Here is a 142627-nt window from a genome sequence, read left to right as displayed (position 1 = left end):
TCTGAACTCTTTGAATGCAAACATTTGTGATCAGTTGAAGTGGAAGAAGTGGTCTTCACAGAATAAAAAAAAGACATGCTCTCATGCTTCTCTGGTACAGATGATTGTTTTTCAGAATGGATTGATGCCAACTGATATAGAGATAATTTTGGAAATAAAAAACAATTAATAGCAATAGGTCAGAATGGATTGAATAGACAATAAGTATTGAATATAGATAATAAGCATCGAATTGAATATCTGATAAAGCAGACGTTTAAATATATACCTATTGCAGTATCTGAAATAATTGTAGTGGTATGTTCTCCAACAATTACATTGTACAGATTTTCAATTTGCCCAGAAGGATATGGAGAATTAAAATCAGATGAGCATTCTGGAAGAGAGAGACTTTGTAACTTTGAAACAATATTAGGAAAGGTATGATCAATGTCAAAACTAGAGACATCACATAAGGATGGAGGTTTGAACACAAGTTCAGTCCAACATTCTTCATTATAAAATTTGCAGATTGGATAAGCTCTACAATCTTCATCCTCATCAGATTCTGATATAGTACCACTTTCAACAATGAAATCATCTATGTCTGATATAGATTGATTTGCAAAGTCAACTACATCATCAGGGTTGCTGTGTGAAGAAGAATCACATTGAAGAATGCCGTCATATTTAGAAGCATATGAAAATATGACTGATTGAATAGCTTGAGATATTGCAATATTCATCTTGGTTGATATTTCACAAAGCCTCCTTTTGGTCTATTAGAAAAGCAACAATTATAACTAACAGTTTGAAAATTAAGACACCAAATAAACTAGAAGAAAAAGAAGGTGAAATGTCTTACTAAATCTTGCAGTTTGATGTACTATTTGTGTGCACCAAGATAAGGTACATCATCAAGTAATGTATTGAATTTGCAAAAAAATGATTCCATATCATGAAATGGTGTTGAACATATATCTTTGACCTGCATACATTTTAAATTGCATAAAGGTCAAATAAAAGTTAAATGAAATCATTAAAATGAAGGAAACATAGCCAAATACATACAGGCAGTCTACCAAAACGAGTTGGGAAACCGCCATAGCAATCAACATTTACTAGATATGATACTGTAGTAGATGACCACAAATTCAATCTAGGACAGGTAGTACCAAATTCATTTTGAGATGACTTCAGAAATTCAAGATAACATATCTGACACAAAAAAAGAACCAACCTTAGTCAATATTAGTACTATTAGATAAGCAATGATGATCAAAACAAAAAAGTTAAAAACTAGGCATTTGGGGATGAATCAGATACATACCACAAGGAAAAAGGTGCAACCACCTAAGGCTGGTGATTTTCCAGAAGAAATTTTCTGCTTGTATCTCTTGACATAATCAATTAACCATTCAAAGACTAGAAGGGACCAATCATAGCTCTCAATTTCATCAACATTAAGAAGTGGAGGGAAGTATCTAGCAATGGCATGTCCATGAGTTGTAGGGCATAGAAATGTAGAGAGGGCAAAAAACAAGAAAGCCTGAAGAAATGAATCAGCAGGTACATCAGCAGATAGAATATCAATTAATTCTTTGATTGTAGAAGTATCACCCAAACATTTAGTATCATTTTTGATGAAAAGAGAAGCTTGAACTGTTGGTTTGCGAAGAATCTTTTGACCTCCATAAGGAATTCCAAGAATTTTATTGACAGCTAAAACACAAAGCTTAAATGAGCATCCATTTGAAAAAACTATAGCATTTGATTCCAAATCAAAATGATTTACTATCCACTAGTAAGGTGCCCGTGCTAACGCCACGGATAAATTGCAGACTTACAAAATAAATATTTATTGATATCATAGTTTACCATTTCCTTTCCGAAATACATACTGAAAACATAGGTTCAGATACATGATAGTAACACAAGTGTCGAACATCCGACAGCCACTGAAAATGAGGTCCAAACAGCCAAACTCAAGTTCAGACACGCACGCCCCTCTCTGATCAAGATAATAATATGACCAGAGATATAGTCATTCTTCGAAGTCCTCCAAAAAAATTGAGGATCCTAGTACGCAAAACAAAGAAATCAATAGGTGAGGTAAGCTGCACAAACAAAATCTTCAGGCAACAACTCCGCAAACATGATCACATCCATGGCTGCAACTTATTAACCTCAGACAGCACTTCAGATACGACCATATCAAGTTGTTGCTAATTTTCACTCAACGGATCAGTTGGAAAATAGGACCATTGTCCAAAGGTGAACTGCTCGGAGGTGCAAGATGATCTATCATGGGTTCACCTTCTTCCATCTCATTTTCCATGAAATTCTCCCTGCACTCTGTGCTGCAAAAGGCTTTGTCACCTCTTAAACCTGATGGATAGCCTCCTCGACTTCTTTCCAGAATCAAAAGTAAACAGCAGGATTAACAATTTAAGAAATAGAAAAAGTTTAGCACACTCAAAAAAAAAACTAACCATAGCGTAGCAGTAGGAAGCCCAGTCAATAAAAGGTCTGCATTAATGTGGTAGCATGGGGGAAAACAGACAATTCAGCAACAACTATCAAGAGGGACTCCAAAAAACAGCGATGCTGTTGCTGTTGCTGTTGCTGTTGCCTGGCCAGCAAGACAAGTCCATCAAAGCTCCTATAAGCTCTGTGTCAGTTGAAGCATGCACATGAAAACAACCAAAAGATAATATATGTCAGAGGGGAGCATTTCTTGATCAAGACCCTGACTGCAAACTTGCCCAGTAATGCAAAAAGAAACATGCATTAAAAAAATACTTCAATGGACAATTGTACAGAAAAACATCCTGGCCAAAAACATGATACAATATATTAAGAGAAATGTGGTTCACAATATATTCTTCACTACCTCCATTATTTAATATTGCAGATCCATTCAACGAATCAGAGTAAGAACCCATAAACATAGGTTTGGAAACTCTATGCACCTGCCCTACCCTAAAATCCACTTCAGGTCATTATTTCAATCACAAGCAGAGATACAACTAAAATCGCTCACAGATGGTCACTCCCATAAGAGAATGCACCTGCCCTACCCTGCCAAAGCATTATTATGACATTTCCCGAGAGAAGAAATATTGTAATCTATTGTAGTAAACATAAAAACACTCATGCTTTTATTCAGAGCATTTCACAGCAAATGAAAAGCAAAAAAATCAATATGGTAAAAGAGAATACAGAATGGTATCTGGCTCACCAATCGTGCTTGCTTACTGGTTGCTCTGATATGCCATTCTTTTGTCTTTTCTTCCTTCCATAATTCTGCACAAAGTTCAGTCTTACATAATAAATTCTGCACAAAGTGCCCGTTTACCATGCATTGAGGCATTCCCCTCACCGCCGCTGCTCTGCTGCCGTGCAGCACTACCCTCGCTGTCACCTGTAAAATAATCATAATTTAATGATGTTCCAAGAATTTGTGCAAGCAAACCCCAATAATAACGTTGCACATGCAATGGAAATAACAACCTTGCAAGTACTTAAAAAATTCATTGTTGTCCTTATCATCTAGATAATAGCCATAAGCATATGTCCATTTCAGCACTCATATGCATTCTATAATCTGCCATTCACACATGAGATCATTGATATATCAGGCAACAACGAACACCAAAACACCCTATACTAAATTCTTCCAGGGCAATGCTAAGTGTAGCATACTGAAATTGGCTACCACAAGTTAACAAACTGTAAAGCAGCACAGCCTTATCTAACTCAAATAATACCTTGTTGAATAGTTAACACATGAACAAAGTTGATCCACTATAAGAAGCTCAACCCGAAGGGCTATTCACATAAACTGAATCCCTCCCTAAAAGGAACGATCAAATTACGCTATTAGGGATAAGACATGCTGGCACTGAACACAAAATAAATAGCATCAAGTATAAATGCATACCTTCCACCAACAACCAAGCCTGAATTGATTTTTGAAATAGCAGAATCAACATCATTTTTAGTTCTGAAATAGCATATGCTTTTCTTACAGATAAGCTATTAGGGAAGTCAGTAACGAATGAAAGAATTTCTTCTTGCATCAATATCAGAAATTCATGTTGCTGCTTGATGATAGTGTCAAATAACGGCAACATTACAAGATGACAGACGTAAGTGCTCCTGCTCACTAATTCCAGACATTGACAAACATCGAAGCCAACACAATACGTAGTATAAGCTACAGGAGGATAGGTAGATTACCTCGGAGAGCAGCTTGTCGTAGGTGGTGGCCTGGTCGAAGAGCACGGCGTTGTTGACCTTCTCCTTCTGCTTGCCCTTGCTCCACTTTCTTCTTCTTCTTCCACCTCCGGACTTGGCCGGGGCCTTCTCCTTCCCTCCCTCCTTGCTGCAAATGAATGACGAAAAGCCTCGGAAGCAGCAGCACGCAGCAGAGCAAGCAGATCCGCATCCAAGAAATCCGTCCAAGAAAGTTAAGCCATCCTGATACCTGGATCTGGATCGGGGGGCCTGTGGCGTCGGCGTCGCCAGGCTGGGGCAGCGTCTACCTCGACGCCGACGTCGTCGTCCTCAGGCCGCTCTCTGGCCTCCAGAATGCCATCGAGGAGGCGGCTTGCGCGAGGAGACGAGGAGAGGTGAAGCGGCATGCGAGAGGGGGGGCGCCCCCTCCGCTGACCAGATCTGGTCGTCGGAGGGTCCTGGAGCGGCGACGGCAGCATCGATGGGAGGCCGAACGAGGTAGGATGGCTGCCTCCAATGCGCCTGAGCCTGATGGCGGGGCGTGCGTCCGACGTCGGCTGTAGGAGATGGCGGAGCAGCGGAGAACCGGCGACCCGCGCTCGTCGGGGAGGCCGGAGTCGGACACGGCGCCTGCGAGGGCGAGAGGAGGGCGTGGGGCGAGCGGGTTGCCGGCGGAGGAGGGACGCGGGGTGCGTGGAGGTGGGGCCCGGCGGCGGCTATTGTCAGGGGCCGTCCGCGGACGGCGGCGGCGGCGCCAGGAGTCCGCTCCCGGCGCGGATGGTGGCGGCAGGAGGCCGCGGCCTGCGCGGATGGCGGCGGCAGGAGGCCGCGGCCTGCGCGGATGGCGGCGGCAGGAGGCCGCGGCCTGCGCGGATGACGGCGGCGGCAGTAGGGGGCCGCTCCCGGCACGGATGAGGATGCCGGCGTGGATGCGGATGCGGGTGGGTGGGGGTTGGGGGGCGCGGGATTCGAACGCGGGGCGCGGCAGAGGGACGGGCGAGGCGCGGGCGATGGGGGTCTCCGCTTCAACGCGTTGAAGCGGATGATCTCGGTCCGTTGGATGGTGTTTGGATGATCCAGAGCCATTGATTTCAACACAGGCGAATTTTGGGGTACGTTTTTGTTGGTGCAGTGGGTGGTGGGCATCTCAGCGGGGGCGCGGGATTGGGTGGCCGTAGCGTAATTTAATCGTTCCTTTATAGGATGGACTACACAAGAGTTTTAGGTGTATATGAGCAGTTCAGATTGAGAAGTTCACCAAAACTGATTTTTTGAACCAATTGTATCTGATCAGGATTTAACTTGCTAACAACTGACATAAATGAACTGGTAGAATGGCAAGTACTATATGTCTGCAAATACAAAAAGAGTAACAACCATGAAAATAAAAATATGAGTGCATATTATAATTAATTTTGACAAATAATCAAAATTGATTATAAGAATAAATTACCTTAGATAATTTTCTCAAACCTGGCAACATTGAAAAGTCAAAGGAAGGTTCACTACTTGACCTTTTTGAACCTGATGACATACTGCAAAGAATATAAACTCTCAAATTAAAATATTGAACACTCTGAGTTGGAATGTATGTCAAACTAACACGCTAAGTTGCATAAGTATAAAACAAAATCAGAATTGAAATATAACTTTTAATTAATTTGGCACTGAATGTGTGTGTCAAACTAATAGAATAAGTTGGAATTTTATGTAAAAACAAAATGAAGTTTATAATTGCAACTAACACTTGGAGGCCAAATTATAAAACAAACAATACTATAGATATGAGTTGTTACTATAGCTAAGGTAAACTAAACTAGATCCATGGAGTTCACAATTTGAGTTCACAGCAACAACACACAAAACCACTTAATTGACAGTAGGAACACACAGAGCCATTGATTTGATCGTAGGATCACACAAACCAGGGGCATTTCTATACTTGCGGATCACAGTAAACGGAGAGGGATTTCAACGAAACAAACATGGAGCAGATAAAATGAAATAAGAGTCAAATCGAGAAAAAACAGAGGAGGATAGTTGCGGATCTAGCATGATTGAAGATGGAAATGATAATTTCATTGATTTGATTACAGAATGAAGATTGAGGCAGCGATAGATCAAACCTAGCCATGTCGCCTCTGCTGTACTACGCACTCCACCACCGAAAAGAAAGAAATGGGGAAAGTGAACTTGAAGTGGCTATAGAAGTCGGCCTCTTGTATTATGTGTCTGTCTTGTGGACCCAACTTAAAAAGAAAAGAAAAGCTTTCTTCTAGTACAAGTAAAAAAGGGGGTATGTGAATCCTAACAGAACCCAGCCTCGCGCTGGCGAGGAAAAATGCCCCAAGAAATTGCGATTCCACTACTACTCCACGCGATTCAATAATCCAGTGGATAGACAAGGGAGAAAAGCAAATCTACATCCCCATGGCATCATCTGTTGGAGCATGGGGGAGGGATGGAGCGCCAACAACCAGGAAAGCCCCAACAAAGGTAATGAGATTCCGCTGCACAAATAGCAACTTAATTTTGGTTGATTTGTAAGAAGTTTAGATGAGAATGTTAACAAAAATTCATTGAGGTTGAGTAGAATTGGAGTAGAAACTGATCATCAGTGTAGTTTGTAAATACTGAAGAAACTGATTGATTTTGATGGAATACTGTAGGAACTGATTGAATATCATGTAAACTGTAACACCTCCTTTGATAATAATTAATTTGCAGGAATGGGAGAAGCCTGTTTCACTATTCCCATCTTTTGCTTCTGTTAATATATAAGAAATACAGAGAAGGTCGAAGGACAAAGCAGATGAACTAAAGAAAAAAGTGACAGAGGTAATAAAAGCATTAGGATTTCTTTTGCAACATGTATGCAAACAATACACAAAGATGAACTAATCTTTTATAAATACAGGTTGCTGAAAATGCGAAGCAAAATACTTTGGAAGCAGAGAGAATACTACCAGTTATACAAAATTCTACACAGGAAGTTCAGGTGCCATTAAGATAATATAGTACTCATAATTTCCATTAGAGTACAACATAGTACCAGTTATACAAAATTCTGCACAGGAAGTTCAGGTGTCATTAAGATAATACAGTACTCATAATTTCCATTAGAGTAGAACATATATTTTGCCAACACTGTTAATTAAAGTAATGTTGGCGAAAAAAATGCAGACTGATACTTCACAAAGAATATAGAGGATGACAGTCCCAAGATCTGCAATGGGATCTTTTGCTTCAGTTAATATAGAAGATTAGGATTTCTTTTGTGATATATATGCAAACACTGCAGAAAAATGAACTAAACTTTTATATTTGTAGGTTGCTGAAAGTGCAAAGCAAAAGCATACTTCAGAGACAGATAGAATGGTATCGGTTTTACAAGATTCTGCAGAAGAACTTCAGGTGCCTTAAGATAGTACAGAAATCATAATGCTCATTGGAGTAGAACATATATTTTGTCAGCATATTAATTAAACTAATGTTGACAAAAAAAATGCATACTGATACTTCACGAAGAAGAGGGAGGATCATAGTTACAAGATCTGCAATGGGAGAGCAAAATGAAATGGATGTAGATATTATGCAAAATTTTGGGGAGAATGCATTATTCGATTCCACTATGAGAAAGGTAAAAAAAACTTGTTTAAAAATGCATGGTTGTAATGTGTTTGGTACATCTGCGTGTGTTCATGATGATATTAATCTTTTGTGAATGAGATTTAATTGTTTTACCATATTTTGCAAAATCAATATATATATATATATATATATATATATATATATATATATATATGCAGGAACTCATAATCAATCAGAGGACTGAAATGCAAGCAAACAGTCTGAAGAAAACAATTGTTCTAGAAGAGTGTAACCAAGATGCAGCATCACATGAGTTGGAAATGGATAGAAATGTTGAGGAAGAGGACAGATCAAAAAGTATTGAAGAAGTAGAAATTGAAGATGATGTTGGCTCAGATGATGAAGCAACAATATCTAAAAATCAAGACTATATATTCCCAACTCCTGAAGAAGTGAAAAAATGTGCCAAACCTTGTGTTGGAATGAGATTCCAAAGTCTTACTGAAGCACAAAGATATCTCAATGCACATGGTCTTCTAAATGGATATGCAATCAGGAAGGGTACAAACTATTTGAAGAAGACATACCATCTAGAATGCAATAGAAGTGGGAAGGCAAGAGTTATGGAAAACCCACAAAGGATTCGAAGGAGGAATTATATTGTGAAAACAGATTGCAAGATGAAGGTTGTAGTAAAACTGATAAATGGACAGTGGGTCTTTACAAAAGTAGACCCAGTGCATAATCACAATGTGGTATCCAATCCATCTCTGACAAAATTTTTCTTAAATCATAAAAGAATGACTGATGACGAAAAGGCCTTCTCCAAGATTTTGCAAGATGCAAGAATTAAACCAATGAAAATAATGGCAATATTCAGAGAGTTGAAGGGCAGTTTCAAGAATGTTTTTTTCAATGCAAGGAACTTGGACAACTTGAAGCAGAAAGAAAGGATCAAAATAAAAAATTCAGACATTGAAGCAACAGTAAACTATTTGAAGAAAGTACAGATTGAAAGTCCTGGTTTCTATTATACCATGAGAGTAGATGAGGAAAACAGAGTGAAAAATATATTCTGGACTGATGCTAGAGGCAAAATGGACTATGAGTTATATGGAGACTTTATGTTGTTTGATACAACTTTTAGTACAAACAAATACACCATGCCTTTTGCACCAATAGTAGGGATAAATGGACATGCAAAGAATGTTACATTTGGCTGTGCACTACTTGAAGATCAAACTGCTGAAACTTTCGAGTGGATGTTCAAAACTTTTGTGGAAACCATGAATGGAAAGAAACCCAAGATAATCATGACTGACCAAGATGCAGCGATGAAAAAAGCAATTGCAGATTTCATGCCAGATGTGATTCATAGGTTATGCATATGGCACATAATGAAGAATATTCTTGAAAAGTGTGGATCCTTCATGAGTCAAAAGCATAGAGAAGGCATGAAAAAGAAACTGAACGAATTTGTTTATGATTCACTCAGTGTTTTAGAATTTGAGAGTGGATGGCAACAAATGCTAAAAGATTATGATGCAGAAAAAAATGAACACCTACAAACTATGTACAGGTTGAGAAAAATGTGGATCCCAGTATATTTCAAGGAAGTGCTGTGTCCATTCATTCATTATACTTCAAGGAGTGAGAGCACAAATTCATACTTCAAGGATTATGTGATTCCTAAAGATACAATAGAGAATTTCATGAGCCAGTTTCAAATAATACAAGAAGTTAGTATGAACAAAGAGGATGAGAACAGATTTACAAGTTTAGTGAAAGAACCCACCTATTGCACACATCAGCGGATTGAAAGGCAAGCAGCAAAAATATACAACAGAGACATTTTTGTGAAGTTTCAAATAGAGCTATTCAACGCAACTGCATTTTCAGTTATGGAGCTCATAAAAGATCACCAATATGCAGTCATAAAGAACTCTTACTATCACAACCCAGAGTTTTGGAAGGACAAGTTCATTATAGAAGTTGACAAAGCAAAACAAGAGTTTAATTGTGAATGTAACAAGCTAAAAAGGGATGGTATGGTTTGATACCATATTCTGAGACTATTTACCCAATTAGGAATCCATAAGCTACTAGATAAATATATCAACCGGAGATGGACAAAAAAGTACAGAGAAGAAGAGCTTGAGAAGCAGAAAAAAGAATGCACTAAAGAAGTAGGGTGCAGCAAAGCTCAAAAGGCAATTAGATATGCTATGGTAAACAACAAAATAACAGCTATATGGACATATATTTGTAACAATGGAGCTAAAAGCAAAGAACTTCTTGAGGAGTTAGATAACTTCCATGAAAGAATTTTGAAAAGAAAGCTGAATACTGACCAAGAAGCAGCTGAGGAAGAAGCAATGGAGCAGAGGCAATTGAAAGATCCAGCAGTTGAAGATGGGAAATCTGTACAGAAAGAGAACCGACTGAAACATCCTGCAGAACCTATCATAGAAGAGAAGAAAAAAATGCAAGCAAGAAAAAGAAGAAGCTGTAGATGAAAGAGACAGAGAAGAGTTATCACATTTTATTGTAACGTCACTATTACTAAAATACTGTAGAATCATATTATGTAATTATGTTGAAGTGAAATATTATTAAAGGTTGATCTACAATTTTGAGAATGGTAATCATTGTTATTACTAGTTGATGATTTTGAATGGTATTACATTTGATCTCCAATTATTACTAGTTGATGGTTTTGAATGGTGTTCCATGCACAGTTGAACAGAGTAGTACAGAAATGTGAACAGTGCAACAATGTATTTGTTGGTATTAAAATATATATATGTTGAAACAAATAACCAATGAAGTTGCTACAATAAAATATAAATATTGACTTGCAAGTATAAAAATGTTGATAACTTAAATATTGAAGAATTGGAGTTGAAAATGTTGTTGCAAAGTAATTTTAAGATGATTTTCATAGACATATTTTTTTAAAAAATGAATCCAATTTATTTAATAAAATGTTATCGCACATGTACTGAATAGTTGAATGTGATGTATGCAGATGTTGAATTGGATGCATTTAAATGTTGAAGTAAAAATCCATATTTGTTGACATAGACAAGGCATACGAGTAGGAGGTCTTGAAGCATAAAATTTATCCCAGTGCAAACATAGTCAAAGCATCTGGTAAAAAGAAAATGTTGTACGTCTTACATCACCAACAGCAGTCACAAGGAACATAACAAGGAAAATATTTACAAAACATAACACTGAGTTACAGTGTTGAAAAATTCCACCCTAACCAAAAGTAGTTTTCAACCTATACTACTACTGAAACTTAGAAGGGCAGACAAACTATTCTTTAGAAAGAATATAAGTCTTGGCAGGACATGACTTCGTGATATCTTCAGCAGCTTTGTTCAATGAAGAGTGGAATATCTTGCATGCAACAATTTTCCGATACTGCGATATAGTAGCTTGAAACCAGAAATATAAATATGTATGAAACATCAAATTCATGAAATTTTAGCAGTCATCTAAACATTTGAAGTAGTGACAAACCTGCTCAAAATCTCTAACAGTGAAACCATCAAAAGTGTCCATGTAAAGAATGCGGTAGAATCCACAATCAAGGCTAACAGTTCGGCGAGTTTCATTGCTGTAATGAAAAAAAAATGTCAAATGTATAAGTAACACTAGATGTTATTAGAAAGATGACAAATTAAAGAAATGCAATTATTTAATACATACACCACAGCTTTGTAAGGATAGTTGGCAGGTGAGTATGATTTGAAATGATTGAATCTTTCACTGGAAACATTAGCTTCCAAACAAAGAGTTGAAAAATTGATTGCCTGAAATAAAAAATTGTTTTAGCAAAACAGATTGGATAGATATGAAAGGGAAAAGTTGCTAACAAATGGTAGTAATGGAAAACATACCAAGTTTTTGAGGATACGCTCAATGTCTTGTTTTGAAGTCATTTTGACAGAGTCAAAAAAGTTCAGTGTTTTGTAAAGGAGATTAACACAAATTAAAACCCAATGATGCTGGATGATCACTGGAAAGAAAATCTGAAAATGATAATAAAATAAATTAAAGACCAATACATGTAGATCCAAAAAAGGTACATCAAATTATGTTTTAATACAATTATAGAGTTAGAACAATACTAACCATGTCTGCAGTGTTTATACTAAGAAGTTGATGCTCTTTCTTTAATTCGTCAATGCAAACTCTAGTATCAAAAGCAGCAGGACTAACGAGCAAATTTTTCTATTAAAATAAAAGGAGAAAATTATGTTAAGAACACATAGAAGAAATATGTAGAATGAATAAAGAAAGAAAACAGTATACCCCAAGAAAAGGAGATAGTGCAATTTTCTTTCGATCAGACTTACCAAACAGATACTTCCTTGGAGTATCATCGAACACAGCACAATAAGCTGACATTACTCTATCACTGATGTCTCTATAGAGCTTAAGAGATTCTTGAAACTCATGATAACTCAACTGAACATCACCAACAGCTACAAAAGGACCATTGCACAAACACATATAATTTTAAGTTTGCACTGGAAATGAAAAGTGAAAATTGCATAACAAGAATAGACAATAAATAAATGAAGAACAGAGTTTGAATAGTGCACTAACATTTTCTTAGACTTTGCATTTTTTAATGCATTGTTAGACACAAATGTCTGATAAAAACTTTCAGTTTCATCATCAACAGTAACAACTAGTGGGAGCGCTTCTTGTAGAGCATCATCTGCAACTTTTCTCTTTTTTTCTATTTTTCAAATCTATGGTACTAGGACCAAAACTTGATTCAGCATGAAGAGTAGGAGGAGCTGAATACAATAATAAAAAAGAAATTTTTAACAAAACACTATGAAACACTAGAATGAAATATACAAATATGTTGAATATATATTACCAAATGCAGAAATAGTCTCAGGAGAAGCAAAACTCATAGCATTATTGATGACAGTTGAACAATCAGGAGGAATGACTTCTAAAATAGGAGGAGAGGTATCACCAGAAATACCAGGAGAAATATCAACAGAATGAGAAGTATTGATGTGCATGCCATTAAACATTTCATTTGCAGAATCAAAAGATGGGGAGCCATCTAAAACACCAATTGAACATCCATCTGCATATTGGCCTAATTTTCCTTGATCTTTCTCAGCAATAGTAGCTGGTACATCAAGAAATAAAGCATGATGTTTTGCAATTGAAGAGCATGAAATGTTTGTTGCGTCTTTATTTTCAGAAGTAATAACATTATCTTCATGTTCATGATGAAAAAATAGATCTTCGGTATTTTGTGAAGAGCATGGAGATTCATCATTAGCCCAGAAACAAGATAAAAAATGACGATTGCCATCTGAATTAACAAAATTAACACTGTCAACATAATGTACTTGATAATGTTGGGAGAAGAGATAGAAAAAACTTACATTGATGAGGGGAAAGTTGTTGTCCTTCATTTGTATTATCAAAGTGTTCGTTCAAATTTGGTAAGTCATCATGTCCAACATCATCTAATGGAAACGGAAAGATTCACCAAGATTCAGAATATGTATTTATAAAATTTCAAATATAATTTGAACAGAGAATATAGCAAATTTACAATACTAACCTGTTGCAAAGTCGTCATCATGACCAGCAGCATCTAATTTGAAAAAAATAACAAATAGCTTCAGAAATTACACTTGATAATTTAAAAATAAAACAGCTATTGTTATATCGATGAAGAATGCTTACCTTGATCATGGGAAAGTCTGTCAGCATCATTTGAATTGTGTAAGTCAGGGTTCATATAAGGTAAGTCATCGTATCCAATATCATCTAGTCCAAAAACAAAAAGAACTACCTTCAAAATATATTTCAAAACATGATGTAACAGAAATTTGAATTCTAACCTGTTGGAGTATCATCATAACAACCAGTAGCATCTAATTCAAAAAAGGAAACAAATAGTTTCAGAATATTATAGTTCAGAAACTGCATACAAAATTTATACATTAACCTATTAAACATTATAGTTTAAGAAATAACAAAATAAGAATATTAACCTGTAGTAGGTTGAACATTGAATCGAAAACCAGTTGAAGTTCCAATGTGATCGAATGGAACACCATTTGAGGCAGAACGTTTCAGAACTGTAATTTCTTCTAATCTAGCCTTATACAAATTATTGAAATCACATGCAAATCCACGAACACGAGTATCAAGAGCTTGGTTAAAACTTTTCTGCAAAAATTTCAGATCATCCTTCCACAAAACCTTTTGCTTGTCAACTAAGCGCTGGACATTAGCATGAAGAGACTAAAACAGAACAAGTAAGATGAAAAAATCAATGAATACAAGATGTAAGAACTACAATTAAAAAATAAGAAGGAAAAACGTAAGCGAGAAATATAAGGAAAAGAAACTTACAACAGCAGGCATTCCATCTTCAACAGTCTGCGCTAAGCGATAGGGTGTCTGAGATATATCTCGAAACTGAAAAGGAAAATGAAAATTATTGAACATTTTAGCAGATATATCTCTAAAAGTAGATTGAAATTTTCAATAAATTAATTGTGAAACGAGGAAACCATACCGGACGCATTCCATATACATGTGGGCGAGCTTTGTTGTTTCTATCTATTTCCATAACAAAGTCAAAATCAGTTGATGATAAATGACAGATCCTTGGTTCTGCATAGCTCAAGCTATGGATATGTCTACTGCCTTGTGGCAAATCCAAGAAATTAGCATAAACAATCTGGAATTTGAGAACACAATATGATCATATAATATTGTAATGCAAGAAAGAAGTAGAAAGCATCAAAAGAAAAGATACTTACAGCCAACAGTGGTAAACATCCCTTCATATAAAAGTGTTTCATTGCTACAGGATGTCCAAAACAGTCCCTCAAAGTATGGAAACGATGAACTTCATGCATAACAACATGCAAAATTTCATCAGCCCAGTCTAACTTTGGTATCAACTCAACATTCAGCAGAGAAGGCAAATATTCCACACATAAGGTATTAGATTTTCCAGGAATGAGAATGGTTGAAATTAGAAAAAGCATAAAGTGCCTCATGAAAGCTTGTTCACCCTGTTCTGCAGTCATCAATTCAACACACTTTCTTATAGGATATGATTTCCCTTCCTTGTATTCTGCTTTGAACTTTTCAACAAGTGACTCATCCTCAAAATCTGAGCAGTCGACATCAACTTGAATACTTTCAGATGGGACACCAAGTACTGTGACAACCATTTCCTTAGTTAAAGTAATGCTCTTTTCATTGAACAAGAATTCATATGAAGTGGTAAAAGTATTGGACATCACCCACTCGATGAATTCAATAGGGACTCTGAAACTCTTGATATCAAAGACAAATCCAAAACCATGTTTCTCTATAAATCCCTTCTGAACAGGCAACAGATCTTTCACAACTCTTGCAACACGTACAGTAGACCATCTTAGCTTAATATGCTTTCCATCACCATCCTCTTCAGACTATAAAACATCCAAACTATGTATTTAATAATAGAGAAAACAATATTTAATAATAAATCAGACCACAGGTCGAAAAAGCACACCATGCTTCTAGAAGTAACCAGTTAACTACAAGATTAAGCCCCAGCAGAACACTGTAGTTAATTATCATTTATATAAATATTGATTGTCATATACTTAAATATTGAATTGCAGGTATTAAAATGTTGACACATAAGAATATATTTGTTGACTTTGTATTTGTTGAATTAAAAATATATAATACATAAACATTGAAAACAAATGACCAACTAAGTTGATACAGTAAAATTTAAATGTAGAACTAGAAGTAGAAAATTGTTGATAACCTATATGTTATTACACATGACCTTATTAGTTGATTGTCATATACATAAATGTTGAATTGCAAGTATTGAAGTGTTGACGCATAAGAATATATTTGTTGACCTTGGGAAAAGGAGAAATAAACTAAGCATATAAAACATGTTAAACCATAATAGTTGAAGCAGAAACAAACAAAGTAATATAAAGCACCATATGTAAACAAACTAATATAAACAGTGCAACATACTCAAATATCTGGTAAAAGAAAATCTGTATTTATCTGAAGCTGTAAATGAAACTAAGAAGGCTTGGCAGGATATGCATTTGTACTGGATTTGAAACTAAAGCAATAGAATTAACCGTTTTACTAAAAAAAATTAGACCCCTCCATAAAGTACTCATGGACAAATTTGTACAAAAATAACATCAAAACAAAACATCACATAGTATATTTAGTAACTAGATAAGTGGACATCATTAATTGTACTAGTATTAAGCAAAAAGTAAGAAGAAGAAGAAAACAAACCTCATCAGTAAGAACAACATTCGCAGATGGTCGAGAAATGCGAGCCCTCTTCACTCTAAGACCAAGCGTAGCTGAATCTGGACCACGATGAGAACTAGACTCCCCCAAAGCAGCATCAGATTGAAGTTTAACTCGCCGTTTACGAGCCATCGAGAAAAACCACAAGAGGATCCAAAAAGAACCTAACGAAAATGAGTCAAGTCAGCGTACGATGGGGGATGAACCGAATAAGAACAATAATAGAAGGAGAACCTAACAAAATCAGCCAAAGCGCTGCAACTACAACAAAATCAAAGATCCGCCAATGAGAATCCCTAACCAACGAAACCCTAACAGCACACTTCAGTCGATCCAAAAATAACCTAACGAAAACGAGTCAAAAATCAACCAAAACCACGATGCGGGGGATGAAACGAAGAAGATGGATAATCGAAGGAGCACAAACGATTTACTTACTGCAACAAAACCGTCGCAACTATAACAAATTCATAGATCCGCCGAGGAGAATCCCCAACGAACGAAACCCTAACAGCACGCCTCGATCGCCTCCTCGTTCGTCTCCTCGACGAACACGAATCAGAGTTCGAAATGGAACGGAGAAAACGGCGAAAAGATAAAGAGTCTGGGCACCGGACCTGGTAACAAAAATCGAATGGTCGAAGAAGGCTGCACGAATCTCAAACACTGGAAGATGATTAGAAAAAAAACTTTCGGAAGATATATAGGTTTCAGGGTCTTGATTCCCACAACTCACGTTAAGCATTAAAAAATTGCGAGGTCCACCACTATCTAGGGGTGGTAATGAGCCATGGCTCTAGTGGCCTCTTCACAGCCCAACAAGGCACTTAAATTATTTAGTTCAAAACTATATAAGATTCAAGCCTGGCCATTTTAGGGCCCGACCCTTAGATTTTGTAGTTCAAAATATTGGGTTCTTTACCACCCCTACCACCACCACTCCTCTCATTTGCATGATGACATGGCAATTTTGCAGCCGGTAGTCGGTATTTTTATTAGCCTTGCTCTAACACAAACATGTAACGCCGTTATGCCAATGCAAAATTCCCAGATGAACGGCAGCGCGCGTCGCGCCTCCACTTCCCAACCGTATGGCCACATCACTCGACGGATGCCGATTGTTCGTGCTCCGATGGGGTTTCGAAGAAGTGGTTGTGACCCCTCCAGCTCGGGGTTTCTCCTGCGGTGCGATCCAATGGTGTCATTCTGGATTGGCTACGTAAGAGGACCGCCTGCAAGGTGCTCGGTCAAATGGCAAGAAGCACAGTTCGCCAAGAGACATGAGCAGCTCAAGGATCACTAATAACAACAGCAAGGAGAATAAAAAAAAGGAAAAAGTCCAAATCACTACCCTCATCTATTAACAATGTCCAAATAATCCCCTAATCAATTTTATAGTTTACTTGGCCCCCATTTTTTTCTAAACTAGTTCACTATACACCTTCCGCCGGTCCTAAATCTGGTTTTACTGACTGAATAGCTATTTCACAAACTAATGATGCCACGTGGGAATTCCAACGATGTCAAAAAGATCGCAAGCCCACTTAACCCAATGATTTGAATGATATGATCTTCTCTCTTTTTTGTTTAAGTGCTTGGGAACTTTATTTTAAATTTTGGAAAACCCTTTGCGAAGCTCCTCTTTGATATGCCGAAGTCCTACCAAAGCCATATGATGATACTTCTTGAAAACCATATACACATATGCTGCTTGTTTTTGCATTGAGCTTTGTCAAATTGTTGTGACCCTTGAGAGAATTCTTGTCATGCTTTCATAATCAAGATTCACGTGCACACCATATACCCCTTTGCTATGCTTCTTTGAGAAGTTAGCATTGTACCATCCACTCATTCTACAAATTAGATGCTCCACTATATGTGCTGGTCTCTCTCCCCAGTTTCTGTTAAAAAAAAGAAGAAGAGAGGCAAGGACTATTGAGAAAAAAATATGGACACATGAAGGTCCAAGTATTGAAAAAAAAGAAAGAAAAAAAATGTGGGAACATGAAGGTCCATGAAAAAGAAAAAGAAAGAAAAAAGAAAGATAGCCATGCTCTCAAAAGAATTTATATAGGGAGAGAGATCATACAAAAGGAGTTTCCATTCCATCCATCACAATCCATGCACGTGCACATCTTGATCTGATTGTATGACTTATTTTTTCTCTTTGGATCCAGTCTTTGACTTTGCAATATATGTAATACAAGTGTGCCTTATCCTTCATACCCTACCTTGAGCTCTACATATAGCCATCACTAGAAGTAGGATGAAGAAAAGGCAAGTCAAATGACTTGGTCAGGACATATACACATTGAGTGATCTGAGAGAATCAAATGAGGAGCTGAACAAGGTTTATTTTGAAAACTTATTGAAAAATCCCAAGCTACTTGACATGACGAGCAGAAGTGACTTGATTCAATACCATTCCATTCCTCAACTACCCAAAATGGCATGATAAACACTTCAAAGTTCACAAGTGCAAGGTATGAGTTGGAATATCTCTTATGCTCGCTTCATATCTTTTGGAAGTCATGTTCCACCTTAGTCCTTTCTGGTTTACTCGAGGGCGAGCAAAGGCTAAGTGTGGGGGAGTTGTTGATGGCTCTTAAGTACCAAATCTATGACATCAACTCCTGCATAAATAAATAAAATGTAAACATCAACATAGTGGTAGGGGTTTATTACTAACCAATTCCACGAGTGTTGGTAAATATTTGTATGCAGGTGAAATAAGGGTGAAAACACACTTCAAGAGCATGGAAACACACTCCACAGATCAAGGCAAAATGCGCAACCAATTGTAAGCCGGTGCCCGAAGTGAGTATTGTGCCCGAGAGATCGACCTTTAACTCAGCAGTTGCACTATCTTAGGAGTCCTCTCTACCCTTCTACCTATCTTGGTGTTATCGCCATAAATTAACAGGGATAATTAATGGGCCGCGAGCAAGTTGGGCTTAAAGAAGGAACTAAAGAAGTCTTGTGAAACGGCTTTTGCGTGAGTGTTTAGGCCGTGTGGGCCATGTATCTTTAGATTTAGTTCAGTTTGGGTTAGGGATAGAGTCCGATTTGGACGCGTTAGTTTAGATTGTTTTCCAAGTCTCCGGACTATAAATATGTACCCTATGATATTCATAAAGGAGAGAGGACGTCATCACGTCTCACAACAACAATTCTTGGCGCACCGCCACCCCTAATCCTAGGGTTTCATCCAATTAAGCGTCATTGTAACACCCGGTTTATAAAAGAACATAAACCGAGCAATCATATACGTGCCAGGATCAAGTCACACGTATATACAACAGAATGAACAGTATATCATAGCACATATCACGTAAAAAGACATAATAAAGCGAATACGAATGTTATTTATTACAATAATGACAAAATGTCTGATACAGCGGAAGCGAAGTACAAAAAAAATACGATAAAGCTCTCCGAAGCTGAAGCAGGGCGCCACAGGGACGTCGACTGGGAGACGAAGCACCTAGAAGTCCTCGTAGTCCTGGTAGCGCTGGACGAACTCCCTCGTGTCGGCAGGAACTGAGCAGCAGTAGCGTAGCCGAGAGGAAAAAGTAGAGAAGAGGCAAGAGTGAGTACACAACTTGTACTCAACAAGTATAACACAAACTATGAGGCTCTAGGCTGGCTGACTCAACTGCATTAGCTTTTAAGTGTTGGCAAGATTTTATTTAAGCTATTTACTACTAGTTGATGAATTACCATTAACCCAGTTACATAGTAATTAATCAAGTTTAAATCATGTAACTACTGAGAAGCCAAACCAAAACCAAGCCACCAAGGTAAACCCCGAGAAGCACCTCCCTCGTCGGAAGGAGATAACTTCACTAATCAAAAGGAGGATCTGGGCCGCTCATAACCGTGAGCACGGCTAGTATACCAGTTTTACACTCTGCAGAGGTTGCACATCTTTACCCACAAGTCGTGAGCTACGCCAGTTGTTCATCACACTTCCTTAGGTGAGATGGCCAGCGACTCACTACGAGGCCTTTAAAAAGAATCTCGTTGGTAAGGCGTAACCGCGAGAGTTAGGTCGGCGACGATGGGGCCCACCTCCGGGGGTACAAGCACAGGAGCGCAATCCAAGCACAGACCAAGCCGGAGGAGCAGGGACCATTGAAGCTTACTACTCTTGCCCCGCAGGTAAGTTACTCCAAACCAAAAAGATCTAGTTATTACGCCAAGTCTATCCCATTCTAGCCTTGTGGTAGCGCTGTTGTCCCAGGTTGTCGCTCTATGAACCGGTCCTTATGGAGAGTGGCCAACCAGGCAGTAAGCACCGTGCTGGCCCCCTAAACCATGTTTCTAAAAAAACATCTTTTAACGAGAAGTGAGCCACTCAAGCCACACAGAGTGCCACTCTCAGAATTAAGTTCAAGTAAAACATTAATCAAATTAATTAAAAAGGACCAGAGTGTGTTATAGCGCAGCAACCTAGCACAACTAACCATAATGCAACCCAAAGGTATAAATAAAGGATATAAAGTGGCTAGGAAAGTCCTTATAGGCATACAGTATTGAAATGCAGTATGAAAATGTATTTAAAGATGATAGGTTGTTCATGTTATACTTGCCTTCCTCGTACTGCTCCTGCTGCTGCTCAAAATGCTCGGAAGACGGCTGCTGCTCCGGGTACTGGTACTGAGGCTCCTCAGATGGATCAACGTCTACTCACGAACACATGGCCAAAACAATGCACAAAAATAAGCATACAAGCAAACATTAACAAAAACTAAGAAACAGTACATCAATACATAAAAACAGCGCACAAAACTACTCTAGAACTATTCTACGCGTTACAACGATCGCGTGGATATAAAGAACGCTAAAATCGGAGCTAAAACGCATAAACTAGGCCAAAAACAAGGTTCAGGGGCTTATTTGTAAGAAAACTGAAGTTTCAGGGGCTTTTCTACAAAAACCAGGGGCTGAAACGTAAATACTGAAAAGATCTAGGGGCTAACACGCAAAAGGACTAAGCCTGGACGGCGGGTTCAAATTCTAGGAAGCTCAGGGGTGTTCTTGCAAAGTTTTGGGCCTATCTGCGATTATTTTTCAAAATAGGTGGACTGCGGGTTGATTCTGGGAGAACTGGGGGGTTCTTTAACAAAATTGCCACAGCGAAACGGTATCCTAGGATATTGGCCGTTGGATCGCGATCTGGCGGCCTGGATCTGAATGGGGGTTGATCTAATCGTGGCCATCGCTTTTGGATCCGACGGCTGAGAACAGAAGGGCGCGCGGGCGGCGGCGGAGCTCGCCGGAGCTCTGCTCCGCGGCGGCAAGCTCGACGGGGAAGGCCAAAACGGCGCTCCAGGGGTCACTTCGGGCCGGGTTTTGGTCGTGGGGCAAGCCCGTGGCATGCGTAATGCACACATGCGCTCAGAGCAGTGGATTGGGGTTCGAAAACGGCGTGTGTGGCGGCGGTGGCGGGTGTGCACGGCGGAGCATCGCCGGCGAACGGGGTTCTGGGGGTGCTGGGGCTTCGGATCCACAAAAACTAGTGCCAAAAGATAGAACGGACCGAGGCGTGGCTCACCGAGGGCGCGGGGTGGACGGATCCGTAGCGGGGAGGGGTCGGCGGCGAGTTTGGCGGCGGCGCAGAGGCGGCGCTTGAGGAGGGGTTGAAGGAGGGCGCTCCCGAGCTTCTGGACGGCGCGGACCCACTCGGGGCGAGGCTGCGGAGCAAACCAAGGGGTCAGGACGGGTCAAGGACCACCGGCGGCGAGAAATCGAAAGGCGGGTTACTCACCGGCGTTCGGCCCTTGGCGGAAATTCCGGCGCTGTAAAGGTTGTGGTCGAGGTTAGAGGGCTAGAGGCGAAGCCTGGACTCGGGGCGGAGTTCTGGGAGAGCTTGGCAGGGGTGGTGGCGCGGCAAGGCGACGTGGCCGCGGCGGCGCGGTGCTCTGCGTCGGGCGGAGGTCGCGGGGTTGGCGCTGGGGCGTAGGGGTGGCGGCTGTGTGGGGAGATGGGGCGCTGGGGAGGGCCAGGGCGGTTTAAGAAGGGAGGGCCGGTCTCGGCGTGCGGGATTCGGGCGCGGGGTTCGCCGGGGATCGCGGCGGTTTCCGTTGGCGCGCGCGAAGGAGACGGGGAAGATAGAGCTGACGAGGGGGGCCCGGGTGTCAGCGGGGTGAGGCGGGGGAGAGGCGACGCGCTGGCGGCGAGCGGCTGCGGTGCGGGCCTGCTGAGCGCTCGCGGTGGCTGGGCCGAGCGCGAGCGGACCGGGGGGAAGAAGGGTGATGGGCCGCGGGCGTGGGCCGCAGCGCGAAGGCAGGCCGTGGGGGCGGGCCGTGCGGGGGAGTCTGGGCCGAAGTGACCCGCGGGAAGGGAGAGGGAGGATGGGCTTGAGCTGGTGGGTTTTTGGGCCGGGTTAGAGTGGGGTTTGGGTTTGGTTGAGGGTTTTGTTTTCTATTTCTATTTTCTCTTTCTTTTCTATTTCTAAACCAATCAAAGTTTGAATTCAAATAAAATTTGAATTCACCCACACTCAAACAAAATTATGCACCAGCATGAATGCAACAAAAGGTTTAAACCTATGATAAATTTTAATTAATTAGGGACAAAAATTAGATTAAATGCCAACTAAACACAATAAACCTTAAAAAATTTAACTAAAGCCAATTAATTTATTAATAAATACTGAAATTTAAAATTAGGGTGTTACATACCCTACCCCCTTAAAGAAATCTCGTCCCGAGATTTAGCTGGGCTGGCTAGCAAAGAGATCTGGGTATGTCTTCTTCAACTCATCTTCTCGCTCCCATGTAGCCTCAGCTTCACTGTGATGACTCCACTGAACTCTGCACATCTTGATGCGCTTGTTCCGAGTAACCCTCTCTGACGTCTCCAGAATCTTCACCGGATGCTCAGTATAAGTCAGATCCTCCTGGACATCTACTCCATCCAGGGGTGCCTGCTCCTCGGGTACTCGCAAACACCTCTTCAGCTGAGATATATGAAAAACATCATGAACTCCTGAGAGACTGAGAGGTAACTCCAGGCGATAAGCAACTTCGCCTTTCCGCTCTAGCACCTTGAATGGCCCCACATACCGAGGTGCTAACTTCCCTTTGACATTGAATCTGCGGATTCCTCTCATCGGAGACACCTTCAGGTATACATAATCACCGACACTGAAAGTCAGGTCTCTCCGTTTGCCGTCTGCATAGCTCTTCTGTCTGCTCTGTGCAATCCTCAGATTTTCTCGCACTGCCTGAACCATCTGCTCTGCATCATCTATGATCTCAGGACCGAAGAGCTGCTTTTCACCAATCTGATCCCAATAGAGAGGAGTCCTGCATTTTCTGCCATACAATGCCTCAAAGGGTGACTTCTTCAGACTGGCCTGATAGCTGTTGTTATATGAGAACTCAGCAAATGACAGGCACTTATCCCAACTAGTACCATACTGAATAGCACAAGCTCTCAGCATATCCTCCAACACTTGGTTGGTTCTCTCTGTCTGTCCATCTGTCTGAGGGTGATAAGCCGTACTGAATCGCAGCTTCGTATCCAACGAATCATGGAGCTGCTCCCAGAAACGAGAAGTGAACTGAGACCCTCTGTCAGATATGATCTTCTTGGGCACACCATGCAAGCAGACAATCCGAGAGATGTACAACTCCGCAAGTCTGGCACCGGAGTAAGTAGTGTTCACTGGTATGAAGTGAGCAACCTTCGTCAGGCGATCCACTACTACCCAAATAGAGTTGTACCCTTTCTGAGTACGAGGCAATCCAACAATGAAGTCCATAGTGATTTCTTCCCATTTCCACTCTGGAATCTTCAAAGGCTGCAATAGACCTGCTGGCCTCTGATGCTCAGCCTTGACACGCTGACAGGTGTCACAAATAGCCACGTACTCTGCCACTGAACGCTTCATCCCATACCACCAGAAACGTTCCTTCAGATCATAATACATCTTCGTGCTGCCCGGATGAATAGAGTAAGCTGTATCATGGGCCTCACTCAGAATCAACTTCCGTAGATCCTTCACATCTGGCACACAGATCCGGTTCTTGTACCACAAGGTACCCTGATCATCCTCTCTGAAATGAGGAGCCTTGCCCTTCTTGAGCAACTCACGAATCTCCTGCAGCTTCTCATCATCTTTCTGATGCTGCCTGATCTCTGACTCTAGAGTCGGTACTGCCTCGAATGCTGCACTCGAAGTATGATGCAAGAAGCCCAGACTCAACTGCTCGAACTCCTCGCATAACTCTGGAGGCATCTGGAAAGCAACAGCCATGTTGACATAACTCCTTCTGCTCAAAGCATCTGCTACAACATTGGCCTTGCCCGGATGGTAGTGAATCTCCAGATCATAATCCTTGACCAACTCTAGCCATCTTCTCTGCCGCATATTCAGCTCATTCTGCGTGAAAATATACTTGAGGCTCTTGTGATCAGTGTAGATATCACATCGCTGCCCATACAAGTAATGCCTCCAAATCTTCAGAGCATGCACAACTGCGGCTAACTCAAGATCATGAGTAGGATAATTCAGCTCATGCCGGCGTAACTGCCGTGAAGCATAAGCTATCACTCTGCCCTCCTGCATCAGAACACACCCAAGACCATCCTTCGAAGCATCACAATATACGGTGAACCTCTTCGTCTGGTCCGGTAGAGTCAGGACTGGCGCCGTAGTCAACCTCTTCTTCAGCTCATCAAAGGCCATCTGACGCTCATCAGTCCATACGAAAGCCACATTCTTCTCCAGCAAAGAAGTCAAAGGCTTCGCGATCTTGGAGAAATTCTCAATGAACCTCCGATAATATCCGGCTAAGCCCAAGAATGACCTGACTTCCTTTACTGTCTGCGGTGTCTCCCACTCGAGCAGATCCTTCACCTTGCTCGGATCAACAGCAATGCCTCCCTGAGAGATAACATGACCGAGGAATGGCACCTCGTCAATCCAGAACTCGCACTTGCTGAACTTGGCATACAGCTGATGCTCTCTCAATCTCTGCAACACGAGCCTCAAATGCTCCTCATGCTCTTCTTCTGTCTTGGAGAAGATCAGAATATCATCAATGAAAATCACCACGAAGACATCCAGATAATCCATGAAAACCATGTTCATCAGGTGCATGAAGAAAGCCGGAGCATTAGTCAAGCCGAAGGACATGACCGTATACTCATATAGCCCGTACTTGCAGGTGAATGCCGTCTTCGGAATATCCCCAGGACGGATCCTCAACTGAAAATAACCCGAACGAAGATCAATCTTCGAGAATATACGAGCACCTCGAAGCAAATCGAAGAGATCCTCAATACGGGGCAGTGGATGCTTGTTCTTGATAGTAACTGCGTTCAGCTCCCGATAATCCACACACATCCTCTTCGAGCCATCCTTCTTATCTACTAGCAGCAATGGAAAAGCCCAAGGAGAGAAGCTGCGACGGATATAGCCCTTGGCTAGCAACTCATCAATAGTCTTCTTAACTTCTTCATGCTCTATAGGTGCCATACGGTAGGGCCGCTTTGCAATAGGAGCTGTGCCAGGCAAGAGATCAATACAAAACTCAATGGCGCGTTCAGGCGGCATACCTGGCAGATCATCCGGAAAGACATCCGGGAATTCAGACACCACGCGAATACCGTCCGTGGGTCTAGCCTCCATCTGATGAAGAAATCCAGAAGGCTCTACTGCACTGATAACAACCTCTTGGCCACTGGGAGCTGATAATAAGACTGTCCTCTGAGCACAATCTATCCGAACTCCCCATTTGGCCAGAGTCTCCATTCCCAGAATGACATCAATGCCCTTGGTGTCTAGCACCATCAGATCAGTACAGAACTCTACTCCCCTCAAAGAAACACTGACTCTCGGGCAGTAAGTGTGAGACCTCAACTGTCCTCCCGGTGAAGATACTAACAGGCACCTCTTTAATGTGCTAGTATGAATACCATGATGCTCGACAAAAGACTGAGTAATGAAGGAATGCGTAGCACCAGTATCAAAAAGCACTGTAGCTGGATATGAATTAACCATGAACGTACCAATAACCACGTTGGGAGCCTCGGCCGCTGACTCGGCCGTCACGTGGTTCACCCTGCCCTGTGCTGGCGCCCTGGGCTGAGCTGGGCGCCCCTGCTGTCCCGCCTGCGCCTTCCGGGGGCAAGCGTTGGCGTAGTGCCCCGGCTGGCCGCAGTGAAAGCAGGTGCGAGGAGGTCCCTGAGCCTGCTGTCCGGTAGGAGCTGCCGGACGTGGAGCCTGCGGTGCTGGTGGAGCTGGTGGAGCACGAGCCGGAGGTGCCGGTAACCTCGGGCCCTGACCTGCCTGCTGCTGTCGAGGCGGGTACTGCTGCGGTGGCCTCTGCTGGTACTGCTGAGGAGGCCGGTACTGCTGCTGGTACGGCTGAGGCTGCTGGAGTCGTGGACGAGTGTTGCTGCCGGAAGCAACGGGGACAACCTTCCTCTTCTTGTCCTCCATCTCCAGGTGCTTACGCTCAGTGTTGAGCGCACTGTCAACCAGATGGTTGAAGTCGTCGAAGCGGAGGTTGAGCAGCGCGTACTGGAGGTAGTCCTCAAGACCCTCCATGAAGTGCTCCTGCTTCTTGCGGTCATCCGCAACCTCGGCAGGGGCGTAGCGTGCCAGCTGAAGAAAGCGATCACGATACTCCGTGACCGACATAGTCCCCTGCTTCAGTGCAAGGAACTCCTTCTGCTTCATCTTCATAACGCCCGCGGGGACGTTGTGGCTGCGAAAGCGCTCCCTGAACTGGAGCCAAGTGAGAGACTCGCGGTCATGGACCGGGTGGGACTCCCACCAGTCCAAAGCTGCCCCTCGCAGCTGTCCTGCTGCGTACAAGACGCGCTCACGATCATCGCACTGGGCGATGTCCAGCTGACGCTCCACTGCACGGAGCCAGTCGTCAGCCTGAAGAGGGTCGGACGTGTGAGAAAACGTCGGCGGGTGACCCCTCAGGAACTCAGCACGCCTGTCGCGAGGCTGCGGCGGTGGAGGAGGCGGAGGCTGAGTGTGAGCGTGCTGAAGAGCCTGAACCGTGTTGTTCAGGGTAGCCATCATCTGCATCTGGAGCTGGAAGTACTGCTCCGGAGTCAAGGGTGGAGGCATCGGGATCCCAGTACCCTGGTTGTTCTGACCCTGCTGCTGGCCAGAACCGGAACCGGTGCTCCTGGTGTTCACCATCTGATTTGAACAAAAGATTTCACGAGTAAGGGTATTGCAGGGATAAATTCAGATGGATATGATAACTCTTTGCGGAAAAAGACTCAGCCATGATAAAGTAGACAGGATAGAGTTGACTGTTTTACCCCCAACGATCTAACTCATTTTATTAATTAGTTAACTTTAACATCTGAGTGATTTTCTTTAAGCAAATTTAAACTACTAAGCTATGCAATCATTCAAAAATCCAAATCAAACATGTAGCATAATAACAGGCAGACAATTTTCACGACTTAGCCGAGTTTAGCAAAAGACTCGACTAACACAACGCGTCGCAGAACGTGCTATCGTGTTATTATAAAAAGGTCACCTAACTAACTCATGGTGGTCAGATGACTGATTCAGGCCAAAATCTACGAAAACTATTCTTCAGAGAGAGAAATCAAGGCAAGACGGGTAAAAGTCATAGAAGTCAAGGGGTATAATAGTAAAATAGTTTCAGCAGTCAAGGATTGGTGAGAAGGAGTCCTAAAACTCGACCAGTTCTATCTAGGCTTCGTCCTACAGTCGATATGGCTCTGATACCACTCTGTAACACCCGGTTTATAAAAGAACATAAACCGAGCAATCATATACGTGCCAGGATCAAGTCACACGTATATACAACAGAATGAACAGTATATCATAGCACATATCACGTAAAAAGACATAATAAAGCGAATACGAATGTTATTTATTACAATAATGACAAAATGTCTGATACAGCGGAAGCGAAGTACAAAAAAAATACGATAAAGCTCTCCGAAGCTGAAGCAGGGCGCCACAGGGACGTCGACTGGGAGACGAAGCACCTAGAAGTCCTCGTAGTCCTGGTAGCGCTGGACGAACTCCCTCGTGTCGGCAGGAACTGAGCAGCAGTAGCGTAGCCGAGAGGAAAAAGTAGAGAAGAGGCAAGAGTGAGTACACAACTTGTACTCAACAAGTATAACACAAACTATGAGGCTCTAGGCTGGCTGACTCAACTGCATTAGCTTTTAAGTGTTGGCAAGATTTTATTTAAGCTATTTACTACTAGTTGATGAATTACCATTAACCCAGTTACATAGTAATTAATCAAGTTTAAATCATGTAACTACTGAGAAGCCAAACCAAAACCAAGCCACCAAGGTAAACCCCGAGAAGCACCTCCCTCGTCGGAAGGAGATAACTTCACTAATCAAAAGGAGGATCTGGGCCGCTCATAACCGTGAGCACGGCTAGTATACCAGTTTTACACTCTGCAGAGGTTGCACATCTTTACCCACAAGTCGTGAGCTACGCCAGTTGTTCATCACACTTCCTTAGGTGAGATGGCCAGCGACTCACTACGAGGCCTTTAAAAAGAATCTCGTTGGTAAGGCGTAACCGCGAGAGTTAGGTCGGCGACGATGGGGCCCACCTCCGGGGGTACAAGCACAGGAGCGCAATCCAAGCACAGACCAAGCCGGAGGAGCAGGGACCATTGAAGCTTACTACTCTTGCCCCGCAGGTAAGTTACTCCAAACCAAAAAGATCTAGTTATTACGCCAAGTCTATCCCATTCTAGCCTTGTGGTAGCGCTGTTGTCCCAGGTTGTCGCTCTATGAACCGGTCCTTATGGAGAGTGGCCAACCAGGCAGTAAGCACCGTGCTGGCCCCCTAAACCATGTTTCTAAAAAAACATCTTTTAACGAGAAGTGAGCCACTCAAGCCACACAGAGTGCCACTCTCAGAATTAAGTTCAAGTAAAACATTAATCAAATTAATTAAAAAGGACCAGAGTGTGTTATAGCGCAGCAACCTAGCACAACTAACCATAATGCAACCCAAAGGTATAAATAAAGGATATAAAGTGGCTAGGAAAGTCCTTATAGGCATACAGTATTGAAATGCAGTATGAAAATGTATTTAAAGATGATAGGTTGTTCATGTTATACTTGCCTTCCTCGTACTGCTCCTGCTGCTGCTCAAAATGCTCGGAAGACGGCTGCTGCTCCGGGTACTGGTACTGAGGCTCCTCAGATGGATCAACGTCTACTCACGAACACATGGCCAAAACAATGCACAAAAATAAGCATACAAGCAAACATTAACAAAAACTAAGAAACAGTACATCAATACATAAAAACAGCGCACAAAACTACTCTAGAACTATTCTACGCGTTACAACGATCGCGTGGATATAAAGAACGCTAAAATCGGAGCTAAAACGCATAAACTAGGCCAAAAACAAGGTTCAGGGGCTTATTTGTAAGAAAACTGAAGTTTCAGGGGCTTTTCTACAAAAACCAGGGGCTGAAACGTAAATACTGAAAAGATCTAGGGGCTAACACGCAAAAGGACTAAGCCTGGACGGCGGGTTCAAATTCTAGGAAGCTCAGGGGTGTTCTTGCAAAGTTTTGGGCCTATCTGCGATTATTTTTCAAAATAGGTGGACTGCGGGTTGATTCTGGGAGAACTGGGGGGTTCTTTAACAAAATTGCCACAGCGAAACGGTATCCTAGGATATTGGCCGTTGGATCGCGATCTGGCGGCCTGGATCTGAATGGGGGTTGATCTAATCGTGGCCATCGCTTTTGGATCCGACGGCTGAGAACAGAAGGGCGCGCGGGCGGCGGCGGAGCTCGCCGGAGCTCTGCTCCGCGGCGGCAAGCTCGACGGGGAAGGCCAAAACGGCGCTCCAGGGGTCACTTCGGGCCGGGTTTTGGTCGTGGGGCAAGCCCGTGGCATGCGTAATGCACACATGCGCTCAGAGCAGTGGATTGGGGTTCGAAACGGCGTGTGTGGCGGCGGTGGCGGGTGTGCACGGCGGAGCATCGCCGGCGAACGGGGTTCTGGGGGTGCTGGGGCTTCGGATCCACAAAAACTAGTGCCAAAAGATAGAACGGACCGAGGCGTGGCTCACCGAGGGCGCGGGGTGGACGGATCCGTAGCGGGGAGGGGTCGGCGGCGAGTTTGGCGGCGGCGCAGAGGCGGCGCTTGAGGAGGGGTTGAAGGAGGGCGCTCCCGAGCTTCTGGACGGCGCGGACCCACTCGGGGCGAGGCTGCGGAGCAAACCAAGGGGTCAGGACGGGTCAAGGACCACCGGCGGCGAGAAATCGAAAGGCGGGTTACTCACCGGCGTTCGGCCCTTGGCGGAAATTCCGGCGCTGTAAAGGTTGTGGTCGAGGTTAGAGGGCTAGAGGCGAAGCCTGGACTCGGGGCGGAGTTCTGGGAGAGCTTGGCAGGGGTGGTGGCGCGGCAAGGCGACGTGGCCGCGGCGGCGCGGTGCTCTGCGTCGGGCGGAGGTCGCGGGGTTGGCGCTGGGGCGTAGGGGTGGCGGCTGTGTGGGGAGATGGGGCGCTGGGGAGGGCCAGGGCGGTTTAAGAAGGGAGGGCCGGTCTCGGCGTGCGGGATTCGGGCGCGGGGTTCGCCGGGGATCGCGGCGGTTTCCGTTGGCGCGCGCGAAGGAGACGGGGAAGATAGAGCTGACGAGGGGGGCCCGGGTGTCAGCGGGGTGAGGCGGGGGAGAGGCGACGCGCTGGCGGCGAGCGGCTGCGGTGCGGGCCTGCTGAGCGCTCGCGGTGGCTGGGCCGAGCGCGAGCGGACCGGGGGGAAGAAGGGTGATGGGCCGCGGGCGTGGGCCGCAGCGCGAAGGCAGGCCGTGGGGGCGGGCCGTGCGGGGGAGTCTGGGCCGAAGTGACCCGCGGGAAGGGAGAGGGAGGATGGGCTTGAGCTGGTGGGTTTTTGGGCCGGGTTAGAGTGGGGTTTGGGTTTGGTTGAGGGTTTTGTTTTCTATTTCTATTTTCTCTTTCTTTTCTATTTCTAAACCAATCAAAGTTTGAATTCAAATAAAATTTGAATTCACCCACACTCAAACAAAATTATGCACCAGCATGAATGCAACAAAAGGTTTAAACCTATGATAAATTTTAATTAATTAGGGACAAAAATTAGATTAAATGCCAACTAAACACAATAAACCTTAAAAAATTTAACTAAAGCCAATTAATTTATTAATAAATATTGAAATTTAAAATTAGGGTGTTACAGTCATGCTGCCCTGATCACTTCTTGTGATCAAGGCAGCATTGTTCTTGCTTTTACCTTGGTATTTCTCGTACTGAAGTGTTTTTGATGGTGAGTAATGCTAGTTATCCCGATGTTTGTAGCATGACCTTTAGTAGATCTATCATGCTCTTGTTGTTTATCATCTACGAATATCATGTTATCTCTGCGTGATCATGTATTAATCTTACGCTATTTCTCGTTGCATAGGATTTAGTCGCGTAGAGATAACACACTGCTTCTTTTTTATCTAGTAGATCTAATTTGTTATGGTTTGTTCTTATACTTAAGAATCGGCTTAATATCTGCTATGTTAGGCCTTGCAAACGGGTTGGATGATCCGGCGACGTATTAGATGCTTTGCTCTGATCTTAATAGGGATTGATCCGGGAATCGGCTTTCGCTTATTCTTAGGCCTCTTTTTTTTTAAAGTTTAGTTATCTATTATGCTCGTTAGGCCTAATTACATGTAGGATGTTCTGATCTAGCAGTGATGCTTTTATCGTTGTGGATTGGATTAACTAGATCTAATTGAAGCAGTTTTTGCAGTTATTTGCTTTATCTATTAACATCCAGATATGCAGATCTGATCTGGCATCGGGACTCGATCGGCTCTTTAAAGCCGATGCAAGAGTCGTCCCGGGGAGCCGACCACGGCTCGGACTAATGTTTACATGTGTTTGTGCATGCAGGCAAACCATCGAAAGCACGTTTGCACCTTCCTGATCGGGTATAGGTCAGGTGGCACGCCCTGCATCTCCGGAAGCATCGGTGTGTGCCAGGATCTAGGCCGTTGACTGAGGGACCGGTGCCAGCTAGTGCCCCGGTAGCCTCCCGGCTCTTCGTGTTGCCTATCGCTACTCGCCGGTGGGTTTTGACAGACAACACTTGGTGTGTCCTTGGACCGGTTAGAATAGAAGAGAGTGCACACACGTTCCCTGTGGATTCGATAACCCTTGAAATACTCTGAGGTGAAAGCTACAACGGTATCCGTGCATTTGCGGATTTATTCGTTACGCTAAAATACCCAACAAGCTTTCTGGCGCCATTGCCGGGGAACAGTTGCTGTATCTTTCTTCGAACCTAGTCGTTGTGGCAGAACCACCTGAATTATCCCGGCTCAAGTGCGCTGGCCATCACCATAAAGGCAACACCGACTCAAACGCACTTCAAACGGAACAATTCTTGGTCTGTCGGGTAACGTCCCGATACAACCACCGGATCTCGGATCGAACAAGCAAACCCCGCACGAAGGCGAGTCCAGAGATATTACAACCATATATCTTACAACACAGGCATAGCAATTATTACAACCAGTTCAAAGTATTATTACAGGTCCAAACTCAGTAAAACATTATACAAGACATAATTTTAAAATTCAAAGTATGGTGTTGCGCAACATAAACATAAAAACCTATCTCTAAGAGAGAGTGAAAGGTATATTCACTCACCGGTCCGATCAGCTACTAGGCTTACCGCGTACCATATTTACGGCATGTGGCTAGTACGTTCAAACACTTAACCACCGCTACCACACACCGCGACCTTAGCATAATTCATCAACACAGACGGGGTCTCACCAAGGTCATGATATCAAACATGACCCCATCCGACGTCCTTATAGTGATTGCAGAAAGTAAACAAGCAACTCCTATAGAGCACGCGAGTGACAGGCAATCACTCGACTTTTACCGGTCCTATAAGCATAGCAGTTACTCGAACTCAAGTCTAGTGTTCAGTACATAGGTTTCTAGGATCATGCATCTAGGGTTTCAATTCAAATCCTAAGAACTGTAAATGCACAAGTAAGTAGTATATAAACTGCATAATTTGAAATACTGGGTTTATGTCCGGGGCTTGCCTTCGCGGTAGTCACTAGCTAAATCAGCCTTGGGCTCTTCCGGACTTTGGTCCGGGTCTTCAGTCAGTGTAGCGGCATTCACCTGGGCTGCTTGATCACCTCCTTCGGACTCTGGAATCAGCTCGTACGTCCCGTCAGCTAGAACAGCCGTATCTATATGTGATGCAAGAAACGATATTACAATCATACACACTTTGCGATAAAGGTGCAGTCTACAAATTAGCAAGCATAACATAGCCTATGGGCAATCGTTTATAGAGTAGTTATTTAACATGTCTTACTACACAAAACAACATGATTAACCTCACAAAACAACTTGATTATCTTCACAAAATAAGTTGTAGTTAGTTCACATAGCATGTAAATCATGGTTTACTAAGTATTAAGTATCTCAGTACACAACCAACATTTAAATTCAGAAAAATTACTTCAAATAGTAAGTATAGAGAGCAATCTATCATGTAAATTTCATACCATTTCATACAGCCAATTATTCAGAATAAAACATTTACTCAGACGGCAACTATAAAAAGATTGAATTCTACAGAACAAAATACAACACTTATGAAGCTCAAAATTTCTCAGAACAGGCTTCATATGCTTATGAATGTCCTATAAAGTTTTCAGAATTTATCTAGGCACAAAACAAAAGTAATAATTTTGACAAAATTAAACCACATATGATAAAACTAATTAGTACAGAAAGTTCTGTAATGTTTTTGGATCCTAAATTCTAAAGACATGAATATATGACCAAAATAGAGTTCCACAAATATTCTCATATTTTTATAAGTAAGGAAACTATTTATTATAATTAAAGCCTACTTAACAAGCATTAAATCAAAGATATAGTGAAACAGATCTAAAATTTCCCAAATTTGTGCAACAACAAGGTTTTAGTGACATGCATTCATGGAAAAAGTTTCACACTCAGAACTTTAATATTTCTACCAGCATAAATACATTAGCATAACTAGTAGATCCAGGAATCTTGTAACTTTGACCTAGTTAATGATGTCAAAAATGTTTAAATTTTTACCAGGTACTAGAAACACTGCAAGACACATTCTAGCCAAAACCCACATGAAGTTTTTGAGTACAACTCCTAGAACAATTAAAGCTTAATTATTCTATTCTTTTTCCTGGATTAACATGCAGACCAAAACTGAAAATGTGTGTAACAAAAACTTGTAGGTCTTGTAACAAGGATTCCAAAATATTTGGATTTGTATTTTTCTGATTTTTCTATGAATTTCTAGGCATTTTTAAAGTTCACTGATTTGAATTCTAGAGTTCATGTATATTTTTCGATCTAGCCCCTGGAACTTTCTTTTCTTTTCAATGGAGGTCCCTGGCCGGAGCAGGGAAGGCACGGCACGGCTAACCCCGGCGAGGATGGTTGCCAGAGGGGGGGGCTAGGTAGGGGAAAAGCTAGAGGACGTCGACGCACACCTTTTGGTGCCCGAGATTGAAGCCGGGGTGGTCGGGAAGGTGGTCACCGGCGTGGATGGCGGCGGTTCGGCTTAGGTTGTCGGCGGCGAGGATGCTCCGGCGGTCAAGGGTGGAAAAGAAGAAGAGAGGCAAGGACTATCAAGAAAAAAAATATGGACACATGAAGGTCCAAGTATTGAAAAAAAGAAAAAAATGTGGGCACATGAAGGTCCATGAAAAAGAAAAAAAAAGAACAAAAAAAGATAGCCATGCTCTCAAAAGAATTTATATAGGGAGAGAGATCATACAAAAGGAGTTTCCATTCCATCCATCACAATCCATGCACGTGCACATCTTGATCTGATTGTATGACTTATTTTTTCTCTTTGGATCCAGTCTTTGATTTTGCAATATATGTAATACAAGTGTGCCTTATCCTTCATACCCTACCTTGAGCTCTACATATAGCCATCACTAGAAGTAGGATGAAGAAAAGGCAAGTCAAATGCCTTGGTAAGGACATATACACATTGAGTGATCTGAGAGAATCAAATGAGGAGCTGAGCAAGGTTTATTTTGAAAACGTATTGAAAAATCCCAAGCTACTTGACATGACGAGCAGAAGTGACTTGATTCAATACCATTCCATTCCTCAACTACCCAAGATGGCATGATAGACACTTCAAAGTTCACAAGTGCAAGGTATGAGTTGGAATATCTCTTATGCTTGCTTCATATCTTTTGGAAGTCATGTTCCACCTTAGTCCTTTCTGCTTTACTCGAGGACGAGCAAAGGCTAAGTGTGGGGGAGTTGTTGATGGCTCTTAAGTACCAAATCTAGGCCGTCAACTCCTGCATAAATAAATAAAATGTAAACATCAACATAGTGGTAGGGGTTTATTACTAACCAATTCCATGAGTGTTGGTAAATATTTGTATGCAGATGAAATAAGGGTGAAAACACACTTCAAGAGCATGGAAACACACTCCACAGATCAAGGCAAAATGCGCAACCAATCAGAAAACACGAGTCAGGCTCAATTGGATCAAAATAAGCCCATGCACCCAAGCAAACCAGCTTAGGACAGGCCAAGACCCATGGGGTTAGGACAAGGAGGCCTAGGACAGCCTGCTGGACGAAGCTGGGGGCGGTTGGAGCCTCGGGCAGGCCGACCGACCTACAAGTCGGCCGACCTGGCCCGTGGGCCCCACCACCTCATCCAAGCCATGTGTCACCTCCTCATAGGTCCCCTAGGTCGGTTCTTGGAGGATTAGCTGCTGAAGGATGCCGTGCTACCCGTGGCTCCCTCCTATATATATGAGGGGAGGGGTTCCAAATGAGGACACACCACCAAGTTGGAGTTCACATCCACTTCAAGTCTTCTCTTGGTTTAGAGTTATCTTTAGAGTAGGGAGAGGGTAGAGGTACTCAGGAGGGGCGCCGGTCGTCGGCACTCTTCTCCATTTGGTACCTCTACGAGAGTGAGGGACTAGTTCGGGAGAAGTGCCGGGGTGTCGGCATTCTGCTCCCAGCTTGTACCTCTACGGATGCTGCTACATTCTTCGGTATTTAGTAAGTATTCATGGTTCCTATCTCTAGTATTTTACTTAGTATAGTAGATGCTAGTAGTGCTTGTAGTTGAGTGAGATCAGTTCTCTTACTCGTGGGTTCGTCGCTCTGTATTCATACAGAGTGCTATAGTTTGCTTCGGCTCGAGATACGTAGTTAGACTGCAGTAGTAATCAATAGCGTAGACGTGGTGTCTAAGCTAGGGGTTATCCTTCATTTGCCTTATATCCCACGGTTTGTTAGAGGTAGGCTGTAGGTGGTAACAGCCCTATTGGTCCTTCGTAATCCTCCACGTTCGGATATAGCGTAGAGCTGTTGGCCGGAGTCGACTGGCAGACCAGTTGTAAGCCGGTGCCCGAAGCGAGTATTGTGCCCGAGAGATCGACCTTTAAGTCAGCAGTAGCACTATCTTAAGAATCCTATCTACCCTTCTACCTATCTTGGTGTGTCCTTGGACAGGTTAGAATAGAAGAGAGTGCACACACGTTCCCTGTGGATTCGATAACCCTTGGAATACTCTGAGGTGAAAGCTACAACGGTATCCGTGCGCTTGCGGATTTATTCGTGATGCTAAAATACCCAACAGGCAGGCCGACCGACCTACCTGGTCGGCCAAACTAGCCCGTGGGCCCCACCGCCACAACCAGCCAGGTGTCACCTCCTCATTGGATGCTTATGGCGGTTCTGCAAGTTTCACCCCGTGGCTCCTTGCTATAAATAGAGTAAATTTCACCGGCGGTCCTCGAACTTGTTCTGTGTTCTCATCCCGGTCCCGATACTTCCAAAACGAGCATGCAGCACCCTAAACTTGTTCCGCGTCCTCATCCCAGTCCAAACAGCCCCCCGGCAGCAGCAGGCCATCATCATCGGGCTTCCGCCAGCGGCAGACCATGGGCAGCAGCTCAAGTGGAGCGACTTCCTCGCCGATGATGGCACAGTCCGTGACGGCGAGGCTCTCGTAGGCATTGGCGAGCCCCAGGATGCCGGCGAGGTAGCCGTACAGGGGCTTGTCGGACCCGTAGCTGTTGCGGCACTTGGCGTCGGCGGGCAGCGCGAAGAGCTCGTGGACAGCGCCGTCGAAGAGCGCGGTGCGAAGAGCTCGCTGGCGAGGAAGACATAGCTGGGCGCCACCTCGGCAAGCTGGCCGGCGCGCTTCATGGGCACCTCGGACCCGAACTGCGACACCTTCTCCTCCCCGAACGACACCGGGATGAGCGGCATCCACACGGGCCCTGGCGCGGCGCCGTTGACGCGGATGCCCTTCTCCACCAGCTGCAGCACCAGCGCATGGGAGAAGGCCACAATGGCACCCTTGGTGGCCACGTAGTCCAGCAGCGTCTTGTTCCCCTTGTATGTGTTCACCGACGACGTGTTGATGATGCTACCGCCCTCCGCCATGTGCTGCAGCGCGTGCTTGGTCACCAGGAAGTAGGAGAAGATGTTGGTGCCGAACACGCGGTCCAGGACTGCCTCCGTGACTTCCGTGAGCGACGGCTGCTCGCACTGCTCCACGGCGTTGTTCACCAGCACGTCGATGCGGCCGCCTTAGGCGCCAGCAACCACCTCCACCACGCGGCGGCAGTTCTACTCGTAGCCCAGGTCGGGGGGCACCGCCATCGGGTTGTGGGCGCCCGTGCGGCACCGGATGCCGCGCAGCGCTTGCAGGGTCTCCTCGGCATCCCGGTCCTCGTGGCACTTCACGTAGGTGAAGGCCACTGTCTCGCTGTTGTCGGTCAAAACCCACCGGCGAGTAGCGACAGGCAACACGAAGAGCCGGGAGGTCGCCGGGGCGCTGGCAGGCACTGCTCCCTCGTCAACGGCCCGCAATCCTAGCACACGCCACAGTTTTCAAAGACACAGGGCGTGCCACCTGACCTATACCCGATCAGGAGGGTGCGAACGTGCTTGTGACGATTTGCCTACATACACAAACACGTGCAAACATAAGTCCGAGCCGTGGTCGGCTCCCAGGGACGACTCTTGCATCGGCTTTAAAGAGCCGATCGAGTCCCGGTGTCAGATTGGATCTCAATATCCAGATGGTAATAGATAAAGCAAATAACTGCAAAAACTGCTTCAATTAAATCTACATAATCTAATCCACGATTGTAAAAGCTTCACTGCTAGATCGGAACATCCTACACGTAATTAGGCCTAACAAGCGTAATAGATAACCAAACCTTACCCAGAAAAGAGGCCTAAGAACAAGCAAAAGCTGATTCCCGGATCAATCCCTATTAAGATTAAGGCAAAGCATCCAATACGTCGCCGGATCATCCAACCCGTTTGCAAGGCCTAACCTAGCAGATATAACGCCAATTCTTAAGTATAAGAACAAACCATGACAGATTAGATCTACTAGATAAAAAAGAAGCAGGGTGTCATCTCTACACAACTAATTCCATGCAACGGGAATTAGTATAAGATTAAAACATGATCGCGCAGAGATGACATGATATTCGTAGATGATAAGCAACAAAAGCACGATGGATCTACTAAATTCATGCTACGAACATCAGGATAACTTACTCGCCATAAAAAACGCTTCAGTACGAGTAATACCAAGGTAAAAGCAAAAACAACGCTGCCCTGATCGCAAGAAGCGATCAGGGCAGCATGGCGCTTACTTGGATGAAACCCTAGAATTAGGGGTGGCGGTGCGCCGAGAGTTGTTGTTTGCGAAACGTGATGACGTTTTTGTCTTTACAAATACCATAGGGTACATATTTATAGTCCGGAGACTTGGAAAACAATCTTAAACTAACATGTCCATGGCGGACTCTATCTCTAATCAATCTGAACTAAATCTAATGATACATGGCCCACATGGCCCAAATGCTCACGCAGGAGCCGATTCCTAAGCCTCCTTCAATGTCTTCATTAAGCCCAACTCACTCGCGGCCCATTAATTAACATGTTAATTTATGGCGATAACACATATCCCCCTGGTTTTGGCAATGATAATTCCAAAACCACTCCGTCGCTTCACCTTCCCGTTGATGCTTTATTAAAACGCACAACAACCGCCATGGAAGACACAACATCTCTGCAACTGGCTTCTCGTAGAACGTGAAACTGCCGATCCGTCTTCCACTTTTTTACTATTTAATCTCACCCCGAATCGAATCCTTTCACCGCAAACTCATCTTCTTCCCGAAGCCAAACAGCAAAGAAAACCCCAATCCTTCAGTAGCCATGGCGATCTCTTCCTCATCCAGCTCCAACTTCATCGACTATCCTTCTTCCCCTCTCCCTTCTTCTTCAAGCTCCTCCGCCTCCTCCCTCGACCCTATTTCTGAGAGCCGGGAGCCGACACCGGAGTACGATCCGACAGTGGCGTACGTGGTGCTCGCTCCTCTGCACTGGGATGCAGAGGAGTTCGACTTTGAGATCGTCTCTGAAGACGACGAGCCCAATACTGATGGCGAAGACCTCCGACTCCTGTTCCAGGAGGACCCGGAGAGCGGCAATGATGAAAGCTTCTCCTGGGATGGAGCCGATTCTTCCTCGGAAGAGGAGATCGGCTCCTCCTCCAGCGGCGACGACCCGATGGATGGGAACAACTTCCTGTTCCTCGGGTCCTCCGAAGAGGACAGCGAAGAAGAACGGAGAGGCGGCGGCGGTCAGAGCAGCAACGCCGAGACCGGTGGCGGCAGCAGCGCCGACGACGACGACGATGACAGCGGCGGCGAAGATAGCGGAGACGCACCGGCGCGAAGCCACAAGCACCATAGGTACTAGGTACCTACGAGCAGCAGATGTAGGTAGTGTTGTAAGAGCAGTAGATGTAAAGCCGAAGGATTCATCCTTTGTCAAATCGGCTCTTTGCCTGTAAAAATCCAACTTTTAAATGAAGTCCTTTATCTTTCAACTCATTTGCTCGGATTCCTCCCAAAAAAAGCTGATGGAACCGCACCAGGCTTTACTAATACCCAAGAGCCGACGAAATTCAAAATTGGAAGCAACCCGCATAAGAACAGAACACCGCTTCCACTCTGAATCCAACTCAAAATAGACACTCCAAATCCGAGCGTAATTCGAGAATCCCGCTCTATAAATTCGAGCAAAGACTCGCAAAGCATCCAAAATTCGAACCAGAGCCAGCAAAACAACCAAACCCAAAGTCAGCAGATCTGAACCATGGCGGACTCTGCAGCTCAAACAGTGAATTCTTCAATCGACGATGCGGCAATCTGTGGCCTGAATGTAATATTCAGCCTGCCCTTTTAACTTTCTTCAGCTCATTAAGCCTCCAATAAATTAAACTCTGAAATATGACACCATATGTAAATTTCTGAATCTCTAAACTTCAGGTGTCAGACATCCTTCTGCTGCATCCTTCCAATCCCAAATCCTTTTGTCTTGGCCCACGAACTTATGAAAATCCCACAGATCTAATCTCCAGTGAAGCGCATAGAATCTCTTTCATGAGTCAAGGCATCAATTTAAATTCCTGGGCCAACTGGTTAAGAGCCTGGCCTAATCCACCTGAAAGCCGGATTACATGGTATAGCAGAGTAGCAAAAACATATATGCCCTTGTGGCAAGAACTGAACATAGCCGATGCACTCAGTCTATCATTATCTCCCCTAGATAAAGACGAAAACCTTCTGAAGACCATCGGCTATTTTTGGTCCGATGCTCTGAATTGTTTCCTCTTTGGTCATGGACCCATGACCCCTACTCTACTAGATGTTACCATGATCACTGGCCTTGACACTGGATCCCCTGATCCTGCAGCTCACATAATGGTAGAAGTCCCCTTCAAACTCTCATCTAAAACAGACTGCACAAACTGGAGCACTTACATGAACTGGCACAGGAAAACGAAAGGCCCAGTAAGTAAAAAGGAACACACAGGCTTCCTAAATCTTTGGTTAGAACATTTCATCTTCTGTGGTCCTTCCTTAGCCCCAACCAAGAATTATCTTCCTTTGGCTTACCATCTAGCCCATGGCAACCGCACCAGCCTAGGCAAGCTTTTCCTCGGAGAAACATATAGATGTCTCCATTTGATGACAACCAGCTTGCTCAGCCGAAGGAAACTCCGAACTGGAGGACCTTGGTGGTTCATTCCGTTATGGGCACAACTCTACTTCCAGCATCAAATTCCAAACTTTCAGAGCTTAGCCAAGAATTCCTTCCCTGATGAGAATGGCAAACCAATTAGATGCACCAGCTATGGCCAAGCCCTATTCAGCCTCCTTGGCAGTAAACTAAATTCAACAGATACAGCAAAATGGTTTAGAGTTTTCTACAAAGGCCTAGAGAATCCCCTCTTCTTTCCATTCGCTGAATCTGAAGCCTTTGAAAATCCATCTACCTTCAGGCTGGATAGCTTTGCCGATGACAATAGCACTCGGCATCTATATTCTCTAATGATCCAACCTGGCTTCCTTCCTGTCGGCATAACCACTTCCAACAGAATCATCAAACTAGGTTATGAAACCTATCAACCAGTCATAGCAGCTCGGCAATTCGGCTTAGGACAAGTCCCTCCCCACTTCCATATTCACCACTTGGTGGAGAGTAGAGCCGATCAACCTGACGGTCTTACCAGTTCAAGATGCTACAGCATGTTTGACAATCTCCACATTCCCATACCGGCCGATCTATCCTTTACTCCCTCATCAATCGGCTTTAACACTTGGTGGGAAATGTGGAAAACTCATGTATTCAGAAGAGCTTTAGGCCCTCTACTGCAGCAAATCGATCCTGAATATGCAATCCCCGAGGAAGAGGTACTGAATCCGTGCTCTTATTCTTTTTAAGCCCTTTCCCATTTCTCTTGGCTAACCTTGCTCACCTTACTTGCAGCAACAAGATGGTCCAGAACCCATAACAAATAACGGGGAGCCATTCCACTTTCTCTCAACTTCCCCTGATGTTCTCTTTTGCAAGGGATCACCACCAATGAAGAAAGTAATAATGACTGTTCAGCCAGACTCACCCCAGTCGGCCTCTAAGCGGAGACAATTCTCTGGAGGTGCTGCCCCCCGAGTCCCAACTAAGAAAAGGAAGATCTTCACGAGACGGGTCCTCAAGAAGATAGCACAAGCTTCCCCAAGTCCATCAGACTCCAACACCAACCAGGTAATTCATCTATCTGAAATTTCCTGAATGTTTTATATATATATGCACATATACTCTAGTTGATTGTAATCCTTTCTCCAGGACGCAACTGAAGACATCCTTAGCACTATAAGCCCATCACAACAGGGAACCGCTGCTCATGAAGCCAATACTGGAACAACTGAAATCCCTGAACAGCAAGAACCAACCACCGTCCAAGCAGAAATTCGCAGCGAAGAGACTACAACAGATGACGTGACGATGGAAGCCCAACCCGGGACTCCCGATGCTCCAATAGAGGCGCTTGACGAACAAGCTGACATAGCCGATGCTACTGTCGCTGCTCCAACTGGGCCGATCACACTCGGACCGACCATCACTTCTTCCTCATAACAGGTAACATTGCATGAGCTAATTCTAAATCAGCCGATGACTCTATTGATACACCTTGCTCCCAAAACTAACTCTGATATCTCCACAAGGCTTCAACATCTCAGATTTGCTCTCCTTTGACCCGGCATCAATGGGTCTGATCGCCCCTAGAGCGAAGGTACCACCACCAAAGCAGCCGATTGACCCCACGGATCAGCTTCAACACATCAAAAATCTGCTATCTGCTCCAATCAGTACCCTGGTCGATGACTCCAGCGAAATACAGAAAGTCCTCAAGCAGTTAGAATCCCAACTCCCAGAGTCACTTCAGGTCAAGCTCTGGCCAGCCGGCCATCTTCCCTTCTTTCGGGCAGAGGTGAAAGCAGCACACCAGAGGATAGAACTAAGGCATTCTCAATTCCTCTGAAAGCCAACATCGCTCAAAGGTGCAAGATGCTAAACCAAAAGAAGACAACTCTGGATGCCAAAACCGATATCTCAGCGAGTACAAAGCGACTCAGCCTCCTGGAGAAAGAACTGGCAGAACTCGAAGACAAAGTCCGCACCACACAGAGACTGATCCAAGAGGAGAAAACCTCGATTGCAAACTCCAAGCAAGAAGCCCAAGAAATAACCGAGCAAATACGGGCAGAGTTTGCAGAAATCAACACCTTGAATCAGCAGATAGTAACGGGCGATGACAAAGATGATGAAGCAGTCATAGAAAGAGCCGACGTCATACGCGCAGAAGCCATCCATGCCATAGAAGGATTCCTGAACTAGTAGAATAATTCAGAAAATATTTAATGTTGCCGGTTAAACTGAAACTCGAATGTATTAAAAACATCTTAAGTCGATGGTTACACATCGGCTGCCTTGCTTCTCATATAATTTTTTTTTACATGCTGGCCAACTCAACGTGTTGGCCCTCTCACTTTTGCCCGAGTTTTTTTTTTGCTGGCCAACTCAACGTGTTGGCCCTCTTATCTTTTTACTGGCCAACTCAACGTGTTGGCCTATCTTATCTTTTTTTACTGGCCAACTCAACGTGTTGGCCTAATGCAGCCAGATGGATCTCATCGGCTCTTGTTAGTCGCCTTCCCACATGCTCAGAAAATATTTCTTGAGGTGTTGACCATTGACGGCTACAGGAAACTTGACACCATCTAACTCTTCAAGCATGTATGCATTTCCAAGCAGGACCTGATCAACCTTGTACGGTCCATGCCAAGTAGGAGACCACTTACCATACTTCCTATCTTTAGTTCTCAATGGTAGCACTGCCTCCCAAACTAGGTCTCCAACCTGGAATTCTTTCGGCTTAACCTTTTTGTTGTATGCACGAGCAACTTTAGCCTTGTTTTCCTTAATCTTCTCAAGTGACCAAAGTCTTAGCTCTGTAAGATCCTCCACATTATCGCTCATCAGGGCTGCACACTCTTCAGCCGATAGATCATTCTGAAACTCAACACGCCTTGATCCGGCCGCGATCTCCCATGGCAACACAGCGTCTTGACCGTAGACCAGATGGTATGGTGACGTCTTGATGGATCCGTGACACGAAATATGATATGTCCACAAAGCCTCTGACAACACCTCATGCCAGCGCCTAGGATATTCATCAATCTTCCTTTTGATCAGCTTGATAAGGTTCTGGTTGGATGCTTCAGCATGTCCATTAGCCTGGGCATAATATGGGGATGATCTGATCAGCTTGAACCCCGTGTCATCGGCAAACTTTCTAAATTCCTCCGATATAAAGACCGATCCTCCATCGGTCGTAATGGTCTAAGGAATCCCAAACCTGTGAATGATGTGCTCTTTGACGAAACTGATCACATCTTTCGATGCCACCGACCTCATGGGTACTGCCTCCACCCATTTTGTGAAATAATCCGTGACAGCTAACACCCATTGGTGACCTTTGCTAGATGGCGGGTTAATCTGGCCAATCATATCCATGGCCCAACCCCTGAACGGCCATGGCTTAATGATAGGATTCATCACTGATGTCGGCACCATCTGAATCTTGCCGAATCTCTGACATGCCTGACATCCCTTGTAATATTTAAAGCAATCCTCAAGCATGGTAGGCCAGTAATATCCCGATCATCTAATCAGTCATTTCATCTTATGAGCCGATTGATGAGTACCGCAGGCTCCTTCATGAACCTCATGCAAGAGCCGATTCGCCTTCGAAGGCCCCAAACATTTAAGCAGCAGTCCTTCCAAAGTCCTGTAGAATATGTCGTCCCCTATCAAAATATACTTCATAGCTTTAAGTCTATTCCTTCTGGGTGCCCCCCCCCCCGAGCCGAATCCTTCAAATAATTGAAGATATCGGCTCTCCAATCTCCAGGTTCTAGAAACTGAACCTCTACATCGACCCCATCGGCTGCTTCCTTGTATCCTGAAGCTATCTGTGCCAAGTCATTGGCTTCACTGTTCAAAGTCCTTCGTATCCAGAGGAAATTAATATACTTGAACTGTGACATATATCGGAAAAAGAGCCTCGCTCTCACATTTATATTCTTCCGTGAGCTGAGAAATCACCAGTTTCGAATCCCTAAATATTTCCACTGCTTCTGCGCCAGCTTCCAGGAGTAATTCCATCCCCTTGCGAACAGCCTCATACTCTACTAAATTATTGGTGCATGGAGTAGCCATCCTGATGGAAAAAGAATAAGTCGCACCACGAGGCGATACCAAGAGAATTCCTGCGCCGCACCCATCATCACAAGCCGATCCATCGAAAAACATGGCCCAGGCACGTACAAAAAGTGCAGACATGTCAGTGTCGACCCTGTCTGCAATAAGATCTGCCAGTGCCTGTCCCTTGACCGCCTTTGCAGGTTGATATCGGATATCGAATTCTGACAACGCAAACATCCACTTTCCTAGTCGGCCTTTTAGAATAGGAGCCGACAGCATATGCTTGATGACATCCGATATCAACCTGCCGAGAGTAAAATATGTCGAAGCTTTGTACATGTAAAGAATAAACAAAGGAAAAGGTTTTCAATCTCAGGATACCTGGTCTCGGCGTCCAACATGCGCCTGCTGAGGCAGAAGACAACCCTCTCCTGATCAACATATTTCTGAATCAGCACCGAGGCGATGGAAGTGTCACCCACGGACAAGTACACGTAGAAAGGCCTGTCCTGCCGTGGAGGAACCAAAACTGGAGGCTTCGACAAGTATTCCTTGATTTTGTCGAAAGCTTGCTGTTGCTCTGCCCCCAGTGAAATTCATCATCGGATTTGATCTTCACCAGACCCATGAACGGCTCAATACGCCCAGACAGATTGGAGATAAATCGTCTGACAAAGTTGATTTTGCCGATGAGCTGTAACTCCTTCTTCGTAGTAGGCGGCTTCATTGTCTTTACCGCTTCTTGACTCTTCAAGCCGATCTTGATTCCTCGCTCATGTACCAGGAATCCTAAGAACTGACCAGCCGATACACCAAAGGCACATTTCTTCGGGTTCATCTTGAGCCCAAACTTCCGAGTCTGCTCCAAAACCTTACGCAAATCTTCCAGATGCCCCCAAGCAGATGTGGACTTGACCACGACATCATCAATGTAGATTTCTACCAGCTTGCCGATGAGATCATGAAAAATGTAATTCATGGCCCGCTGATACGTTGCACCGGCATTTTTCAATCCAAAGGTCATAACCAAGTACTCGAACAAGCCGACCGCACCTGGTACTCTGAACGCGGTCTTGCTTATGTCCTCTAGGGCCATGAAGATCTGGTTGTAGCCAGCGTTACCGTCCATAAAGCTCAGCATTTTGTGACCGGCAGTGGCGTTGATCAATGTTTCTGCCACGGGCATCGGATATTCGTCCTTTGGCGTCGCTCTGTTGAGGTCTCTGAAATCCACGCAGATTCTCCATCGGCCATCCTTCTTCTGTACAGGGACCACACTGGAGATCCATTTTGCATACCTACATGACCTGAGGAACCCTGTGTCCAACATCTTTTGCACCTCTTTCTTGACCTCCTCCAGGACTTCAACCTTCATCTGCCTTGCTCGTTGTTGAAACGGCCGAAATCCTTTCTTAAGCGGTAGCCGATGTTCGACGATGCTTCTATCCAGACCAAGCATCTCCGTATAATTCCAGGCGAAACAATCCCGGTATTCCTTCAACAGTGCTGTCATCGTCTCACGCAGGCTCGGGTTTAGCTTCTTGCTGATAAATGTTGGTCGCAACTTATCCCCAGGACCAATATCAACTTCCTCCAAATCATCAGCTGATGTAAACCAGTACCCCAACTTGCCGTCGCCTGTAAAATTGACTGTGGACGTAGGCGACTCGTCATCATCTGCCACGTCGACAGCAAACATGGGGAGATGACAAAAGAAAATTTTCGGCCGACCGCACAGGCCGGCCGTCTCTATATTACCCCTTGAAACTGAATGCTCATTAACTAACCAACTGCAAGAGCAGGCTAAAGTCTGTCCACAATGTAACAGTTTTGACTCTAAACAAGAATTGTCTATTTTTTGGGGCCGGTCGCTGGGACTGGCCTCTCTAAACCTGCTAGACTGCGTAGCGTGCCAGGATGTATTTATTCTGTGAGGCCGGTGGATAAGACCAGCCTCAATCCGTTTTTTGTCGCTTCGATCCGATCACAGTCTTCCAGCGCGATCCCTGAGATCGGCTCTTGCCCTTCCGCATCCCAGGCGTTCATGTCTGCGAGCGAAACCTCGCTGGAGTCATCTTCACGGACCACCTCCACTTAATCGCCATCCCATTGGACCAAACACTGGTGCATCATGGAAGGGACACAACAATTGGCGTGAATCCAATCCCTCCCAAGCAGCACTGTGTACGTACTCTTACGGTTGACGATGAAGAACGAGGTTGGGACGGTCTTACGGCCAACTGTCAACTCCACATTGAGGATGCCCTATGCCTCCAACGGCTGGCCGTTGAAATCATTGAGCATCACGTTGGTCTTGATAAGATCAGCAGAAGAACGACCCAATCGGCGTAGCACTGAGTACGGCATCAGATTGATCGCGGTGCCAGTGTCGACCAACATCCTGTTCACGAGCTTGCCGTCGATGAGGCCCTTGAGATATAATCCCTTCATGTGCTTGTAGCTCTTCTCCTTGGGCTTCTCGAAGATGATCGGCTGTGGGCCAAGATCCAGCTGCGCGACGGCCAATTCCTCCAGTTGGGGCGCCCGGAACTCCGATGGGAGCACGAACACCATGTTCACATCAGCCGATGACTTGTCATCGGCTCTTGGCTGCTTGGGGCACCACTCCTTCCTTGGAGGGCGCCTTTCCACCCTTCGCGGGTGCCTGACTTGCTCTGCGAGATCCGGACGCGCTTTCCTCAGCACGTCGAGGTACCTTGCTTCTGCCTCCTCGAGATTACGTAAGCGCTGCACTCTGCGCTTCTGTGAGCGGCTGAGCCCGTCAGGACACCACCGTGGATGATGATACTTATCTTCCTCTTCTAGCCCAAGATCATCCCTGGATGGCCGCTCAATATGGTCGTCGTGACGTGCTCTGGGCCCCAAGCGCTGGAACATCGATGTCTTGTCTGACTGGCGTCCCCGAGGCCTGCACTCCAAGCAATCATCGATAGTAGGCAATCGGCTCATGCCGGAATTCCAACAGTACCTGAAGAACAGGCAATGCCAGTGGTCGCATATAGCCTGGCGCCTCCCCAGCGTCCTTCCTGTGCGGTGTTCATACTCCTCCTCTTCCTATTCATATCGGCGGCGCAACTTGTACTGATACTGGTATTTTTCCAAGAGCTGACTGGAAGCTGGGAGCTGATTGCGGATGTGACGCACTTGCTCTTCAGTAATATGTTGTTGCTCCGGCTCATCTTCATCCTGGGGCCGTTTGCCAGAAGCGGCCTCTTTCTTCTGCTCGTCATGGCAGCGCATGGGTCCCGCCATGTTAATCTGAAACGCCAAATTCTAGCCCTCAGGTCCAAAATTCGACAGCTCCACCACGTTAGCTTGTGGGAACGGTTGGCTGTCCACCTTCATCGTGTATTGGGCCAGAATTAATCGGCCTTGCTCGATAGCCGATTGTATCTGCCGACGCAGTTCCTTACAGTCATTCGTGGCATGGGTGAACGAGTGGTGCCACTTGCAGTACAACCTTCCCTGCAGCTCTTGTGCCGATGGCAGCTTGTGACTCTCTGGGAACTTCAACTACTTTTCCTTGAGCAGTAGATCGAATATCTGCTCTGCCTTGGCCATGTCGAAGTCAAAGCCTTTCACAAGCCCCTTCTGTTTGACCCACTTGCATGGGACGGGGTTTGCCCCCCGGGTCCATTCTGCCACAGCCACTTCTTGTAACCCGCCAGAATCATCGGAATCATCTGCTTGGGCCATATTCACATGGCGCTTGAATTTTTCCTGGTACAGATCGGGGTGATAGTGTTCATATGCCGTGAGCTTCTGCACCATGTGCGCCAGAGAAGTGAATTCCAACTGAAAAGTCAGATCCTTGATCGGCTTAGCGAGCCCCAAAACTGCCAAATCGACGGCCTCCTTCTCTGTGATGCGCGATGAGTAGCATCGATTCTTAACTTCTCTGAAGCGCTGCACATACTCCGACACACTTTCCCCTCGCTTCTGCTTGACTTGGGCGAGGTCGGCAATCCCGGCCTCAACAGCCTCTGAATGATACTGGGTGTGGAACTGATCTTCCAGCTGCCTTCAAGTCCGGATCAAATCTAGGGGCAGTGACGTATATCACCCAAAGGCCGAACCCGTAAGAGACTGGGAGAAGAAACGGACCCTTAGAGGATCTGACACTGAGATCATCCCGAGCTATGTCAGGTATCGGCTCACATGCTCGATGGAGCTGCCCCCTTCTGACCCGTTGAACTTCGTGAACTCCGGGAGCCGATACTTTGGTGGTAACGGGATCAAGTCGTAGTCACTTGGATACGGCTTAGAATAGCCGATCACCATTCTCTTGGGCAGGATGCCGAACTGATATCTTAATATTGCACTGATCTGATCCACACTAAGAACTCCTGGGGCCGAGGGCTCAGCACTCGGCCCGGTAGCGTACTTCGCTAGCCATGCCTGCTTCTCCACATCTATCCCTAAAGCTCCCGTATTCGCCAGCTGTCCCGCGCACGTTGGGTTGATGTTATCAGGTATGTACGCGCACGTGTAGCCGTGTGGGATCTCCTTAGGAGGCTCGCTCAGGAACTGGCCCTCCCCGGGATCACCGCCGATCTTGTAGACGACGTAGATCGGCGAACTCTGCGGCCCTGGAGTTGTGAACGAGTATGGCAATGGCGGCCTAGACTGAAGTGGGGCCTCTCCCCTGTGACTCCCCAGGATTGGTCCTGTGGGGAGTACTGGTTCTTGATCACCTCCTGGACGACACGATGTGCCACACGCTCGAGCTCATTCACCAGGCTTTCTGAGTGCTGATGAAGTGTGTGAGCCACCATGTAGTTCATCTCCTGGCGTAGGGCCCTGGTGCGCTCCTCTGATGGTACAGACAAGTCAACGTTGTCGAGAGCGCCTTCGGGTGAGAACCCCTTCCACCTGATGCCGTGGTTGCGGGTCCTCTCGAAAGAGCCGATGAGATCGGCTTCGAACTGAGCTTTGACCTCATCGTATTTCTGCTTGTGTTCTGGAGTCAGCTCTTCATATGTGACAGGTTTGGTGACCGGCGGAATCGGTGCTTGGTCCTGAGGTCCTGTCATCTCTGCGGCGGGCGTTGTTGCTGACGAGTGTCCCACCGAGCGTGCCAGAATGTGTTGTCGGTCAAAACCCACCGGCGAGTAGCTACAGGCAACACGAAGAGCCGGGAGGTCGCCAGGGCGCTGGCAGGCACTGCTCCCTCGTCAACGGCCCGCAATTCTAGCACACTCCACGGCTTTCGAAGACGCAGGGCGTGCCACCTGACCTATACCCGATCAGGAGGGTGCGAACGTGCTTGCGATGATTTGCCTGCATACACAAACGCGTACAAACATAAGTCCGAGCCGTGGTCGGCTCCCCGGGACGACTCTTGCATCGGCTTTAAAGAGCCGATCGAGTCCCGGTGTCAGATTGGATCTGCATATCCAGAAGGTAATAGATAAAGCAAATAACTGCAAAAACTGCTTCAATTAAATCTAGCTAATCTAATCCACGATGGTAAAAGCTTCACTGCTAGATCAGAACATCCTACATGTAATTAGGCCTAACGAGCGTAATAGATAACCAAACCTTAACCAGAAAAGAGGCCTAAGAACAAGCAAAAGCCGATTCCCGGATCAATCCCTATTAAGATTAAGGCAAAGCATCTAATACGTCGCCAGATCATCCAACCCGTTTGCAAGGCCTAACCTAGCAGATATAACGCCAATTCTTAAGTATAAGAACAAACCATAACAGATTAGATCTACTAGATAAAAAAGAAGCAGGTTGTCATCTCTACACGACTAATTCCATGCAACGGGAATTAGTATAAGATTAAAACATGATCGCGCAGAGATGACATGATATTCGTAGATGATAAGCAACAAAAGCACGATGGATCTACTAAATTCATGCTACGAACATCAGGATAACTAGCACTACTCGCCATGAAAAATGCTTCAGTACGAGTAATACCAAGGTAAAAGTAAGAACAATGCTGCCCTGATCGCAAGAAGCGATCAGGGCAGCATGGCGCTTACTTGGATGAAACCCTAGAATTAGGGGTGGCGGTGCGCCGAGAGTTGTTCTTTATGAAACGTGATGATGTTTTTCTCTTTACAAATACCATAGGGTACATATTTATAGTCCGGAGACTTGGGAAACAATCTAAAACTAACATGCCCATAGCGGACTCTATCTCTAATCAATTTGAACTAAATCTAAGGATACATGGCCCACATAGCCCAAATGCTCATGCAGGAGCCGATTCCTAAGCCTCCTTCAATGTCTTCATTAAGCCCAACTCACTCGCGGCCCATTAATTAACCTGTTAATTTATGGCGATAACACACGCCCTCCAACGCGAAGCACAGGCACACCGCGCGCCCGATGCCAGAGTCGCCCCGGTCACCAGCGCCACCTTGCCCTTGAGCTTCTCCGCCGACTTTGTAGTTCTGGACGATGACCTCCGGGCTGGGGTCCATGGCGTGCTCCTTCCCGGGCTGGGACCCCTGCTGCTGCGGCGGGAACTGCTGCTGCGATGCAATGATCAGCAGCCGCCGGGCTGCCCCCGCTCCGGCTGCGGCTCCGGGGCCCGACGAGGAGGAGGTGAAGGAGAATGCAAAGGGGAAGCTGTAGGCGGAGGACGAGGCGTACCTGAGGATCCAGCTGGAGGAGATCATCGTCGTCAAGAATGAGGACGTCACGCGCCTCGCCGCCGCGCATGGCAACAACTACCTCAGCGGTGCCAGCTCCTGCGCGTGCGCACCCGGCATGGCCGCGGCGGCGGGGCCTGAGTCTGCGTGGAGCTCAGCTGGGACGGCGGCGGCGGCAGCGGCCTGGGGCGCACTGTCGACGACCATGGGCTGGATCGTTGGCTCCAACTAGAGGGTCACCGCCGCCCGCCCGCACCTCCCGCCACTCCACCTCCCCGCCGCCGCGCTCCCGCTGCCCGAGACCGGCGCGGGCGGGGACCCGCTCCTCCACCTGGGAACCTCGCTCCGGGCGCTCGCGTCCTGCCTCGACCTGTTCCCGCTCGCGCTCTCCTCGCTCGCCGCGCCGTCGTCGCCGCACCACCGAGGACGCCACTATCACCGCACGGTCGGCCGCCACCAGCGCCGCTGGTCCCGTTGGCCACCACCGGCCCCGTGGTGGTACTGGCCAAGAACCTGCTGCACCTCGCACGTCACCATTGCGGACCGCGGCATGTCGTCGAGGAAGTCGCTCCACTTGAGCTGCTGCCTGGGGGGCTGTTTGGACCAGGATGAGAACATGGAACAAGTTTAGGGTGTTGAATGTGCGTTTTGCAAGTACCGAGACCGGGATGAGAACGCAGAATAAGTTTGAGGACCGCTGGTGAAATTTACTCCTATAAATAAAGGGGGGTAGAGAATGACACACACACACACCTCACCTCACTCACCTCTTGCATAGTCTTTAGGCTTAGTGGAGTTTAGGAGAAGTCTAGGAGTCTTCGAGTCGCCGGAGTTGCTCGAGAGTTCTGGTATAGGTTCATCTCTAGCTCTCTCTTATAATATTCGATTGTTTGTAATAGAATTAGACTATGGTTACCGATATCTGGTTGAAGTATGTTCTGAGTTATCGGATATATACTTCTTGATATGGTTGCGTTATTGTTCAATGCTTGCATCGCATGATCGCCATGTGCTTGCGATGGTTAACATATCGTGCTTAGAACTCTATCAACTACTCCAATATTCGTATGTTTGCTCTAGTGTGAAGTCTGTCCATCCGGAGGGTAGGGGCTCTGCGCGGGACACTAGAGTATCGCTTACCAGTGTAGACATGGTGTCTAGATTAGCTAAGAGTTGCTGGATGACAACTATACCCATGGTTTGTAGTGGTAGCCGGCAGGTGGTGACAGCCCTGTCCGAGCCCGAGTAATCCTCCACGTTCGGTATGGAGGGTAGGAGGTGCATAAAGCCGCTGGGGTGTACGGGCTCCTCCCGTTGCTTCGATAGCGGTCTCCCTGTTGTGTGGTTTAATCTCTGACAATCTAACCATAAGATGGCATAGATATAGCTAGCCTAACACAGTTGACTCGAGCTCTAACTTCTGCCTTGCTCCCAGCCTAGGCATCTTTTATCTTTTCTTCTATTTATTTATTCGGAAGATAGTTTGTGTGTGCCACACTACTTCCTACCATGTTATATATCTTACCCCTGTTTATGCATGAGAATATCCAATCTAGATAAAGTTTATCAACTAGTCTATATCTCTTCACTCACCGTCTTCTCTGCGGAAATATAAATGACACCCCGATATACTCCCGGGTAAAATGCTACAGCGGTATTTCGTGCGCTTGTGATTTATTCGTGGTTCATAAAATACTGCCACCCTAAATTGATGTCTGCGAGCATCATCGTTGCTTTTCTGGTGGTGATGTTGGTAGGCGCCAACAGCTGCCCTTTCTCGTGTCCAGTCCTACAGTGCAAGTTTGGCAACACCGGCCGATCGTCCTCATAGAGATGCATCAACAGCACAGTTGTGGGCTCGCGGCCAGGCCCCACGGTGGCCGGAGATCCACCGGAATAACATGGGCCCCATGGTGGCCGGAGATCCACCGGAATAGCATGGGCCCAGCTCGGCATCCAGCAGCAAGTGGACCACCAACAGCGAGGAACCACACCAGCGGCAACCACCAACAGCGAGGAACCACACCAGCGGCAACCACCAAGGCACGGATGGCGACGAGAAAGCCAGGGCAGGGCGCAATGGGAGTCAGTCCATGCCGGCAGAGTACACGGCGGTCGATGCCGGCGGAGTACGGCGGCAGGGAGATGAACATTCAGGAGGTAACAGGACAATCTAGAGGGGGTTAAGTGGGCCTACTATCTTTTTGCCACGTTGGACTGCCCGCATGGCATTATTAGTTCGTGAAAACAGCTATCGAGTCAGCAAAACCAGATTTAGGACTGGCGGAAGGTGTATGATGAACTGGTTTGGGAAAAAGTGGGGGTTAAGCAAACTATAAAATTGATTAGGGGGTTATCCGGACATTGTTGATAGATGAGGGTAGTGATTTGAATTTTTTTCCTAAAAAACAGCAGAGAGAGAATAAAATGAATTTATGGCTTGACGCTAGCGTAAACCGGCATTTACATAATTGCATGGTGATAATAGTAGTGTGTAGAGTGGCGCAGGCTGGCTGGTTTACAATGTGGCCGAAGATCTTCATCACCCTTCATGTTCCTTGCATGTAAAAATCTGTATAGGTGTCCAACATGGGCCTTGTTTGGTTGTTCTTCTTCTAGAAATTTGTAGAAGAGAATCTTATATGCATGGAGTAATAAATGAAGTATATTTGTAAAATTTCTTCACGGATGGGTGTAATTTTTCGCGATGAATCTAATGATGGTAATTATTGATGATTGGCTATAGTGATGGTACAGTAATCATCCTCTAATTATGCGATCAAAGATCTCATTAGATTCTTCGGGGTTCCTAGAATAGAGATTCTAGAGTTAGTTTTGTAAATTATTTTTATATTTATATCCTTAATTAGCAGTTAAAGTTGTGAACAGTCCCACCTTTACAAAAACCAAATAGAGCCAGACTGATAGTTGTTCAGCAAACAAGCCATGCATGGGGGGCAGCAGCAGTGTTACTCGAAAACGAACTGAACTCTAATGTGGAGGTTCGTTGAACGAACCAAAACACTGCAGCGATCGAACCGAGGGAGGCAGACAGAAAAAGCGAACCATGTTTGGAATCCGAACCATGGCAAATAAAAAATTGAATGAGTCCCTCTCCTCTCCTGCGTATGTGAACGAGAGAAGCCAACAACACTACTTTTAATGCAATCTTGAGCCCCATGTATCGATGCTCGGACTAGAGAAGCGAACCATGACCCAAATCGATTTGTGTCATGCCTCGGTTCGCAGCTGACACTGGAGCTGCCCTGGGGGGTAGGAACCGAGGGCACGGTGAGATTAGTTGGATAAAAGGCTGTTTGGTGCATCAACGACAATTCAGTTAGGATACTTGAAATTAAAATATATTGGAAGATACATGACTGGATTGGCAGGCCCCAAAGGAAAGGCACTTAAATTGTACATATTGCAAAATGAAGAATATAATGGTGAGAATGGAACTAGAGAGCGAATTACTGTAATTAGAGCACCTGTTCACACTAAACATTTAACAGAAAAAGGGAACATCATGTTGGGATTAGTGTAACGATATCCAAACAGAAGCCGAAATACAATGGGACTATGGGAAGTGATTCAATGGAATAGCTTTATATTCCGAAAGAATCAACCCCCTCCACGGTTAATGGAAGGGGGTATTCTACCCTCAACCTTCGTCACAAGATCTCGGAAATTATCTACCTGCCCATATACAACTCATTTCACCTCTCTTCGTTGATACACTGCCACATTATCCCCATAGCCAGTCGGCTCCCTAGCATCTCTATCGCCGCCGACACTAGTTTCAGCGTCCATCTCCCCCACACTAGTCGAGCTCGCCGCATCCACTGTCGTTCGCCCCGCTCCTGCACCTTCACTGTCGTCCTTTAGCGCAGCCAAGCAAATATCCATCTTCTTCAACTATGCCATCCTCTGCCGCTTTGCCTCGGTGCTATACCGACCGGCCCACTGCCGGTCCAGCGACTTCCCCCATCCCTCTATAACCGGCAAAATAGAAAACCCGGCAGCTCTGGACCATAACCTTTGGGAGCCCGTAACCTAAACCGGCCACCGTGAATGTCGACAGTTGGCCGCTCCTCCGCTCCTGGGCCTTATATGATGGGTTGAATCCAGGTCACGTGCGCGACCTCGATTATTCCAGAGACGGATTGGGTAGGACTTAGGTAGACGCGGCACAACATACTCCTGGGCCTTCTATAATGGGTTGAATCCAGATCACGCGCGTGACCTCAATTATTTCAGAGACGGATTGGATAGAACTTAGGTAGACGTGGCACAACACAAAACACAAATTTCAAACACTGAGGCTCCGAGCCATTGGATTAGAATCCTTGCAGGTTGAAGATAAAACTTTAAGGCATTAGGTTAATCCAGAGGCTCCGAGCGATGTAACTTTATGGTGCGCACTCCTATATTTATGGTGCGGCCAAATTACAGATTGCTATACTTATGCACCGAATATGAAAGAATAATAATATCTTGAAATATGGTGCAGGCAAGCTAAATAGTTTCAGAGCAACTAATGGCTAAGACTCACAATTTATTTTCTATCAACAAACCCTCAATTTGAGTGTCACAACCTTGGCAGTTTAGGAAACCTATGAAGACATATAAAGTTACAAGGAACAAAAACAATATAAAATTTTATATTCCAAAGCTATTTTTATTTAGAATAAAAAATAGCCAAAATTCAGTGCCGTGGCAATACATAGGCATTGCTGGCAACCTAGGAACTCTCCATGTTGTAGCTGTAAAAAATCCAAAAAAAAAACAGGAGCTAGCTACCTTGTATAGCAGGAAGCAAATTTCCTTCTCAGCTCTTCCTGTTCTGATGGAGAAGCTCATTTTTGCTATCTTCTCTCTCAAGAAACGCACACAGCAAGAAGCAACCCGGCTCTTTGCTTGGCTCTGTTTTATCCAGTAGCACACTGCTTACTGCTAGCATCTTCTATCTCGATCAAGCAGAAACCAGAAAAAAACTTCACCCGAAGCTTTTTCTTCTCCAAAACATGATCCACTCAGAAGTGTACCCTCAGCCTTAGGCTTCTTTCAAATCAGCAGCACATCAGATAGCTCTTGTTCATAGCCTGAAAAAATAAACTGATAAGGAGTAGCAGAGGGGCAAGAAGAATTAGTTCAGAGCATGCATCTGTTAGGTTAGGACAACTCTAGGTTTTGCATTTTTCTTGTCATATAATTTCCATTTTCAGTATCAATAATTAGACTCTTGAGTAATTGTAGCTGACAGTGGTGGTAGTAGTTTTCCTGCAGAGCAACAGAGTGCTTTAGGGCGTCGGTTCATTCCCAGGTCAATTAGCTATAACCTGCTGCTCTGTCCTACTTTGATGTGCATACATGTTGCTCGGTATACAGTATTTAGTACACAATTGAATGGTCGTACAGAGCAATAGAGACCTGAAATCAGAGTACTTTGGCTCAGTCTGGAGTCACACCAAACCATAGCTACTAACTAAATTCTTTCAGACTTGTCATAGGAACATCTTTCACACAAGCTATTCTTGTGCGTTCTCTGAACAACAGATCACAACCCTACGGGCCTATGCAATACATGTTATTGCCCACCAAAATTAAACCTAGGAACCATGGTATTAGTGGATAATTTGTGATCTTACCTAATTACGGAAGTCACCATGGACGAAGCAACTCCTATGCTGCAGCACAGCGGCCGGCTCGATGACGCAGCAGCAGTACACGGCAATGACCTAGCAGCAGTTTTGAACACAAATTAAAATAGAATCTGAGAGGGAGAGAAGGGGATTAGAGAGAGGAAGTAGGCCAGGACCACCTCATGGCGATGCTCGTCTTGGATTACCCAAGTTCCTGGCTTGCTGCTAGCACCAACTGGAATTCAGAAGCTCACTGGCTGTAGGAGCATCGATGGAGAAGGGGTTGGTGTGGTGGGAGCGGATGGCTGAGTGCTCGAATGGGGTGTGGCGGCGGGGCAAGGAGCGAGGACATGGGTGGAGAGTGGCCTGACGGCGACCACCCGCCCTCGGATGTCGGGGTAGAGGTCGACCTGCACCCTCCCCCGGAGGAGGGCGGCGACGGGGAGCCCTACGGCGGGGCCGGGGCGGAGGTCGTCTCCGGGGAAGAGGAAGCAGACAACGCGGAGGGCGTGGACGTGGGCGTTGCAGGCGATGAAAACAGGGATCACGACCAACCGGAAGAACGCTGCGTCGATGCAGATCCATCCAAGGGAGGCGTGGATCCAGTGAGGGAGAGGGCGGATCCGGAGCTCGGCGGCCTCTGGCGACCCAAAACGGAGGTGGAGAAGACGAGGGCTGAGGGAGAGAGCAATGCAGGCCCGGCGGGAGGCCGCAGGGCGCGCGCGTCCCGGCCGCGCGTCCCGCCGGCGGCCGGAGTCCGCAGGCGGCGCGCAGGCGGAGGCCGGAGACGGCGCACGTCTAGGCGGCGGCGGCGGCCGGATCCAGCAGGCGGTGGAGTGCGGCCGGAGCCCGAAGGCGGCGCGCGGCCGGAGCCCGCAGGCGGCGCGCGAGCGGAGGCCGGAGACGGCGCGCGTCCAGGCGGCGGCGGCGGCCGGATGCCGCACTCGGCGGGAGGGCAGGGCAGCCTATAGGAGGGAATAGGTAAGGATGGATCTATACATCCGAATTTTTAGAACAAATTTGATATTTTAAAATAGATATATTTAAAATTTTAAGCTAATCTTTTTTTATATTATCAAGCATATTATTACACATAAAAATAAAATTTTGTATAGATTTTTTATGTATTATTTGCTCCCTACAATTAAAAAGGTGAAAAAATATTCGAATCTGTATCCGATCCGTATTCAAATTTTTATATCTATTATTTGAGAATATATATGATAAATTTGAGGTTTAGTTTTTATGAATCTTTATAAGATCGATGTTAAATACAAGGAATTTACATAGTAAATTTTATATCTTATTTGTCCATAATCGAAGAAAAATGACCAAAAATCTGACATTCGAATAAACATCCGAATGCATCCTTAGGAATAGGAGCACCGATTTGGTGGAGGAAAAATGAAAATTGAATAGCGCTTGGGTTCGAACCTGGGCCACCGTACGCAGGCGAGGGGGTGCGCGTGCGGGGTGGAGGAGCGATGGCCGGATGAGCGTTGAAGCGGCGGATCCATATAACATGGACCCTTAGATCGCGTTGAAGCTTCGGTAGAGCCAATTTGAGCCATCGATTTCAATGAAGTGGACAACCTGGGTACAAAAAGCTTGTGTGCACCACCTCCAATCTCTCTCAGCGGGGGCACAGTTGTGGGTGGCTGTAGATTTATTCATTCGGTGCATTATGGGGATAAGATTACGAACAAATTACCCATTACAGACGGAGAAAGAAAAAGAAAAGGAGCAAAAAAAATTCCTTCAGGATAAGAGGAAAATCGACCACCTCACCTCGGCTTCCATCTCTCTCCGCAATGGCGGCCGCCACAGCAGCCGCGGCCGCAGCCCTCCTCTCCGGCGGCAGCGGCCCAATCCCCAGCACAACCCTTCAAATCCAGCCCTTTGTTTCTCCCCTTCCCTTTCGCCGCCGTGGTCGCACCGTACACGTCTCCAACGCCTCGTCGTCCCCGTCTTCCCCACCGACGCCGGAGAAGGAGGCGGTGGCCGAAGCGGTTCCGTTGCCTACCGCGGAATCCTGCGTCAACCTCGGCCTCGAGCTCTTCTCCAAGGGCAGGGTAACCCCGAGGCGCCTTTTACAGTTTTCGAGTGACACGCGATTCAAAGCATTGGATTGGAATTTGAAACATTGTATTATGTCAAGCTTAATTGAGTTTGGGACTGATTTTAGCTGAGTTTATCAATTTTGAATGCTTAAATAGGAGTGCCTGCTTTATCTCATCGAACAATTGTTTTACCATGTATCTTGAAGGAAATGGCGGAAGTAAAGGCGGTGTTTTTAAGCAAGAAAGTTAGTGATCATTGGTATTGTTTGATCAATAGCCTTAGGATAAAATGTTTTGGCAGATTATGGTAATCTCCAACTTGAAAGCTATCAGTAATCAGTGCCTTGGTGTTAAGCTGGGATGAAACTGGAATTAGTACTCTGCTAAAAAAAGAATCAGCAAGCTGGTAAAGATAAATGCCAGTGATGTTGTTGTTATACTGCCTAGATGTGTTTACAATTCCATAGTACATTTCTGATACGGGCTTACTCAAGAGACTGCATGTTTGAGCAAACTCTTCTGTAGATTCAATTTTTATCATTTTGTTGAAGAGGCGTCTATAATCATACAATTCATACCTGCATTCTGTTGTCATTTTATTTGCACCTGTATAGGTGAGGGATGCTCTTGACCAATTTGAGAATGCCTTGGAGCTGAATCCAACACCTATTGAAGCCCAGGCAGCCCTGTATAACAAGGCATGCTGCCATGCATATAGGTGAGGATACTTTCTTGGGTCCACTGAACGTTTGCACTCTTGCACCATGCTTGTTTAGGCTACTCATCAGAATTTTCATCTATGAATCAGTTATACCATGTGTAGTAATGCTTCGAATTAAAGTATGTAGGTGGCAAAAAATGGTAAATACTAGAACCCATTGTTACACAAAACTACAATAGCCAGAAATCAAGGTCTTAGGGAATTTTCTGTAGAATATATGCATGCCTCATTTGGATTCTCATGGTGCCACCATAAACATATTCATAATTTTTTTACTGATCATTTTAATTTCTGGATCTTTTGGACCAGAGAAGAAAGCAAAAAGGCAGCAGAATGTTTAAGGACAGCTTTGCGGGACTACAATCTCAAATTTGGTACCATACTTAATGATCCAGACTTGGCGCCGTTCAGAGCATCGCCAGAATTTAAGGAACTTCAAGAAGAGGTTTGTAACTTCCATCTTTACTGCATTACTACATGGCAATAAAGAAAGTGATCTGTGGATTGTAGTTGAAGGCTTAAAGTCTGATTCATTGACCAGTTTAATATCAGTAATATGATCTTATAATTTTATTTCAGGCTTTGCGTGGTGGAGAAGATATTGGTTCTGGGTTCCGAAGAGACCTGAAACTCATTAGTGAAGTACAAGCACCATTCCGTGGCGTCAGAAGATTCTTCTATGTAGCTTTAACAGCAGCAGCTGGAATTTCAACATTCTTTACCATTCCCCGACTTATACTAGCAGTCCAAGGAGGTGATGGTGCTCCTGATCTTCTGGAAACTGCTGGGAATGCTGCCATCAATATTGGAGGTAAATTGGCGTGCACTAAAAGATTTATCTTGCATATAGTTAACAGTATTCTATGGTTGAAGAATCTTATGCGCTTGTCTTTTTGTTAATCAATTTTCTTTTTAGAAAATACGAATAACAACTTTGTTATATTTCTTTTACTATTAGTTACACTAAAGTGATTGAAATTTTAAATCAGTATACTGCAGGTATTGTTATGCTTGTGGCTTTGTACTTCTGGGAAAACAAGAAAGAAGAGAAGCAAATCACACAAATTTCTCGTAATGAAACCCTTTCAAGATTACCTGTGCGCCTGTCAACTAATCGCATTATTGAGCTTGTTCAACTCCGGGACATTACTAGGCCAGTTAGTATAATTTATTTTTCATCTTTTATGTCCACCAACCATTTTCTGTAATAACTTTTTTCATTACATCAAAATTTTTCACTCAGTGAATTGTTGTTTGGGGAGTGTTACAGGTTATATTGGCAGGCTCGAAAGCATCTGTTACTCGGGCCATGCAAAGAGCTGAGAGGTACCGGACTGAACTGCTCAAACGAGGTGTTCTTCTAATTCCAGTGATATTTGGCGCTTCTCAGAAAGACCAAACCAAACCAAGGGGTTTTGGTACAAGAAGAGCTGCTGCATCAGCTCCTTCAGTTGGGGTTAGACCAGCCTTGCATTGGATAATTACGAAAAACTTCACTTCACTTGCCTCTTTAGCTTGTGTATTTTGTATGAAAATCTTTGCCCCTTTCTTTGATAGGTTATTGCAAATTTTCTTTTGACAGGGTGACTTTGAAAAACGTACTGAATCTATTGCGGCAAAGTCACGTTTGAAAGCTGAGGTTCGGTTTAAGGCAGATATTGTCTCTCCTGAACAGTGGGAAAGGTGCATTTAGTTTCTCCTTTTACATGTATGCATTTAATCCTAGACTGTTCATCAAACTGCAAAAAGTAACTATACTGTGTTTCATGATTTTTTTGTTTATAAATTCTAACATAGCACAACAATATAAATAGGTATATATATGGCATAGCAGGAAAAAAACAAAAAACTATTAGACAAATATATGAACTAAAGATCCACCCGACAAGTGGAAGATTCTGATGTTCCCGTAAATCACATGCCATAAGCATTGAAACTTGAAAGTCATGTTAAGTTTTTCACTGTAAAAGTTACCTTAGTTTTCCTAAATTTCATGATAACTTGCAGTTCAACTCACTTTAGTAGTTTTTATCTCTACATAGGCAGCTACAGCAATACTTCAAGTTCTGTCCTGTTCCTTTTTCTGTTATTGTTAGCATAGTTGGTTGCTTGCCCTAAAAAAAAGCATAGTTGGTTGCATCAATTTGTTGTGTTAGAGGTTTCCCCCAGTTTGACCTCTACTTGCTTATGGTTCAGTTGGATACGTGACCAGCAAGAGTCTGAAGGCGTCACTCCTGGTGAAGATGTCTACATAATCCTTCGTCTGGATGGCCGTGTCAGAAGATCTGGAATAGTAATTTTTCCTTTTTCTCTCAGTTTCACTTTGTTAGAAAGAAATCTGTTATTTGACTTGATTATGCAATACATCTAGAGGCATAGAATTCCATAATTGAACCACACCAATAGGGCTTAAACAACATTGAATCTAATCTACCCTATTAAGAGAAAATAATGACAACTGACCATGTGCGTGTGATTTGTTCTTATAGGGTATGCCAAACTGGAACGACATATTGCAAGAACTGCCACGACTTGAAGATCTTATGAGCAAACTTGAACGGTGAAAAAGGTGTGTACAGCTGAAATTTGACCATTTATTCTTTTCTCCATTTCATTCTTCATGGATACTAATAAACATGTAAAATTCAGTGGAAAGCACTGTGGTTGGCATGGTAATTTCAACCCCAGGTTTTGATTACAATGCCATCAAAACAGTACGAAGGTGATGGTAGTAACTTATAGATTACTCAAGACATGTTTCGAAACGTACCACCATGGCCCATAAAACTACTGTTTTCATGACATGAGGACCATTGCTGCTTTCTAACCTCCTCAACTCTGAAATGTACTCTTAATGTAACATCCAGAGTATGCTATATGACTTCTCAAACTACATCTGGCAAACTAAACTCAATTGGAATATTAACCCATCAAATTTTAAATACTCGACATGTGCTTTGGTTAAGCAGTGGAAGTTTGGCAATCATGTCAGCTTTTCAAACAAAGGAATTATTCCTAAAAAAGGAAACATTTGTATACAATTGAGTGGACATCATTCTAGCAACCTAGAACAGAATGCAGGTAATATACTAGTAAATACAAGTAAATTGTTGGAATAGTTAGAGAAGTCAAGCTTTTATGTGTGTGTTTTCTTTGTTATATTATTCAGAAGATTTTGCAATAATAACATGTACCGCGAATTAACATGTATTTGCTTCCGCCTTTCAGGTTTTAACCTCCGTTGTCAGTAACAAACAGTTTATTGTTAGAGATACAGGAATATGGTTTATGGTAAACCGATCGGAAGCGTGGTCGCCAATGGGTTGAATATATTCTGTTCCTGGAACTTCAGTGCAGATGGTCGCTTCTCACAAACTAATCTATGTATAGAGGAACCAATCCAATCTATCCAAATTATAAAATTCACGGATTGCTCATGATGCCCAATTTGTGTGTCTCTGCGTCCGTTGTGCGTGGTCCTTGTGCCGGTGCGCGTGCAGCACAAATGCATGGGTACTCAAGAATTCGTGTGATCGGATTGCTTTGCACAGAGCAGGGCGTTTGATATGATCATTACAAAATGCATGGGTGCCCAAGAATTCGTGTGATCGGATTGCTTTGCACAGAGCAGGGCGTTTGATATGATCATTTTTTTTGTAAAATGACCAGTTATATTAGGAAAAAAGAAAAAGAATGTATGCTCTTCTCACCTTTTTTCCCCTCCCGAATAAGACTTATTTGGAACAACTTGCTCACAAGATTTGATTTAAAGACAAATTGAACCGTCCTGGGCACACCACTTTTCTGGCTTGCTGTTGTCTCGAAACAAAGACTTCTGGATTGTAGGGAGTAATGGGTGGAAGGAACAATTTGATAAATTATGGAATAATACTCCGAATTTGATAAATTTTAAAAATAGATCATGATCGTCTGCCGAGCAGACGAAATTGAGATTTCGTCTTTTGAGCAGACGAAATTTGCTCGTTTCGTCCTTTGAACGGACAAAAATCCATTAGACAAAAATATAATTTTCATCATTTTCGTAGATGAAAACAGATTTCGTCTACTCGGTGGACGAAATCTCAATTTTCATCCATGGAGTAGACGAATTTAAAGATTTCATCTGCTCAGCAGACGAAACTCAGCAGACTTCGTCTGCTCAGCAGACGATCATGACCTATTTTGAAATTTATTAGATCTGGAGTATTATTCCGTAATTACTGTAAAAAATTGCATTAAAAAATAAAAAAAAAACTCTGCAGCTTAGAGATAAAGAAAATTAAATGATTTCCTTTAATGCTTATCTGAAAGTCCTAGCATGCCTTACATTCAAGCATAAAATTTGAATCCTTTAATGCCTTATATTCTAGGAGAGAGAGAGAGAGAGAGAGAGAGAGAGAGAGAGAGAGAGTACAAAGGGATAAATTTTGAGTCAGTTTTGTACACTATAAAATAAGTGATGCTAATCTGACACTTGTTTATTCCCCGATTTTGTTCTACTGATATTATTCTTTAATTATCATGGATGCAAGGGAGGTGCTTGCTCAAAATTCACAATCCAAGAATCGAGACCGTTCCAACTCACTCAATAATTCTGGAGTTTGATTGTAAAAAAATAATCTGATTTCCCTTTTTCTATTAAGTAATGGTTTTTATTTGACTATATGACATGGCAGTAATATATGGTTAAAAAGTTTGACTCTTGAAGCTTAGTGTTTGGCATTTGATTCTGCTCCTTAGGGAGGCCTTAGGGAGTATATAGTTTTCTTATTAGCATCCAGATGAAGTCATCTACATGAGCTACACTAAATTTACATGATAGATCAATTTTATCCTTTTTTTTGTTTTTTGTAGAAAAGACAAAGTAGGGATGAATTTTGACATCGAAATCTTTAGCTGTTATACTAGGTCACCTACTGTTCCATAAGACATTTTTTATTTTTTTATTTTGAACAGTTCAACCTTATTGTTGCAGGCTTGCAGCTGGGAGGGCGGAGTCGTGCAACAAATAAGAGCATTTTCCAAGCTAACTGGTTGGATCATGACTCATGAGCGCACAGCTGATTCTACACAAGATCCTTCACTTACTAAGTCCCTTGCATTTGGTTGTGTCCCAAACACAACATCTTCTTTATAAACCTAGAATCTGAAGGTATTTTTTTTTGAGATCGAATCTGAAGGTAATTATGCTTGTGACGATGTACATAGAAAAGGGAGGCATGAAGTTTTAGAAAATGAACTTTTTGATATATGCCTTGATCAATGTGCAAGGATTCTGGATCGTTGGATCGAGCAGAACCTCTGTGGTTCAATTGGTAAGTTCAGTAATGGAATCTTAATAGGGCTGTATAAGTTCAAAAACTTGATCTTTTGAAACTTTTTCATGTGTCTTTTCTTTCAATTGGTTCAAAGTTGATTCTTGTGTATTGGTTCAAAACTATGCTAGATTGTAATGTTTGATGAACTCAAAACACTATACTTTTGAGCATCTCGTTTGAAATTTTTTTACTTCCATAGCAACACACCAGCATAGACCTAGTAAATACATAAGGTTAATAAAGGCTTCATGGTATCACCCATAGCAACTCAAGGGAATATTTGCTAGTACTATAACAAATTGTGTTGACGCAAAATTCAACACACTAAGTCTGAGAGCATCGTTTGCCAAGCTCAGACTACGATTCCCTCGAACCAAAGCGTGCCAGTCAATTTGACTTGTAAATTGACAAGAAATTGGTAAATGTTAAATTCGAGAGCGTATCAGCTGGATTTCCGAGTATCTCTCATATAGTGTATCGGCAAACTCAGCCGATACAGAAAACGACAAAACAATTGAAGATATTGAAACGAGCGTAAAATAGTATGATAGATGGCAAACAAGTATCGGCAAGCACTGCCGATGCCATCTGTGGTGTAGGCTGAGCAACCTGATTAGGCGATTGTTGGTAAAGTACAATCCCACTGGTAGTCGCTAGTTGTTGTGCTGATGGATTGATTGATTGCTAAGCTAGAGGGTGAGCATACAGTATGTTAACATGTACAGATCCAGACACAAGATCATGAAACACCCAGTTCATGCCACCCTGATGGGGCAGTCGCGATATCAACACTTCTGTGGGTGTAGCAGGTTGAATCAGGAATGCAATATACTGCTGTTGAACCATCGGCTGCGGAGCCGATGCAGTAAACTGACCCATCGGCTGGGATACCGACACATTCTGCGCTATCGGCTGTGAAGCCGACATATTCTGCTGATAGCCCATCGGCTGAGAGGCGGATGTATTGTTCTGCCCCATAGTTGATGGAGTAAATTATCCTGGGGGCATACCAAAACCAGTTACTAGGTTCCATCCCACTGGCAATCCTGACTCTGATCCTCCTTGCAATGATGTGGTGATCGGCGGGGAAGTTGTGAAGACAGGATCTGCTTGAGACGGCAATGTTGTACCAGCCGGCTGCGAGAATATGTAGGACCCTGGTTTCCTTTCGGTCAGCCGAACGAAGCCGACGGGGCTGTGGCTGCGGTTGATCCAATCGGAGCAAAACTCATCTGACCTGGCTGCATGTAACACAATCCTGTCTAGCCTTGAAATGCGCCTTCGACCAGTGTTTTGATTACCACATTGTGCACAGTGTTAGTCATCACTGGTGTGTGATTAACAAATGCATGCCCCACAGCTTGATGCACCATGTCCAACATTCTGTTCTCACGCTGTACTTCAGTTAGTGGCTGGAGAATAGGGAAACCGAACTTGTTGACCACTTCACCAGCCCTGGTGGCACTAAAAGATTTAAGACATTCACGCTTTGTATGCCTCTATGGCTTTATCCAGTTCAGCTCTTTGTTCATCTTTAAGCTTATCTTCCTTAACTGGGATGTAGTTTTCCTCACTGACACTAGAACCGTTCTTGGGCTTAGTCATGTTGAAGTTTCTTCGTGTCACACTAGGCGTGCCAAAAGATGTGTTGACGCAAAATTCAACGCACTAAGTCTGAGAGCGCCATTCGCCAAGCTCAGACTGCGATTCCCTTGAACCAAAGCGTGTCAGTCAATTTAACCTGTAAATTAACAAGAAATTGGTAAACGTTAAATTTAAGAGAATATCAGCTGGATTTTCGAGTATCTCTCATACAGTGTATCGGCAAACTCTGCCGATACAGAAAATGACAAAACGATTAAAGATATTGAAACGAGCATAAAATAGTATGATAGATGGCAAACAAGTATCGGCAAGCATTGCCGATACGGAAAACGACAAATCTGCTAAATCTACCGATGTGTGCGTACAACGATGTGAAGGTTAACAATGCGTAGCCTAAACAAAGCTACTTGAAGAACAGAACTTGAAATAGATCTAATCGGCTTTATGAAAATTTTGATAATATTATGAGGTCGAATAGCCGATCTAATTTACTTCAAGCTAGACAAGTCTGATAAAAGCTAAAACGATAGGAAAAAACCTAAGGATCTAGCAAATGTTGATAAATTGTGAATGAATCTAGATGAGACCACAGCGATACACCCAAAGTCAAAGCCCAGATTAACTTTTGAATAGATCTAAACGAAGCAACAGCGATGCGCCCGTTAGCTAAAGCTTAGATTTACTCGGTAAACGAAAACTCACAAGCAAATCAAGTCGCTCGAATGTGAGATGTCCTTGATTAACTCGAAAGAACTCGCCTAAAAGAAAATAGCGAAGTCGCCGACAAGATAGTAAATTTGTTTGATTGGATGTGTATCAATTTTTTCAGGTCCCGTACAACTGCTATTTATATCCTTAAACTAACAAGTCCTAGCCGATTACGGCAAATACATATCTTAATATAAAAGAAAAAGACTTTCTAAATCAAACAAACTGAATCGAAACCAAATTGCTAGAATCTGACCAAATCTAGAATATTCATTGGCCTATCGGCAACGGCATTATCGGTCGATCTCTACACCGTACGCGCTAGCACCTTTCAAATCGGCAACCCTTCATTCCATTATTTATCTTAACACGTGTCGAAAAACAGTGTCAACACATGCCCCCCAGTTTCGAAGTAATATATCTTTTTGCTCCCATATAGTTTGGCTGTGGGTTGTGGGCTGATATAGTTTGGCTGTGGGTACGTTGTATTGGTGCATATGAGGTGGAAAATTGATAGCAATAACTAATTTTGGTTTTGGGCCTAGGTGTGCCGCACCCACATAGGCTAACATGATCCACGACCCTTACACCCTATAATGTATGTTTGGTTACTTGGGGAGGCAATAAGCTCAAATATGTGTTTGGTTTTATGAGTTTATAATAAGACTCTATAGTAGGTAGTGACCTTTGTTCCCCTTATTAATATCCTGATAGGGGTTGAATGGATATTATTGCAAAAGGTAGAGATTGAAAAGTGCATTTTTCTAGTAGGGCCCACAGAAAAAAGCCTCATAAGCACCCTCAAAAAGGCTTAGGGCTTATGGAGAGGCTTATAATAAACCTCACTTTTAAGCCTAGGTATTTAAATGGAATGTGGTTTATTTTGAATTTATTAGGTGGAGCTTATTATAAACCTCAAGTAACTAAACAGCCTCTAAGTATACTCCATCTTCTCGTCTGGAATTGTTGGCATCTCAAAAAGAAAAAGAAAACAAAGACACGGGATCCATTTGTCTCGTCAACAATAAGCAAGCAGACGAAACCGCACTGTATGGAAGCCTCCGCCCTTGCCCATCCCCCGTCCCCCGATAAAGAAAATGCGGTGGTCAGAAACTGGGCTGCAGGTCGCTGACAACAGTCCATGGTAGAGTGCAGGAGTCTGCATTTATGATTAATAAGTACTCCCTCTGTTCCTTTTATTTATCGTGTTTGGTGTGCCCACTACAATTTAACTCGGTTTGTAAAAAATACTTACAACATTTATATCTCAAAATAAATTTGTTAAAAGTTTAGATTAAAGAATCTGTCTAATGATATCAATTATGTATTATAAATATTATTCTATTTTTTATATAAAATTAATCAAAGTCATTTCTCGAGAAGCGAAAATAACCGTTATTCATGGACGGAGGGAGCATGACCTTATTTTCGAAGCATACAGGCACACACTTCAGTCTTATTTAGATCAAAAAATATTTTGATAAAAAGCGTCACATCAAATATTTAGACACGTGCATATAGTATTAATCATAAATGTAGACTTCTAAAGTTTTTGAAGCATATGGACACACACTTCAGCCTTATTTAGATTCAAAAAATTCTGAAAAAAATCACATTGAATGTTTAGACACATACATGTAGTATTAAATGTGGATAGAATAAAAAATAAATTGCAAAGTTCGCGTATAAATTGCAAGACAAATCTTTTGAGTGTAATTGTACTATGATTTGACAATGTGATGCTAGAGTAAATATTTGCTAATGATGGATTAATTAGATCTAATAAATTTATCTCGCAGTTTATAGACAAAATTTTTTTGAATCTAAACAAGACACGTCACGTTCGCTTTCGGTAGGCTCGTGGCTCTGTATCTGATCTTTCGGGAGCCTGAAACTGACATTTGAAGAAGGGAAAATTTACACTGGACTGAATTAAATGCGTCAGCAGTGAGTAAGCATTGGCACTGTATGGAAAGACTCCGTCCAGGCCCATCACTTCAAGAAAATGCAGAGGCCAGAAGATGGGCTGCAGCCTGCAGGTCCGATGGCAGAAGAGTCTGGTAGCAGCAGAGGTCAGAAATTGATGTATCGATGTAATTTGGCGTCGCAGCCGAGAAGGATTCGTCTGGAGCATTGGATGGGCCAAGGGATCGCTGCAGCTTCCGGAAACGGAGCCTGTCCAAGTGTGCCTGCCTTGATCAGATCGTCATCATGGTCCACGGCATGGCGGAAAGAATCGCATGCCGAAGTGGCCGCGCGAAAGGGGCCGGCCGTGAACCGGATTCGCTGGGCGCGTTGGGAACCAAGCGAGCTTTATTGATGGGGACTCCTGTGTTTTCCTCCACTGCTTACTCTGTTTCACAGGCGGGCAATAAGAGTTCGTTGCCTTTTCATAAAAGAAAAAAAAAGAGTTAGTTGCCGGAGCACGTGGCCCATAGTAAGAGATGGCAGTAGCTGATTGTAGAGGATGCGTGTGGGGCACTGGAAGAACAAAAATGAATGAGCTCAGGAACGAAGGAGCAAAACTACTCCGTAAAGTACGGGCGCCAACCAAATGGAAATTTTTCATTTGACTAGTATTGCATGACAGATGCTGGACTGCGGATCGCAGAAAGAAGCATGGGCTGCAAGAGGACGACTCCTGTGCACTATGTGCTCAACTGTATGAGACAATTGATCATTTGCTCCTATATTGCCCTTTCTCCAAGCAAGTCTGGTTAGGTGTTTTGCGGAAGCTTGGTTGGGAAGCTGTATTCCCGGGCTGTCAGCAAAATCGACTTGTTGCTTGGTGGGGTGACGCGAGGAAGAAGATCTCAAAGGACCAAAGACAGTGCTTCGATTCTATTGTTGTCTTAATTTGCTGGTTGCTCTAGAAAGAGAGGAATGATAGAACTTTTGATCGTCGAGTTCGTACGGTGGTTGATACCGTCAATTGGGTAGGGGACGAGCTTCTAGCTTGGTTCCTTGCTGGCTTCAGACGCCTACAGCCGGCGGTAGTTGCCTTTGGTAGGTATACGGGTCGCGCAATAGATGCTGTCACTACTACAAAACAGGCCTTTGTTCCTGGCCATTTGTCCCGGCAGCCTTTAGGCCCGGGACAATAGGTGGCTTTTGTCCCGGGTCCAACGGCTAGCCGGGCCAGCGGGAGGGACGGGGGCCTTTTGTCCCGGTTGGAGACACCAACCGGGACAAAAGGCCCGCGTAGCCTTTTGTCCCGGTTGGAACCACCAACCGGGACAAAAGGCCCCCCTTTTGTCCCGGTTCGTGCCTCCAACCGGGACAAAAGGCCTTGCGCCCCTTATCCCCTTCCCTCTCCCCCCGCCCGAGCCATTCAGCTCACTTGTTTTCTTGCTGTTTTTGGCTCGGGATAGAGGAGTTCTTGCTCATTTCTTCACCACATTTGTGAAGATCTTTGATTCCCCGTCCATCCATCTGCTCTAAAGGTTTGGGGCTTGTTTTTCTCTTCTTCCTTGGCTTGTATAGCTCATTTCATACTTTAGAAATAGAGAAAATGTGTAGCTAGCTCATTTCTTGGACATTTAGCTAGCTAGATTGCATATGTAGGTGTAATTTTCTTTTAGATTTAGATGAGTATATGGATAGTAGAAATTTTTTGAATGAGTGTAGATACTTCATGTGATGTACTTGTATATATGACCATATTGTGGATAGTTGATTTTTTTATTCGTGAATGAATTAATGAAATGAGTATATTATAGAATTTTTTGTATTATGAATGGATTATTTTGACACTCTAGTGATGTATTTAATCAGGCTCACATTGAAACCATCTAGAAGCTAAAAAAATCTTTATTTCGAAACAAGTATACGTCGTTAATCTCCATCCAACGGTGATGGCACTACCTTTCAGGGATACACGATGCGCTATAAGGACGTCGCAAATCGGTTGGTCGCATCACCAGCACTTCCGATTGATAAGAAGACAGCATTTGACGCAGTCAGCATGCCGTTGTTGTACTGAGAGCATATGAACGAGCATGCTGCCTGTGCCAAGTGCTGTGCCTATTAATCGTAAATGTTGGTGCTGCGACTAGCCGATTGGTGACATCCTTGTACCGCACCGTGTCCCCCCGAAAGGCAGTGTCATCACCGCAGGGTTGAGGTATTCACATGTATAGATATGTGTATACATATATATATAAGTGAATTAATTTATATATGAAAACTATCTAGGACAAATATTATATAAGTAACTATATATATATGTATATATTAGTGGAGATCATACACACTGAATTCCAATACATAAGTTTAATTGAAATGCAAAAGTATAATTGAAATAGAAAAAGAATTGAGAAAAGAAAAACATGAAAAAAAAGAGACCTTTTGTCCCGGTTGGTAACACCAACCGGGACAAAAGGGTGCGCCAGCCACGTGGGCGCTGGCTGCACCTTTTGTCCCGGTTGGTGTTACCAACCGGGACAAAAGGTCGTCTTTTATCCCGGTTGCCACACCCGGGACAAAAGGGCACCCCCTTTTGTCCCGGACAGGCGTTCCCGGTTGGGAAACCGGGACAACAGCGGTTTCCCAACCGGGACAAATCAACGTTTTTGTAGTAGTGTGTGTAATACTGTGTTTTTTCAGATCTTGAGTTGGTTTTTTCTCGGAAACCAACTTTGTTGTAACCTAACTTTCTTTTCTCTTAATAAAAAATGTGCTCAAGCACGGTCGTGAAAAAAAAGCTCAGGAACGAACACACCTGCTCGGGGACATGGGCCGTCGATCCGGTTGAAGAAAGGGATATGCATGCCCAATTTTCCGGTCCAGGCAGCGGCTGCTGCTGATGCTGATGGTGCAGGCGTGGAGGTCAGCTGGAACCAATCGAACCACCGGCTAGCTAGCAGCATAAAAGAAATGCATGCGCTGCCTAACGAACGAATTAACAACGCGCTGCAGGTTGCGATGCTCTGCATCGACCGAGCGATGGATGATCAGCGGCAGGTTTTCCCACTCCTTGCTTCCTTTGTCGCACTGTTGGAGAACGGCACATTAGTGCCGGTCACAGGATGGCTTAGTGCCGGTCCCTGTGGCCGGCACTAAATGGCCGGCACTAACGTGACAGACGTTAGTGCCGGCCACTCTGACCGGCACTAACGCGCGCGTGTTAGTGCCGGTCCGAAATACCAGCCGGCACTAACGTGCCCGACCCCGCCCGAGTCCTCACTGCAACGTTAGTGCCGGCTGATATAACTAGCCGGCACTAAATGTTTTTTCTTCTTTATGTTTCTTTTCTTTTAATTTTTATACGTATGGCTATGCGTATTTCTACCGTATGTGACTATATAGTCGTACTCTTTGCATTGCACAGTATTATTAGAACAGAATATTACACTAACATTATATATTTATATATATATATTTGTCATGTATGGAACACTTAGGAATTCAAAAGTACATGAGATATTACAAATTATTAAGCACATCAACTATAATAACGTATCAGCTTCCTCGTCGTCGGAACTTCTTGGGCGACGCTTAGACGGAAATCGCCATGAAATTCGCCCTTAGGATTTATGACTTCATCTAGTAGAAATCCGCATATAGCTTCTTGAATTGCCCTGATCCGAGCGATTTCAATGAGTTCTTCTTTCATCCGCCAACGCTGTCACATTTTTCAATAAAAACATGAGAATAAAAAATAATGAATTAAAATAATGAGCAGATGTGATTGTGCTCACGTACATTGAATGCCTCCACTGTCATTTGCCCTTTTTCACTTGCAAAAGAGTTGATCCACTCGCATACGTAGTATCCACATAAGTTGTTTCCTTGGCCCTGTCTCCAACACTATGGACAAACGTGGGTTACGATATAGAATTTTTCTGATGTTTATTGCGAATGACATTAGTAGCGAGAGTATATTCATACCGGAAAATCAGTCACCCAATGAAGAGGCTCGATTTCACCTATGGGCAAGCCTATGTGTTTGTGGAGGTAGCGACTCCATGCAGTATTTACCACCTCGATGATATCTTGGTACTTTGATTTATCTTGCCTTAATGAGTCGTACACCAAGACCTTGTGCTCCTCAATCCGAATACAAAGCAATATCCAATGAAAGCTGTGCATATACATATGCATAACCAATTAATGTTGATTATAATAGTTATTAAATAGTATTATTAATACAAAGGGATTGAAAAAAAGTCTAACAAAGAACGACTCACTGATGGTTGTATGGCAAGAGAATGAAGGGACACATGCTATTTTTACGCAACCCCCTGTATATAACATTGACTATGTCTCCAGGATTTAGCGCTAGCGATTTCTCGTGTATAATATCGGGGTCGAAGAACCCGACGTTATGGAAGTTCTTCTTTCGGCAAATTTGAATTTTTGACCTACGGGACACAAGAAAAACGGGGATCAGTCAACACACAAGGCTAAAATAATGAAACGAGAGACAATACTTACATGCACCATACACTGACGAGGGACTTGTGAAGGGCATCTTGATGGTATAAATCGTAGAGTGATGCAAACTCGATATATACATCATCTGCCCCCCGCCAGAAATGCTCATCTTTAATCCGAGCTGGGAACATCTCTAATTTACTAGCTTTAGATTGCACGGCATACCATTTGTGTAACTCGGCCATTCTCGTTGGTAGGAATGGTAGCAACTCTGGCCATATCAAAGGTTCGCCAAGTACAAATTTTTTCCTGCCGCGGGCATTCTGTAGGGCCTCCCCAAGCAATTGAGCCCTTGTTAGATCAGTTTGCAATATCATCCCAGCCATGGTCAACGGATCTCTTGATTCATCGGGACAGTCTTCATGCGGCACTATCAATGGAGGGATCGATTGTTTGGACTGCTCTCCGAGCTGGGGAACGGTCTTTGCATTAATCAGGCGATTCTTGGGGTTGCTGTAGCACTTTCTGATCTGCCGATCATAATCCGACTCTCTTTCTTTCTCCTTCGTGGGATCTTTAATGAAGTGTTTAACAAAGTGTGCCTTTGCAACCGGATCTATTTCTGGCTTCTTGTTCGCAGCCTCCCTCAGTAGCTTGCGCTTCAGCAAGAAGGTTTGAAACGATTCTTCTGCCTCTTCCTCTTCTGGAGCCTTCTTTTTCTTCTTTCTTTGCTGCTTTTGAGATGGCTGGACCGAAGGTACCGTGTATGCCTTCTGTCGCTGACTCTGATTCTGTTGTGCGGCTGGTGATGATGCCGGAATTGGCTCACTTTGTGCGGCTGGTGATGGCGGATCCATGCTGGCGTCCCGTGCAGGCGGTGGAGAAGGTGGGCCAACACTAGGATTCCTGTCAGCTGGCGTTGGTGATCTTTGCCTTGAGCACCGAGCGGAATCTGTGTCTGCTTGCACCAATCTTATGTCGCGCTTTGGCCACGCGATCCATGTGTGTACGGCATGTTGTAGTTCTGTTTCTTCAGGACTTATAGGGATCGGGAGGTCCATGTCTTCCCAGCGTTCTTCAGTAATTCGGTCAACAAAGACTCTGGCGAATCCTTCAGGAATCGGCTGGCAATGTATTGTCCCGCCCTGTTCTTGGACTTCCGCATAACCCTCAGCACAAACTTTAAGCTTTTTCCCATAAAGAACCAGAAGCTCATATTGGGTCCTAACGGTGATGTCGTCAATGGGGTCCCTCGGCCTGTCGGCACCCAAATTAGGGTGCTCCGTGGAAGCAACACTGCTACGACGCTGAGAAGAGGGGCTGATCTCCACATTGGCAGCTGGTTGGTCCGAGCGTTGCCCAACTGCTGCCTCAAGTGACATTATCCGGTTTTCTAGGCTATGAATCTTCTCAGCCACTACTGCCTTGCTTCTGCATCGGCTTCGGTAGGTTTCGAGATCTCCGAAAAAGCCATATTTCCATGGAACTACGCCCACGCCTCGGGTCCGTCCAGTGTGTTCCGCATTCCCAAGAGCGTAAGTCAGTTCGTCATTCTCTCTGTTGGGCTGGAAGGTTCCTTCTTCGGTACGCCTCATTGCGTCCTCGAGTCTTTGAGCAGCCTCTCTTAGTACGTCGCTAGTCACAAACATTCCAGTGTCGGGGTCTAGTGTGCCTCCATGAGCATAGAAGTAATACCTTGCTCGTTTGGGCCAACTCAAGGTTTGCGGTACGATTCCTTTTACAATTAAATTATTTTCCATCTTTTCCCATTTCGGAATGGCAACCTTATAACCTCCGGGCCCAAGTCTATGGAAGTTTTTCTTTTTGCTAGCATTCATTTTGCCTTGAATCGAGGCTGCCATGCTGTCAGCACTGTGCTTGTAATTCACGAATTCATTCCACCACTCTCGTTGCTTCTTCCAGACTTTATCAAAATCTGGTGTGAGGCCCTTGTTGACAAAGTTTGCCACCAATTTTTTCTTGAACGAGGCGAACTGAATTGCCATCTTCTTAAATGCCCATCCCTTTATTTTGTCAGCTTTGCCTGGGGGAAAGTTGAAGTGCAACGACACCTCTTTCCATAACAAATCTTTCTCTGAATCTGGCACGATATCTTCAGGTCGATCAGAGACTTTATTTCTCTTCCAAAGCTTATACTTTATGGGGACAGATTCTCTAACAAGATATCCCAATTGATTTACAAATGTTGTCTTAATTTGACCAGGAGCTAGTGGCTCGCCGGTTGCTTCGTTGATCTCCGTGATGTTCGTACATCCTACCATCTTCCTCTTGGAGCCACGTTTCCGTTTAGGCTTCGTCGATCCTGATGCCTGAAAGAATCGCAAATTTATCAAGCGGGTTGCTAGCAACTAGTGGATGTCGCGGCAGGTATGCGTAACCTTCATAACCTGCAAGCAAGGGTTCCAGATCAAAAATTATCATGATATTAGGTAACTTATTGACTGAAACATTCATAAGAATTTTTAGCTGGAGCACGACTCCTTACACAAGGACTGAAATCATCAACAAAGCTAGCAACATAACACAAATAGTTCGCAGCTTGGCCGCTTGTGTCACAAACAATATCTTGCTCCTAACATATATATTGACAAAACATTTATCCTGATGCCTGAAAGAATCACTAAACTTTTATACCTCGGCTTCCTCGACATTTTCTTCTTCCTCCCCACTAATATCTTGCTCCTCGTCGCCATGATAATGCAAGTTTAAAAATTGGCTGCCATCGTTCTCGTCCTCATCAAACTCTGGAGCTATGTGCCCAGTACTACCACGAATGAGCTCGTGCATTAACTCGTCCGTAGGATCCATTTCCACTACCTGAAACATTAAAAAAACATTAAGTATTTTCTAGTACCAATAAAATGTACATATTTGCAAAAATATTGTATCAGAAGAGAGTGTAGAATATTTCATGGCTACTCAATTATTTACCAAAGACATGAACCGTGAGAGTGTAAAAATATTGTATCTTGCTGCTGAATTACTTGGTGCAAAAATACAGCAGAATGAACACTGCCCGGTTTGTGTGATATTTCATGGTTTTTGACTTAGCATTAGTCTAATACTTCCATTTTGAAGTATTTCAGATCATGATTACTTGCATGCTCCTTTTGATAATCCTGCAGATTGAAGATGCCCGAGCTGCGATGTTCATTTACAACAAGCACAAGAAAGCATGGGAGAAGAGCATGAAGCGAGGGAAAAAGAAACCTGCTGAGCCCAATGTGAATGACCCCAATGTCCCCACTGTTCTTCTATAATGCATCAGAACCTGTGTGAACCATTTCCCTAGAAGTCTTTCATTCTGACAAGGGGGTATGGATATGATAAATCCTACTGTAACTTTGACTCAAGTTAGTATCTGACCATGAAACTTTCAGAGAATACTTGACGCTAGTATCATGATCCCAATCTTTGATTCACAGTTCTATATGTAGCATTTTTCCTAGGGAAACAGTATTTGTAATGAAAATTTTGTACCTCAATATTCATGTACTGTAAATTCACACTTGCATTCAGGTTTTATAACAAACATTGTCACCATCAACTGAAAAATGTCACAGGTGACAGGACGGGGTTGCTGAGAATTGGATTCTGAGGACTGGGGTGCCTTGCAGCAATTGTAGCAGGTGTGAAACCTCTCTGCTGCTCATGCCGTTTCCTAACTATAAACTGGTGCTGGTGCAGTGGCAGGGAGTTCGTGTCCAACATGTGCAGGATGACCACCATGAGCAAGGAGCAGGCGAACATCGGGATGGGCCCGAAGATCCACATGAGCAGCGTAACATATTTGCAAAAATATTGTATGAGAAGAGAGTGTAGAATATTTCATGGCTACTCAATTATTTACTAAAGACATGAACCGTGAGATTTTCTATGGTTTTTCAGACCTCTACTTTCCATAAAGTATCCACTAATATGGTTTAGTAAGGATAATCAAAGGTATTCTTAATTAGCTGGCCGTAAATCATTTCTAGCATATGATGGTATGAGATGATTTTAAATGGCAGAGCAGAGTAACATAATACTAATCCGATTGACAGTAACATAAATTCTACATTAGCTAGCCCATAGCACAAAGCAAACATCACATGACTCAATTAGTAAAAAAACAGAGCACAAATCACAGAGCAACTAACATATGATGGTATGAGATGATTTTAAATGGCAGAGCAGAGTCACGCACAAGTAGTCAAGCAAGCACTAGAGGCACATGCAACTAGCTAATTAACCAAATAATGAGTGGTAAATAAAATCACCTCTAGGCCCCGCGTGGGCAATCAAATAATGAGCTGACAACCAAAATTTGGTAATGCTAGCAATTGTTGAGTGTTTCAGTTCAGAAGGTACTGAACACTGCAAAATGCTGAGTTGGGGGACAAAATTATCAGCAGATTTCAAGTTTCAATGCTAATAAAGTAGCATTGTTTGAGACAAGAAATTACAATCCTGATGTTCCAGCACTTATTGCATACTACTGAACTTGTCTGCATTGGTCATGAATCATGACCATGAGATTCTGATGCTCTGACTGAGAGAGTGACAGGATTTTTGACATGTTAAGGTCTAAACCGAGTTCACTCTTATATCTTGTTTATCAAAAGCGACTGCAGTGCAAATTTGGTAACTCAAAGTTGAACCTGCTAACAGAATTATAGCTGCATCAATCTTTGCAAATGTCTGAATGTGCAAGAAGGACAGAACTAGAGCGACTGCAATGCATCAAAGTAAGCTTTGTCAATCATATATCAAAAATTCAGAATTTAGTAATTCTGGACAGAACTAGAGCGAAGAAGAGCATAGCAGGGATATGAGGTCTGACTGTGCAAGGAGGTGAGGCTGCCCTTGGGCATGTAATCGAAGACGAGCAGCTTCTCCCCTTTTGGCCCCAGGTAGTATGCCCTGAGCGCCAGCAGGTTGGGGTGGCGGATCGCCGGGCCGGGGAGGTCGACGGGGACCCGCGCCGGCGCACGCAGGTGAGGGCTGGCCGGGGATCCATGCGCGGCCGCGTGGGCGGGGGCGGTGGCGCACGTGGCCGGTGCAGGGCGGCGTCGGGGGGCGCCGCGCCGGAGACGAGCTAGGTCGTGGCGGCGCGCGCACGGGGCCGGGGTAGGGCGGCGTCGGGGTGCCGAGGACGATGAGGTCAGGGCGGCGGGGGCAGGGCGGCTCCGGGGACGAGGCGCCGGAGGACGTCGTGCCGGCGCGGCGGTCGAAGTAGGGGGCGAGGGCGGTGCGGCCGGCACGGCGTGCCGGGCCGGGGAGGTCGACGGCGAACCGCGGCGGCGCACGCGGGCGAGGGCCGGCAGGGGATCCACGCGCGGCCGGGGGCGGGGGTGGCGCAGCGGCGCACGAGTGCGGGCGGGCGAGTATGGGGCGCGGGCGGGCGAGCGAGCAGGGACGGGTTGCGTGACGTCGAGGCGGCGGGTTGGGGACGACGTCGATCTGAATTTGGCGAAGGGGGTAATATGTTGGGGGATGGCTCGGTTAGTGCCGGCTGGCCTTACCAGCCGGCACTAACGTGCCCACGTGACGTCAGATGAACACGTTAGTGCCGGCTGGTGTTGCTAGCCGGCACTAACTTGCGCAAGTTAGTGCCGGCTGGGATTACCAGCCGGCACTAACATGTACCATTTGGCGGGAATTGAGAATTGGCCACGCCAGTTCCCAATTACACTAAATTTTTAATATTCATAAATTTATTCATAATAGGCTTAATAATTAGAATAATATAACAAAAATTTATATCTTATTTTTTAGCTACACAATAATTATAGTAATTATATCTACATAATAATAATAGTAATTTAAGTAAATTAACGAATATGCAACCATTATCAATTATGTGTAGCGTATAGGGTTTATATGTGTATATGTTTCTGTTATTCATAATAAATCGAAAACATTTCATTTTGATCCATGCAAAAATATTCAAAAAACTTTTCAATAGTAGCATATACAATGATGTAATCAATTCGCATATTACTTGATTATTTGTTTGTAATTTAATGTTTCAATGCTTCTAGTAATGCAAAATTAGTGAACATAAATAATATTTATACCATGCAGAAATATAATATTATCTGAAGATGATATTGTGTCCTAATTGGACAAATAGTATCGAGAATTGAGATAAATACGATGTGGTGCGTTACATTACATCACTGAATGAGAAAATACAATATATAAATTATATAAAACTACTACTCATTATTATTATCTACTGGAACATTGATAATTTTCCTTTTGACGAAAGTGCCTTGAGCGTGATCACAACGTAAGTAAGGTGTGTCCTCTTTGGATAAGAGGATACTAGGGTCAACGTCAACTGAGAATGGAGGAAGGTTATCAATCTGGTCATAATCTTCCGAATTGTCCGAAATATCCTCAACTCCAACTACTTTTCTTTTTCCGGGAAGAACTATGTGCCGTTTCGGCTCATTTCCAGCCTTGTCTGCTTCAGGCGTCTTATCCGACTTCTTCTTCGGTTTGCTCGACATGTCCTTCACATAGAACACTTGTGTCACATCCTTGGCTAGAACGAATGGTTCATCTTTATATCCAATCTTTTTAAAGTCAACTATGGTCATCCCATACCGGTCCTTCGTTACGCCTCCTCCAGCCACCCATTCACAATGAAATAAAGGGACAACTATGGGTCCATATTCAAGTTCCCATATCTCTTCTATGACACCATAGTAGTTGTTCTTTTCTCCATTACTGTTTACTATACACATACGGACACCACTGTTTTGGTTGGTGCTTTTTTTGTCTTGAGCTCTCGTATAAAATGTATACCCATTTATTTCGTACCCTTGGTATTGCTGGACAGTGATTGACGGTCCCCTAGCCAGCCATTGAAGTTCTTGATCAACTGTATTGTTGCCCAATAATTTTCGTCTGAACCAACCGTCAAAAGTTTTTATATGTTGCCGTGTAATCCAAGCAAGATTCTTCTGTGGATTTTCAGACTGTATAATATTCATGTGCTCATCAATATATGGAGCCACCTTGGATGAATTCTGAAGAACCGTGAAGTTTGCTTGGCTGAATTCACTACAAGAGATGTTCATATTACATTTCTTTCCTAGTGTGCCTTTTCCCTTTAGTCGCCCCTCATGGTGTGACACGGGGAGCCCAATCGGATTGAGATCAGGAAGATAGTCAACGCAAAACTCAATGACCTCCTCTGTTCCATAGCCCTTAGCAATGCATCCTTCTGGGCGAGAACGTTTGCGCACATACTTCTTCAATACGGCCATGAACCTCTCAAAAGGGAACATATTGTGTAGAAAAACAGGACCCAAGATAGTTATTTCTGTCACAATATGAACTAGAAGGTGTGTCATAATATTGAAGAAGGAAGGTGGGAAGACCATCTCGAAGCTGACAAGACATTCGACAATGTCTTTCTGCAGCTTTATTAGATTATTTGGATTAATTGCTTTTTGCGAAATTTCATTCATGAACGCACAAAGCTTTACAACTGTCAATCTCACATTTTCCGGTAGAACACCCCTCAGTATAACCGGAAGTAATTGTGTCATCAGGACGTGGCAGTCATGGGACTTCAAGTTTTGGATTTTCTTCTCTTTCACATTTATTATGCCCTGTATATTTGAGGAGTACCCAGACGGGACCTTGATATTGTTCAAGCAATCGAACATACTTTCCTTCTCCTCTTTGCTCAGATTATAGCTGGCAGGTTTTAAATAGTGGCATCCTTTGTCTCTCTTCTCGGGTTGCAAGCCTTGTCGTTCAGCTAGCTGCTGCATGTCGCGCCTTGCTTCCAATGTGTCTTTTGACTTACCATACACTCCCAGAAAGCCTAGTAGGTTCACACAAAGATTCTTCGACAGATGCATCACATCAATTGTGTTGCGAACCTGTAAGACTTGCCAATAAGGTAGGTTCCACAATATAGACTTCTTCTTCCACATTGGAACATGTCCCTGGTCATCCTTGGGAACAGGTTGGCTACCGGGACCCTTTCCAAATACTACCTTCACATCCTTGATCATCGAGAACACACGCTTTCCATTACGGAATAGAGGCTTAGGACGAGTTTCGGGCTCTCCTTTGAAATGCTTCCCTTCGGTTCTTAGGGGGTGATTGGTAGGAAGAAATCGACGATGGCCCATGTATACGCACTTCTTACAGTGTTTCAAATAAATGCTATCGGTCTCGTCATAACAGTGGGTGCAGGCCATGTATCCCATGTTCGACTGTCCCGAAAGTTTTGCAAGTGCAGGCCAATCATTGATGCATACAAAAAGCAAAGCTCGGAGGTTGAAGGACTCCTGTTTATACTCATCCCACACACGTACACCTTCTTCTTTCCAGAGTAGTAAGAGATCATCCATCAAGGGTTGCAGGAACACATCAATGTCGTTGCCAGGTTCTTTTGGCCCTTCTATAAGCACCGGCATCATGATGAACTTACGCTTCAGGCACAACCAAGGAGGAAGGTTGAACATACATAGTGTCACGGGCCATGTACTATGAGCGCTGCCAAACTCACCGTACGGATTCATTCCATCCGCACTTAGAGCAAATCTTATATTCCTTGGGTCGTTGTCAAATTGAGGATACTCTCGGTTAAGGTTTCTCCACTGGGACCCATCTGCTGGGTGTCTGATCATGTGATCCTCCTTACGGTCTTCTTTGTGCCACCGCATCAACTTGGCGTTATCCTTGTTTTTGAAAAAGCGCTTCAGACGTGGTATTATAGGGAAGTACCACACCAACTTTGCGGGAACTCTCTTCTTTACCGGCTGCCCATCAACATCACCTGGATCATCTCGCCTGATCTTATACCGCAATGCGCTGCAAACAGGACAAGCTTCCAAGTTCTCGTATTCGCCGCGATACAGGATGCAATCGTTAGGACATGCGTGAATCTTCTGCACGTCCAATCCAAGAGGGCAAACCATCTTTTTAGCTTCGTATGTTGTTGACGGCAGCTCATTACCCTCAGGAAGCATGTTCTTTACAATCTTTAATAGCTCACCAAATCCCTTATCGGTTACACCATTAGTTGCCTTCCATTTCAGCATCTCCAGCGTGGTATCCAACTTCTTTTGCTCCGGTTTGCAATTAGGGAACAACGGTCTTTTGTGATCCTCCAACATCTTCTCGAACTTTAATGCCTCCTTCACAGTTTCACTGTCTTTCTGTGCATCAAGCAACGCCTGACCTAGCTCGTCAGGTGGCTCCTCTTGTACAACATTTGCTTCACCCTCGTCCATTGGTTCATCTTGAAAGCCACCTGCTTCATGAACCCATGCCCAATCTGGAAGATTGTTATCACCATCGTCATCTTCTTCATTATCTTCCATCATAACTCCAACTTCGCCGTGTTTAGTCCAAAGGATATAGTTACTCATGAAACCATTCAAGGCCAGGTGATTCCATAGAGTATCTCTTTTTCGGAATTCCTTTTTATTTTCGCAAATACTGCATGGACAAAACATTAAACCCTTTGGCGACCTATTTGCCATTGCCGCCTTGAGAAAAGAATCTAAACCCTGAATCCACGCCGAGGTGCTCCGGCTTCCGTGCATCCATTGCCGGTCCATCTGTACAAATTAAAAAAAAATCATGCTCATTATCCCTATAAAGTAAAAACAGGTTACTATGAAGTAATTCAAAAATAAATGTAAATGTGTCATAGGCCACCTATCTAGTAAATTTAAACTAAATAGCAAAATAAATTGGCACAATAACATATACACATGTCACCATGAAATAATTCAAAAAAAACATTCTAAATGTGTGATAGTCAAACTATATAGTAATCATTCTCTAAAAAGCAACAAATCAATTCTACCTTGCTCAAATTAATGAACAAATTAATAAATCATGCCCATTTTCCCTCATCCTTAAAATCCTTAAAATTTTGCATAATAACATATATACATGTCCCCGTGAAATAATTCAAAAAAATCATTCTAAATGTGTCATAGTCAAACTATCTAGAAAACCTTCTCTAAAAAGTAACAAATCGATTCTATTTTGCTCAAATTAATGAACAAATCGGAAAATTATGCTCATTTTTCCTCAACCTTAAAATCACTATTTTCTTTATCTAGAAAGCATGAAACAAAGAATAAACACCGTGAAAGAAGAGTGGAAGAAGCTACTAACCTTTGGTGCACTTGGATGGGTGAAATCCTCACAAATTTGGAGGGAAATGGGCAGCACCTCCCCTCTAACACGCCATGAGAGAGGAGGAGCTCGGCCAAATGAAATGGTCGGGTTGGGGAAGAAGGAGTGCCTGATATACAGGGCAATTTAGTGCCGGCTGGTGGTTCTAGCCGGCACTAAGTGTGGACTTTTAGTGCCGGCTAGAACTACCAGCCGGCACTAACTTGCAATTGACCAAGTTAGTGCCGGCTAGACTTTCCAGCCGGTACTAACGTGTCTTATGACCGTTGTGGCATGCGAGCGGACCGTTGGGGGATGGCACGTTAGTGCCGGCTGGTGTTGCTAGCCGGCACTAACGTGCCCGCCTTGTACTGTACAGGCACGTTAGTGCCGGCTCCTATTGGACCGGCACTAACGTGCTGGTACCAATATAACATTCTCCAGCAGTGTCGTCTCCGCGCCTCTCATGGCAGAATTAATATTATATTAATTAATATATACTAACGTAGTCTGGAGCAGTTGCGTGGAGAGGTGGAGCGAGGCTGAACGAATGAAAGAGGACGTACGTTGCATGGTGGAACACAGCTAATAAGGTCGATCGGGTCACACCGGTCGAACCGATCAAAACCGAAGCCGACGCGGAGGCAGGGCAAGGCCGAGTCGAAAAGGACGTTAGGTTTTTACTACTGCTGGTGATGGGGTTCCCGACGCGGACGACGCGCAAGCTCCCAGCAGCAGCTTCTTCCCAGCGGCTGGCATGGCCGGCTGCGGCCACACGCACGCTCCGTCGTCGTCGCACTCGCACCAACCTTTTCATGCCGCCATTAATTTATTGTTACCATAAAATATACCCGGCTGCAATGCAACTCCAAGTGTATGTGTCTATATATATATATATATATATATATATATATATATATATATATATATATATATATATATATATATGTATGTATGTATGTATGTATACGAACTAACAACGGATAGATTCGCTTCATGCCGCCATTTATCGTCCATGCTCCTTGCGATCAAGCGGCTAGCGTGCAAAAATCGTTAGTTAATATATACCGGTTCATGGCTGGGGACAGCCGCATTGGACGCAGCAACGTTAACTTGGCGACTAGCTAGGCTTATCGGAGTTATTGTACGTTGGTCAACGACCTACAGATGGAGAGGAAAAAATTTAACTAGCTGGTCCAGGTAATCTAAAAGTCGGAACTAAAAAGTACCATACTCCCTTATATTACAAATTTGAGCTAAAATCTATAGCGATCATTTGGATTGTGAAGAGACTCTAGGTTCGTATAATCCGTTCACCACTCTACCTACTTAGGAGCTCACTGTGCTTGATAGGGCCGGGGTAGCTAGCCAACAGGCCGGCCTACGTCCTGCATTGGTGGATCAATTTACGACTAATATGTAGAGGTGGTAAAGCGTTTTAAAATTTAATTTAAATAATCTAAAGGACGGGTCGTAAAAGGGTTAGCCTATAATCCTATACAATTTTAAATTAAAAATATATAAATAAGATGAAATTAGATTGTGAAGACACTACTAGGATTACGATCCGTTACCACCAAACACGTTTCAATCAGCACATTAGGGTTCCGATTGTAGCAGGCTATATTTCTCAAAAAAAAAAGACTTGGTTTTACAACTGGTCGATCCGATCGAGACTCGAGAGACATTTCAGTAGTCTTCGAGTGTTCTCTTGGACGGAAAAAGAGAAAAACGGAAAAGAAAAGAAGAGAAGGAAGTAAGGGGGCGGAGGCGCGGAGCGGAAGCCAACGTGCATGAGAGAAGACGGACGACCGAGTCGGCCATATATAGCTACTGCGCGTGTCTAGGTGATGAGCCGCCGGACCTATATATGTATGTGTATTGTGGGAATTGACTTTAATTTGCCTCTCGATGCACAAGTCGTCGTCGACGCAGCACATGCATCCATGCATGTATGCCAGCTAGTTACCCGCTCATCACTCGCTAGTAACCGTTGTTAGGGTCAAACGCCTACGCGCGCGCACAACCACCGTACCAATTGGTACACATGGGACATGAAGCTATAGCTAGATGAGAGTTTGATCCCGATTTCGTACTGGGCAAAACGGACGGTCGAGTGATCAGAGGCATCCGGCGTCGATCAGCTGGGAAAGGGGTAGGCCTGGTTCCGTTCCACCAGGCCTTGTCGGCGGGGCGCGGGGCTGGCCGCACCCCGCGCACGCTGCTTGCACTCCCAATCGCCTGAATGAGTACGCAGCATCACGCTACGCTTTTTGTGCCCTGTGCTGATGCTTCACTCAAAGGCAACGTCCACTGCCCATGGCTGTGACTCAAGTTGGTTACTTGGTGGTTGGTGCGGTGCCGTGCGACGCCCCGCCCGTCGCCCTGCATTATTATACTGAACTCGGGAGCTGGGATAAGGAAATTCGTGTACTCTGACCAAATTTTATAGATAAAATAATAATATTTATGATACTAAATTTATTTACTTGAATCCACTATATAAAATATATGTTGATATTGTATATATAAAATATATGTTGATATTGTATCTGTTTGGTAGTATAGTTGTTGCTATATTTTTCTATAGATTTAGTCAGAGTTAGCTAATTTTGATTTAGGAGAAACCTAATATGGCATGTAAATAAAAGGGAAAGGCGTATGAGCAGTAGTAGTACTAGTAGTACATTCTCCCAACCAAATACTACCTTAATTTGCCTAGTAGCAGTACATGATTGTCCATGTGGACATCCTACCGCCATAAACCCTAGTCAGATCTGACCCCTGCACATTCTTGCTCTAGGTTGAGCTTTATTTTTTTGGTCTCAACTCCTCTCCAATTAGGCCGTCTCCAACAGCTCGTGGAGGTGAAAGAACGAAGAGAGAGAAGAGAGCTAGCGACTATTTCGATGCTAGCTTATGACATAGGTTTTTATGCTTGTGGGCCAGCCAGGAGAGAACGAAGACAGAGAAGAGAGATAGTACGCTAAGAGACGGTGGGATCTTATATGGGAGAGAGAAAACAGAAGAGAGAATGATGTGGTGGCTAGTGAAGCACTTGCTGTGAGTGAATGGTAATGGGTCCGCCACCATGCATGGTGATTTGACACTTTTGCAGCCAGCGGTAACCATTAGCCTTGCTTTTAGGAAGGGCGAGAGTGGTAGATAAAATTAATTGTTACCATGGGTCCCACACATGAAACTGAAAAAACTTCTCGGTCAATAGAACGGTTTAAAGTAAGCCCAATAATGGGCTTAAAGCCAAACTAGTTAGCAGTTTTGCTGATATGAAGAAGAGAAGAGGGAAGAGAGAATAGAGCTTGGCTCTTGTTCTAGCACCAAGCTTGACACAGAAGCATAGGCATTTGTGGGCCAAATAAAAGCGTATGTAATGAAGAGTAAGAAAGAGAAAGTAAGATATAATATCATATAATAATAAAAAAATTTATAAGTGATAAATATGAGACAACTATTATATGACTTGGCTTTTAGCACTTGACTTGTCAAATATTTGGCTCTACTATTAACCATGCTCTTATAGCTACCGTCTGAGTTAACTGGCCTTATGCAACCTTTAATCCTTATAAAAAAGAGTTATGCAACCTCTATACATACACAGATAGGGGTTTTAATTCAACAGCGGTAGCAGGAGCCCTCCCCAGGACTGACTATTTTCGTTGGGTGGACCAAACCGCCGGGCCCTCGCTCTGTAACCGAAACACCCACACGCCAACTGCACCCGACGCCCGCCGGCCAGCCGGCCCCCACGCGCAGCTCATCTCAGCCGCCTGCACCCCACGCGCATTCTCCCCAAAATTTCATTCCGCCCCACCGCTCGCTGCTCTCTCCCTCCGTCTCTCTCTCTCTTCTCTATAAGCCCAGCCGCCCGCACCCAGGGAGAGAGAGGACGTCCCCAAAGGAGAGAGAGAGAGGCACGCGCAGCATCCATTCCTTGCCGCTGCCGCCGCACACTCCCATTGCAGAGCCCCACCCCGCACAAAAGCAGAGCAGCCACTTTCCCCTCCCGCTCCCCATCTCCGTCCTCCTCCCATGGCGAGATCGACGCGCGGCGCGCTCCTCCTCCTCCTCGCGCTGCTGGCGCTGGCGGCGGCGGCCCGCGCGGGCGACGTGCCGGCGGCGGCGCTGGGCTGGGAGCTCGGGGTGGTGGGCGCCGCGGAGGACGAGGAGTTCGGCTTCCCCGCCGGCGGCGACTCCGTGGCGCGCCGGGTGCTGCAGGGCGGGTCCGGGTACATCAGCTACGGCGCGCTGCGGCGGGACAACGTGCCGTGCTCCGTGCGGGGGGCCTCCTACTACAACTGCCGCCCCGGCGCGCAGGCCAACCCCTACTCGCGCGGCTGCTCCGCCATCGCCCGCTGCCGCGGCTGATCCCTCGCCCGCCCGCTTCGGCACCGGCGACCGCCGGGAGGAAGAGGAGAAGGTTCATCCCGTTAATCCCTCGCCGTTCAGCAGAAAAAAAGGAAACTGTTCATCTGCCCCTTTTAATCAATTGTTATTGTTATTAGTGCTGGTATTATTTGTCTTGTCGTCCATGCTTAGCCGAGGATGATTGGTGGTGGCTGGGCTGATTCAGTTCGGATCCGTCTGTCGGGTCCTGTAAATTGCACGCATGATTTGTGGATCATCATCGATCCACTGGTGTATAAACTGATGATGATTGAACCAGCATGAGTTGATTGCGATTGTAGCCAGGGATTCGTGTCGACACAGCAACTAGATAGCTGCCCAGCTAGCTCCTTGATTTCATATTCCTTTCAATTTTTTTCAGAGACTAATTGCAGCTCTGCTCTGCTTGCAACTTGCAAATTCTTCTAGACGTCGCGTCGCTCTCCCCTTGGGTGCCTGGGGATTTTGCCGTTGTGCCGGGCGGCTGCCGGCCATCGGCCGTGGATCGTGCCGGGCCTCGGAGGAGGCGAGGTCAACTAGAGCCCTTTTTTTTCTTGTTTTCTTCTCCCGAGGCATTTAGAAGCGGAAACTAGAATAGAAGAAGGGTTCTTGGACCGAGTTCCTTTTTTCTTTCCTCTCTTCTCAAAACCTCTCTCTTCTCAAAACCTGTTGTCTGGTTGTTCAAGACTAAGAGCAACTCCAACAGAAGTTGTAAAATATATTTCATCGGTAAAAAAAAGAAAATACCGTCCAAAACCCGTTCCAATAGAGTCGCCGTCCTCGCGTCGCCATCTAGGTCGCCATCCGCTCCCCTCCGCTCTGGAAGTTTGGCGACGGAATTTCCCTCGCCAACCCCTCCCTCCGGCGCGCTCCGCCCCTCGCGCGCGCTTCCGCCCTCCGCTTCCCGCCATCAGGCCCTCGCGCAGTCATCCGCCCGCGTTGTGCCGCAGAGCTCACGCCGTCGCGTCTGTGTGCCGCCTCGCAGAGCACGTGCCGCCGCATCCGCGCTCCCGCACCGCCGCCTCGCGATGTACCGGCCGTCGCGTCGGATCGATGTGCCGTCGCTCGGAGGAAGGGTCGATCCAGAGGCACATCGCTCGGAGGGATCACGTCATCCTCCCACAAGCTTCGAAGGCCGGATGATGGCGGAGGATCTGCTGAATGCCGAGCAATTGAACGGGGAGGACGCAAACACTGGTGAGATGCTGGTCCAGTACATGATTTGGTTAATTGTTGCTTATTTGTCGATTTGTTGAGTACATGAATTGGTTCAGTACATGATATGGCGCTGTTGATTTTGTTGTTCAGTCAGATAGTCACCAATTTTATTGAGCAGTAGAACTTTGTTGTTCAGTACTTGCTATGATATGTCGCTTGCAGTCAGATAGTATGTCTTTGTTCAGTCAATCCTCCTTCCTGGACCCTGAATTGAGGAGGGGCATCATCAATCTGTTCACCAGATTTCCAAGCATGGTGTAACTCAGCATCACAAGATGGTTACCTGAGACGACAGTAACGAGCGTGGCGGCTTCCTCCGTCCAAACGGCAAGGGCGAGCGAGATCGTGGTGCTAGGTTGCAGTGGTCGTGGTGGTCAGGTGCCCACTTGTCCTGGCGCTAGGTCGCGTCGCGGTGGCCTTCGATCCACAAGCCAGGTCGCCGGTGCCTCCCCACGCACGAAGCCTCCGGCGTGGCGGCGGCCAGGCGCACGGAGCTAGGGTGCGGCGGCGTCAGACTAAAGAGGGGAAAAGAAAAATAGATCGATCACCAGAGGGCTGACGTGGACTATTTTAAATATGAAGAGACTAATTTTTGGAGAGTCTGTTGGTTTCTCCACCGTTTTGGAACACTTCTATTTTTTTAAAGACCTTCCCAAACTCTAAATTTAGCTAGTATTTTACAACTTCTATTGGAGTTGCTCTAAGATGGTTTCTCGATGATTCTGCATCTCAAAATCTTCGAATTATTAATATCTTCTTAGAAAGAAATATTTTTTTATTCATATACTAGTTGACCTAACGTTTGGTTTCCTCCTAAGATTCGTAACGTAAATTACTTGCAAAAAAAAAACATAGTAGCCGTTATCTTGTGCAGTCCTGCTGCTCCTAGTGTTAAGTTGGGTTCGTCTCTAGAGCTTCTGTTCATTTGACCTAGCTGATAGCTGCTACGGAGTAGTAGTTCCATTTTGTACGGGATGAGGAATTATTGCGCGTTTATAATCGCCACCAAACGACACTCGAGTAATGGAGGATTCGATCGCCAGGACGCAGTACGCGATTCGGGAGATATCTTATTGGTTCGCTCGATCCTTTCCTCCGTTCCGTCCTGCAACGGCAACGCCATTGACTCGCTCATTCATGCTACCGTTCAAGCGCGGCACATGGGCGCATTAATTTAAGATGATGAAAAACTCGGTGCGACGACGAGGGGGAAACGGAATCCTCTCCCTCACGGACGCGCCTCATATTTCTTCTCTTCTCTTCATTCACGTGTGCTGGTAGAATTAACTGCTGCAGCTGCAGCGTTGCCGTCCAGCGAGGCTACAGACAGTACTGCATAGTCTGCATTTCCTTCCTTCCTTCCCAAACGCGTAGTACTCCTATTTTCCAACGCAAAGTATAGTAGTAGTGCTAGTTGTTGTGTCACATGCTCATAGAATACTCGCTGACAGCTAAGATTTACGGCTAGATACTCAACAAATCCACGCCAGCAGCCGCCCGCCATGATTACTTTTCTTTGTTTCTTTTGTTTTTCAAGGAAAACTTTCTTTCTTTCTTGGAACGCCGGCATGATTGCTTGATTAGCAGCGGCCTGACGAAACGGTCAACGATAGCGCAAGCTGATGGCAGCGGGCCGTTAGTTTCACAACAAGCATCGCCAGCCCTTTCCCTTCTCCGCGTTCAGTCCGTCAGAGTCGGACAGACAGGGACTAGTCGAATACTAGTGGCTGGGCACGGAGGAGCTAGAGCGAGCCTATTGGCAACAGGGAACAACCCACAGTTGAAAAGAAAAGAGAAAGGCAATGGGAAGTTCAGCCACCGACACCGCGTCGTGTGCATAGGACAGTTGGGGCCGCGGCAGCCGGCCCGGGCTACTTGGCTAGGGAAAGGGAAAGCACTCTGCTCACAAAAAGGATTCCTGTCCGGAGATTAGGATTCGGTGCGGCCTCTGATTGGAATGGTTGTTAGCGCAGACGGCTTGCTTTTGTGATGGATGATGGATGGGGGGCGGCTGGTGATGTTGCGTTGCAAGTTGCGGAGGAGCAGGCTGGTGGTTGGGAACTGCCAGTACAGCGCTTTCGCTTCGTTCTTCATTGCCGGGTTGCTCAGGCTCGGCTGGTTGGTACTTGGTACACTGTCGCTTTCCTTCCCGCCCGCTTGGCTTTGCTCGTCCCTCTTGTGCTTTTGCCTTGCTCCTCGCCGGCGCTCCGCCGGGGGAGATTCGGAAATACGAGCGCGGATTTCCAAGGGACGTTGGCTTTGGCTGGGCTGGCTAGTTACGGGCCTGCGGCTTTTATGGCAGGCTGTCTGCCATTCCGTCGTTATGGGCCTGCGGCCTTTGTAGCAGAGCGCCGAGAGTCCGAGACCAACCGAGCCTGGAGCTTAAATACTCGAGCTTGGAGCATGGAGCCCCGAGTCCGAGATCATTCCGTCGTTTATGGCACGGAGCAGTGAGAAAATATTATTGTAACGGTATTACATAATTATTGCAATGTTATAATTTCTAGGATCACCCGGGCTTTCGTTATATAGTCCGGGTTCATAGAGTTCTAGTCTAGTCCTAGTCCAATTACATAATTTAAGAGATATACTCGGTGTATAATGTTCTAGTCCTAATTTAATGCAACTGCTACTCTAACATCCCCCTCAATCGTAGTAGGAGCGAAGCGGATGATTGCGACTGAATTCAAAGACCTGTGCTTCTTCATCTTCTCTGCGTTCATCTCCGCTCTTCTGGTGTTGTCTCTTGTCTCCTCCTCTATTCCCTCCCGCAGTTATAGCGGGAGTGTCTTGGATGAAAGTGATCACACAAACACTTTGATCGGAATTATTGCAGATGAGTTGATGTAGACATAGCCGATCGTAATGATGTAGTAACCATGGTCGATGTAGTGGTTGTTGCCACATAATCGTATATATCCGAAGAAGGGAAAAAATATGATTCAATGACAGAGCTGCAATCACAGAAATTGACACCTTTTCTGATGCCATTGACACCATCTAGATGCCGGAGGATGCCACTTAGGCGATTGAGTTTTGCATATGTCAGAGGACGATTGTATTTTGCATATGTTAGAGGACAAGTATGCCTTATCACTACTAGAAAACAGTCCTTCGGTCCAAGCTAAAAGTACCTGCTGCCATTTCAACCGGTATTGATGTCCACATCAGTACCGGTTGAAATGGCAGTTATAGCGGGAGTGTCTTGGATGACAGTGATCACACGAACACTTTGATCGGAATTATTGTAGATGAGTTGATGTAGACATAGCCGATCGTAATGATGTAGTAACCATGGTCGATGTAGTGGTTGTTGCCAACATAATCGTATATATCCGAAGAAGGGAAAAAATATGATTCATTGACAGAGCTGCAATCACAGAAATTGACACCTTTCTGATGCCATTGACACCATCTAGATGCCGGAGGATGCCACTTAGGCGATTGAGTTTTGCATATGTTAGAGGACGATTGTATTTTGCATATGTTAGAGGACAAGTATGCCTTATCACTACTAGAAAATAGTCCTTCGGTCCAAGCTAAAAGTACCTGCTGCCATTTCAACCGGTACTGATGTCCGCATCAGTACCGGTTGAAATGGCAGCGGGTACTTTTAGCTTGGACCAATGGCTCGAGGTGGTTGCAGTGAACATTTGATACCGGGTTATAGAACAACCCGGTACCAATGGCTAAGAATCAACGCCGGTTATTGCCCTAGCCCGGGACCAATGAAGGAAGGATGTTTTAGTACCGGTTGAAACAAGCACCTGGTACCAAAATGTAAGAATCAGCACCGGTTGAAACAAACACCTGGTACCATAGCCGGCCTCTCCCTCGGATATTTTAAGTCCACTACCACCGACTCCTCTCTCTCGTCTCTCTTACCCTCTCATTTCTCTACCTCTCATCTCTCTTCTCTTGTCTCTGGAGCACGCCGCCGTGGGCAGCTCGGCTGCTGTTCGTGTATTTATCGCGAAGCCGGCGATGGGGGCGACGAAGGCGCCGGGGCACCGTCGGCGGCGGGGATGGGCAGCCCCAGCCCGCTGTCGGCCCCCGCGGCCGCTGGCGGTGGGAGCAGCAGAGCCGGTGCGTCTGGATCCGGAGGGAAGATCCGCTCACCGGCAAGATCCGCTCTGCGCCGGCAAGATCCGCTCCGCGCGGCTCGCGCTCACGGACGTCACCCCGACGCAGCTGTGAGTTTCGCTCCCTTGGCCCCTTCTCCGTGTCCCGCGATTTGTGGCGTCCGCCCTGATGTCTGATGACCGGTTTCGCCTGCAGGATGACGGAGGAGGCGACGAACGGGGACGCGTCGCCGCCCAACGTCAAGACGATGGGGCTCATCGCCCGCTAGGCGCTCCTCCTCCTGGAGCACCTCCTGACGCACGGGCCCCGGAGCGTCGCGGCAGAGTTCCAGAAGGACAGGGACGCCATCGCCCGGATGGCCACCTTCCAGCACATCGACGAGAAGGGGTACCCGTCTTCTCAAATCTCACTCACGTTCATAGCAGCTGTTGCTGTGACGCTGACGCGATCCGTGAACTAACTCGCCGCAGCTTCAACTGGGGCCTGACGGGGAAGAGCAAGTCAGAGCGCGTGCTCAAGCTGCTGGAGCGGGGCCCGTTCCTAGAGGAGGAGCGCGAGGGGGCAGGCAAGATCGCGTGCGAGATCAAGGGCTTCCCCTACCAGTTGGAGGTCCTCGAGAGGACCTATACAGGTTCGTCGGCTGCTCAGTAATATGAGTGTTTTGGATTTGTTTTTGCGAGCTGTCGATCGGAATTGTGTGCGTGTTTTTCATGGGGATTCGATTTGCATTGTGTTGTGTTGGTGCAGAGGACTCGTACCCAAACGAGACGAAGCGGGCAGAGCTATCGATGCAGTTGGGGCTCCCTTACCGTCGCCGTGGGGCACTCTGGCCACCGCCACCGTAGGCCGCTGCCGGTCGGGAGCTGGCCATGGGTGATTTTTTTCTCTTTTTTTTCTTATTTTTCAGAAATAGGAATGGCCGTAGCGGTCCTGTACCTCTATCTTGTAAACGATTCTTTGGATGATCTGTAGATCTATAAGTATTTTGTATCGATCGATTTAATATCTTGTGAACGATTCTTTGAAAGATACTGCTAGTGGATGATGTGAGGGGAACGGGAGAGGATGCTAGAGGGGAACAGGAGAGGATGCTAGAAATGGCCGTAGCGGTCCTAGTACCGGTTGGAAAGACCAACCGGTACCAAAGGGGCTGCCAGCTTGGATCAGCGTGGTAGCCTCTTTGGTACCGGTTGGTCTTTCCAACCAGTATCAATGGATGTCTAACGCACCGGGTGAAAAATCCGGTGTCTTAGACCGAGACCTATGGTCTCGGTTTGGGGGTACCGGTTGCAAAACCGGTGCCTAAGCACCTCTTCAACCGGTTCTGAAGATTCGTTTTCTAGTAGTGTATGTCAAAGGACGATTGTGTTGATGCAGTCTGGCCGTCGTCGATGAAGTGTCTTGGCGGAAATGTCTATTAGAAGACACGGGATGTCCATCTTGTAGATGAAGTGGTGGCAGCTTGTTGTTGACGAAGACCACATCGAAGAAGACCATCGTTGATGGTACGCTGAAGGTTATGATTATGTTATGATTTCAAGAGAAAGAATTCTAATCTAAACTATTGGAAGAAGCTAGTTAATTAATGCGACGCCCTAGGAAGGTTATTGAGATCGATCTCCCTAGGGCGGCGCCAGCAGAAGGTGTGGGCTGTCCAAGAATTAAGCGACATTGGTCTATGGCTGTGATATCATGTAGAACCTCTAGGGCATAACCTCTAGGGTCACTTGAGCTTTCATGACATAGTCAGAGCTCATAGAGTTTTAGTCCTAGTCTAATTACAATGTTCTAGTTCTAATCTAATGCAACTCCTACTCTAACAAGCAGGGCAACACGCATCTGTGGCAATGGGGGCAGGAGGCTCATTTTTTAGTGGGGCCAACACCGCCAGTTGCGGAACCAGAGTCGATGGCCCCTTCCATCCAACATCCCCCAAAACTGTTGGTGATGGTCATTTTGAATTGGCGGTGATGAGGGGCGCTGGAGCAGTGATGCATTAGTGTGAAGTTGGTGCATTCATTCCCACTAACCGCAAGGAGGAATTGCTACCTTTTCCAACTAAGGGCGATGTTCCCATTTTTTCTTTCTGGAAATTGATAACTAGAAAGGAAAATAGGACTTAGCTTGCTAGTCCATTTTAAGTATGAACATGGGGGGGGGGGACACATAATGGTATACAATTATACATCAATGCCCAACGCAACATAATAGTCACTAAATGCTTTTGAAGTGAATTCACCAGCGTTATCTATCTGAATTGACTTAATTCGATTTTCTGGGAAATTACCACACACACGGATGATCTGGGCAATGAATTTGGAGAAAGCATGCATGGTTCCTTGGTCCTGTTTGGAACATTAGAGCATATCCAGCAATAGTCCCCTACTCAAGGCCCCTACTTTTCTGAGTAGAGGCTCTCCCAACTTTTTGGTTCTCTAAATTTAATCCACAACTCCAGCAGTAGTCCCTACTTCATAGCCTCTATTTGATATGACATATGGAACCCATGTGTCAGTGAACCAATTCTTTTATTTCTATCTATTTTTATTCCTCTCGCCCTCTGTCCTCCGTGCTCTCTCTCTCCTTCACACTCGAATCTCTCTCCAAGCTTCACCCTCCTGCTCTCTCTCTCTCTCTCTCTCTGGCCACCCGCTCCCCATGGCAGATTTGGTGCTCGAGAGGTGGTTGAGAGCACCAAACATCTAAACTTGAACAACACACTCATCCTCAAGCTTGGGGAAAGAACAGACATACTTGAGCTCGAGAGGGGTGGCGGCGAGTGCTGTAGCTCGGGTTCGGCGACGAGTGGGCCACATCTCAGAGTCGACAGCGTGGGCACAACAGCTCAGGGCCGACGGCACAGTCATTGCAGCTCGGTCCGACAGTGAGCAAGCCGCGACTCGTGGGCAGTGGTACGGGCGCCAGAGATCAAAGAGAAAGCTTGGGGAGGCGGCGGTGCAGGCGCTAGAGCTAGGGGCAGCGGCGGGAGCGCCATAGCTCAGGCTTGTGCGGCGATACCATAGCTCCGGCCGGTGGCAATGCCACAGCTTGGGATGGCGGCAGGGAGCTGCAGCTTGGCGAGCACGCAAGGTAAGGGCGATTGATATAGAAAAAATAAGGGCTTCCCTAGACACTCGTGGGAGAAGGGGCTGGAGGGGTGGATTTGGGTTCCTCCCTACTAGGGATGGCAACGGGTTTAAATTCGCTGGATTTTGCTTGCCCAAATAATGTCTGTGAATATAATACAAACTCATTAAAAAACTCATTACCCGTCACGAGTTTAATTTTGTGCTCAAACCTGTGCCCATCGGGCTAGCAGGTACCCACGGGTCGCCCGTGGGTCTACAATTTATTATACTAGTTTTTATCATAATAAAAAAATTTAATATATAATAAGCATCAAATTTATAGCGTATTGAAGTACACGGTGAACAAGAAGTCTATTGTTCACTAAAAATTAATAGAGAAAATAAAAATAAAAATATAAATGTCAAGTTTTATATTCAATGATCATAACATCAACACAAAGCCATCATAACATCAACACAGAGCCATCAATTCATTATATGCATATACAAACACTATAACTCCAAAGCAACAACACGCCTACCTGCCACTAAAACATTGAGAGTTCATCAAAATAAAAAGTGAGGGAGAATAAATATTAAGTTTATTAAAAATCCATTAATAAAATAACAATTGCACTGAGTTGGATCAGATTTAAAAACCCATGGATTTACGAGTCTAGGTATTGTTGGAACAAACCCGTGCTCATAAACCCAACAAATAGGACTTTATGCTCATTAACAAACCCATGGGTCTAGAAGTTGACCCAAATCCATGCTCTAGTGGAGTAAAAACTCATCGAATTTCGAGTTTCGGGTACCCATTGCCATTTGTACTCCCTATTTTAGGGACCAAAGTAGGAGCCCTGCTTGAGTAGAATTTTTCATCCTCAGTCCCTATTTCATGAGTAGGGTCTCAAGTAGGGACCTTGCTAGAGTTGCTTTTAGTCTAGGGATAATTTTGAGGGCTAGTGTTTAGCCTATAATTGATAGGCTAAGAATTATACCAAGGTGAGTTGTTTGGATTCATGGCTAACGCGCCCACTTTCTCTCTCCCATTCTCATGTCTAGATGTGAAGGGCCTAATTTACTTTACCTCAAAATTATCCCACCTGTTTGGATACATGTGGGATAATTTAGAGCTAAAAGGCGAGGGATAAGAATTATCCCATGTATCCAAACATGACCCTTTAGATAAAAGGCGTACGCAGTTCCACTTTGTATGAACATCTATGGGCGTGATTGGTTACTTGTTCTATTTCTAGCCTGGCCACGAGTTATGCAGGCAAGCCAAAATAAATGATTTTAGAAACATCATAGCAATGGTAAATAAAACCCATGTCTGCCCTATCACTCAGTACTGCTAATTCGTCCACAGGGCCTAGGCATCTGAACTTGGAAGAGTTTCTTTATTGCGGGCCAGGACACTCGTTTTACCAGATTATTCCGTGCTACCGCAGGTACGCTGGCATAAGGTTATGCCATGTTTGTTTCCATAATCGTGTCCGTTATATATCTCTGTATTGCTTCTATGTTTATGTCCGTTGCATCTTGGTGAAATATTCTGCTTTGGGGATATAAGAGACAATGAATATCAATATTCACAATTATTTGGTTGCAAAATAGGTTCTTATCCCTTTCATTATTTGGGGATCCCTATGCATTTTAGAAAGTTGCCATGAAAAGAAAAATAAAGACTAACTAGTTGGAAAGGAAAGCTCTTGTAGGGGGCCATTTGGTCCTAATTGATTCTATGCTCTCTAGTCTACTTTTGTTTATGCTCTCTTTTTTAAGGTCCCGAGGGGAGTTCTCAAAAAACTTGAATACTATAGGTCAAGATTATTCTGGCAGAATGACAGACATAAAAAAGAAATATAAGTTGGTCAAACGGAACATTCTCCCACTACTACAAAATAGGCCTTTTGTCCCGGTTCCAAACTGCCTTTTGTCCCGGTTTTGGAACCGGGACAAGGCTTCCGGGACAAAAGCCTCGAGGCTTTTGTCCCGGGTGGCAGAACCGGGACAAAAGGTGCCTGCCGTTAAAAATTTTTTTGCACACCACGGGATTCGATCCCAAGACCTCTTGCCTAGTGCATGGTTTCCTTACCAACTCACCTAAGTAGTACACGTGACTCAGTATAGAATAACTTCCTTTTGAACTATCACGTGGAGGGGCCTTTTGTCCGGGTTGGTAACACCAACCGGGACAAAAGGGGTCTTTTGTCCCGGGTGGTAACACCAACCGGGACAAAAGGGGATAAAAGGGTTGGGCCTTTTTGTCCCGGGTGGAGCCACCAACCGGAACAAAAGGGGGGCCTTTTGTCCGGGTTGGTGGCTCCACCCGGGACAAAAAGCCCCTGTCCCCCGCGTTGGCCCGGCTAGCCGTTGGACCCGGGATAAAAGCCACCTTTTGTCCCGGGCCCAAAGGTAACCGGGACAAATGGCCTGGAAAAAAGACCTATTTTGTAGTAGTGTCCGCCAACCAAAAGAACAAGGAGGATTAGGGATACAAAGATTTAGACATATAAAACAAATGCCTTATGAGCAAGTGGCTCTATAAATTATGTAATGAAGAGGTTCTGTGGTAAATATTGCTTAGAAACAAATACCTAAAGAATAGAACTTTAAGCCAAACAAGTAAAAAAGCGGGAGATTCACATTTCTGGTCGGGCCTGATGGGGATAAAAAAAACAATTCCTAGATCCAAGAAGGTTCAAGCTGGTTAGTGGTAACCAATGCAAATTAGATTTTGAGAAGATAAATGGTTAGGTAACCAGAACTGAAAGATCAGTTTCATAATTTATTTAATATAGTACCGAGAAAACATGCAACTATTGCAGAAGTACTTAGTTTGAACCCACTTAATGTCTCTTTCAGAAAGAGCTTTAGTTGGGGATAAGTTAACCGAGTGGTACAACCTTGTTGCTGTACACATTAATCTAAATGAGGGATGGATCTTTTTTATGTGGAATCTACATAAAAGTGGGGCATTCACAGTTAAATCAATGTATAGGCACCTAGTCAATAACGGTTTAAAAGCTACGTAGAAAATTGCGTATGGAAATTCCAAAATAAATTTTTTTATGTGGTATCTTAAAAGGGAAGTGATCCTAACAAAAGACAATTTAGCTAGAGGGAATTGAAATGGGAATAAAGCTTGTTGTTTTTATAGTAAGCCAGAAACTATCCAACACCTCTTTGTTGAATGTCATTATGCAAAATTTCTGTTGCATGCAATTCATCTTGTATTAGGTATACCACCACCGGTAAATATTGAATATTTGTTTAATAACTAGCTAAGCAGGGAGGGCACAAACACAATATATTGTTATTGACGGGAGCTGCAGCTATATGCTGGTCAATTTGGCTGACAAGGAATGATACTGTGTCTAATAATTGTAGACCAAAAACATTTTCGCAGGTGCTTTTCAGCGGGACACATTGGCTCTAGTCGTGGGCTTGGTTGCAACACATTGATGACCGAAGGGAGCGGCTGGTCGACGCATGCCAGCTTTTAGAGTCTTCAGTTTTGCAATTCTTCGCCTCCCATGGATGATTCTTCATTTTATCTACTCCCTCCGTCCCAAAAAAACAAGTCATCCTAGGAATTCTAGGACAAATTAACAAAAGTTAAAATGATCATGTTTGCCCCTATTTATTACTCATATTTGGCACTAATTAATTCTTACATGCATATACACTTTCTAAATAGGGCAAGATGACATGTTTTTTTGGGACAAATTTTGAATCCTAAAGTGACTTGTATTTTGGGACAGATGGAGTATTGGTCTTTAATTTTAAACACAATGTGGTTTAAACTCTAAGTGTGTGATTGTAATAATTAATGACTGATACCTCCGTCAGGAGTGGTTTGAAGCCGGAAGATTTTCCATTATCTAAAAGAAAAGTACTACAGTTTTATTTGCCTCCTTTAATTTAGCAAACAAAAAACCACATCGCGGCACAAAAGCCTATTCTAGTTCCTCGTTGTCCTCCCGACCATCCAAACTCTAACCTGTCTCGTTCTTCTTATAAAACCTCTATCGCCACACATTGCGCTACGGTTTTTCTCTCTCCTCTCTCTAGTCTTAATTCATCCACCAGCCATTGGCTTCGGCCAAGGCTGATTGACGAGCCATTCCCAGCAGCAATGGGCGCCCTCCATTTCCCGCTGCTCCTCGTGGCCGCCCTTCTCTTCTCGTCTTCGGCGGCGCTGACCGCCGTTGAGGAGGCCGAAATCGCGCTGCGGCAGAAGCTCGCCTTCGAGAACCACCACCACCCGACTGACCATGTCCACATCGACATCAACATCGACATCAAGATCACCAACCCGAGCCTCCTCACCGCGCACAAGGCGCTGCAGGCGCTCAAGGACGCGCTCTACTCCGACCCCAACAACTTCACCGGCAACTGGGTCGGCCCTGACGTGTGCGCCTACAACGGCGTGTTCTGCGTCCCGTCGCTGCACAACGAGACGGAGAGCGCCGTCGCGACGCTCGACATGAACTCCGCCGATGTCGCGGGATACCTGCCCAAGGAGATCGGGCTCATGAGGGACCTCGCCGTGCTCCACCTCAACTCCAACCGCTTCTGCGGGGTCATCCCGGAGGAGATCAGGAACATGACGGAGCTGTACGAGTTCGACGCCAGCAACAACCGCTTCGTGGGGCCCTTCCCCGCCGCCGTCCTCGGGGTTCCCAAGCTCACCTACCTCGACATCCGGTTCAATGACTTCGATGGCCCGATCCCGCCGGAGCTCTTTCTCAAGCCCTACGACGCCATCTTCCTCAACAACAACCGGTTCACCTCCGGCATCCCCGAGACCATCGGCAAGTCAAGGGCGACGGTGATCGTCCTAGCCAACAACGAACTCGGCGGGTGCATCCCCCGGAGCATCGGCGACGCCGCGGCCACGCTTGACCAATTCACCTTCACCAACAATAGCCTCACCGGCTGCCTGCCGGTCGAGGCGGGCCTCCTGACCAATGCGACGGTGTTCGATGTCAGCGGCAACGCGCTCACCGGCGCGATCCCGCTGACGCTGGCCGGGCTGTCCAGGGTCGAGCAGCTGGACCTGTCGCGCAACATGTTCACCGGCGACGTGCCGACGGACCTGTGCGAGCTGCCGGCGTTGGCAAACCTGTCAGTCTCGTACAACTTCTTGACGCGCGAGGACGTCGCGTGCAGCGCGCTGGACAGGAACATGAACGGGTCCTTTAACGACGAGGCAAACTGCATGGGGCAGTCAAGGCTGGCGCAGAGGAGTGCCGGCGAGTGTACGCCGGTGGTGAGCCACCCGGTGGACTGCATCAAGGTCAAATCATGTGGGTGGCCATCAGTGGAACCGCCGCCGCCACCGCCAGCCCCTGTGGCATCCCCGCCGCCGCCACCTATGTCGTCTCCGCCACCACCACCAGCCTCTCCACCGCCGCCTGTGGTATCTCCGCCACCGCCAGTTTTCTCTCCGCCACCACCTGCGGTATCTCCGCCACCGCCGGTTTTCTCTCCACCACCGCCTGTGGCATCTCCACCACCGCCGATTTTCTCTCCGCCACCGCCTGCGGCATCACCTCCTCCTCCTCCACCACCAGTTTACTCTCCACCACCGCCGCCACCAGTTATTGTCCCACCTGTACGAGGAACGAAATACCAGTCACCGCCGCCACCACTTTTTCCAGGTTACTGAAAGCCAAGAACATGAGCGATATGTACAGATGTTGTTGTTCCAATATTTTAGCACAGGAGAAATCGAATGTAATCTAAGCTCACACTTTTCCACATTGCTGAGGGTGCCCACATATTCTTATAATTCTGACATGCTTGGCACCCTCTAATTTCCTCTCTAGCTAGCTACTTGCAAAACGACTAGCTTTCCCACCGTTACATGCATACTTAGTCTAGCATTTTTTTTTCCGAATACGCAGGGCCAAAGTGAACATACAAACCACTCTACAATCAGGATGCAAATTTTACTAGGTCGACTCAATGATCTAATACCCAAAATTTAAAGTTCGGTGTAATGCTCATTTGGTCAGACCATAAAAAATTGGTGCCAAAGAATATGGGTCCTTTGAGTAACCCAATCCCCCCTCCCTAACCCCACACATGCCACCCCTCGACCGTCATCCCCAGGCCGCCCCGTCTCCTGATGTCGGGCCCCTCGACCATCGTCCCCGCACGACGCGTCTCACCCAAGCGCTGGCGAGTTCAACGGTTCCCGCCTGCAGATGACTGCTGGGTGCAACGGCGGCCATGCGAGGCATGCCCATGGCGATCGGCAAAGTGACACCCTCCTCAAACGTGTCCTGCGTCCACAGCTCAACGATTTTCGCCTCGCCCACCTTCTTGAGCTTTTTCACCAGCTTGTTTGAGTCCACGCCTGTGCCGTTCACCGACAGCAGGATCTTGTGGCTGCCGGCCAGCGTCACGGACTCCACTCCTGCTCAAATTGAGAATTAATCTTTCTGCTGACAGGGACAACTTCTTGAATTGTCAATTGCAATCAAGAATAGGGCACTGACACTTATCGCTGACAGCCGCCGCCATTTTCATGGGTCGAACCAGGGGCGGATCTAGGGGGGGGGGGGGGGGGCTGAGTGGGCTCCAGCCCCCCTAGAGCCATGAAACTCCATTGGAAGAAGAGGAGATGGGGGGAGGAGGAGGAAGAAGAAGAAGAGAGGACAATGAGATGAAGATGGAGGTGGAAGGGGAAGGGAGGCCCCCCTAGTAGCTTGTGCTGCGTCCGCCACTGGGTCAAACAAGAGATGCCAGTGGGGGCAGGGGAGCGCCATGATGCCAACTTGGAGCACGTGCCGGAGTGGGCGGGAGCCGCCGCGCGCGGCGTGGGCGCCGAGTCAGGGCGTGCGGCGTCAGGCGACCACGCCGAGTCAGGGCGTGCGGCGTCAGGCGATGCGGCTGTCGCTACCCGCCACAGCCCGCCGTGCCGCTCTGCACGACAATGGACATCTCGACGAGTCACATGCTGGGCGCGAGCTGGTAGCAGCCACACGCATGCTAGTGGTGTACCTGCTTTGAATCATCCCTATTTTGGGTAACCCAGGGGATCGTTTGGGTAATCTTCGTAACGGGTCAGTGTAATCCAAAACTCCATAATAATCCTCACAGGACGTATGGTTGACCTAATTTTAACCCACTTGCATCCCAACCGTACACTCATACACCCGAGGTATCAGCTCACATATGAGGCACGCCCGGGAGCCGGGTGAAAATAAAACACGATCACAATTCACAACACTAAGATCTACTGCCCAGCAGGACAAAAGGTGACCAACAAACTTAATCCTTTCACCCCTGCTTACAGCCAGAGAGCTTGGCTTCATCCCTTGCAAGGGTGATGTAGCCTGAGAGACTCTACTAGGTGATACTCCGATCCGTTGAAAACGACGACCTTCCTCACCCTCCAGATTGTCCAAGCCCCTAAGATAATCAGAGAGTTCAACCCTCTCTTGCTTGGCCTCTTTGCCCACCATGTCAGAATTGAAGTCTCTGCCACCACCATTCAATGAACTCTGTGTTGGCCTGTGGTGAAGGAACGGAGAGACCCAAGCGACCCAGCAGCAAATGCCAAAATTGCCCTGAGAAAACGCATTGCGTCATGAGGTGTGCATGAGGTGCTGGATCGTTTCGTCCTCCTGGTCACCTAGGGGCAGCACGCTGGGCGAGGAAGACCTCGCGTGGCTAGCCGGTCCGCCGTCCAACAGCTATTGTGTGCCACTAGCTAGAGGAAGAATTTGCACTTTCTTGATGACCATAAACATCCAAATATTTTTTTAGAATACATAGTACAACTCAAACACCCACAATGTACGTACACTCACCCCTATGAACATCCAAATATGAGTGTAAAGTGAAAGTAAACTGATCAGAGAATATGAAATAAATACATTCTTGAACCCCAGATCAGCTGACTTGGAAGTAAACTTGTGTGATGAGTCCAACCGCCAAATATGAGTGTCCTCCACGTCCGGTTGAAGCGGTATCTCCTGAACTATAGGTGGCCAAACGGGCCGATCCTAATGGACCGGATGACACTAAAACTACGAAACGATCACGGCCCAACATACTAGGCTTAGTGCACATGCCGGCCGACAGTAGAATTTGTGGGAACACCCCAATTTTTAGGGGTCGACCAAAATTACACCCTTACATACAAATACAGCTAGTGTACTATACGTAGTGGCTCAACCGCACCTAAAAATCCATTTGTAGGGGCGGATCACCCCCTCAGCCGCCCCAACAAATGAGGGGGGGGTGCTCCCCCCTAAAAATGGTGCCCATTTTCAGGGGAGGCTGAGGGGGTGAATCATCCGTACAAATGCCTACTCACCCCTAAAATAACTATAAAAAATAAAAATCTAGGCATTTCTTCCTCCTCCCAACCCCCATTGTTTGCTTGGGTGAGGAGCTCCCCCAAGATTCAAAAAAAAAGGAAAAGGGGGAGAGGTTTTCAACTTGATTTTCTTCTAGTTGGGGCTCTAGAGGTAAGTTTATGCTAATTTTCTTGTCATTTCTAAGATTTTTTGTTAGATTTATGGCTCAAATAATGGAGCTCTCTTTGCCTCTAACTATCTCTAGATCTTCATGGTGTGGATTAGCCATTTGAGACACCATTTGCCTCAAAATTTTAGATGAAGTTGTACTATTTTAGTTGGAGAATAAGATTATGTAATCATTTGGACTCAATCTATAGTTTTTAGCCTCATTCATAAGTAAATAATACCCTAAATCTATGGAGGAGAGAGAAGAAGATTAATTTTTTTTATTTTTACAAAGATGCATGTAAGATTTTTTCCCCAAGATTTAGACCTTGTTTGTTTCTGCTTATAAGCGGATTCTTCATGGAAAAAAGCCAGAAACCCACCCAAACGCCTCGATTAAAATTGGATTCTTCTGACCGCCGCTTCCCTAAAAATCACGGAAACAACATGAATGTCGATTCTCACCACCATCTCCCCAAGCGCTCTTCGGGGGTAAGCGAGTAGCTTTTTCCCTCGCAGCCCCTGCCTATCTGCTGTCACGTCATCACCCACCCTCTCCGGCTCTCCTCCCCTACTGCCGCCGCACACCGTCCCCTACTGCTGCTGCTGCCACGCCGCCGCACACCATTCCCTACTGCTGCTGTCGCACTGCCGCCCTGAATCGCGCTGCCGTCTCTTTTCCTGCACCTCCTCCTTGCTGTCCCTCTCCCTGCGGTGGTCGGCAGCCTCCGCACACGCCCTCGCCGGCACCCTCTCCTGCTGCCACACGTACCTCCCCTGCTGGGTGCCGACTGTGGGTAGAGGCAGCTGTGCGGTCCTGGAGCTCCATGCTTGGGTGGAGGCGGCCGCCGGCGTGGGACCTCGAGGCAGGACCGGCGCGGGATCTCAAGGCGAGGCGGCCTGTCTGAATGGACGAGAGAAAGAGGAAAGAAAAATAAGTAGGAAGAAAAGAGTGTCTATCTATCTTTTGGTCTAGATCTGATTTTAATGTATGCTTGATATAATTGTAATATAATTATCTTGTTAAAATATAAAAAACATAAAAATTATGGACTTCTGTTTGTATTCAGTAAAAAATAAGATGTCATCAGCCCTAGGGGTACTTTGGACATTTTATCACTTACTTCAGATAATCGACTCAAAATAATCAAAATAATGAGGATTGCCAAACACCTATCTTATTCAAACAACCAATTCTCCAAACAGCATGCTTATTATAGAATCTTGCTTCCCAGAAAAGTGAGACATAGATAAGTAGAAACAAACAGGGCGTTAGTGGTAAAATAATATGTTGAGTTTTGCTTATTTTTATTTAGTACTAGTTAAATTGACTTTTTTTTCAACACCTATGCATATACAGAAGTATATATTTATGTCAATTTATTGATTTATTTTTTCTATGTTTACACACACATGCATGATAGTTTTTTCCCACAATTTAGTGGTACAATAATAAGTTAGAAATTGATTTGTTTATTTAGTACTAGTTAAATTGACTTTTCCAACACATACATATACAGAAGTATATATCCAATTTAGGGCTCTATTTCTTTTAAGAAAAAAATTTGATTTTTTTCTATCTTTACACACATGCATGACAAATTTTTCCCTAATATTTAGTGGTACAATAATACGATTGGTTTTGATTTTTTTCTTTAGTACATGTTAAATTGACTTTATTCAACATCTACATATATATATATATATATATATATATATATATATATATATATATATATATATATATATATATATATATATATATGGATAGGACATGATTGTACAATGCAAAAAGAACGGACACCTATTTTCGTGGAGAGCTTCACAAATTCATTCAAGTTGCGGAGGACCACGCAAGAAATGAGAAGATACAGTTGATGCATTGCCTATGCAAAGCCTACAAGAATTTGATAGTCCGGATCAGTGACCCAACTACAATCAAATTGCATGTGGTGGTGAGTAGTTTTGTTAAGAACTACACGATCTGGAAGTATCATGGCGAGATAGATGCTCCCCCGCCAATGAATAATCTAGCGGATGAAATCATATCAGACGATGAGTTTAACAGAATGTTTGATGCTTATTATGATATGATGGTGGCGGAGATGATGGGGTTGGTAGATTCCATGGTGATGATATCGATGACGGGCCCATCGATGGTGATAGTAGTGACGATGAACTTGACGACGGTGATTTTTTAAGCCAGTTGTTGTACCACACCAAAGCGGAGGTATTGGTTGCTAGTGCCATGAGGTTAGCAAATTTCGAGACAGTGAGAAAATCAGCAAAGGAAAATATATATGAGCGATCGAAGGGATGCCCGAAACATCGGATCGTGCTTCGATTCATAATTGAGCTGTTAACTCTGAAGGCTAAACATGATTGGTTATATGGTAGTTTCAATGACCTGCTGCTATCTTGGATTGGTTGCTTCCAAAGCCAAATAAAGTGCCAGCCAACACATAACAAGTAAAGAAGTTTGTCAACCCGTTCACGATGGGTGTGGAAAGAATTCATACATGTCCTAATCATTGTATTTTATATCATGGGGATACTTTCAAAAACTTGAACAAATGCCTTGTATGTTCTGCAAGTCGGTACAAAAAAAATATTGGTTACTATGGTGATGACAATTAAGGTCCAACTGATGTGAATAAAAGGTAAGAGGCGGACAGTCCGTGTGTAGTTGGAAGGAATTGGAAGCAAAGGGCGCCGGTTAAACCGACACTTTGAAATATGAAGCATCGGTGCATTGGTACCGTCATCGTCCAGAGATGATGTTTTGGTTGCTGAAGAGGTGCTTCGAAGCACCAGTTAAAATGATGCAGTGTTGGTGCAACCGTCTATGCATAGGCAGACGGTCCGCCCTTGGAGAGTGGACTATCCACGTGAGCAAAGTTGGAGTCACAAGAACTCAGACAGAGGGTGTCCGTTAAACCCACACGTTCAATATTGTGGGCGTCGGTGTATTGGTGGTGGCATTGTCCTGAGAGCATGTCATGCAGTAGGAGAAGAAGTCTTTACGACGGTTGAACCGACGCAGCAAAAGAAGTGTCATTGCAATGAGTGAACAGTCCGATGGTAGTGAGGCGGACAGTTCGCCAAGGCTCTAGCGGCCGACTCAGATACGTTTGAATTCTGATTCTAGTCGTTGGGTTGAATGGTAGAAAGTCCGGTCTAGGTGGACAGTCTACGATAGCTCTGTTTCGATAGGTTTTTGAGGTAACAGCTAGTTTGAGGCCCTCTATAAATAGAGATGGTGGCCGCGCATTTGAAGGTGTTGAGCACCTTGGGGGCTTGGTGTCCTTGTGTGAGAGTGCTTGGGAGCCCTCCAACTCACTTGTGATTGAGCAAATCATATCCACTAAGTGAGAGACCGATTCTAGTGCGTTGCTTTGAGAGATTGCAAGAGTTTGGCACTAGGTGATCGAGTTGCAAGCCGGTGGTACTTGTTACTCTTGAAAGTTCCCATCTCCTAGATGGCTTGGTGGTGTTGTCGTTGTGAAGCTTGCAAGAAGATTGTGCAAGGCTCCGGGGCTGTGATTGTGAGAGGTGTTGTGCTCGCCCCACGGGAGACGCAAGGAGCAACTCTAGTAGAATTGAGGTGAGCTCGTGGTGAGCACTCCACATGGGAGTGTGTGACTTGAGAGTCACCGCTAACAAGAGGACTGGCGGCAACCTTGGCAAACCACCGAACCTTGGTATAAAAATTATCGTGTCAACTTTTTCTTCCCGTTGGTTTGCAATTCCTTTCACTAGCTTGTTTTTACTTGCTCATATACTTGTGCTAGTGTGTTGTAGTTGCTCTTGTGTAGCTAGTTTACTTGTGTAGTAAAATAGTTTTTCTCTCTTGTGCTAGTTAGCTTGTGTAGTTAAATAGTTTTGCTTAGTTTGTGTAGCTAAGTAGTTATAAGCTCTCTAGTTTAGTTTGTGTAGCTTTGCTAAGTTCTAGTTGTGCTTAGGCTTTGTGTGCCTTGCGTACTAGTATGAATAGGAGCTCCCTCTTTGCTTGGGTACCGGTGCATGGGTTCCTCTAACCTTGGAAGCTAGTTTGTTTAGGTGTGTTCTATCTAGCCTGGCACCTTAGTTTCTCAATTAGGTTCTTTTGTAAGGTGCAAATAATAGATAGAGGGGTGTAGTATTGGCTAGAATGTATGGTTTAATTCCGCATTTGTTTTAGATACTCGGCAATGCTTTAAATTTTAGAAAAGACTGTTTACCCGACCCCTCTCTAGTTTGTCATCTTGACCCTACGAACCTCCAGCCGCTCTTGTGTTTTGTCCTCAAATAAGAGGTCAAGGCAGAAGCAAATGCCTGCAAGGGCCATATTAGTGATTGAAGGTTGTTGTTCTAGACTTTAGGGCGACCTGAGCCAGCCTAGAACCTTCGGTCCTGTTTCTAGAGGTGGCAATCCCCAACAGAGCTAAAACAATTAAGCAGTTGAGGTTTAAATATATAGCAATTGGGGTTTAAATATTATTTACTCTATACTCTGGAGGTTAGCATGTGGTTTTCGCAAGACATATTGAATAGTGCTCGCGAATTGGAAAAAATCTTGGGTTAGTTATGCAAAAAGTCTAGATTGGACTGTTTCTCGAGGTTCTATATCTTTAAGGGGTTTAGAAAAACAACCAAAACTAATACTATATGATTCTGCTTTCTTAAGGGCCTATTTGCAAACTGACTAGCTGCCTGGGCCCCTGCAAATATGGCAGCCTCCTTCCCATGCCGCGAGGCGACGCGAGAGCTGCGGCCCCCCTGAAGGTCGCGGCTTCCTCCCCTACTGCGATGTCAGCCATGGAAAAGCGATTCCGGATGCGGGCTGTGGGGAGATGGTGCGGGACGAGAATCGGAGGAGGTGGAGGAGGCGGCAGGTGCAGAGCGTGCACAAGACGGCGAGGTGAGGTCTGACAGGCTATACCCAACCGATGTACGGCAGTGGAAGTGGAAGCGCCAGCAACGGCGGAGCACAGGTGCCAATTGCCGTGCCATGACACGATGGCGTGAGGACGGCGACGGGACGGACGCGCGCGGTGGAGGCGTTGCCGGCGGGCGCCGCCTTGGCGAGCCGCAGCTCTTCCCACGTTGGGGTGGTGGTGGCGTGGACACGATCGGCCGGAGCGCGTGCTTCGGAGGTGTCGCCGGCATATCACGGGCGCCCGTCGAGCAGGGCCGCCTACCGAGGTTAGTGCACGAACAACCTTACTAACTGCTCATGTGCTCGATCTAGAAGCAGTGTGGTCTTTACATTTATTATGCTCTTCTTCTCGTTTGATGCATGTAAGCATGGTAGAAGAGAAGGCCATACTTCTTCCTGCATCATAATGTTTGTTCACCTCGAAGCGATGCGTCTATGGCCATTTTGCCAATCTCGAGGATTTGTCAACTCAGTCTTCGAAAATGTTTATAGAGGTATGTTTTGTGTACATGTGTTCATAGGGATGTGAGTGCGCGTACATTGTGAGTGTCCGAGTTATACTATTTAATCTAAAAAAAAGACACCGCGTACGGATTAGATCGACTTTGTGTAAGTAGGGTATAGATCGGAAGTGCGCCACAAGCCCACGACCACCTAGATAGGGAATCCGGTGCATCAACGAGTAGTAGGTATGCAGTAGAGGGTTATGTGCCGGCGGATGAGAAAAATAATTATTTTTTTGCAGAAATACTCTCCAATTTGCGATTTCTATTGGTCTATATTTTATCTCATCTCTATCTACTCTGACAAGTAGGTTCGGTGAACCCAATCTAAATGATAGATATTTGCAAAGTTTTTCGATTTTTATTATAGTATAATATATAGAGAGATCGCTATAGGGCCCTCCTATTTTTCTGAATAAAAGTTTGTTCGACGATGCCCTTGCGAACGGCACGGCACGCGGCCACGCACATCGGGCGCTATAATTAAGGCACGCGGACCGACAGCGACAGCGGAGAGCTTTGCCCGTTTTATTCTTCCGTCCTTCGTCTCTGCCTTCTCCCATTCTCCTTGCCACCGCCCCCGCACCGCTCTGGAGAGCGCCGGCTTGGCTGGCTCCGGGTCCCGTCCTCGCCTCCTCGGCGCGCAACCTGAGGTGAGAGATCCGCATGCGATTCTCAGTTCCTATTCTGTCCGCAGTATTGTGAGGCTACTCTCGCCATTCATTTTCTTGGGGCTAGCTCTCTTCTACTGTGGTGGTGGTCGGTCGTCGAAACAACGATTCCAGTTGTTGGAAATGGATATTGGTAGGTGCGAGGGTTCCGGCTGCTGAGGCTAATCGATAGGACCAGGATTGTGGTGTGGTTCGCGGCGTTTGGTGTGGAATTCGAGCGGGGTGGTAGAGAATTTCGGCTGATTCTTTTGGCTCGGTGTTGAATGTACAATTGGGTGAGGAAGGGAGGGAGGGTTCTCCTTCTGCGGAGATTTTGGCATTGCAATTAATGCACAATGATTGTACAACGTTTGATTAGTTTTGAGGACCAGGCCATTTCTGCGTTGGAGTTGTCCACGGTCTGAATTTACTTGTATGAACGCAGATGTTGTAATCAGGGTAGAGGCCCTGTTCTTTAAAACAAAAAGATTCCTCCCCTTTTTCTCCTTAGCACAGGAAAAATTAGGATAATTTCTAAAGAATGATACTATGAAAGTATGAATCCAGAGAGAAAGGGACCAACTGAATTGATCTTCAAACTAACTAACTGATTCATGTCTGGTTTTATCGGGTGGATTAGGTTGCATTACTAGACTATTTATGTTCCTTCCGTGGGAAAGGAACATGGAGCTTGGTGCAAGATCCAGCGCCAATTCCACTTTTCAGATGATGGATAAACAAAAAAAAATATTGCTCAAGATTAGTAGGCGGTACAAGAATTCATCCTTTTTTTTGAACCGGAAACACAGCGAGGGAGACCCCCACTGTAAATACAAGAATTCATCCTTGTTCCATTCTCTTGCACGTCAATGATGCTTTAATTGGATTCCTTAACTGGGAGCATAGGCATATTTCTCTTCCCTTCTAGATGTAACTAAATGTCACATACTTGTGTTGCGGTGTTTGTGGAAATTGGTGGAACGAGATACCTTCTCAGGTTCTCGGTTACGTGTTAATATATAGCTAGGAACAGCCCCTAGTGTGGCATTACAACTTGTACAAGAAATAGATACAAAGCTTGACTTGCAAGTCAAAGTTTACAAGGCTTGACTTGTAAGTCAAGGTTAACAACAACCTTTGGATCCTATCTATCCTAACTACCAGGATATACACACGGTGTATCTTAACACCCTCCCTCAATCACAACCGATCATGTAGGTTGAGATTGTTTCTGAATAAATGCATCTGTCGAACAATCAATGCTTTGGTGAAACCATCAGCCACCTGATCTGCAGTACTAATGAACCTGACATCTAATTGTTTCAAATTAACTTGCTCCCCGACAAAGTGATAATCAATTTCAATATGCTTTGTCCAAGCATGGAACATAGGATTCTCAGACAGATATTTGGCACCAATGTTATCACACCACGGACATGCTGCCTTAGGATGTGGAATTCCTAATTCATCAAGCAACTTATGAACCCACATTACCTCAGCTATAGCATTTGCCATGGCCTTATATTCAGCCTCTGTGCTTGATCTAGACACTTATATTCAGCCTCTGTGCTTGATCTAGACACGGTGGCTTGTTTACGTGCACTCCAGGATATAAGATTACTGCCAAGAAAGACTGCAAAACCTCCTGTAGAGCGACGATCATCAGGACATCCCGCCCAATCAGCATCAGAGAATGCGCTGACCAACATGGACTTTGATCGACCAATCTTCAAACCTAGATGGATTGTCCCCTTAACATATCTGACAATTCTTTTAACAGCAGACCAATGCAGAGTCGTTGGTGAATGAAGAAATTGACAGACTTTATTAACAGAGAAAGAAAGATCAGGCCGTGTCAGTATGAGATACTGAAGTGCCCCCACAATTGTAGAATCTTCCGGCCCAAGTAGATCCCCCTCACGAACCGAGAGCTTCTCTGTTGTAGATAGAGGTGAGGAAATAGGTTTACACAATTCCATCCCAACTTTTTCAAGAATACTAGTAGCATAGCGTTCTTGAGTGAGCAACAATTCACCATGTGACCGTTTTACTTCAATGCCAAGAAAATAATGAAGATCTCCAAGATCTTTAATGGAAAATTCTTGTTCCAACCGTCGAAGAAGAGCAGCTGCAATATCACTGGAAGAGCTAGCAACAATGATATCATCCACATAAACCAACATAAATATTGTATGCAGCCCTTTATGAAAATAAAATAAGGATGTGTCTGCTTTAGAAGGTATAAACCCAAGAGATTGCAGCTTGTTACATAACCGTGAGTACCAGGCACGAGGAGCTTGTTTAAGGCCATAAAGAGACTTGTCAAGTTTGCAAACATAGTGTGGAAACTGCTTATCTTGATATCCCAGAGGCTGACGCATATAAACATCTTCTTCAAGAAAACCATGCAAGAACGCATTTTGGACATCCAATTGCCGAAGAAACCACCCCTGGGAGACAGCAATAGAAAGAACCAGACGAATAGTGGCTGCCTTGACAACAGGACTGATGTGTCCTCATAGTCAATACCATAACGCTGCTTAAAGCCCTTAGCAATGAGTCGTGCCTTATACCGATCAATAGAACCATCAGCCTTCTTCTTAACTTTATATACCCACTTGCAATCTATCACATTCCTCCCTTGTTGAGGAGGGACAAGATGCCAAGTTTTATTTTTAAGTAATGCATCAAACTCGACATCCATAGCAAGTTTCCAATTCTTGTTAACCAAGGCAGCTTGAAGATTAGATGGTTCTTCGTCAACAGCAGCTAGATGAGCATAACGAATAGTGCCGTCAGTATAAGTTTTTGGCTTGCGAATACCTTGTGAAAGGCGTGTAGCAGGACGTTGTGGCGCAGATGATGGCGCAGGAGCCGATGCCGCAGAAGATCCAGGCGGAGGATCAGATACGCCAGGAGCCTGATCCGAGGAGGATGGTGTCGGCCCGTCTGCCTGCGGGACCACGACGGGCTGAGCCGGCCCAACAGAGGATGAATCCGGGCCAGGTGGCACGCATGGAGAGGGCGCAGACGGGCCGGACGCAGAGGCAGGCGACAGTCCGCCAGATGGCGCATCTGCAGGGGCCGACACGGGCAACGCCGTGCCAGAGGTAGCCGCAGGAGGATCAGGCGCAGATCCCGGAGCCGATTCACGCGCAGAATCACCAGGCGAACCAACTCCGTGTTCAGCGCCGTTGGCGTTTCCTGATAACATGAAATAACGATGGTCTAAAGCCAGATTTGTACTAGAAACAAAATCTTCCGGTCCTGCATGATCTCCGATTTCACCTGTAGACTCACAATTATTGTTAGAACCAGGAGATGAGATCAAATCAGAATCACAGTTGTTGCACCCGAGATTAACAAGATTCTCGGGAAGAAGAAGAATTTCCGAGCGAAGACGAGCACCAGCGTTGGGATGCATGGAAGCAAAGGGAAAAATCGTTTCATCAAATACCACATCACGAGAGCTGTAAACTCGACCTTCTTTGGCATCTAGGCACTTGAACCCCTTGTGCAAATTATTATAACCAAGAAACACACATTGTTTCGAACGAAATTGAAGCTTCCGAGAGTTATACGGTCTTAGATTAGGCCAACATGCACAACCAAATGTGCGGAGCATGGTGTAATCTGGTTGTTGGTTGTGAAGGCGCTCAAGAGGAGTTTCATTGTTGATGACTTTGGAAGGAAGTCTGTTAATGAGATACGTGGCCGTGATGAAAGCCTCATCCCAAAACTTGAGGGGCATGGAGGCGTGAGCAAGAAGGGAAAGCCCAACTTCAACAATATGCCGATGCTTGCGTTCGGCTGAGCCATTTTGTTGATGTGCATATGGACAAGACACATGATGCGAAATGGCAATGGGTTGGAAAAAAGAATTGAGTTTTTGGTATTCCCTACCCCAATCGGTTTGCATGGCCACAATTTTGCGATCAAACATACGCTCGACAAGGTTTTGAAAATCATGAAATCGCTGAAAGACCTCAGACTTATGCCGCAGCAAGTAAATCCATGTGAACTTGCTATAGTCATCAATGAAACTAACATAAAAATTATTTTTGCCCACAGAAGTGGGAGCTGGTCCCCATACATCCGAAAAGACTAGTTCTAGAGGAGCCCTAGACACACTAGTGGATTTCGAATATGGAAGTTGATGACTTTTGCCTTTTTGACAAGCATCACAAACAGACTCTTTATTTGACTCGGGAACAAAAGGAAGTTTATTCTTGTTCAACACTTGGTGAACAATGGTCGCAGAAGGGTGCCCTAGGCGAGAGTGACACCGAGAGGCCGAAAACTTGGTGACACCATGGGCTTGTTTATTGGAAACCGACTTCAAAGTATAAAGGTCCCCTTCACATCGTCCTCTAAGCAGAACCTTCTTCGTTGTTCGATCCTTATTAAGAAAATAAGATGGATGAAATTCAAAGAAGGCGTCATTATCACGAGCAAGCTTATGAACGGAAACAAGATTTTTGCTTGCTTGAGGAACATAAAGGACATTATTCAGAACAAGATTCTTGTTAGGGGTGCAAACAAGACTGCGACCAATTTGATCTATCTCCATACCTGAGCCATTGGCGGTGTGAACTTGATCACCACCATGATATTTATCCCTCATGGACAGCTTCTCTAGATCACCCGTGATGTGATCAGTTAAACCGGAGTCAGAGTACCAGTTTGTATCAATGCCGTATGAAGAGGTAGTTGCTGCGGATGCCGACTTGGCGTCAGATGGCCCCTGGAACGAGGCGCAGAACCGTGTGGCCCTCCTTGCCACACAGTTGACAGGTGGGACGTTCAGATGAATCTGAACCACGTCCACCGGAGCCACGTCCGCGACCACGGCCACCACGGCCACGACCACGGTTGTTGTTGTTGCCAGCACCGCGTCCACCACGCGAAGCCAAGTTGGTAGATGATCCTGAGCCATGGCCAGAGAGAAGAGCACAACGTTGCTCAAAGGCGGAAAGTTGTGTGAATAACTCACCAAGAGTGATCGGCTCGGTACGAGCCGCAACAGCCGACACCACAAGATTGCATTCGATGTCGAGGCCGGAGAGGATGTACGACTCGACTTCTTCATCATCAAGCCGCTTCCACAGCAGATGCCATGTCATCTGCTAGGGTCTTCATCTTGGTGAAGTACTCCGCAATGGAAGAGGAGCCCTTCTGCGCGATGGCCAAGGCCATCCGAGTATTGATGACTCGGGCGCGAGATTGGGATGCAAACATCCCCTCGATGGACTCCCAGACGGCGGCGGTAGTAGGAAGCGCCGCCACTTGCGCGAGAATATCGCGAGACAGCGAGGAGAGCATATAGTTGAGAATCTGCTGATCCTTCGCAACCCAGACGCCATAGTCAGGGTTGGGAACTTGTTCATCAGGCTTCTCAGCGGACTTGGCGACGGTCTTTGGAGGAAGGGGTGTCGCCGAGCTGAGAAATTGCGCCACCTGTGCGCCCTTGAGTGCAGATAGAACCTGAGCCTTCCATAGGGTGTGATTGTTGCGGGTGAGCTTCTCGGTCATGGGGTAACCGAGAGAGGGAGCAGCAGCAAGCACGGAGGAGGAAGAACTCGCCATGGATCAGGTCGAAAAAGAACCGAGCTCTGATTACCATGTGGAAATTGGTGGAACGAGATACCTTTTCAGGTTCTCGGTTACGTGTTAATATATAGCTAGGAACAGCCCCTAGCGTGGCATTACAACTTGTACAAGAAGTAGATACAAAGCTTGACTTGCAAGTCAAGGTTTACAAGGCTTGACTTGTAAGTCAAGGTTAACAACAACCTTTGGATCCTATCTATCCTAACTACCAGGATATACACGCGGTGTATCTTAACAGTGTTGCCTAAGGTCATCAATCAAACTGGGCTGCAGTTTGGAGATGCAATTCTGTACTTCTGTAGTGTAGTTTGTTGGATACTTGGCAAAGCACCCAATACCCAGTTCTCATGCATAGCATAAAAGAGCTTTTTTAGGCAACATACATAAGATACCCTTTGAGCCATGCTGCTCAGAAGATATATGATTATTCGAAAAATGGCATTGGTAACAATAAAAGTTAGCTTTTTATATATTGTTATTGACAGCCAAAACAGTATTAATGTTGCACTAAGCTTGAGGTACTCCTTTCAAGAGGTCACGATGTTGTGGCGCACAGTACGCAGTATGGATGTAATGATGCATTCTTCGAGTTTCCTCCCAAAACTGCATCGACCTGCCAACAGACCAGTCAAGAACTATGCTTTAGTTGTTCTTAACCAGCATCTTCCACGATTCATGCCTCGCCTCTGGGATCATGGTAACTCTAGCTTGTTTCTTTTTCTTTTTTATACTTTGTTGGAAAAGTATCTTTAAAAGTTTACCTTTGAATTTGATGTAATACAGCGAACTTAAGGATCTGTGCCGATGGAGGTGCTAATCGTATTTTTGATGAGATGTTTCAGTTGACCAATGATGGAGATGAGAAAAGCACCAGAAATAGGTGAATTTTTGCTCCATCATTTCATAGCACAGTGGTTATTGATTTTAAACATTCTTAAGATGTTATCATTATAGAAGCTGCCGTGTTCTGCTATCTTTATCACTGTTAATACATTAATGATCACTACAGAGCTTATAGTTCCTGACAAAATTGTCATTTACTCTGAAATAGTTTTCTCCATCGAATAGCTGTGACTTATGCAAAAAAAATGACAGATTTTCTACTGTCCATCAAGGGATACCAAAATTATTACTTGTAGGTACCGAAAAATGGTACTTCTTGATGGTATCCCTTTTTACCTCTTGGTGGACCGTCATGTTATAATTGCTGGTATCCCTTTTTACATCTTGATGGACCGTGAAGACTGATGCAAAACTAGATAGAATGGGTTTGAATCTGTATCTGTGAAGGTTGGGTTGGATTTCATTCCCTAATTACTTGAGTTTCATAGAGCTTAAGTTCTGGTGACGTCCAACATTGTGGTTGCAGGTTAAGTTTATTGTAGAGCTCATTGAACCATGAAATTTTGGTTTCCATGTCATAGGGAGTCTGATTGAATAATTATGAATATATGACGGGGATGCATTTGGCTCTAGGACTCATTGGCCTGGTCCTGTGTTGTAGTGGTGTGCAGCTGCGGGAAGAGCGGTGCATAACGGGGAGGTTGTCGAAAAGGCAAAATAGATGAAAGAAGGATAAATGTGAGGAGATGCCTCTTGCTTCAGTCCTTCAATCTATAGGCTAAGATGCCTAAGCATGTATGCACTGCTGCCACTTGTACATCCCAAGCGTTTTTAAATATATTTTTCATGTCGAATACATATAGGTTATAACATAAATCCACAATAATCCTAGTACTTTGAGATGATTGGAGAACCCTTGTTAATGATTCACAGAAATCTTTATTTTCTGTAACTCGTCAGAGTATCAAAGATCAAACATAGAAAAGTGAACTTTGATTGCTACTGTTTGTTTTCTTGAAGTCTTTCAGAAGAGTTGCTGCATGTTATGATTAGGTTATGATTCTGGTTTGATGTTCTATTTTCTAAAAGCACCGTTGCTTTCCAGACTTCATTGTCATTTTCAAAAAACAAATAATAAAAATTAAAAATCAATTTCCATATACCAAGCTGTTTCTATGCACTTGTTATCTACTCTCCCCTGTGAAACAGACAAACAGGAATTCCGAGGACTCTTCTTACCTAACATCATAATTGGTTGCTGTCATCCAGGTATATTCCAGAAATTATTGAGGGGGATATGGATTCTATAAGGCCTGAAGTAAAATTGTTCTACTCTAGTCAGGTTCTATTACTTGAGTTTTCTTTTCTACATGGTTTATCTGGTCATTCTAGTTAATTTTCTACAGTGCAGTCAGTTCATAACTGATGTTAAATGTAACTCGTAAGAACTAAACATGCAGTAGTACTGTCATGCCCTAATGCCTTTTAAAAGACCATTATAGACATAGACAGCAGAAGGAATTAAAATCGCCTTTGTGCCTGGCAGTCAATCAATGTTTTAGGCTTGTAGTGGACAACTGAATGGCATCCTATATTCAGAAACAAAAAGAATAATAATCCTTAACTTGTCAAGCAGTTGATCTAATGTTCTACTCTTCAATCAAGTTGAAATATTGATTATTTGAAGTCCTCTTAGTCCGTAGAAGCTCGTTTTATCATTATGTATAACCTTGACTCAAGAGTCAAGGGCTTTCTGCATTTCTGCTTAGTGCTTACTCACAAGGAGGACCATCTGGTCTTGGTGACTTTGGAGGGAAGGCAAGTCTTTTGGTTATTGTGTTGAAAAATTGTTGTTTTCTAATTACTATGGTCAAATCAATAAATGATTTGATGCTTCCATCTATTACTTGAAGAAAAATGAGTGGCTAAATGTCTGTTTGAAACTAGGTTTCCAAAATTCACTTCTGCAATGAGCTTCGATATGACATTAACAAACGCCTGGCATTTTTTTATTACACTAGTTTCAATACACATGAACTTTCCTCAAAAGTGCTTAACAATCAAGTGAACTTTTAATCTGACAATTGACTAGACTTTCAAAGCTAATTGAAAATACTTCATTAATGATACAAAATTTAATCAGTGAAGTACCTGAATAGCATACTTGTCTAAAATTGACCCTATACGAAAGAGTTCACATGTTGTTCTGTGTCAAATTTGAATCTAGTATCCATGAATTCATTATACTACATATGTGATCAGGATTACCAAGGTTTCTCTAAACACCTCCTATTTTCAGGGATCCAAAATTTCTGATAAATCACATAACCAGGAGACATCAGATTTACACAAATGTATTTCTCGTATCCATCACCGTACACCTGAACATGAAAAACATAATGTAAGTAGCAATCTTATGTTTTTGGTCCTGATACTTCTGTTTCTGTTTTCTAAGGCCTATGGCTTGATATTTTCTATCAATAAAATTCACATCTGTACAAAATTCATTGGTCAATGGGACTTACTTTTTTCCTTCAAATACTGTAGCTGTGTGTCCTTGTTACTGGAGCACTAGGTGGAAGGTTTGATCATGAGGCAGCAAATATCAATGTTCTGTATCTGTTTTCGGACTTGAGAATTGTGCTTCTATCAGATGATTGCTTGATCCGACTTCTTCCCAAAACACATCGCCATGAACTTTATATTGAATCATCTGTTGAAGGACCACATTGTGGGCTTTTTCCTGTTGGAGCACCGTCAACAAACACCACAACCACTGGACTGAAATGGAATCTAAGTAAATTTCTTTATGCTCTATTGTTTGGTCATAAACATGTTGAAATTCCAGGTTGAGCTGCATGCCTTATGGATTTTCTAAAAAATAAAATCAATGTCTATCTTGTGGGAACACTGAAGAATTATTGGTCGAAGTAAAATGAAAATGCATATAGTATCAAGTTTATTCATGAAAAATTAACCTAGTGCAAAATGAAATATTCTTTGCTGGCATATGTAACACAAGAATCGATTTCACTCAGTTTTCATGAAGGATGTACATGAACAGTGTAGGATTTTAGTTCTGTTTCATTTTTTTATGCCCTGAGAGGAAAGCTTTGTTAAAAGGTAGTTTTGATCTTTTCTCCGCTTCCAGGTGAATCAAAGATGAGATTTGGGAGCATGATAAGCACATCGAACATTGTGCAATCAGAGAAGGTAGCTGTACAGTCTGATGCAGATCTTTTGTGGACAATTTCTCTACGAAACATGGCCTAATGTGCTCCTACTTAGTTATCATCTTTAATTATTCTGCTTCTGTTTCCTGGCGACCAAGCTCTTGTACAGCCGTTTATGTGTTTATGAGTTGTTGTGTGTATGGTAAATAAATACCGTCTGATGGCTCATGGATAGTCTGTTATCAGATAGGAACTCAAAAATCATGGGGTAGAATAATGTCTAACACGATCGTTTACCTGCTGGCGAATTATGTGAATAACTCGAGCAGACATGCCTGTTGTATCCTCTTGGCCTGTATAACTATATTGTTGAATCTGCAAGAGGGTTTGTTACATGAAAAGGATATTCTCAAGATTTCACACCGTTTGGCTTGTTCATTATGATGATGGATTGATCATGCAGAGTTTGGTACTTGGCTCAGTGGTGAGTAGTCTACCCTACATGCCTATGACAGAGTTTGACACTTGCCTCCCCTTTTTTCCGTGGCAAGGATAGAGTTTTCACTTGAGTTACATGAGTATGCCTATCTACTCTTGCTCCACGAATGGCCCAATAGAATAAGGGAACAAGACCGTTAAAAATGATTTTCAAAAGTTAGAAGCATGCCCAGGAGAATCTGAAGCATCATCCCATATGTCATCGTCTTCGGCAGCAGCAACATCACCACCATTAGCTGTGACAAAATTAATGAAATTATTTCTTTGATCTTCCCGGTCCCACTCATTTTCATCTCCTTCTACCTCCTGAAAAAAAATGGAAGGGGCCTTCTTAGATTGCGAGTGCCGAGATGGAAACAGTATACAATAATATGGAAAGTTAGCACTCATTATTAGCACAACTAAAGAAGCAAAAGCCTGAAGCCTAAAATATTCTATTGGCTAGTAGCATCATGTGCAATTGGAACTTGCCAAGACGATCAGAAGCTCTATCCAAGGACTAAGCATTACTGCATCATGTGGCGAGCCAAAAACACATAAGAAAAAATAGTCTATTGTGGAAACTTTACAAGATACTAGACTTAATTTAAGTTACCATGGATACCCAGCCAAAAGTGGAACTAGAAATAATAAAGTACTTGTACATGAGTTACTCATGTATCTAACAGGGGCAGTTATCCATGATTCTGCAAGGTTTGTCAAACACGCATACAGCAAGTCAACTAGAAGCAGGTCTGTTTCTAAAGGTTATGTTCATTTGCTCCGCGACACGTGTATCTGTTTATACAGTTTAGGTGCATTTATAGTAACATAGACGATTATCTGTAGCGCAGGACCAGAATGGCTAATCCAGAGCTCTACTGAAGAACTTCAACCATTTCTCCCATGAAGGCCTAGGTAACGTCTAAGAGCAGCCCATACACACACTGCTAGAAAAATAGGCTTTCATTCCTTCGGTCAGTACCGGTTAACTTTTGGTCCGGTACTAAAATTGCCCTGGAGCCATTTTAGTACTGGGTCCAAATCTGAAAGCTTCCGGAGCCATTTTAGTACCGGGCCAAGACACCGACTGATACTAAATATCGCATCTTAGTATCGGGCCAACACACTAGCCGGTACTAAAATGCGACATTTAGTACGGGCCGGTGTTTTGGTCCGGTACTAAATGGTCCTCCACCGGTTACTTTAAAAGGAATGTGTCAGCGCCAAGGAAACGGGTCCTCAGCGCAAGGGGCGAAGCCAGACTAGAAGATCACTGGGGTCTTGCGTAAAATATGATGGGGTCATTAAGAACAATTGGTAACTATCTACAGTTATCGTCCATTAAAATCTTCTAAGTTCGTCGGGGTCGGCAGACCCAGTACCAAGCTGTAGCTCCGCCTCTGGCGCAAGTGGTTGGTGGAGATGCTCATCTGCCACGTCACATGGGGGCTGGGCCACCGAGTAGGCCCGCCTCACTCTCAAGCCCCGGAAAGCCTGGAGAACCCCGGGTACGAAAGGATCTCGGGGGACGAGAAACTACCTTCGCCCCTAAGGAAACGCTCTGGCAGCTCCCAGACTCGGCATCACTAAATAGCCTGTAGACGTGCAGATGGATAGCTTGCATGCATTCATACGCCAGGATAACACAAGATGAGACCAAGGAGAACTTCTCCACGGCAATGCATGAGGCTACTAAAGTGTGGTCCCAAGACAAGCCATGTCATAAAGAGAGGGGCGGCCATGTGCTCTCTCTCTCCCCCTATCTCTGTCCAATTATTGTGGGTGCATGCAACATGCACCCCGGGATACATGCCCATTAATGGAGGTGCATGCAATCATTCACCTCGGGATACATGCAAACATGCACCCCGGATGCATGCCCATTAATGGGGGTGTATGCAAACATGCACCACGGGATGCACTGACCATCCCCTTCTTTATTGTGTGCATGCACCTCCTGTTAAAAGGTGCATGCACATTAAAGGCTATCTCTCTCTCTTGCCCACTTGCTGTGCAGGCTCTAAGGTGAGAGAGAGAGCTCCTGCCAAGCACATGAAGGACGGTGCATGTGGTAGATACATGCACCTGCACGCATTAAAGAAGGAAGTGCATGCATGAAGGGTACGTGGATGCAGATAGGACACTCCACCTATTTTCTATACACGGCCCAATCCCTCTTGGATTATAAAAGAGAAGACCCAGGACAGGAAGTGGAGGACTTCTTCTCCCCTCCTCATATTCCAGAGCTCAAGCATAGGCTCTCTCCCCATGTATTCTTAGATTCATACACAACAAATATATAGACAAGCAGGACGTAGGGCTGTTATCCTTCGGGAGGCCTGAACCTGGGTAAAAACTCTCAGTGTCTTCTTTGTTTTTTCACAAGCTATTGTAGGAGTTGACAACACGTTCATCTCCTGGCAGGATCTCTAAACGGGGGGTTCCACAAATTCCTGCTTGCAATATTCACCCACCGTCAGAATGCATCTCCCACCTACTCACATGTGATGGTAAGGGGTTAGAGGTCGTGGGTTCAAATCCTCACGACTGCACACGCGCATTTACGTGTGAAAAATTCACGTGACTTGTGAGTTGCGACGATGCGCGTGTGCGGGCCTCTCGGAGGTTTGTCATTTTGCCTCTCGGAGGTTGATCATTTTTTTCACGTGTTTTGGGGTGGCGCGTTTAGTACCGGTTGCTGCGATCGGTACTAAATAGTCCTCCATTTAGTACCAGCTAGATGTACCGGCTGTAGCGGTCAGTACTAACTGTGCCATACAATCGGTACTAATGACCATTTTTCTTGCGATGACAACCGGCACGTGTATACGCACAATCACTGTCCAGTTCGACCGTTAAACCCTAAACCCTGAACTACACATATTATCGTTGACGCAATGCGTGGACAGCCCAAACAAAGCCCGAAACACCGAAGCAAACACAATTGGCATTAGTAAGGGCGTAAAAAAAAATCCTCTAGCAGCAAATAGCAAATTCAGCTGTGCACGAGCGCGTAAGAGCAACTCCAAAAGAACGTGTATCTCATCCCTAAAATCTTTTTTGGGAGGAAAAGTGAAAAAAAAGGAGTCCAACAGACGGCGTAAATCTTCTCCAATATTTTCGCGCTCGCCGTGCATATTTTTGCAGGTTCCGCTGCCCCTCGTCGCCCTGGATCCTCGGTTCCCGCGTGCTAGGCATCAATTCTTGTGCTTTTTATTTGTGCCGCCAGCGCCAGTTCTAGAGAGCCAAAAAGCTTTTGTCGGCGTTGGGGGCTGCAGCGCCGGGGGGGGGGGGGGGGGGGGGGGGGGCGACGCGAGAAGCCTTCAGATGCGGGCAACGCGGACCACTGCTCCCGGTCGGCGAGGGCAAGCTCGGCTCAGCAGCCAGAGGATGCGGCAGGTCCTATCCTCCGGCGGCCACATCCCCCAGTTGCATGGAAAGGCTTCGTCAACTCATAGCGAATCCATTTTACCTATCTCAAATTGAAGTTGGAGATCGCAGGTAGGACTGCTTTTCCTAGGCAGGGGCGGCGGTGGCAAAATCCTTTGCGTGACCTCCCGGCGCGTGAGGTTCCGTGAGCAGCCCAACTATAATGGGCCCAATTATAATGACATGGCCTGTTTTGAAATATTGGGGATGATCTGCTGTGCGTTAATATATTTTTGGGGGAAAATATTTTTGGAAGAGCCCCCAATACTCCCTCCGTATATGATTTAGTAGTCGTTCTGGCGTCGGACTCATCTTGCGCAAAGGAAGTCGTTTTGGTGTCGGACTCGTCGTTTTGGACGAGGATACCCCTCCGCGGCTCCGCTGCACAAAACAATCAAGTTGCGTGTGTTTTTATGTCTACAATGCACCCGCCACCCTATTTAATATGGGCAAATAGGGAAAACTAACCCCTAATTAATCACTCCTTGTTATGCACAATCATATTCTAAACGACTTCCAAATCATATACGAACTTACGGAGGGAGTACATAGTGTTGGGAAGAACTTTTTGGAAAGAAAAAAGTCTATTTTTGACCATCCAACTCTTGTCTTGGTTTGATTTTGGCCATCGAACTCTAAATTAGGGTATCTTTGACAATCCAACCCTTAAAACCGTTCATTTTTTACCATCGGGCGGTTTTGTTATCCGGTTTCGCTGACGTGGACGCCACGTGGCGGTGGGGTCCACTTATCAGCCACATCTCTCCTCTCCTCTCTCTTTTCTCCTCTCCCTCTCCTCTCTCTTTCTTCTGTCTCCACCACCGGCAGCTGCCGGCCCCTGAGCCACCCTCGGTGGTGCAGCCTCCCTGCGCGGCCTCTCCTCCGGTGGGGACGCCGTCGCGTGCCCCTTCGCCGTGCTCGGTTGGGCCCCGCGCCCGTGAAGTGGCGCGCCGTCGTCGTTGCAGTCGGGGCCGCCGCCACCCAGAGGAGCCGAAGCCGCCGCCGCACGCCCGATCGCCGTGCTCGGAGGAGCCGTCGCCGCCCGCACGCTTTGGCCGCGCCGCCCGCATGCTCGCGGGGCCACGCCCGCTCGGCTGGCCGCGCCGCCTGCCTGCCCGCTTGCCTCCCCTGCGCGCGTGCCGAGCCACCGGCCGGACCCTGCAGGCCGCGCCACCGCCCGCCGCGAAACGCCATAGCCCCGCGCGGCGTGGAGCACTGCTTGCCCCTGGCCGCGGGGTGTGCTTCGTAGCGTGCCACTTCACCCTCCCCGCCCGCAACCGCATGCGCCGCTCCGCGCCTTCCCGCCCATGACCGCGTGCGCTGCTCCGCCGCCCTCTGCCGGTGTGCTTGAGGAGACGGCGGAGCTCAAGGCGGCGGATGGGAGGGTGGAGAGGTAGGTAGGGAGGACGGCCACGGAGGAGGTGCCGCCGCCGCCGGAGCGCCCTTCTCCCCCTGTCCGCGAGTAGGGGATGGGGGCGGAGGGAGCCGGGGAGCCCGATATGCCGGCGTCCGCGCCCGATCTGAGCGGATCCGCGTCGGGGAGGCCGAAGGAGGTGCAGACCCGGGGAGAGGCGCAACCTGGTGGAGAGCGGCAGGGGAGGCACAGGCGGCCGGAGGTGTGGAGCACAGCGGCGGCGGCTCGGGGGTTGGCGGTGGAGAGAGAGGAGAAGAAAGAAAGAAAGAGAGAGGAGAGATGCGGTTGACAAGTGGACCCCACCGCCACGTGGCGTCCACATCAGCGAAACTGGGTAACAAAACCACCCGATAGTCGAAAATGAACGGTTTTAAGGATTGGATGGTCAAAGATACCTGATTTTGGAGTTCAATGGTCAAAATCAAACCGAGGCAAGAGTTGGATCGCCAAGAATGGACCTTTTCCTTTTGAAAAACTCTTGGAGATGCTCTAATGGTGCTATTTTCCTGCCCCCACGAACACAATCACAGCCCTAAAACCTGCCAAAAATTCCGAAAAGAAACATCATTACATCACCTGCGTGATCCTACAACAGATTTCTACAGAATGGGCAGTTTCTCCCACCATAATTCCCACTAATCCACAGCAAAGCATCACGAGCTCCCGATGATATATACACACGCTCCTGAGCCAGGTCAAACAGTAAAGCAACCAACGAAGCGAGTGAGGGTGTTGGCATTTCTTAGGGTCATCACTAGGATTGTTAGTCAATAACAACGGCGCCAGGAAATATGCCCCATATAATTTAATGTTTACAAAAAGATCCGCAGGCACACGGATATACCGATTAAAATCTTGTTACTTGACTCGGCCTGACCATTGGCCTGAGCATAATATAGGAAGGAATTATGCAACTTAATCTTGCATAATTCGGTAAATGCACGCACCTCCTTTGATATAAATGAAGACCCTTGATCCATTGTCAAAGTTTGAGAAATACCGAATCTATGAATAATATGCTATATAATAAATTCAATCACCTCTCTTTGAGTTATATTCTTCAAAGGAACTGCTTCGATCGACTTAGTATAATAATCCGTAGCAAACAACACGAAGCAATGCCCTTTTGAAGATGGAGGATTAATTTGTGCAATGAAATCCAACCCCCAACCTCAAAACGGCCATGGTTTAATAATAGGATGCATCAATGCAGTAGGCACTAACTGTAAATCACCAAACCGCTGACATTATTCACACCCTTTATAATATTTGAAACAATCAGACATCATGGTAGGCCAATAGAAATCGGCCCTTCTAAGCAACCACTTCATCTTCGGAGCCGATTGATGAATACCACAAATACCTTCATGAACCTCGCCCATGGCGACTCTGGCATGATCCGAGTCTAAACATTTGAGAAGTAAATATTCGGCAGTTTGATGATAAAGTTCATCATCAATCAATACATTTTTGAACGCTATACGCCGAATATTCCACTCTGCACCTCGACCAGGATCTTTTAAATAGGAGCTTATAGGAACCCTCCAATCTTGATATTTGGCTTTAATGATTGAATCATCTTTTGTAGCCGAATTGGTGTCCTCAGCAGCGGTCAGACCGGTTCACGCGACCGGTCGGACCGGTTGATCCAGAACTTGCAGCTCGGCTTTTGTTTGCATCAGCTTTCGAATATGAAAATATTTTTTGACAATAGCATAGCCAAATGGCTTGTTGAGCCAGAGCATTTGCCTTTCCATTCTCTTTTCTTAGTATATGTCTTATAACAAATTCATTAAATGAAGAAATAATATCAAGGCATCTATCAAGATATGCATTTAAAGAACCACTATAGCATTGGCACACTTTGGATACTTGCTGCACCACCAGAAGTGAATCTCCAAAGGCTTCAACATGTTTTACGCCCATGAATTGCAAAAATTTCAAGCCAAATAGAAGTGATTCGTACTCAGTTTGATTATTTGTGCATTATTCTTCTAATTGGTTTGAAAACTCAAAAACAGCACCATTCAGAGAGATAAGAATAGCACCAATTCCTCTTCCATCATCACAAACCAATCCATCAAAGTGTAACTTTTATGGTGTGCAAGTAATATAGCCGACTAGTAATATAGCCGACTTCTGACCCATGCTGATCATTAATCCGATGCTCAACAATGAAATCAGCTACAATTTGGTCTCTCATAGATTTTAACGGTTCACAAGCCAAATCTTATTCTACAAGCGCATAAACCCATTTACCGATTCTACCACTTAAACTTGGTTTTTGTAACATATGCTTAATCACATCGGTTTGACAAGCAACTATGCAAGTACTAGATAACAAATAATGCATCAACTTTGTACAAGCATAGTATAGAGACAAACATAATTTCTCAATAAAAGTATACCTTGTCTCCACATCAATGAGTCGTCGGCTCACATATGTGATAACGTGCTCCTTGCCTTCGGTTTCTTGAGTCAAAACAGCCCCAATAACTTTGTCTTCTACCGCCACATAAAGCCTGAAAGGTACTCCCTCTCCTAGGCGCCTTGAGTACCGGGGGTGAAGACAAATATTGCTTGATCTTTTCAAATGCCTCTTGCTGTTTTGCCTCCCAAGTAAATTCGGCTTCATTCTTTAACCAAAGGATAGGAATAAAAGCATCAATCTTTCCAGACAAGTTAGATATAAATCTTCTCAAGAAATTCACCTTGCCTAGAAACTTCTGCAAATCTTTCTTGCAAGCAGGAGCCTCAGCTTTCTTTATGGCTTCAATTCTCTTTGGATCGATCTCTATGTCTTTCTCATAAATAATTAAATCAAGAAACTTTCTAGCCAATATACAAAAAGCACATTTGAGTGGATTCATCTTTAAACCATACTGACACATTCTTTCAAGAGTAAGTCTCAAATCGGCTCAGCCGATTTAATCACAATATCATCAATATAGACCTCCAAGATGACACCAAGTAAATCATGGAAGATCAAATTCATAGCTCTTTGATAAGTTGCACTAGCATTTTTTAAACCAAAAGTCATGACAACCCACTCAAATAAACCAATAAACCCTGGACATCTAAAGGCCGTTTTAGACGTGTCTTCTTCAGCCATAAATATTTGATTATAACCGGCATTACCATCAAGAAAACTAATAACACGATGTCCAGAAGCTTCATTAATCAACATAACGGCTATAGAAATAGGATATTCATCTTTGAGAGCAGCTTTATTAAGGTCTCTAAAATCAATGCACACTCTAATTTTGTCCGAATCCTTTTTCTCAACGGGCACAATATTAGAGATCCAATCAGCATAGTGACAAGACCGAATAAAACCATCATCTAATAAGCGATTAATTTCTACTTTAATTCAGTCATAAATAACAGGATTGAAACGCCTAGCTGGTTGCTTGTAAGGTCTAAAACCGGCTTTAATCGGTAAACGATGTCCAACTAGATCACGACTCAAACCAGCCATTTCAGAATACTCCCAGGCAAAGCAATCGATATATTCTTTCATTAAATTAATCAACTCGGCTTTATATTCAGTCGATAATTTTTTATTTACAATGGTCGGCCTAAGAATAGAACCATCACTAAGATCTACCTTTTCTAAAGGATCAGTTGACATAAAACCTTGGCCCAGCTTATCTATATCAACAAGATCCTCAACAGTTTCACACATATCGTTCGTACTTGTCCGATAGTGATCGATATATTGTTGTAGCCATTTTGTGTTGGACCGGTCTGACCGGTCGGCTCTGGTGGCCGATCCGAAGAGGACCGGTCTGACCGGTCATGGGACCTGGTCTAACTGGTTGCGCCTGAGTCGCCTGCTTGACTCATCTTGATCACATTAAATGATTTAGACGATTTTCCATCGGCTTTAGTGTAGCAGGGACAAAGCCATCTTTGGTGCAACTGATCAGTTCGTAATCAGACAGATCCAAGCCCGATAAACACTTGATGTTGTCATGTGCACCAATAGAGTTGGAATCGGCCGTAGCAATGAAGGATGAGGTATCACCATGCACCACCTCAATCTCATCGCCGATCCACTGAATAAGAAACTGGTGCAAGGTAGATGGCATGCACTGATTGGCATATATCCAATCATGCCCAAGTATTAAACTGAAATTACCTTGCACCTCGGAGACGAAGAAGGCTGTGGCGAGCATCTTGCTTCCGACGGTCAACTCCATGGAAGCGACTCCTTTGGCACCAATAGGATCTTCCCCATCCACGCCGCTGACCATCATGTTGGTCTTGATCAACTCCTCATCCTCCCCACCAAGCTTCTTGTACAACGAGTAGAGCATAAGATTTACAATGGCTCCACCATCCACGAGCATCGTGGAAATCGGTTTCCCATTGATATGCCCTTTCATGTAGAGAGCTTTCAAGTGGTTATCCAATTGTTTGGACTCCTGAAAAACAGCATCACGAGGCCCAAACTATAGATGAGCAAGCCCCTCCTCCGGAACCACAAAATAATCCAAAGATAAATGCACAACATAAATTTCCATGTTGCTGTGCTCCGGAGATGCTTCATAGTCCACCAACTCCTTGTTCTCCTTTGCTGGAGGAGCCAGTGGCACTTCATCATCATGAGAAGCCAAAACAGGCGCTGCTGATTTAGATGTTTGCTCTGTACTGGGTTCAACCGGTCTGGCTGATTGCTCAGGGTGGTCAGACCGGTCGGTGGCACCGGTCAGATCGGTCGGTTGGGGCGGTCCAACTGGTCCAGCTGGCTGATCAGTTGACTTGACCTACTAGATCTTGCCTTGAGGGACCATGGGTCTGTACTTTTTGAAGTGCTTGTCCCTCAATTTCTTTGCCTCCTTCTCCTTCTTTTCTTTGTTGCGAAGGCATTGCAGCTTCCTCTTCTGCATGTGTGTCAACCCACGAGGACACCACCTGGGTTGATGGTATTTGCTTGCGCCCTTGCTGCAACTGGCCTCATGATCATTGGCCATAGCTGACTTCTGAACAGGAGAATTGACCAATTTGCAAACACCATCAGTCTCTTAGCCGTGTCTTGTACAACCACTTTGACTTCGCCGATCTGTACAACATCATTGGCCTTGCCCTTCCCTGAATCAGCTTTCACGGGCTGCACCTCTTCTTTTTTCTCCTTGACATGGTACTCGAGCCTTGGAGCAGAATTCTTGCCCGGCCTCTAAGGAGACCGGTCTGACCGGTCAACTAGGACCAGTCTGACCGATGCGACGTGCTGCACCGAACATGATTGGTGTGGTCCCAATCGGTCGTGCACCGGTGTCCTGGAGCCTTTCCCGTGATAGTGTGGAGGATATGGTATTGGGAAGCACTGCATCCAGATCTCGTGTTCCCATGTTGGACATGTAGAATTTGACGCTGGCGGCGCCCATGGCATGGTAGCAACATCACCTTTGCTCCTGCTGGATTCCCTTTTGGGAGATGGAGGCCTGTCATGATGCAGTGGTGATCGCGGTCTCTTTTTTAGTGGCTGATAACTTTGAACGGCCTTTATGTACTTGTTTAACAACTGACCAAAGGTAGGCTTCTGCTTTGCAATTCTTCCCTGAATCTTTGGCACATTGTTCTTCCAAGTACCCACTTCCGGGCGCTTTGGCATGAAGGTCCGGGGTCGATCACTAGACTGGTCTGACCGATCGGCGGATCCAGTCTGATCGGTCGAACCGGTCTGACCGATTGGAGGAACCGGTCTGACCGATCGCGCTTGAACAGCAAGCCGACTGGTGTCTAATGTGGAGCTTTCTTGCCCCCCCGAGTCTAGGAGCATTAATAGTGATCTTCAGAGACTCCTTACCATTAGGAGCCTTATCCAGAACCACTTTCCGGACTGAAATTTTGTCATTGACATCCTTCGGTCTTGGCTCGCCAATAATGACATTCTTACCTTTGGCTCCTTCGGCTTGTTCCGGCCAAATGAGCACCTTTGCATTGTTCAGATCCAATGTATGAACAGGGAAGGGGGTCTTGTCAACTTATATCTCAGTTAGTACCAATCGTCCTTCATCAACAGCCGATTGTACCTGTCGGCGGAAAACATTACAATCATCAGTAGCATGCGAAAAAAAATTATGCCACTTACAATACGCATGTCACTTTAACTCCTCTGCCGATGGTATAGCATGAGATAACCTGATGTTTCCATTCTTAAGCAATTCATCAAAAATATGATCGCATTTAGAAACATCAAAAGTAAATTTTACTTCACTTTGCCGATTCTTTTGAGTCGGCTTGAGTGAAGGGCAAGAGCACGGTGTGTAAATTTTACTACACTAGTTTTTTATGCAAACGCGAACTACCCAAATCAACTCCGAGTTTAGTTTTAAGCACGCAGGCCAGATCCTCTTTAAATCTAAAGAAATCGGCCTGGTAATTTTCACTGGTTGAAATATGCGATGCAGAAGCGACACGATGAGTATTAGGGCTAGTGTACGCCATCGTCTGTGTAGCATTAGGAATCTGTCCGTAATGGGGACCGGATCCCTGATTTGTACTGCCTATTGCTGTGGTGTGAGGGGGTGTGTAAATCACCATCTCATTGGTTGAGCTAGGGGCACCCGAACTAGGGATAGATGCAATTGGTGTAGGTGATGGCGGACTCACCACCATGGCACCGGTCTGACCGGTTACTGAGACCGGTCCAACCGGTGCTATGTAGACCGATGATGGCGGTGGTGTCTGCCCTACGAACGAGTTCGGCGGCATACCATACAAATTTTCAGACCCAGGTGCTGGTTTAGCCGAACTAGGTTGTACAGGATTTGATGAGGAAGTATTATCTACAGCACTTTTCCCTTTTAATGCATTTATTTCATTATTCATCAAATCTATCATATCGCCCGCAGCTGCTTGTGCATTAGATATCGTCTTATCTACCAAGAGCGATAGTTGTTTAAATAACTCAGAGGGTTCAGTGCTTACAGGGGGAATTTACTCAATCTGATTATTAGTTAGCTTGAAGGATGGCATGACGAATTCTTCAACCCTCTTAACTAGGCCACCACGATCCTTCTTGAAGCCCTTCAGGAACTGCGCCTTGAAGTGCTCCTCAGTGATTAGGTACGCCTGGCGCTCCTCCTCGGTGATCTCCACGAGAGTCGCCGTGATGATGTTGTTCTTGTTATTCTCGCTTGTAGAACCCATCTTCTTTGCAGAATAGATTAGATCAGTTTTTAATAACTAGATTAATCATTCCCCAGCGGAGTCGCCAAAAAGTGTGTTGATACAGAATTGCGCCAAACACACTCGAATGCGCTAGAACACGCTTTGATCGTCAAAATGATCTGCAGCAATGAGATATTACGCTGACCAGTCAGACCGGTAGTGCGAACCAGTCAGACTGGTTGAACAGAACCTTGCGTAGACCTACCACCTTGAGCTTGAGAGGGACCCCGTCGGAGCTCAAGGAACTAGGGTTGTTCTTAGATCGGTCAAGCCACTTAGAACGCCTTCAAGCACCGTCGAGATGCAGGAAGAACAGCAGTTAGGGTTTGAAAAAGGGCTAGGGTTTGAGAGATAAAAAGTAAGGGCCAATGTATTGATTTGATTGGGAATAATCTCAATTGGCCTTAGCTTTTATATTTATAGGTCGGGGAGGATGTACCCTTCACGAGTTGATTTACAAAAAAATTTCCTAATACAAATTCTAATCCAACTCAAACTCTATAGACTAGACCGTTCTGACCGGTCGGCCCAACCGGTCAAACCGGTCGATCTTGGTGGATGCCAAAATTGGCTGTCAACAGTCATGCATGCCGAAGACTTTTAACACTTCGCAGAGCACTGCAATGAAGGCCTCATGCTCCGTCTTGTCTTCCACGGCTGGGTTTGGGGTCTTGCCCAGCTCCTCAATGCTCTTAGCTACGAGAGGGTGGCGCTTCATTGTTGGGTCGAGGGGAACCTTGTGCTAGAACTAAAACGAAGCTCAGTCCCCCACCCATTTGTTCTTGAATGCGACCACCGGGCTAGGCATGGTCTTTCGGAAGGCGAAGGTCTAGCAACCATATTGGGGCTCTGCTTCGACTCTCTGCCCTCCGGGGGATCGCACTACGATCATCTTTTGTTGACAATGCATGCAATGAACTCACACGAAGCCTTCGGCGCTAGGGCTAAGGCCCTTCACCAGCCAAAAGTACAAGCTCAGACGAAGAATCGACGTCGGAGTCATCTGCTGAAAGAAGATTTTGTACAACTGGAATATCTCCACCACCACAGGATCGAGGGGAAACCGAAGACCTGTGGCGAAGAAATCCTTGAACACCACCACCTTGTCAGGTCACGGATTAGCGGTGGTTTCGCCGGAGAGGGGCACGCGGGCCTCGCCTTCGACAATCGCCCCACGCTTCACCAACTTATCCAACAGTGCCGGCATCATGCTAGTCTTCCCGAGGAAGGAGGTCGGGATGCCTTCGCTCGGTCACCCTTCGAGGCCATGGTCTTGGCGGAATCCATCCTCGACGTCGTGGAGAGTCCCTTCAGCAAGCGAGTCGCACCTCAGCGATGAGGAAGCTGAGAGAAGGCATGGAAAGCGAAGAAATCTGAAGCTAGACAGGGGCGGGAATGAAAACCACACTGGCTGGCGCCCCGTCTTATATTTAGCCGGGGGTCAACCGTGACTTGTGGGCATTTCCTGCACAGTGCACGTGCATATTCTTCGAGGCTGCAGGAGGACCTTGTTGTAATTTGATCCCTTGTGGCATTTCATCTTCTTCATTTTCTTTTTCACAAATAATTAAAGTCGATTGCAATGGCAATAAAGGCCTGGCGCAAGTTCCCATACCTTTTTCATAGGAATCGAGGACTCACACACCTGGCAACCCCGCGGGTGTTAGTCTGAAGGGTGGCGCTTCAGGCAGAGTTGCACACACCAAGGATCGAGGTCGTGGGCTTCCAAGGAAGGACAATGGCCTTAAGGGGCTACTGTTGGGGACACCACCTTTGGCCAGGCATCCGAAGGACAGATCGATGAGTTGCTGGACTTGGGGATCGGGCCCAAGGATCGACTGATGAATAAGGGCAAAGACCAGCGGCGCCCGTTTCGAAGACAGAATCGATATTCCGAAGGTGGCGATGAAGCACCCTTCCGAAGACCAAGGTGGATTTAAGTGCTGCTAAGTTGTAAAGTGGAGTGCTGGTGTAAAATTGCCATATGCCAATAGAATATCCTATGAATATAGTTGTTAGAGGGGCTTCTGGTGTAATTTGCCAAGGGTAGGTGAACCGGCCCCTATAAATACTAGTGTGACTATAACCGATGGGACATGGAATACATAATTTATTGCTCGGCAGGACATTTTGTCTGAAGGTAAGTCATTAGATCCCATGTCCATTGTCATTTTCCCAAAGCTGTTGTAGTGCTTGTCCATTCTGGAGGCACTCTCCACCAACAAAGGCTTTGGTGAGGAATCATACACATTGATCGATTTGAGAGTACCATATGAGGAACTTGGTTTTTCTTTGCAAAAGTTTTGAAAACCCGTGGACAAGAAGTTAAGCAAGGAGTGGGTAAGTGGTGCTTTATGAGTCGTTCTATTTCCCAATCGCTCCAGACAAAGAGAATGTCAAATGCCCCATGGAGATTAAGGTAAAATGGGTGAGCAAGTCATGATCAACTTATCCAATTTGAGATAGAATATTTTGTTGTAAGTTTTGCATGGTGAAGAAGTGAGATATTGCAGCAACTCTTGATCAACAACCTAAGTCCAACTTTGCTCAGAACAAGCAAAGGCCAGTTTGGGGGATCTTGTTGACGCTTGCTATCTCACCATTTTTTAGCGTCAATTTGGTCAAAATAAATGGATGAATTTACATTTTTTACACTCATGATGCTAATAAATCACCAAATTCCACATGTCCTTATAGAAATTTGTGAGTGCAGGATTTTGGCTAAAAATGAATAGAAATCACACCCTTTGATCTAAAGATTAAATCCCCATCGAATCACAAACCACCACACGAGCATCACATGGATCGGGGGGGGGGGGGCACAACCACAACAAACTGACCTATCTTCAGCTCTTGCATCAACCAGTGGCACAAGGGCCCACTTGTCAACCAGCAGAGCGGAGGAGAAGTCAGCTAGAGGCAATCCTAGGTCGGCCGAACCGACATTGCCTCCTCTCATCTCCATCCACCAAGTGTCGACTCTTTACTGGTCCTTCATGTCACTTTGGGGTGCTTGCTTGCACTCAATTCCTGGCCGAGAAGCTGATGGCTCCCCTCTATAAATATGAGGGGAGGGGCTCCAAATTGACTACACCAAGATGTAGCTCTCTCCTCACTTGTAAAGGTCTTAGGCTAGTAGAATTCAGGTGTTGAGTAGTTCTTCAAGATTTTAGGGTCTTCATAAAGAGTTGGTATGGTCTTGTATCTTCTCTTTTATGTAATGACTTGAGTATGCACTAGAGTTTATTGATTTACCTTAGCTTGTTTGGTTCATATGCTAGTGGAAATGTAAGTGATCCTTTCATGGTTTATGCTTGAGTTATTTATCTTGCATGCTTAGCTGGGCAGAATTTCGAGTGCCACGGACTCGGTTTCATCCCCTTTAACTGGGCGCGCAGTAATTAAGGCTCCTGATAGAGACGGATATCCTTATGCGAGGCTAGAGTGGTAATCATTAATGCAGATGCAGTGTCTGGGTTAAAGGTTACATTTGAATGCGGCTTTACCCCACGGTTTGTAGAGATAACCGGCAGGTGGTGACAGTCCTGTCCGGTCACCGTAATCCTCCACGTTTGGGTCGAGCGGTTGGAGGTCCATAAAGTACCGTGATGATCTACACAGTCTTATCTGTCAGTCATGAGCGATCTCCCGGAAGTGTCGTGGAACCTAGAGCCCAAGCCTAAGCATGTGTATGTGTAAATGTATTCAAGTATAAGCAATGCTTGCTAGATGATAAATATATTCTCAATTGCCCTTGTGTGCTCACTCACTCCTCTGCTATCCTAAAATAATTATATCTGATTTGGTTCATCTTGTGTCACACTACCTCCCTATCATATCATTATTTACCCCAGCTTAGACTTTGGATATAAATCCATAGTATTTTCCTAAACTTAATAAATTCTTTACACCACTGCCTTCTCTGCGGAGATATAAATCGACAACTCTAGAATACTCCTGGATAAAATGCTACAACGGTATTCTGTGCGCTTGCTAATTCTTTCGTAACATATAAGAAATACCCCTCTTGGCATTTGTAGGTGCCGTTGCCTAGGAATACCCACCTAGCGATGACACTGGTAAATGCCAATACCAACCATAAGTGTACTCACCCTTACTTACAGCTGCTCAGAAGGAGAAGGTTCGTGAAGTATTTTGAAGATGATGCTGAGTTCTAGATCTACGCAACCTCCGATCGATTGCCTATGAAGTTGGAGCCTTTATTTTCAGAATAAGTTATTTACCTCTGATAGTATTTTAATTATTGTAAGTCTCTTTTCGTGTTACTGTTACTGATTATTCACAGTTGAAATCACTATATGTATGGAACTTGATCCTAACATACATATAGTTATGCATTCTATTTTGCCCTTAAAACCGGGCGTGACAATTGTCTTACTGAATGTCGATAATTATTTTGAGGCATACTACTGTTGTCTTACATGTATTGTAATTAATACACGGTTGCTCATGTGGACTTGATACTATTAAATACATGGAACTTTGGAACAGTTCGAGACTTGTATGAAAGTTTACACACCTAATCCGGTTAAGGGTTTGGGATTGGTCATTTGAATTAGTTTCTTTACGGGCACCTTATTATTCCATAACAAATCCGGTGAACAAACTTGTTTGGATGTCAATTATAGGTGGATGTTGACAACTTCAGGAAGGAGATGACCGCTGACCTTACTTTTGCTGAGGCAAACGATGCTCAGGATGTGAAAGAAGCCATTCAAGCACTCATGAAACGGGAGGAATAAGACGACGCAGATTCTCCAACTATTTAGTTTAAGTCTTAGTACGGGACACCCATCTAACCTCCTGTTGTTGGGCGTGTCAGACCAGCAGCAGGCATCAAGGCTTCATGTGCCCGTTTGTTGCTCACAAAGTATGATTCCTGCATGATAAGTCCGGGATTGTCAATGTAATGCCGATTGTCTTGTGATACTTAGCACATAGCACAATAGAAAAGGTGGGAAAAATATTAATCGTATCAGGTTCTACTTGTGCAGTAGTGTCTTCTTTTTTTAAAAAAGAAAAAACAAGATACAGACGCAGAGCTTGAGGGGCGGAAATTTGAGCGCCAGGCTCTGGCCACTGCTAGAAAAAGGGGCATTCGTCCCTGGTGTTAGTACCGGCTGCATTTTCAGTCAGTACTAATGTATGATTTTAGTACCGGTCGTATAAAACAGTGCCTCAGGGAGCATTTAGTACCGGCTAAGAGTACGAAACACAGATCCTCCGACAACATCTAGATTCCTTGGAGGTAATTTAGTACCGGTTGGTGGCTCCAACTGGTACAAAATTGCATAGATTAAATTTAGTACAGGGTGGTGGCTCCAATCGGTACATAAGGACATGTACAATGATAGTATTTTGAGAGATGATAGTATATTTATATTAATAAATATAATACATGATAGTATTTGAATATAGTTGAATTGCACCAAGAGAACTAATTTTTATTATTTCCTTTGCCCTGCCATATGTGCTCCACTAAATCTTCCCTGAGTTTAAATGTGTTGAGCGAGCTCGAATAGCAGAATTTCTCCTCAGTACATCGGCGAATACGGGATTAGGTGCAGTAGAAGTACCGACTTCAGGTGGTAGCGCAACTGATGCATTAGGATTCTCACTCAAATCCAATGGAACTCTAAGCAATTCCTTCTCATCTTCTACTATCAAATAATTCCAAGGACAATAAGGGATAGCAGAATATCCGGACATATACCCGGAGTATCCGGGTTATGTTCGAACATATTTCTGGAGTATCCAAACATATACCCAGAGTATCCAGGTTGTCGATTAGATGTCCGAACAGTATCCGAACATACACCCATAGTATCTAGGTTGCTAGGAACTCAAAACAGTTGAGTTTGTATTTTTCCAATTTTTCTACGATTTGTACCCGTCAATGACACCAACCGGTACTAAATGGGGACATTTAGTACCGGCCGGTGTCTTGGCCCGGTACTAAATAGTTCTTCACGGCCTCACGGGTCACTTCAAAAGGAATGCATCTCTCATCCAATCACATGTGATGCATAGGTGGAATGGTAAGGAAGGGTCGCGCCAGGCCGGAGGTCATGAGTTCGAATCTCAGGAACCGCGCGCGCGCATATTACGCATGAGATGCGCGTGTGCGGAGCTTCCTAGCTGCACCTCAATTTTTTTCTTTATTTTCTGGGCGAAAACCGTTTAGTACCGGTTGGTGTTACCGACCGGTACTAAATGACCCTTTTAGTACCGAGCGTTTTGGCGGGTACTAAATGGCGGTACTAAATGGCGTGCTATTTAGTACCAGCCAAGCGGTACCGGTCAGCCACCTGGTACTGAAGGGGGTTGCTGACCAGTACTGATGTTAGATTTTCTAGCAGTGGGCAAAGGTGCTGCCTGAGTCAATCACCGTGATTAGTTTGTTTGAGCACTCGGGAATGCAACAAAAATCATGGAGGGCACCTTAACCAATACTATTTTAGAGCATCTCCAAGAGATCTTGTATTTTGAGTGAGTTTTCTAAAAAAAGAAAAGGAAGATAAAAAATCTCTATCCAATAGAAACTCTATCTACCTCGTCTTCTATCCTCGTTTTCTATTCAGGGGTGCCGCTAGGCATCTTTGTCTAGCGCTAAGCGCTAGCCATTTCTTTTTGGATTTTGGAGAAACTGTTGGATTCCATCCCTTTTTTGCTAGATATTTTATTTTACATAATAGCTATATTAGGATTTTAGCTATTCATAGATACAAGAGCTCTTGGAGATGCTCTTATTCCTTTTCTCTCGTTGATATTGTCACTCGGTCATGGAAAACACGATCCTGTCCTCAATAATTAAGTACATAGTATGAATTTTATGGAATAAACTATTAAATTAAAATATTTGTAAGCATACTGTTAATCAGGAAAAATATATTTATCCATTTAGTTTGTTGCTTTACAGTATAACTGCACATTGTAAATATATTTTCAAGTTACATTAGAGAACAAGATATACTATAATCTTTCCATTAGCTTCCTCAAGCACAGGCCTCCAACCAAACGGATCTTCCAATTTGCCTGGCCAGGCAGATTTCATCAACTTTTTAGGCAACTCCCAGGCAGCACATTTTGCCAGGCAAGCAGTCACCCACGACTCCAACCAAACATGCTCTTAATGTATGGAATAATTGCGAGTTTGACAAGGAGATTTGGAAATTCGAATTCAGTTCAAAATTTAGATATAAATGTTTACCACCAGTCCACCAAAAAATTAACTCAGATAATATCTCTGAGGTATGAATAGATATCACGCCATCCACGAGGTAGCAATAGCATCAGTACTTTGGCTTGCTTCCTATCTCACGGCTTCCTTCCTACCGTTCCACCTTTAGAACAGAATAAACTCCGTTAACATGCAGAAGCCACTGTTGCGTCCCGTCCAACACCAAGCAACGAATATATGGAAGGCCCAGGCCGAGGCGCCATGCTATATATACACGCCTCCCTTCCAAATTGTATTATATTGCATTCCCTCAGTCTTAGAATAACAAATAGTACTGGACGCACGCGCGAACAAATGAGGATGCTAAGAAATCCTCATGGTGGTGTGGTGGGTACCAACCTGAATCATCTCGAAAGGTAACATGCAAGATCCATAACTAAACCCTTGTTTTAGCTACTCGGTTCATCCTGAAATGTAAGGTATTTTAGTTTATCCTAAGTCAAACTGTTCTAAGTTTGATCAAGTTTATAGAAAAGAGTAACAATATTTTGAATATCAAATAGGAATAATTAGATCCATTATGAAATATATTTTAATAATTTACTTATCTGATGTGTTAGATGCTGATATTCTTCTCTATAAATTTGGTCAAACTTAGACTACATTAACTTAGGACAAAGTAAAATGTCTTACATTTTAGGATGGATGGAGTATATGTTTAACATAGAATTCGGTATCCTCATCATTTCCTCTATACATTTATACATGGCGTACGTGATGGTACATCATACATAAGTTAGTATTTCTGTATAAACAGTAAAAATAGGTAATTTAAAACCATAATGTTGGTACACTAGGATATTTTTTAATGTCACATCTAGGTAATTCAGATATAGATTAATGGTTGCTTTATATTATTTTTATAATGACAAAAGAGGGTAATTGAGATTCAATTTTAGGGGGTATAGTAGTTCATGTTATTTGTTATAATGGCATAGTGGATAATTTATATAAAAATTAGACGGTTACTTAAATATTGTCCATAAATAGCAGATGTGGGTAATTCAGATATAGATTTAGGGGTTTACTTTAGATTATTTTCACAATGGTATAGGTCGGTAATTTTTTGAGAAACAAAATAATTAACAGATCTAATGACTATCAGATTGATATTCAGATGTTTTTGATTTTTGTGAGAATTTATAGGGTTTATCTTTTCGCCTAACGTATCTCGTGAGGATTAACGTGGGGACTCCAGAAGGAGCCTCCAATTAGTAAATAGTAAGATAACAAGATCGGATAGATGATTAGACTTGAATATCCTATCAAATCTCTGACCTATGTGTTCCGCTCTGGTGCATCAGGTGGAGAGGGCATACGGTGGGACAATTCTGG

At 45.1% G+C, this 142627-nt stretch overlaps 8 protein-coding genes, 3 long non-coding RNA genes, 1 other non-coding gene and 1 pseudogene across 25 annotated transcripts in view; 9 read left to right on the top strand and 4 right to left on the bottom strand.

Moving 5' to 3' along the window:
* Nucleotides 1-1836: 1836 nt before the first annotated feature.
* On the bottom strand, nt 1837-5094 carry LOC120706883. 8 transcript variants are annotated; one of them, XR_005688508.1, is made up of 6 exons: nt 4222-4445; nt 3923-4017; nt 3750-3835; nt 3362-3403; nt 3221-3285; nt 1837-2650 (listed from the first exon to the last, which is right to left on the bottom strand). XR_005688508.1 is itself a non-coding variant. In XM_039991636.1 (6 exons), exons 1-6 carry the CDS (start codon nt 4695-4697, stop codon nt 2642-2644), a joined length of 585 nt encoding a protein of 194 aa, XP_039847570.1. In that variant the 5' UTR covers nt 4698-5094; the 3' UTR covers nt 1837-2641. The 8 variants fall into 8 exon arrangements, 2 of the variants coding, with proteins under 2 accessions (XP_039847570.1, XP_039847569.1); XM_039991636.1 differs by lacking the exon at nt 3750-3835 and adding an exon at nt 4469-5094 and having other exon boundaries at nt 4222-4366; XR_005688507.1 differs by having other exon boundaries at nt 1837-3285; nt 4222-4444.
* Nucleotides 5095-8054: 2960 nt separating this feature from the next.
* On the top strand, nt 8055-9866 carry LOC120709778 (protein FAR1-RELATED SEQUENCE 5-like). Its single transcript, XM_039995429.1, has one exon. It carries the CDS (start codon nt 8055-8057, stop codon nt 9864-9866), a length of 1812 nt encoding a protein of 603 aa, XP_039851363.1.
* Nucleotides 9867-37048: 27182 nt separating this feature from the next.
* On the bottom strand, nt 37049-51998 carry LOC120709777 (annotated as a pseudogene).
* Nucleotides 51999-56392: 4394 nt separating this feature from the next.
* On the bottom strand, nt 56393-58529 carry LOC120706884. Of its 3 annotated transcripts, none has more exons than XR_005688511.1 (3): nt 57620-58529; nt 56772-57073; nt 56393-56584 (listed from the first exon to the last, which is right to left on the bottom strand). It is a non-coding gene; the product is annotated as an uncharacterized LOC120706884 (long non-coding RNA). The 3 variants fall into 3 exon arrangements; XR_005688512.1 differs by lacking the exon at nt 56393-56584 and having other exon boundaries at nt 56615-57073; nt 57620-57709; nt 57793-58492; XR_005688510.1 differs by lacking the exon at nt 56393-56584 and having other exon boundaries at nt 56615-57073; nt 57620-58492.
* Nucleotides 58530-59331: 802 nt separating this feature from the next.
* Nucleotides 59332-65778, top strand: LOC120706882 (protein LOW PSII ACCUMULATION 1, chloroplastic-like). Of its 3 annotated transcripts, none has more exons than XM_039991631.1 (10): nt 59332-59685; nt 60288-60391; nt 60704-60839; nt 60974-61205; nt 61394-61551; nt 61665-61850; nt 61977-62077; nt 62591-62687; nt 62884-62963; nt 63623-64103. In XM_039991631.1, exons 1-9 carry the CDS (start codon nt 59425-59427, stop codon nt 62956-62958), a joined length of 1350 nt encoding a protein of 449 aa, XP_039847565.1. In that variant the 5' UTR covers nt 59332-59424; the 3' UTR covers nt 62959-62963; nt 63623-64103. The 3 variants fall into 3 exon arrangements, with proteins under 3 accessions (XP_039847565.1, XP_039847568.1, XP_039847566.1); XM_039991634.1 differs by lacking the exon at nt 63623-64103 and adding an exon at nt 65370-65778 and having other exon boundaries at nt 59351-59685; XM_039991632.1 differs by lacking the exon at nt 63623-64103 and adding an exon at nt 63044-63578 and having other exon boundaries at nt 59351-59685.
* Nucleotides 65779-76828: 11050 nt separating this feature from the next.
* Nucleotides 76829-78298, top strand: LOC120710589. Its single transcript, XR_005689943.1, has 3 exons — nt 76829-77440; nt 77547-77736; nt 77985-78298. It is a non-coding gene; the product is annotated as an uncharacterized LOC120710589 (long non-coding RNA).
* A 10092-nt stretch (nt 78299-88390) lies between these two features.
* LOC120706879 (rapid alkalinization factor-like) lies at nt 88391-89273 on the top strand. The gene has a single exon (XM_039991629.1). It carries the CDS (start codon nt 88615-88617, stop codon nt 88948-88950), a length of 336 nt encoding a protein of 111 aa, XP_039847563.1. The 5' UTR covers nt 88391-88614; the 3' UTR covers nt 88951-89273.
* Nucleotides 89274-89571: 298 nt separating this feature from the next.
* LOC120706880 lies at nt 89572-100860 on the top strand. The gene is made up of 3 exons (XM_039991630.1): nt 89572-90165; nt 98713-98794; nt 100756-100860. The coding sequence occupies exons 1-3, from the start codon at nt 89997-89999 to the stop codon at nt 100850-100852; spliced, it is 348 nt and encodes a 115-aa protein (XP_039847564.1). The 5' UTR covers nt 89572-89996; the 3' UTR covers nt 100853-100860.
* On the top strand, nt 94241-95027 carry LOC120706881. Its single transcript, XR_005688503.1, has 3 exons — nt 94241-94379; nt 94465-94656; nt 94740-95027. It is a non-coding gene; the product is annotated as an uncharacterized LOC120706881 (long non-coding RNA).
* A 428-nt stretch (nt 100861-101288) lies between the features above and the next one.
* On the top strand, nt 101289-103168 carry LOC120710588 (pollen-specific leucine-rich repeat extensin-like protein 4). The gene has a single exon (XM_039996228.1). The coding sequence runs from the start codon at nt 101485-101487 to the stop codon at nt 103018-103020; it is 1536 nt and encodes a 511-aa protein (XP_039852162.1). The 5' UTR covers nt 101289-101484; the 3' UTR covers nt 103021-103168.
* An 8601-nt stretch (nt 103169-111769) lies between these two features.
* On the top strand, nt 111770-121935 carry LOC120706878 (thiamine pyrophosphokinase 2). 3 transcript variants are annotated; one of them, XM_039991627.1, is made up of 7 exons: nt 111770-111906; nt 118048-118210; nt 118297-118393; nt 119626-119698; nt 120656-120757; nt 120904-121153; nt 121508-121935. In XM_039991627.1, the coding sequence occupies exons 2-7, from the start codon at nt 118054-118056 to the stop codon at nt 121627-121629; spliced, it is 801 nt and encodes a 266-aa protein (XP_039847561.1). In that variant the 5' UTR covers nt 111770-111906; nt 118048-118053; the 3' UTR covers nt 121630-121935. The 3 variants fall into 3 exon arrangements, with proteins under 3 accessions (XP_039847561.1, XP_039847559.1, XP_039847562.1); XM_039991625.1 differs by having other exon boundaries at nt 111782-111906; nt 117999-118210; XM_039991628.1 differs by lacking the exon at nt 111770-111906 and adding an exon at nt 119018-119151 and having other exon boundaries at nt 118180-118210.
* On the bottom strand, nt 116864-117002 carry LOC120710874. The gene has a single exon (XR_005690045.1). It is a non-coding gene; the product is annotated as a small nucleolar RNA Z247 (small nucleolar RNA).
* Nucleotides 121936-141552: 19617 nt separating the features above from the next.
* The window catches only part of LOC120706877, a 3094-nt gene continuing 2019 nt past the window's right edge, over nt 141553-142627 (top strand). Inside the window, exons 1-2 of the mRNA XM_039991624.1 lie at nt 141553-141648; nt 142597-142627. The exon at nt 142597-142627 is cut by the window's right edge and continues 2019 nt beyond it. Coding sequence (XP_039847558.1) covers nt 141587-141648; nt 142597-142627 — 93 coding nt within the window. The 5' untranslated portion in view covers nt 141553-141586. The remainder of the gene's footprint in view (nt 141649-142596) is intronic.

The sequence above is a fragment of the Panicum virgatum genome, chromosome 5K (genome assembly GCF_016808335.1).
Source record: "Panicum virgatum strain AP13 chromosome 5K, P.virgatum_v5, whole genome shotgun sequence".
Taxonomy (NCBI): Eukaryota; Viridiplantae; Streptophyta; class Magnoliopsida; order Poales; family Poaceae; genus Panicum; species Panicum virgatum.
This window is presented reverse-complemented; position numbering and strand designations above follow the sequence as displayed.

Excerpts from the sequence above, each read along its gene's own strand:
- LOC120709778 (XM_039995429.1), top strand. The coding sequence starts at position 8,055 with ATGCAAGCAAACAGTCTGAAGAAAACAATTGTTCTAGAAGAGTGTAAC.
- LOC120706880 (XM_039991630.1), top strand. The coding sequence starts at position 89,997 with ATGTACCGGCCGTCGCGTCGGATCGATGTGCCGTCGCTCGGAGGAAGG. Across the intron at positions 90,166-98,712 it reads CGGGGAGGACGCAAACACTG|GGCCTAGGCATCTGAACTTG; the intron begins GTGAGATGCTGG and ends ATTCGTCCACAG. Across the intron at positions 98,795-100,755 it reads ATTATTCCGTGCTACCGCAG|GTGCTTTTCAGCGGGACACA; the intron begins GTACGCTGGCAT and ends ACATTTTCGCAG.
- LOC120706882 (XM_039991634.1), top strand. The coding sequence starts at position 59,425 with ATGGCGGCCGCCACAGCAGCCGCGGCCGCAGCCCTCCTCTCCGGCGGC. Across the intron at positions 60,840-60,973 it reads TTAAGGAACTTCAAGAAGAG|GCTTTGCGTGGTGGAGAAGA; the intron begins GTTTGTAACTTC and ends ATTTTATTTCAG. Across the intron at positions 61,206-61,393 it reads TGCTGCCATCAATATTGGAG|GTATTGTTATGCTTGTGGCT; the intron begins GTAAATTGGCGT and ends AGTATACTGCAG.
- LOC120710588 (XM_039996228.1), top strand. The coding sequence starts at position 101,485 with ATGGGCGCCCTCCATTTCCCGCTGCTCCTCGTGGCCGCCCTTCTCTTC.
- LOC120706878 (XM_039991627.1), top strand. The coding sequence starts at position 118,054 with ATGTTGTGGCGCACAGTACGCAGTATGGATGTAATGATGCATTCTTCG. Across the intron at positions 118,394-119,625 it reads GAGAAAAGCACCAGAAATAG|GTATATTCCAGAAATTATTG; the intron begins GTGAATTTTTGC and ends GCTGTCATCCAG. Across the intron at positions 120,758-120,903 it reads CTGAACATGAAAAACATAAT|CTGTGTGTCCTTGTTACTGG; the intron begins GTAAGTAGCAAT and ends CAAATACTGTAG.
- LOC120706883 (XM_039991635.1), bottom strand. The coding sequence starts at position 4,697 with ATGCTGCCGTCGCCGCTCCAGGACCCTCCGACGACCAGATCTGGTCAG. Across the intron at positions 4,367-4,468 it reads GCCCCCCGATCCAGATCCAG|CAAGGAGGGAGGGAAGGAGA; the intron begins GTATCAGGATGG and ends ATTCATTTGCAG. Across the intron at positions 3,286-3,361 it reads ACGGCAGCAGAGCAGCGGCG|AATTATGGAAGGAAGAAAAG; the intron begins GTGAGGGGAATG and ends AACTTTGTGCAG.
- LOC120706879 (XM_039991629.1), top strand. The coding sequence starts at position 88,615 with ATGGCGAGATCGACGCGCGGCGCGCTCCTCCTCCTCCTCGCGCTGCTG.